The 112418-nt window shown below is 42.0% G+C and overlaps 2 protein-coding genes across 2 annotated transcripts; both read left to right on the forward strand.

Annotated features, from left to right (window-relative positions):
- The first annotated feature begins 15543 nt into the window (after positions 1–15543).
- On the forward strand, positions 15544–50656 carry MCM6 (minichromosome maintenance complex component 6). Its single transcript, XM_052664351.1, has 17 exons — positions 15544–15678; positions 20426–20572; positions 21719–21829; positions 22820–23069; positions 25091–25256; positions 25534–25679; positions 26466–26616; positions 29180–29321; positions 31535–31676; positions 32388–32495; positions 33537–33692; positions 35483–35611; positions 37324–37485; positions 45302–45437; positions 45925–46080; positions 46822–46961; positions 50002–50656. The coding sequence occupies exons 1-17, from the start codon at positions 15572–15574 to the stop codon at positions 50116–50118; spliced, it is 2466 nt and encodes an 821-aa protein (XP_052520311.1). The 5' UTR covers positions 15544–15571; the 3' UTR covers positions 50119–50656.
- A 10084-nt stretch (positions 50657–60740) lies between these two features.
- On the forward strand, positions 60741–109561 carry LCT (lactase). Its single transcript, XM_052636135.1, has 17 exons — positions 60741–61380; positions 71956–72035; positions 74959–75042; positions 76878–76980; positions 79158–79236; positions 83223–83949; positions 88466–89111; positions 90269–91816; positions 92655–92923; positions 96353–96643; positions 98848–99046; positions 100597–100799; positions 102612–102721; positions 104340–104474; positions 107370–107593; positions 108469–108693; positions 109326–109561. Exons 1-17 carry the CDS (start codon positions 60741–60743, stop codon positions 109559–109561), a joined length of 5799 nt encoding a protein of 1932 aa, XP_052492095.1.
- The last annotated feature ends 2857 nt before the right edge of the window (positions 109562–112418 follow it).

Here is a 112418-nt window from a genome sequence, read left to right on the forward strand (position 1 = left end):
AGTGCCTCTGGCTGTCTTTGGCTTCTGTATGGAAAGAGAAGTGGCCCAAGGTAAGACCATATATAACACTTGTGGACACACGTGAATGGCTAGGCTGATTAGTCAGAAGCCAAGAAAGAGAAAGATTGGAAATTCGAGAATAAGGAGGCTTACAGACAAGGCAGGGACTTCCCTTGTGGTCCACTGGTTAGGAATCTGCCTGCCGATGCAGGGTACATGGGTTCAATCCCTGGTCTGGGAAGATCCCACATGCCACGGAGCAACTAAATCCATGCGTCACAACTACTGAAGCCCACACACCTAGAGCCATACTCTGCAACAAGAGAAGCCACCGCAATGAGCCCACGCACTGCAACGAAGACCAAGCACAGACAAAAATAAATGAATAAATAAATTTTTAAAAAGAAAAGGCATATGGACAGATGTATGGGAGTAGGAACAGAATGTAAAGATCTTAGTATTACATGTTGCTGTTGTTGAGTTGTTAAGTCATGTCCGACTCTTTGGGATCCCATGGACTGCAGCATGCCAGGCTTCTCTGTCCTTCACCACCTCCCAATGTTTGCTCAGACATATGTCCATTGAGTCAGTGATGCCATCCAACCATCTCATCCTGTCTTCCATGTTAATGCCTACCAGAGAACATCCATCGCAGAAGAGGCACTAGTAGACAGTGGGCCAGCTGACGTCGGCTGGGGTCTCAGCAGTTGCAGTTCTCAGGCTCTAAAGAGCTGGCTCAGTAGTTGTGGCACATGGGCTTAGTTGCTTCAGGGTATGTGGAATCTTCCCAGAACAGGCATTGAACTCGTGTCCCCTGCATTGGCAGTGGATTCTTATTCACTGTACCACCAGAGAAGTCCTGCCAGAGCCTTTTCTTCAAGGCTCCATCAACAATGAGATGACCCCTACATCTGCATGGATTCACCTAACTCTCCACCACTCATCATTGCATGGGAGAAAAAGAATGGAGGAGTCTGTGTCTCTGGTTTTAGCCTCTTGCTTACATCGTTGCAGTTAAGTGCTTAATGGTTTAGCTCTTTCATTTTGGGCTTATTTTATTGATCAGCTATTCAGACATTTGACAACTAAGCTCTTTCCCAACTCAGCTATGTTCCTAACACTGATCTATTATATACTGCACCCCCAGAAGCTTCAACCCTTATAGAAGGATAGGGGGCCTTTAGAATGCTTGACCAAGGCTCCTCTGTGGAGCCTAACGTGGTCAACCACTGCAAGATACACAGTACCCATTAGGTAGAATACAAGGGCCTGGGATACAGGAGGTATAAGGAGTGACCCAGATCACCATCTCTTCCAGCAGTCCACCTGGGAAATTAGTGTTCCTTCCCCACAGAATGAGACTATGTGAATCTAAAGGTCCTGGTTCCCTGAGAGTAAGTACTTCCACCAGGAGACACAAATAGAGACACAACAGAACTTGAGAGACACAGTAGAGCTTAAAACTATAGCTGTTGTCCTGCCATTTCAGGCTCCTCCTACCAGAAAGCAGGAGGCATGGAAGAGTCAATACTGGCAAGTTTTGTTGATCTGATTGGCGGGAGGAAGGAGGGCAGCTATCATACAGTGAGAAGAAAATGTTTGGACATCAGACCCAATAGGGGCCCCTCATACATCTGCTAAGCAGTTTTAGCCATGGCCTGAGAAAGGCACCATGACCAAAGGCTTAGGCCCTCAAGTACAAAGTTCTGTGTCACCCCACCAACTAAGCCACCTACAGCAACGGTACTGGCTGAGAGTGAGGGGAATCTAGAATAAGTGGTAGAGGAGGAGCCATGATGAGTATCAGGTGTAGCCTCAAGAACAGCTTCAGCTGCAAGGGCTGTCTTTCATTCTACTAACCTTCCTCTTGTAAGTTTCTCCAAGAAAAGTGCCAACCAGGATCCTGGAAATGCGATTCCCAGACGCAGAGTTACTTGCTATATGAAAGCAAGTGGATCCGAGGGATGTAAGCGTGGGCTGTAGTGGATGTGCCACCCAGACACCCTCTTCAGGACCTCATTCACCACCAGCTGAGGGAGTGTGGCTGCTGAAGGCTCACAGCCACATACATCCCTTTCTAGGAATTGCCCTTGACTGAAGGAAGGTGCTTCATTTAAAGTTACACTTCTTCCCCAAGGGCAGCCTGTATTCAATGACTGCTTGATACTGGGGCAAAGGCCCAGCCCCCTGCCTTGATCTGGGATGACTCTGAGGGCACATCTGACCTCCAGGACTATCTGTGGGGTTCACTGAGGTCTCTTCATCACAGTTCAGCTTCTGCCTCTTCCTGGTTGTGCTTTCTTTAATTCTACTAGGTTTTGACCCAAAAATCACTCCCCCTTAAATCTCCTGCACAGAAATCTCTGTGTCAGAGTGCATTTCTGAGGACCAAGACAATGGGGAAGGTGTAGTCTCAGAGCTTCCCCCTCTAGGCAGAATGACCTGAAGAGCATACCCTTGTATAAGCCACAATGAAATCAAAGAAATCCAGGTTCAGTACAATCCACTGAGCTATATTTACTGAAAGCTGGTAAGCTGCCCTAGGAAATAGGATATATATAAAAACTAAATGTGGTCTCAGTTATTCTTTTTAAATTGACAAGTAGGGAAAAATTGCAATGGAACTACCATAATGCCAGAGAGAGTGCATCATTTTTCTGGAGGACAGTTTGGCAGCACCTGTCAAGAGTATTAAAATGCTTTTCCCTTTGACTCATTAATTCCTCAGAAAATTATCTAAAGACTTATATAAAATTTGTAAAAACATACTACGTGGATGAACTTTATAGTAATCTAAATAGCCATTAAAACAATACTGAAATATATTTATCAACTGACAATGTTCAAGACATATTGTTGAGTTGTTAAAAAAAAAACAGCTGTACAATAATGTGTTTCATGTGGAAGAATACACATCATCAAAATACTAACCAATATTTCTGTGTGATACAATTTGGGGTGGCTTTTATTTGTTCACTTACTGTATTCCTCTGCCTTTGTCTGTTTCCCTCTGAGTATGTATTACTTGGAATTGTTAAAATTATAATTTACTGTAAAGAATGAATGATTTTTTTGCCTCACAATAGGTTTTCTCAACAGATAATCCCAATAGCTTATACTTTGGCCACCTGATGTGAAGAGCTGACTCACTGGAAAAGACCCTGATGCTGGGAAAGATTGCGGACAGGAGGAAAATGGGGCTGCAGAAGATGAGATGGTTGGATGGCATCACTGATTCAATGGACACGAGTTTGAGCAAACTCCGGGAGATTGTGAAGGACAGGGGAGCCTGGCATGCTGCAGTCCATGGGGTTGCAAAGAGTCAGACATGACTTGTGACTGAACGATGAATGATGATGAGGTTATCTAATTTTATAGAAAATATCCTAACTATAATCTCCCATTTCACCTTTATACTTTGTAAAAAGAGAAGGCAATGGCAACCCACTCTAGTACTCTTGCCTGGAAACTCCCATGGACAGAGGAGCCTGGTAGGCTGCAGTCCATGGGGTCGCGAAGAGTCAGACATGACTGAGCAACTTCACTTTCACTTTTCACTTTTGTGCATTGGAGAAGGAAATGGCAACCCACTCCAGTGTTCTTGCCTGGAGAATCCCAGGGACAGGGGAGCCTGGTGGGCTGCCGTCTATGGGGTCGCACAGAGTCAGACACGACTGAAGCGATGCAGCACCGTACTTTGTATATTTTGTTATACTTGAATTTTTCTACAATGTATATTTATATTCATAATCTGCCTCCATCATTAGGTTGTAAGTTTCTAAGAGCCCTATCTACAAAAACGTCTGCCCACTGCAGGATATCCCAACAGACTGACTGAAGGACAGGATTCCTACACAGAGCTGTAGCACAGAAGGGAACAGTAGCAGCACAAAACACTATAGCCCTTTGTTCCTGTTAATTGAAATATATAACAAAAACAACAAAACCCACACATGCCACACACCCTCAGAAACTCTAGTGGAAGTCATGCTAGGAGTCAGACTAGCTGTCCTTACTGTCTCACACACACTGTGCAATGCAATACTTTCTGAAACATTGCTATCAGTCCTAACCCCTGAAGGGAGGATGGGCTCTTTTTGGTTTTGTGCTTCCTTTTTGTTTTGTTTCATTTAATTATTCAGAATAACCTGGTGGACTTGCATTCAGACCAGAAGAACATTTCTTGGTTCCATGTGATCTGCTTGTAAGTGCCTCTTATCCTGAGCTGCCTGTCAACCCACCAGTCTGCTGGGCCCAGGATGAGTCTACAGAGGCTGATAAAAGATGGATGACTAGCCCATGACGCCTGCATAGCCTGCCACAACTGCACACAAAGAATACGAATCCCTTTTTGTCTTGAAGAAAGTGCTGTGAAATTTCCTTTCTCAATTTAAAGCCAAGAAGATGTGTCTGATCTCTTTATGAAACACTAGGTAATTATTAGGCTAAACCACAACAGAAAAAGTTTACCTAGTTGAGGCTCAATAGCAAGAAGGAATGAATTCTATCCAAGTCTTCAGTATGCTCCACTTCAGTCTGGCCCTGTGGAACATAAGCTCCACAACAGACAGCCACTTCAGTATCGCTAACACCTTAGTACTGACACATAATAGGTATTCATTAAATACTTGTTGCATGGTTAAGTAAATGAATAGATGGAGAAAAGTTGGGGGATTGCTGAGATTTTTAGGGATACCAGGTAGCTTCTGTTACACAAATAACTGTTTCCCCCTGGCAGACTGTACCCTGTAATTCTAAGGTCAGAACTTAACCCATTTGCCTTGACGTTTTTATTTCACTTAAAATGAAAATGCCCTGTGCGTTGGTAAGAGAATAAAAAATTTCAAGTCTTTACTGAATTTGTTACAATACTGCTTCTGTTTTATGTTTTATTTTTGTGGGTCACGAGGCATGTGGGATCTTAGCTCCCCAACCAGGGATCCCCAACCAGGGATCAAATCCTCATGGCAAGGCAAAGTCTTAACCACTGGACCTCCAGAAAAGGCCCCAGTAAAAGAATAAATTGGTACAACCTTACTGAAAAGCAACTTGGCAGTTCCTGAAAATGGAAAACATACATTCACTTTCACCTAGGACCAATCCTTTCAGAAATTTATCCTCCAGAAATACATACATACAAAGAGGTTGATTGCATTATTGTTTCCAATGGGGGGCAAAGGGAAGCAAGATGGGGAAAAAGATCCCTAACCTAACCTACATACCCATATGTAGAGGATTGGTTAGGAGGAAGCAATTTAACCACTGACTCTCCTCTTCCACCAATCAAAGATTCTCTGTGATCTTGACTCCCTCTCTCCTCCAGGGTGTTTCTAAGAGGCGTGAGCCAGTGGTGACGAGAGACACCTGAGAGGCACAGAGGAAACAGGAGACACCAAGCGGCTCAGAGCCTTCATGGGACTGGAACAAGAGATTAGGTAAGGATCTGAAGGGGTGCATAAGAGGATCTGATATCATAGCTGTATTTTTTGCAACAATGCTTGTCTTTTAGAGAAACATACTGGAGTATTTACCGAAGAAATTGTATAATGTCAGAAATTTATTCCCAAATAATTTGGTGTCAGGAGAAGATGGGTCACAGATCCAACAATACTGAACTAGGTGATAGTTTCATGGGAGTACATATTTCTACTTCACATATTTGGAACTTTCTATAACAAAAAATTTTCTTCAGAAAATGTGCTCTTTGGTTTCTTAGGAGATGTTAAGACTTCCCAAGTTCCCAGTTTTAATCAGTCAATAAAAATATTTGATATCAAGCCAAAAGATAACCAACCTAATCAAGGCAGAAAACTACATATGCCAACTGGGAGATGGAATGTTTCCAGCATTCAGAGAAAGGAGACAGAACCAGAGGCTGGGAGGCCAGAAAGCTTCATGGAGAAGGTGGGACAGTATGGAGACAGGTCTAATCATAATGGACACATATCCCCTGTTGGCAAGGGGTCTCTGGGTCCCTGGAAATGGGTATGCCAGCCACCTCAGCCCTACCTGGATGCTCATATCAGGAAGTGGATTCCTGGAACACTGGTGTTTGCTCTTGGATCGCCTCAAAAATTCTGAAGTTAAGACATGCCTCGGGCCAAAGTTTCTCCCAGGCATATGTCATACCGTTCATGATCTTTCCTCCCAAGTGGCAATGATGCTCATGAAGCCCTTCATAACATCCATCTTCCACCAGTCTCCAATGGGTGGTCCTAAATATAGCTAAATTGCAGAACTCATTCACTTCGGCAGATGGTGGTGTGCAATTCTACAGTGTGGTGGGCTAACCAACCTTTACTGGGACAGAGCAGGCAGTACAGTGACCTACAGTGGTTCTCTTTGGCTAAGCACTAATAAGAGTATTCCCAACAAGGTTAGACACACACACACACACACGTTACACCATAGTATGTTTGCATTATACAAGTATATTTTTATGGAAAATACTTCAGAGACATAAACAGCATTATAGTGAATCAGTACTGAGGAGGGTTAAATAGAATATGAGTAGGATATCTATTAATAATATATGCCAGGCATATTTGCACATATTATGAAGCACTTTACACATATTATCTTTTTAAATTTTATTTATTTTTGATTTTGCTGGGTGTTCATTGCTGTGCATGAGCTTTCGCTATTTGCAACAAGTGGGGGCTACTCTCCAGTTGCAGTCTGAGGGCTTCTCATTGTGGTGGCTTCATTTGCTGTGGAGCATAGGCTCAAGGGTGCGTGGGCACAGTAGCTGTGGCTTGCGGGCTCCAGAGCACAGGCTCAGCAGTTGTGCTAAGCACACGGGCTTAGTTGCCCCATGGCATGTGCAATTCTTCCAGACCAGGGATTGGACCCATGTGCCCCGCATTGACAGGCAGATTCTTAACCACTGGACCACCAAGGAAGTCCTATTATCTCCTTAAATCCTTACAATGACAGCCCTATTGGCAGGTTTTATTATCATCCCTCAGATAAAAACCTCATTATAAATTATCTTATTTACTCTTTAAAACAATAGTGCAATTAACAGGTTAACAGTTTCCATTATTGTCCCACAGAGAGGATAAGTACTCTGTGCAGAGAGTTTAAGTATACTGCACAGAGAGGTTAAGTAACTTACGTAGTGGAGCCAGGACTCAAATTCAAAGCCCAAGTGTTTAACTGCTGAGGCTATGCCAACAACTCGAAAATGTTGCTTCAGGTACAACTGGATTCTGGTGCAAGGTTCCAAGTGAGTGCTCCTTTATTGTACACATTTTTGTAGAGCAAAAGACTTCCCCATATTTGCCTTTTAAGGAGGACAAGTAGGATTAGCTAATGCCAATCTTCTTGGGGAAGGGCTGTAGGCAGGAAAGTTGTTAGCCCGTCTAGTAACTGTGCAATCCAGAACTAAGTTCTCTTAGTCCAGGGTGATTGGCTGGGCTGGTAGAGTCTGAGCAGATTTCAGCAGCCCTGGACCTTGGCTACCATAGATGGTAATCCCAGCCATAGGAGTGCAAGAGGGAGTCACAGGAAAACTTCATGGAGTGAGAAGCACTCATTCCATCACAGATGTTGGGGGCCATGTAGTCTGCCCTCTATCCCTGAGTTGCCAGAGGGAGTAACTGCTGACTGGCTCTCTCTCCCTACACTTTGCTCCAACAGCCACTGGCTTCCAAAGCACCAAAGCCTATGTCAAGGGCCTCTCAACCCAGACAGAGCACAGCAGGTCTCTGTAGCCCAACTTAGTAAGCCACGACTCACTCTGCTTCTTGGGCTCCCATCACACTCCCCTGCAATCTAACTCCCACCCCCTCCACAACCTTGAAACCTCTCTGGCCATGTTCAGTCTCTGTCCTCCTTGACACTCTGCAGCCTTCATTAACGACAATGACTGGTTCTAGAGTCTTCTCTTTTGGTTTTTCAGTTTCTCTTCCTATTTTTTTGGCTGTTCTTTCCCAGCCTCTCTCGTGGCATTTTCCTCCTCAGCCTCCTTTTAAATGTTGGTATTCCCCAGGGTCTCATGCGTGGACCCACCTTCTCTTTCTTCAGATGCTCTCTGGGTGATCACATCTATGACTGAGGCTTCCCTAGTGTCTCGTCTGAGGAGTCCTCAATTTGTTTCTGTTGCCTAAATTTTTCTTAAACTTGAGAAGAAAAAAAAAGGTGAATTTCAACAAACCTCTGCTTATACAATTCTTTAAATAAAAAAATTTTTTATTCTTTTTTTACTCTTATTTTTTTCATTGTCTCTTTTTTTTCTTTGCAAAGTCTTAAGCACTGGGTTACCAGGGAAGTCTGAGTACTTTCATTTTACAATGCTCTTTAGATACACATTAGCCAAAACCTTAGAGCTCAAGATTTAGGTCACTCAATATCCAGAAATATCCACTGCAAAACACTTAGCAAAGCCTATCCTTGTTGTAAAAAAGTGAGCTAAATCACACTGTTTTGTTAGGGGAAAAAATCCAATTTTGTTTTTCAGTTCAAACAAAAGTGTTAATTAATATTGTTTCAAGAAATAGTCTTAAAAAACACTGAGAGACAAAATACGGAACATACTTAGAAAAATTAATGATTAAAAACAGTCAAATTGATATTAAAATAATACTGATATAATTCAGTTCAGTTCAGTTGCACAGTCATGTCCACTCTGCCACCCATGGACTGAAGCATGCCAGGCTTTCCTGTCCATCACCAACTCCCAGAGCTTGCTCAAACTCATGTTCATTGAGTCGGTGATGCCATCCAACCATCTCTTCCTCTGTCGTCCCCTTCTCCTCCTGCCTTCAATCTTTCCCAGCATCAGGGTTTTTTCCAATGAGTCAGTTTTTCGCATCAAGTGGCCAAAGAGAATTTCAGCTTCAGCATCAGTCCTTCCAATGAATATTCAGGACTGATTAACTTTAGGATTGACTGGTTTGATCTCCTTGCAGTCCAAGGGACTCTCAAGAGTCTTCTCCAACACTACAGTTCAAACGCATCAATTCTTTGGTGCTCAGCTTTCTTTAGAGTCCCAGTCTCACATCCATACATGACTACTGGAAAAACCATAGCTTTGACTAGATGAACCTTTGTCAGCAAAGTAATGTCTTTGCTTTTTAATATGCTGTCTAGGTTGGTCTTTTCTTCCAAGGAGCAAGCATCTTTTAATTTTGTGGCTGCAGTCACCATCTGCAGTGATTTTGGAGCCCCCAAAAATAAAGTCTGTCACTGTTTCCACTGTTTCTCCATCTATTTTCCATGAAGTGATGGGACCGGATGCAATGAGCTTAGTTTTCTGAATGTTGAGCTTTAAGCCAACTTTTTCACTCTCCTCTTTAACTTTCATCAAGAAGCTCTTTAGTTCTTCTTTGCTTTCTGCCATAGGGTGGTGTCATCTGCATATCTGAGGTTACTGATAACTCTCCCAGCAATCTTTATTCCAGCTTATGCTTCATCCAGGTTGGCATTTCACATGATGTACTCTGCATATAAGTTAAATAAGCAAGGGTGACAATATACAGCCTTGACGTACTCCTTTCTCAATTTGGAACCAGTCTGTTGTTCCATGTCCGGTTCTAACTGTTGTTTCTTGACCTGTATACAGATTTCTCAGGAAGCAGGTAAGGTGGTCTGGTATTCCCATCTCTTGAAGAATTTTCCACAGTTTGTTGTGATTCACACAGTCAAAGAGGTGGTACGAATACACAGAAGAACCATACAAAAAATATCTTAATGACCCAACCTCGGTGGTGTGATCACTCACCTAGAGCCAGGGCCTTAGGAAGCATCACCAATATAATTAAATTACCGATTTTTATAACAGCTATAAAAACAGGAATACATTTATATGCTGCTTTACTTTTCTTAATTTACAATAATATAAAGTAAATATAGTCAAAAATAATGTTTTTATATAAATTGAAAAGTCTAATGAAAGTTTTAAATATTTTTGCTGTAATTGTGTTTGTGTATAATTCTTTGGAAAAAATTACATAAGAATTATAAAAACAGGTAAGAGAATTTCCTGGCAGTCCAGAGGTTAAGACTCCACATTTCCAATGCACCAGGTGCGGGTTTAGTCCCTGGTGGGGGAACTGAGGATCCTGTGTGCCATGTGGCACAGCCAAGAAAATATTTGTAAGAATAAATTAATTAAATTTTTTTAAACAGATAAAAACTGCTATCATTGCCTCTTTCCTCACCAGTCCTTTTCCCGTACATCATGACTAAATTTCTCATACATAAGTAACTAAAGAGGAAGGCAAATGACTAAAAAGGCATTTAATCATGTACTGCCTAAAATGAATTGGTCAGCAGCTAACATATAATTCTCTTATTTTGCCAATAAGAAGTAATATATAATAAATATTTTAAGAGGATTGACTTTCTTTGGAGGAAAATATTTCATACTATGATTTGATAAATATATTATTGAATATTGTATACCACCTAAAATAAACCATGTAAAAATTTAATCTTCTGATTTTATTCAAAATACATTGAAGTGTTAATAAGCCAGGAAAATATTACAATTATTTAAAAGATTCAGTATCATCAACCTGTATTGCTACAGCCCAACATAAGATATGTTTCAGGAAAGAAGAACCCTTATCTTTTAGAGAGTCTTTCTGAAATATCTACAAATGAAATAACATGAAATCCTTTTGAAGGATTTCCTTCAAAGTCATAAGGGAGTGGTGAGAATTGTACTTTACCTCTATGGTCTTCTTCCCAAACCCCTTAACTACAGTCTAAACATGAGAAAAATATCAGACAAATCCCAATTGTGGGATATTTTGCAAAATACCTGAGCAGTAATCTTGAAAACTATCAATGTCATCAAAATCAAGAAAACTCTGAGAAAGTGTCATACCCAAGGAAACTAAAGAGATACAAGAAATGTGATATGGTATTCTGGGTGGGATCCTGGAAGAGAAGAACATTAAGTGAAAACCAGTGAAACCTGGAGAAGGGAATGGCAACCCACTCCGGTATTCTTGCCTGGAGAATCCCAGGGACAGGGGAGCTGGGTGGGCTGCCTTCTATGGGGTCGCACAGAGTTGGACACGACTGACGCGACTTAGCCGCAGCAGCAGCAGTGAAATCCAAATGAAGTATGGAGTTTAGTTAATAATACTGTACTGAAATTGGTTCTTTAGTTGTGACAAATGTACTGTGATAACATAAGATGTTAACAATAGGAAGAAACGGACATAGAGTATATGAGAACTCTGTACTATCTTTTGCAAGACTATTTTAAAAGACAATTCCAGGGACTTTTCTGGTGGTCCAGTGGCTAAGAATCTGCCTGCCAATGCAGCGGACATGGGTTAGATTCCTGATCTGGGAAGATCCCACATGCTGGAGGGCGACTAAGCCAGTGAGTCAAAACTGTTGAGCCCAAGCTCTGCAACTAGAGAAAGCCCTCAAGCAGCAAAAAAGACCCAATGCAGCCAAAAATAAAAATAAATAAATAAAAGACAATTCTAAAATAAAATTTTTAAGGGACTTCCCTGGCAGTACAGTGGTGAAGACTCTGCTCTCAACATGGGGGACGCTGGTTCGATCCTTGACTAGGGAACTAAGATCCCGCATGCTGTGCAGCCAAAAATAAATAAATAAAGTAAAAATTTTAAGATAATCATTATGGAGAGGGAAAAGCAGATGGGGTGTATGGTTGGGACAGAATTGGCCACGTGTTAGTGGTTACTGGGGCTATGTAATGGAAGTTCACTATACTTTTCTGTCTATATTTATTTATGATTGAAATTATTATAAGGTTAAAAAATACATATATTGTGTTGCAGGGTCCTCAAAGCCATCCACAGGTTCTATGATTTGCTAGGAGGACTCTTGTTATTCAGCGGCTCAGTCATGACCTACTCTTTGCAACCCCATGGACTGCAGCATGCCAGCCTTCCCTGTCTTTCACTATCTCCCAGAGTTTGCTTAAACTCATGTTCATTGAGTCGATGATGCCATCCAACCATCTAGGACTCAGCATATAATCATACTCACAGCTCTGAATTTCTTTTGTTTATTATAAGCTTTATTTGAGTTAAATATAGAAAACAATATACTTTTATTTGCAATTTAATGATGCAAGTTGTTATGGTAATCTTAGATAGTTTACAGTAATTCTTTTTATATTATATATCATATTATCCTTTTGAACATTATATATATGTAAGGAATAAAGCTAATCATTTATGAATTTTAACAATAATCAGAAAATTTTCTTCCAAAAGAAGTTCCTTAAGTATGATGCTAGGTATAAAGCTCGTAATTGCCAAAATATTTATATTAAGTGTGTGAACCCGCTATTAAATAAAGATAAATATCCTTACAGTGAAAGGACAGAAAATAAAATCAGCAAAGGGAAAAAGCACAGGGGGCAAAGTTCAGACAAAACCAAGCACAAGCTTCCTAGAGTCCTCTCCCTGTGAAGTCATATAGAATGCACTTAATTCCTTCCCAGGATCACACATGTCTACCAGGGAAGCTCAGCTGAAGAAGCCCAGGGCTGTTACTGAAGATTGGTTACATAAGCACCATCTGCCTAGCACATGTCAAGATTCCAGACTCTCAGAAAATATTCAGTATCAACCACATTGTAAAACATTTTAGGCACAGTGAGCCATCCATATGCAGGTCAGGAAGCAAGAGTTAGAACTAGACATGGAACAACAGACTGGTTCCAAATAGGAAAAGGAGTACGTCAAGGCTGTATATTGTCACCCTCCTTATTCAACTTACATGCAGAGTACATCATGAGAAACGCTGGACTGGAAGAAACACAAGCTGGGATCAAGATTGCCGGGAGAAATATCAATAACCTCAGATATGCAGATGACACCACCCTTATGGCAGAAAGTGAAGAGGAACTAAAAAGCCTCTTGATGAAAGTGAAAGAGGAGAGTGAAAAAGTTGGCTTAAAGCTCAACATTCAGAAAACGAAGATCATGGCATCTGGTCCTATCACTTCATGGGAAATAGATGGGGAAACAGTGGAAACAGTGTCAGACTTTATTTTTGGGGGCTCCAAAATCACTGCAGATGGTGACTGCAGCCATGAAATTAAAAGACGCTTACTCCTTGGAAGAAAAGTTATGACCAACCTAGATAGTATATTCAAAAGCAGAGACATTACTTTGCCAACTAAGGTCCGTCTAGTCAAGGCTATGGTTTTTCCTGTGGTCATGTATGGATGTGAGAGTTGGACTGTGAAGGAGGCTGAGCGCCGAAGAATTGATGCGTTTGAACTGTAGTGTTGGAGAAGACTCTTGAGAGTCCCTTGGACTGCAAGGAGATCCAACCAGTCCATTCTGAAGGAAATCAACCCTGGGATTTCTTTGGAAGGAATGATGCTAAAGCTGAAGCTCCAGTACTTTGGCCACCTCATGTGAAGAGTTGACTCATTGGAAAAGACTCTGATGCTGGGAGGGATTGGGTGCAGGAGGAGAAGGGGACAACAGAGGATGAGATGGCTGGATGGCATCACGAACTCGATGGTCGTCAGTCTGAATGAACTCCGGGAGATGGTGATGGACAGGGAGGCCTGGCGTGCTGCGATTCATGGGGTCACAAAGAGTCGGACACGACTGAGACTGAACTGAACTGAGCCATCCATACCATTTAGGTCAAGTGTAATATCAACGTAGGGAAATATTTAGCAGTCAAGTTCCCAAATGCAAGCCAAAGGCCAACCCTGCCAACAAGCCTTTATAAGGATAGTCTCAGGCCTAAACGCACACATACCCGCAAACATATGAACACACAGAGGCATACCACTCTCTGATACAGCACAAGGATGTTTTATAATTCACATTCTCCTCTTCTCACATGCACACACAGAGGCATACCACTCTCTGAAACAGCACAAGGATGTTTTATTAACTCACACCCTCCTCTTCTGTGGAAGGTACCTCCACAATACCCACTTGGAGACCCCATCTCCTATTCTGGTCCACAGATGCATGTCTGAAGGCAGGAGGAAGGACCTGTGAGGTGTGGAGGGCTGAGAAGAACAAGTCCCAAGTTTCTCTGTGGGCATAGCCATAAATAAGCCTGGAACTCTGCACTTTTGTTCTTTGCTTTTTTCCTTCTGTAGGTGGTACTTTAGTTCTGAGAAGTCTACCTGGAGAAAGAGAAGGAAAAGAGAAAAGAAGGCGGCCTTCTGAGAGACAGACAGAATCCCATCAGCAAAATGTTCCTAGATATCTCCTGGATCCATTCTTATGCCGGTGCAGGAGGCTTGGGAATATCATGAAACAGGTGAGTTTAAGGTTCCTAAAGTATATACAAGTGGTGATGTTCTGTGGACAGGCAGATCTGGAGCTGGTGAAGAGCTGAGGGATACAGATCTGCAAGGGTTCCCATCCCCTTCAAATGAGGTAATACACACCATCTGAAATACTACAGTACACAAGCAATGAACTTTTTTGTTAAATCTTGTAAATGTCTTATGAATAGGGCCTTCAACTTATGTGTGTGTGTTAAAAGAATGACTGTAGCTTCTATCATCCTGTTTGGCATTAAAAAAAAAAACAACTTTCCTTTTAATATACTTAGAAACCTCAAAAAATAGGACTAAGCTAAGTTTTTCATAATTTTTGGAGGCCCAGGAAAGATAACTGGTCGGTACTACACCTTCAGAATTCATTAGCACCCAGATCTTGGTGAATTGAAACCAAAGGAATGGAGGGGATAGCCCAAGACAGCTCCTTTAGAAGAAAAGAGGGTTCTAGAACCAGAACATTTAAGGGACTCCCTAAAGAGCCACCTATAAAGGGGGCTAATCAGAAATGGCCAAAGATATAGGAGAAAAAAAGTGAAATGAGGTAGGGGAAAAATGGCCCCCAAGGGGTGGAAAGGAAAGTCAGGAAGACCCAAGTCAAGAGTGCGTTTGACAGAGGAATTAATCAACAGCGTCAAATAATCGCTGATTTTCCCCGGTGAGCACCAATCAGAATAATTATGCCAACTCCTTTCCCCCTGGTAGTGTTTATACATCACTTTTGACTCTTTTTACAGGATTTTAACTGGTGGTTTACAGTTTATGTCCTCCAACTGGACGGCTCCGGGAGTTGATGATGGACAGGGAGGCCTGGCGTGCTGCGGTTCAAGGGGTCGCAGAGTCGGACCCCATTGAGCGACTGAACTGAACTGAATTGGATGGCTCAAGCAGGAGGTCTGAATCTCACTCATTTTCCTCTCTAAAGCCTTATGCCTCCTGCTCAATTAATATCACTGAAACGATCTGAAGAAAATTTGAAAAACCACCCCCCAACCCCACCCCCGAACAAAGACCTTATCTTTTAACCTTCAGCAGCCAAATTTCCCTGGACACGACCAACTGCGCAGGCGCAGGGGCAGACCACCCAGCTTTCTCAGGTCTTTGCATTTGGCGCGAAATCTCCGCTCCGTGGGCGGGGCTAAGAGAGAAACCGCGCTCATTGGACAGGTTTGGCGCGAACCCCGGGGCTCCTGAGCCACGATTGGCTCCGGCCTTCCAGCGAAGGGGCGGGACGGAGGCGGCGCGCGCAGAGCGGCAGCGTCGGAGGAGAAGCAACTGTAGTGTGCGCCAGCTACCCTTCAGCGTTAAGCAGATATGGACCTCGCTGCCGCGGCGGAGCCGGGCGCCGGCAGCCAGCATCTGGAAGTCCGCGACGAGGTGGCCGAGAAGTGCCAGAAACTGTTCCTGGACTTCTTGGAGGAGTAAGTCGGCGGTCGCCCCATAATCGCGGAACTTCCCCTGCCGGCTTCCGGAGTCTGGGGCCGCTTAGGGCCTTGAGCGCGTTTGGGTCCTGAGGGGTCGCGCGCCTCGGAGAGCGGGCCGCGGTGGGGAGCCTGGGCCGGACTGGGCTGGTCTCCAGGGTTAGTGAAATTCATCTGGAGTCCTTCCTCGGGCTCCTGCCGTGTGCGGTGTCCTGGGCCGAACGCTTAGGCCCGTTGTTCAGTCCTCACAGCCCGAAAGGCTGGTGGTCGCGTAGCCCCCGGTTCCCTGTGCGGACGCCGAAGCTGGGTGGGAATGAGTAACTCGCCCAGTTAGGCCGCACGTCTGACTCGTGGAGGGAGGCCGAACTGGCGTGGGAATCCTGGCGGGGGCCTCGTGGGGTCCACCGAGGGCCAGGCTGCCCTGGAGCCTGTGGAGGTGAATGTGCGGGAATGAACCTGGTGCTTGACAGATGCTCGGGCTAGGGACCGCCTGCGTTGCTTACGGCCCTGGACCCACTCCCTCCATCTCTCTCTTCCTTCCCTTCCAACGCCCCAAATCCTTCTTTTCTTTCTTTTTTTTTTTTTCTGTTGCTTTTTTTTTAGGCTCCAGGCATCTCAAACCGCTCCCCCCCCCCCCACTCTGGCTTGCAGCCACTGCCACCAGTTACTTTTCTTAGATCGCGCAGAATATCGCTGCTCTCTCTGAGTCCATACTCTGCTGCTTCCAGGAAGAAGTGGAAGCACTTAGGAATGAGTTAGGAAAAAAATTTTTTTAAGAGCTCAGCTTTTTAATTTGATCATTTCTTGCATTTGAAGTACTCTTCGATGACATCCTTGGCCTGAGACTCTGCAATAGTCCTAAAAAAATTATATACGATTTTACTGATATGTAGAAACTCTAAGTTGTTAGCATTGGTTATACTGAAGCTTTAAAAAATTAGCACGTGTCTTATGAAAATACTTCCATCATTAAAGTTTCTTGTGGCTGTCTTTAGGGACCTTAATGACTTCAGTATCTTTAAGCATAACATGACAGGAAATTCTTTTTTTGTTGTTGTGGTGGTAAAAACTCGTTTTAACCTTTTTTAAACATAGAGTTCACTGATGTTAAGTACATTTGCCTTGTAATATAGCCATCACTACCATCCATCTCCAGAAGCTTTTCTTCTTTCCAAACTGAAACTCTGCACTCACTAAACAATAGTTCACTATTCCCCCCACCCTCCAGCACCTGGCAACCTCCATTCTATTTTCTGTCTGTGAATTGGGCTACTCTAGGTACCTCAGATTTGGCATTATACAATATTTGTCCTTTTGTGACCAGCTTACTTCACTTAGCATAGTGTCTTGGAGGTTTATCCATGTTGTAGCATGTGCCAGAATTTTCTTTTTAAGGGTGAGTGGTACTCATTATGTCTATTCTACCTTTCATTTGTTTATTCATCCATCCATGGACATATGGGATGTTTCCTCACTTACTGTTGATAGTTCTGCTGTCTAAATGAAATTCTGATATACTTAATACCACAGTTTATATTTCCCTACTTTTTATAATGTTATTCTCTGCCTGATAACTATTTGTCCTTCAAAGCCTAGCTAAAGATTCATACCTGTTTGTTAAACCCTATGAACCACCAGCCCCAATCCTTTCTTCCCCTATGTTCCCAGGCTGCCATTTTCCGTTACCAGTAGTGTATCTACTGCCAGCTATTTCATCTGAATGTGAATCCTATGCTCAACCCCACCTAGCCACCATACCACTTTACAAAGGTCCTCAACTATGTTTGATATTAACAAATAATATAGTTACCTTCACTTCCTTGTAGTTTGCCTTGCAGCTAACTGCTGGGCACGGTGAACAAGACAAATAATCCTTGTATTTGTTGAGAAAAAAATGTTAACTCCCTCTCAAAATACCAACATTGATTTGTCATTCCTTATGAAATAAAGTCCAAATTCTTCACAGCTGTCCTTTCTAGTTTCATCTTCCACAACCATTCTGTCATCATCCACAGTCCTCACATACCTTTCCTGACTGTCACATACTTGGAAACCTCTGTAGCCAGTCTATCTATCACTCATTTTTTCCTTTCAGATTTTAAGTCTTCCAGGCCAAATTCCAGTGCCACCTGTTATATTCATCGGTCAAATTTCTTTCACCTGTTTTTTTTTGGCGGAAAGAACACTTAACATGAGATCTACCCTCTTAACAAAATTTTAACTGTACAGTGTATTGTTGTTCAGTAGATTCTGTTAGAACTTACCCATCTTGCTTCACTGAAACTTTTTTAACTTTCATAATTTTTATTTATGTTTTAATTTTAATATTGTGTTAATTTCTGCTATACATCAACATGAATCAGCCATAAGTACACATATGTCCCCTCTCTCTTGAACCTCCCTCTCACCTCCTACCCCATCCCACCCCTCAAGGTTGTCACAGAGCACCAGGTTTGAGCTCCCTGCATCATACAGTAAATTCACCTGTTTTACATATGGTAATATATATGTTTCAGTGTTAACTCTTTCAGTTTGTCCCTCCCTCTCCTTCCCACACTGTGTCCACAAGTTGTTGTCTTTGTGTCTCCCATCGCTGCCCTGCCAATAGATTCATCAGTACCAGCTTTCTAGATTCTGTATATATGCGTTAATAAACAATTTGTTTTTCTGATTTCACTTTGTTTAATAGGCTTTAGGTTCATCCATCTCATTGGTATCGACTCAGATGCATTTCTTTTTATTGACTGAATAATTTTTATTTTTTATTGTCTATAATACCTCCACATTTTCCTTTTCCTCCAACCAACATTCCACTCTTTGATTCTATGAATTTGACCGTTTTCGGGGGGCTTCACCCCATGACTTGTGTGATGTTAATTTCCTGACCAGGAATTGAACCCCGGGCCCACAGCAGTGAAAGCACAGTCCTAACCACTGAACTGCCAGGAAATTCCCAAATTTGACTCTTTTAGATACCTCATATAAGTAGAATCATGCAGTATTTGTCTTTGTGTAATTGGATATTCATTGGAAGGACTGATGTTGAAGCTGAAACTCCAGTACTTTGGCCAACTGATGCAAACAACTATTTGAAAGGACCCTGATGCTGGGAAGGATTGAAGGCAGGAGGAGAAGGGGATGACAGAGGATGAGATGGTTGGATGGCATCACTGACTCAATGGGCATGGGTTTGAGTAAACTCTGGGAGTTGGTGATGGACAGGAAAGCCTGGCGTTCTGCAGTCCATGGGGTTGCAAAGAGACATGACTGAGTGACTGAACTGGACTGGACTGAATTGGTTCGTTTCACATAGCACCATGTCCTCAAGATTCATTCACATTCAGACATTGCAGAATATCCTGTTTTAAGATTGAGTAAACATACCAAGAGAGTAACATGGAAACTTACATTACCATGTGTAAAATAGATAGCCAATGGGAATTTGCTGTATGATTCAGGAAACTCATACCGGGGCTCTGTAACAACCTAGAGGGGCAGGATGGAGAGGGAGATAAAAGGGAGGAGGACACATGTATACCTATGGCTGATTTCAAGTAGATGTTTGGCAGAAACCAACAAAATTCTGTAAAGCAATTATCCTTCAATTTAAAAATAAGTTTTAAAAAAAGATTGAATAAACATTTTGTTTATTCATTTGTCTTAGACATTTAGATGTCTTATCCCTCTCTTTAATAGAAATGTCTCTTATGAGAGTGTCAACCCTAGGAGAAGAGCAACACTGTTATTTCCAACTTACGGTCCCTCTGGCATAGTGCTTTCCAGAGAGATGTTCATAATGTATTAAACAGAACATGCTGTATTTGAAGGAGGAATTTAGTTTTCCTCAAAACTATCTGCATGGTTATGTTAAAAGAATAAAAAGCAAATATGTTAGTATGATACTTGTTAGGAAAAAACACCCCAGCTTTACTTTGTGTGTATGTACATTTTCATTTTCCTGAGGTCTTGAGCCCTGAAGCACCTCGTTTCCGTGTATTTATTGATATTCTTGTACTTAAATGAGCAATTAATCTGTCAGTTTTCCCTTTAGAAATTAAATCTTTGGATTATAACCTGAGTTTTTTTATTTAATATTTTCTAATCAACAAATGCTATCTGTTGTTTTATTGTTGTTATGTACAATTAAGATTGGGAAATCTTAGATCAAGAAATTCAGGTTTGGGACTTCCCTGGTGGTCCAGTGGTTAAGAATCCACCTTGCAATGCAAGGGATGTGGGTTTGATCCCTGGTCAGGGAACTAAGATCCCACATACCATGGAACTAAGCCTGCGAGCCTCAACTACTGAGCCAGCTGGCACACCACAACTAGAGAGTATGCGCTGCAATGAAAGGTCCCAAACAACATAGTGAAGATCCCACATGCCACAACTAAGACCCGATGCAGCTAAATCAGTAAATATTGGGGGTGTTCAGATTTAAATCTGAAGACCTAGTTTTTTATGTTCCCAACTTTGTACAAAAGATTTCATAGGCATTCTCTCATTTAATCTTCACAGTTAACCTTACAGGATCATGTTCTAATCTTTTTCATTATTATTATATTCAAAAAGAAGAGGGATATGTTTAGAGAAGATAGGTAACTAGCCTTAAGGTATACGACTACTAAAATGGGCCTCTCTGGCCCTAAAGCTGATGATCTTTAACCAGTACACTGAATTATCAGGCATTCAGATTCTTCTTTTTACTGCCTAATTTCAGTTTAATCTGATTTGTATGTATCTGCAGGTTCCAGAACAGCGATGGAGAAATTAAGTACTTGCAGTTAGCTGAGGAGTTAATTCGTCCTGAGAGAAACACGTTGGTTGTGAGTTTTGTGGACCTGGAGCAATTTAACCAGCAACTTTCTACCACCATTCAAGAGGAGTTCTATAGGTATGGTATATTAATCTTTAAGTAGACATGGAACCTGGGAAGCCAGCTCTTATTGGAATGGAATTGTTAATTTGTGAGGATAAAGGGAGGGCAGATGTCACAGAAGCCCTTTTTTACAGCCAGTGGTTATTTTAATGCTGCTCTGAACTAATTTAGGCCTTTGTGGGGCTGACTATTTTTCACGTGCAGATATTGAAAATCTCTGCTTTCTATTGACAGTTTTTCAAGTGTTAAGAGAATTGTTTACTTTGTGTCAGGCATTCAGTGCTATTGCTCTGTCATTCATTTAATCCATTCCCATCCTGTATTAAATAAAATCCCTTGAAACATTTTAAAAGCTGAATGATATTTTGGGGGCAGAAGCTAGACATTAGGCTTTTAATTTGCTTTTGATTGCTATGTAAATCAAGAAACCTCTTTCTACACAAAATTCTGTCTGCATTTGGATTAAATAAATGTGACAATCTGTATAAATAAAATCAGGTTAAAATAAACCCTGTGGACAGTTATGAAGGAGAAATGAAGACCCAGGAATAAGGAGTCACAGTCCTGTTTTTTCACCTGGTGGACTGGGGGATGGATATGTCTCAGTGTTTCCAGTCTTATCTGACTATCAAGAATGACTAGAAGGATAAGCAGCAGAGTTTATTGTGAAAGTATGTAGTAGGAAAAGTTGTCCTGACAAGTGAGAGGGAGGTAGAAAGTTGGGCTGATGGGAGAAACACTGTGTCCATACTCCATGCACAGACTGTGCCGCATAGTTCTGTCTCCTGAGAGTAGCTGATCTTTCAGAGGACTTCCAGATCCTACTGCTTAAACCAAGCCACTGCAGCTGTTTAAAACTTAAATCAAGGGAACGTGCACACACCCACCTAACCAACCAGGTGAAACGTTTCTGCCAACTTGTTCTCACATCAGTACACAGATTCCTTACCTACCCTTATCCATTTCCTGTCAGTCAAGAATTACAACCTGGAAGAATATACTAGGCCTTGACACCAAATGGGAAGGGTCCTGCATAGTTAGATTCTAAAGCTTGGTTGTAATCAGGTGAAATTCCTTAGTTTCAGCTATTGGGAAGCATGAAAAGGAAAAGAGGGCTTGGTAAGCCTCTTAAAGTTGGTTTTCTTTTTGTTTGCTTTTCAGAGTTTATCCTTACCTATGTCGAGCCTTGAAAACTTTTGTCAAAGACCGTAAAGAGATCCCTCTTGCCAAGGATTTTTATGTTGCATTTCAAGACCTACCTACCAGACACAAGTAAGAAACTCTTTGAAAGGAAAAAGAATTCATTGAATAGTACACCTATCACTTGTCAGAAAGCTCAGAAGGTTGTAGTCTTACATCTGTAAAGAGTTACACCCAGTTATCCAGAACATTTAGTTGCAGGAAAATCTATATTTCCAAGGATTATAATACTTTAGGACACCTTTTAAGGGATGTTTAGATGAAAGCTTAGTTTAGAGAGAAAATATGAAAATTGAGAGCAGTCACAAATTAATGAATTGTCAAGAGCTTAAATAGCATAACTTTTAAACTGTTTTCCTCTTTAGCAATTATTTAAAGAATAAATTTATTGGAGGAAACTCAAGTGCTATTTTGAAAACTTCTAACTACTAAAATTACCTATAAAGTTACCAAGTTATTTAATATAAGATGAGTTTCTGAAATAAAGTGTTTTCTAAACCTTCAAGTTCAAACAAACAAGTTTTCCCCCATGACAACTGTACTATGAAAATACTTATTTAGAAATGTAGGTCAGCAGAAAATATTTTTGTGTGTGTGCTAGTCACACCGTCATGTCCAACTCTTTGCGATGTCATGGACTATGGCCTACCAGGCTCCTCTGTCCGTGAGCTTTTTCCCAGCAAAAATACTGGAGCGGGTTGCCATTTCCCTCCTCCGAAGGATCTTCCCAATCCAGAAATCAAACACACATCTCCTTCATTGACTGCATACAGTCTTTACCACTGCGCCATTTCGGAAGCCCCTGTTTTGTAATTGTAATTGCATTTCTTTCATGTCCTTTGCTTAGGTGTTTTGTTTGTTTTCATTTATGTATTTTGTTGTGGATGCATGTACATTATACTTCAGGAATGGGCATGTTGACTAAATCACTTTCAGGAGAGTCTAAAGAATACCTTGTCTCTTATTTTAAGCATAAATTATCTTTGAATATCCTCTCCTTAAAAGTGAAAATTTTTAGTTTGGACATGAACATTTACTAATGCAGTATCTTTCCTTAAACAGAATTCGAGAGCTCACCTCATCCAGAATTGGTTTGCTTACTCGCATCAGTGGGCAGGTGGTACGGACTCACCCAGTTCACCCAGAGCTTGTGAGCGGAACTTTCCTGTGCCTGGACTGTCAGACAGTGATCAAGGATGTGGAACAGCAGTTCAAATACACACAGCCAAACATCTGTCGAAATCCAGTTTGTGCCAACAGACGGAGATTCCTGCTGGATACGAATAAATCAAGATTTGTTGATTTTCAAAAGGTATGTATTCTGTTTAGATCAGATTCAGCCTGTGCTAATAATTCACTTCTAGGCACTTGTAATTATTATAAGCTTAACTTAGGCAATGTTGTAATTGCTTAAAGATCCATGACTTACATAAAAACTGACTACAAATTTAAGCTAAAAATTTGTCAGGCAAATTTCAATTATCAGTGTATAAATGTGTTCTAACTTTTAATAACTTGGATTGGAAGCTCCTTCAGACAAATAAAACATATTTGTCAAAGAATAAACAGTAGTTAGTTATCACTGTAAGTTAGAGTTATGGAAACTTTGAAGAAGTAGAAAGATTTGGAGATGGTGGTTAAGAAGGAGGAAGGCATAAGTAAAAGGACAGGTGAAAATGGACATGCTTGTCAACAGCTATGGGGATTATCATGATTAAAGTAGAGGAACCAAACTGGAGATCGTCTGAGAGATGATTTGATGTGCGGCATGGAAGTGCTTGGGTCCTCAAATTGAGAAGTTTGGACTTGTTTTGAAAAGCAAGAGGAATACGTTTTCAGAGGACGTGATTTTTTCTTCCTATCAGGAAGATTAATGGGACGACAGTGGTAGTATTTAACAAAGAGACTAACAGGCAGTTGTGGTTACCTGGGCAAGAGATAGATGGTAGCAGTTGAGAATGAAGGGGCTAAGTCTCTTCAGGACTGAGTAACTCTGGAATATGCAAGGAGGAAAGAAAAGTTGCAGCAGCTCAAGCACTAAGAGAATGAGAACCAGACTAAAATAAATAATATTAAATTCAACTTTTAGTCTTTACTTAGTTTTCTTGTATTATTTCGATACTTGGTTAGTAAGAAGCCTGTACTCTACCCATAACTTTGGGAAAGAGATGCTTTGTATCTGATAAAGAACTTGATACAAAAACCAAATATCAAACGATGAATTTAGGTTGGCAGGGGGGAAACAGCTGTAATAAAGGACATGCTTGACAATTGGGGAAATACGAAAGTAGACTGGATAATAGAAGGCATGGAATTAAATACTTAAATCCTTGATGTGATTCATGGCATTGTGGCTACATAGGAGATTGTCTTCACTCTTAGTAAATGAGTGCTTTAATATTTAAGGGTAAAATATCTTGATTTTTACAACTTCTTTCAAATAATTTAGTAAAAATATGTGTATCTTAAGTAATGTTAACAGTTGCATTGAGCTGAAGGGTATACTAGATGTGAAAATTTTCATAAAATTTCCCTGACAATTTAGAGGAGAATGGGACCCAAAACACATAATTAAAGTAAATTTCAACAAAGAGAACAAAATATGTATTGTTTAATGAGATAACATATTCAGAAGTAGAGACATTACTTTGCCGACTAAGGTCTGTCTAGTCAAGGCTATGGTTTTTCCAGTAGTCATGTATGGATGTGAGAGTTGGACTGTGAAGAAAGCTGAGCGCCGAAGAATTGATGCTTTTGAACTGTGGTGTTGGAGAAGACTCTTGAGAGTCCCTTGGACTGCAAGGAGATCCAGCCAGTCCATTCTGAAGGAGATCAGTCCTTGGTGTTTATTAGAAGGACTGATGTTCAAGCTGAAACTCCAGTACTTTGGCCACCTCATGCGAAGAGTTGACTCAATGGAAAAGACTCTGATGCTGGGAGGGATTGGGGGCAGGAGGAGAAGGGGACGACAGAGGATGAGATGGCTGGATGGCATCACTGACTCGATGAACGTGAATCTGAGTAAACTCCGGGAGTTGGTGATGGACAGGGAGGCCTGGCGTGCTGCGATTCATGGGGTTGCAAGGAGTTGGACACGACTGAGCAACTGAACTGAACTGAATGAGAATAAAAGTGAAGTTGCAGTTTTTAAGTAGATGTAATCTCTTACCAAATTGAAAAGAATTTTTTAAGATGAATGTTGGCACATGTCAAAAGTCTGCCAACTGGTAAGATAATTTAGGATATATCAATGTTTGTGCATTTAATTTAGATCACATGGCACTTGAAAGAGATCTCTTCTCATCCTTGGCCACTTATTTGTCTCTGTTATAGGTTCGTATTCAAGAGACTCAAGCTGAGCTTCCTCGAGGGAGTATCCCCCGCAGTTTAGAAGTGATCTTGAGGGCTGAAGCTGTGGAGTCAGCTCAAGCTGGTGACAAATGTGACTTTACAGGGACGCTGATTGTTGTGCCTGACGTGTCTAAGCTTAGCACACCAGGTCAGTAATCTGTGGCTCAGGTTTAACAAATTCTCAGTTATTGCAGAACACCTAGCTTCTTGCCTCTTCCTTGTCTTATTTTTGGCTACCAATCAGAGTGAACAAGGAACTATAATGATAACAAAGACTAACTGGTTTTGCTACAGAAGGTACCCTTCTGAAAATTCCAAAGCCTAAATGAAATTTTAGATTTTTTTGGTTTTATTTATCTGAGCAGTTCTGACTATCAGTACCTTCAGTATCTAGCTATGAAACAACCTGTCATTCAATGTTTCAGGAGCACGCGCAGAAACTGATTCCCGAGTCAGTGGTGTTGATGGATATGAGACAGAAGGTGTTCGAGGTCTCCGAGCCCTTGGTGTTAGAGACCTTTCATACAGGCTAGTCTTTCTTGCCTGCTGTGTTGCACCAACCAACCCAAGGGTGAGTGTCTTAGTAGAATGGCAAAGCTTAAGAAAGACATTACCTGAGGCTGCCGCAAATTCAGTGTTAAAGACAAAGGTTTGGGTTGAGATTTGCTCTTTAGCTCTAAAACCAGACTTTCTCATGCCTTGTTTTCCTGACCTTAAGGAGAAGTCTTATTTTTATGTGTTCAAGTTCAGTGCTATAAGCGTATTGGTGCTATTATTAATGGTGGTTTTTCTGGAGGTGGGGGTGGTCTTGTTTGTGTTTTAATTGTTATAGTTCCTCTGTCACACTCCTTGAGAAAGTACAAATAGAAAAATTTCGTAATCTGGGCAATAGCTTATAAATTACTCTTTCTGAGAGTGATTGACTCCCTGGTATTGTAGTGGTTGAGAACTTAATTTTGTTTGCAAGATGGGAAAGCAGTGAGAAAAAGTTTGGAAAATAGTCCAGTGTTGGGAAATGAGGCGTGAACATAATATTCTGTTCATTCTCATCTTCATAACAATGATTACCATTTTATTATGGCTCATCTCTTGAGCATCTGGATTCATTTAGATAGCAATGCAGAATAATGGTGATAGTTTTTTTTGTTATTTATAGATCACTGGACAGATGACAAGGTCTTTGGTATTTTGGCTAACTTAGGGCTTTCTGGTTAGAAGATTTTTTTTAAAAAGACCTTTACAGGCAACAGATTTTGACCTCCCAGGATGTATTTTGTTTGTGGTGATGTTTCTTCTCTTTCACATTTTTTTGACTTATTTCTATACTACTATTTTTTTCCTTTCTTCTCCCCCTCAGTTTGGAGGAAAAGAGCTCCGAGATGAGGAACAGACAGCTGAGAGCATTAAGAACCAAATGACTGTGAAGGAGTGGGAGAAAGTGTTTGAAATGAGTCAAGATAAAAATCTGTACCACAATCTTTGTACAAGCCTGTTCCCTACTATACATGGTAAGAAGTCTATCTGTGAAATAAGCTTGAAGTCAAAGTAATGTTTGTAAAACAGCAACATGTGACTTCTTAAAATACACAAATCAGATGTTAAAAGGTTTTTAGTGGGTTTAGAAGGGGTTTTTATAAAAGGACAGATATTACATGATTCCAGTTGAGATGAGATACTTAAAATAGGTAAATTCATAGAGAAAGTAGAAAAAGATTACCTGTTGAGAGAAATAGGGAATTGTTTATGGATAGAATTTGTTTGGTGTTATGAAAAGTCCTAGAAGTGAATGGGTGATGGTTGTAAAAGATAGTGAATGAATGTACTTAAACCCCTTCTGAACCCCTTAAAAATGGTTGCAGTGGTTAATTTTATGTTGTGTGTATTTTGCCAGTTTTCTTTTGAAAAAAGAAAAAATCATTTAGTCTTTTTCTGGCTTTAGGACAGAACTGCACTTAAGTATATTCTTAATATGCCAGATTAACATCCTGATCTCTTTTTCTTGTTAGTTTTCGCAATGGGAAGAGATTTCATATTTTTTTTGATTATATGTACTGTGCCTAAGCCTGGCATGCTGCAGTTCGTGGGGTCACAAAGAATTAGATACAGCTTAGCGACTGAACAACTGTGCCTATACCTTGTGGTTTCTGTTTTCACACTTTCTTAGCTCTTGGTTGCTAGCTGCTCACTGTCATTAAATCCCTTGCACACTGAAGGATATGACTAACTTTTCAGATCTCATGCTTTGTTTTTTTTCCATCCCTCCATATTCAGTTGAAGTAAAGGCAAGAGTTCATAAGATTATGGTTATTTGTCTTAGGTATGTATTTTTAATCATTGAAAATTAACCTTTTTTTCTGCTTAAATATTTGGTCAGTGAAATTGAACTGAAATCCTTAATATTAATAATCCTTTGTGGGTTTTAGAGTATCCTCCCTTAGAATGCTGCTGCTGCTAAGTCACATCAGTCGTGTCCGACTCTGTGTGATCCCATAGACGGCAGCCCACCAGGCTCCCCAGTCCCTGGGATTCTCCAGGCAAGAACACTGGAGTGGGTTGCCATTTCCTTTTCCAGTGCAGGAAAGTGAAAAGTGAAAGTGAAGTTGCTCAGTCGTGTCTGACTCTTCACGAACCCATGGACTGTAGCCTACCAGGCTCCTCCATCCATGGGATTTCCCAGGCAAGAGTACTGGAGTGGGTTTGCCATTGCCTTCTCCTCCCTTAGAATGAGTAGGTATCAAATTTTTATACTGTTCCATTCCCCCACCATAAATTAATCTATTGCTACATAACAAATTATCCCAAACTTAATGGCTTAAAACAACAAGCAATATTTCATACTGTCTGTAGATCAGGAATTTGAGGGAAACTTAGCTGTGTGGTCTTGGTCAGTCTTTGTAGATTTTGTAGCCAAGGTGTCAACTAGGGCTGTAGTCATCTGAAGGCTTGACTTGAGCTAGAGGATCCACTTACAAGGATGCACTCAATGCTTATCTGTCAGTGCTTGTTGTTAGCTGGAAGCCTCAGTTCCTTACCATATGAGTCTTTTCACTGGACTGTTTCAGTGTCCTCATAGCACAACAGCTGGCTTCCTTCAGAGCATGCAGTCCAGGAGAGCAGAGCCAGGAGGAAGCAAAATGCTTCTCGAGACCTAGTGCTAGAAGTTTTACACCTTCTCTTCCACCATATGCTATTTGTGGGAACCAAGTTACTAAGCCCAGCCACACTGAAGGAGAGGAAAATTAAGCTGTCATCTAGAAATGAGGATTATCAAAGAATTTGTGGGTTATTTTAAACTACCACACCTCCAACGCATTTGTTTCATACAGGTTATAAGTCAGAGAAATTTTGTTGTGGGAATGGATTTTAAATTTTCTGCTTCTAAGGGGTGCTTTGTGTACCTGTGCCAGCATTTCGTTGATGGCATTCACAGAAGCTCATGATAATGAAGACAGAAGAATGTTTCTTCCAATATCAAATTTCTAAAATTTGGTGTTGTCTTTTTTTTTCTCAATTGTTCATTTCCTTCTTGTATTTAAAAACCGTTTTTAGAAGCAGCTGTAGATCACATTCAGCATCTTGCCTAATCCGTATCAGTTCAATTAGCTTGTATTGTATTTGTATTTAGCTTTGGGTCACTATTCCTGATACAAAAGAGGTAAGTCATGGATCATTTCCTGAAACTCTTGATAGAACTATATAACCTGCAGTTGGAAAGAACTAGCGAATATGGTAGGCTGTAGTGGACATAGTTTATTTATGGGGAGAGATATTTGAGGACCGTGACATAGGGAAAGACTTTGTATAGGAAGCAGGACTTATAGACAAGGAAAGACTCTTAGAATGGTGAGCATCAGCATCTGTTTCAGGTGAAGGTATTAGTATAGTGATTAGGTGACTGTAGATTCATAGGATGAGAACCAAGGTCAAGATGAGAAACCAGAAAGATATTTTAACTTTGGTCTTAGCTTTGCTTCAGCTGCCTCTGCTCTTTTGGTTGGTAAACATGCCTTTGTAGTGTCCTGTGAAATTGTTTAAACTCGTGTTGAAAAACACTTTGGGTTTTTATTTCAGGTAATGATGAAGTAAAACGGGGTGTCTTGCTGATGCTCTTTGGTGGTGTCCCAAAGACAACAGGGGAAGGGACCTCTCTTCGAGGGGATATAAATGTTTGCATTGTTGGTGACCCAAGTACAGCTAAGAGCCAGTTTCTCAAGTAAGTGCCTAAGGTAGTACAACAAAGAAAACAATATGCATAGTTTCAGGCTTTCAAAAACTCTCTTAGGTTAAAGTACACCTTAGTTTGCTAAGGAGAATGTAACAGCATTTTACAGATTTTGGAATAGGTAAAAATTGTAGTTACAATCCCACATAGAATTCTTTTAATCTTTGTATAAAACTCTTTGAATGTATGAATATATGTATATCTCCATGGTTATAAGTCACAGCATGCATATTTTTAATTTTAATTAATACCTTAAATACTTCTTGATGTTTCTCTATTTTCACAATTGTTTTTTGTTGGCATATTATAGCTTAAAAGATAATTCCCCTACCCTGATATTAGACAATTTAACAGAGTAACTTATTTTAATGATCAAATACAGTGAACATCATAATGTATGTAAGTTTTTATTTTATTATTTTCCTTTGGGTAAATTCCTAGGCATAGGATTGCTGAGATTAAGAAAACAAATGTCTTCACGGTTCTTATATAGGACACAGTTTCCAAAAACTGTGTGATAAAGATGAGGCATTTTGTGCTGAACTTACCAATATGAATTTAGCAGTTTCTGCTCATTTTTAAAAGGTGTAAGTACTTGCTTACTTTCAGACTTAAGAAACTTAAGGGTTAAGATAATGGCAACCAGTTTTTGAGCACCTCTTGTGTTCTTGGTGCTGTGTGTGTCTGTATATGTGTTTAGTCATATCCTACCAACATTCAGACAGGCATATAATATTGTCTTTTTTTTCAGGGAGGCAAACAAAACTCTAAGTCTCAGTAAATTGTCTAATTCCTTAGAGCTAACAGGTGGCTCTAAGCCAAGAATATTAAAATTCAGCCTTTGATTGCAAAGCAATCATACTTCATACTGTATCAAGCTGCCTTTCCTTTATTTGGGAAATTTTTAACATGGCAGTGTTCTAGAACGTAAAATTTTTAGCTGGAGTTTCATAATTAAATATTATTTCCTTCAAGTATATCATGGACTGAGTTCTAGGTTTGAAGATAATAGTCCTGTGTTAAATGAATTCTCTTTATTTTTCTTCATTTCTGTTGCTCCTACCTCCCATCTCCCTATCACCACCACAAAAGATGTACTACAGTGTTGCCTCTGAGCAGTAGTGTACTGTACCTGATTATATTCACTTTTTAACAATGTTAAGTCTTTTGATCCATGAACATGGGTTCTCGTTCCATTTATTTAGGTCATCTTTAATTTCAGTAATGCTTTGTGGTTTTCAGTGTATGTGCTTGTGCTTCTTTTATTAAATTTATTCCTAAGTATTTTATTCTTTATGATGCTAATATAAATGGAACTGTTTTCTTTGATTCATTTTTGGATTGTTGCAAGTGTTTAGAAATACAACTATTGAACTTTTATCTTGCAACATGCACAAACTGATTTATTCTAACTGTTTTAGTGGACTTACTAGTTGTGTTTTAGTGGACTTAGTAGTTGTGTTTTAGTGGATCTAACTTGTCTGCAAGATCATGTCAGATGCAGATAGTGATAGTTCTTCTTTCAAATCTGGGTGCCTTTTTCTTTTTCTTGCCTAATTGCCCTGGCTGAATCTTTCAGTGTAATGTTGAATAGAAGTGGCAGGCATAGACCCTAAGTCTTATTCCTGTTCTTAAGGGAAAAGCATTCAGTCTTTTACTAGTAAGTATGATGTTAGCCGTGGGTTTTCATAGATGCCCTTTAGCAGGTTGAGGGAAAGCCTCTTCTAATTAGTTGAGTTTTTATCATGAAAGGGTATTAGCTTTTTTCACATTTTTTTACATCTATTTTAATGCTTCTTATCTTTTTTAATATGGCATATTATTGTTTCTTAGTTATTAAGCCAACCTTCCCTTTTTCGGAATAAATTTCACATCTATTTTTGTTGTTGTTTGTTTTTTGTTTGTTTTCATTTTTTAAATGCAAGGTCTTCTAATAGGTTACCGGTACCAAACTATTAATTGATGTTTTTGTTGTGTATGAATTTCATCTTCCTTTGACAGGAATGGATTTAGCCTATTCAGAAGACGAAAAGAGAAAAGACTTTCTATTTGATCTGTAGCATATATCTTTATTAACTGCGTTTTCTTAATGCCTTTTCCAAATGTTCTCTTAAATTCTTACTTGATGTAAACTGTATCAAGCTGATAATCCTGAAAAGGATGCTTTATAATCATATATTAATGAATATGATAACCTTGAACAGGCACGTAGAGGAATTCAGTCCCAGAGCTGTCTACACCAGTGGCAAAGCGTCCAGTGCTGCTGGCTTAACAGCTGCGGTTGTGAGAGATGAAGAATCTCATGAGTTTGTTATTGAGGCTGGAGCCTTGATGCTGGCTGATAATGTAAGAACATTTTACCTGGTTAGATAGAAAGAAATCAGAATATCCCCTACCCTATCAATAAAGACCTATAAGTTCCTATTAAGGTGTTCTTTTTCAAGAAAAAATAAAATACTTTTAGTAAATAATTTATGGTTTTATTAATCTAGAAATGGGCATTATCATCATTAGTCAATACTTTCTAAACTTCTGTAGAATATATTGCCTGCCCTGAGCTTGTTGTTTGCTATGACTAGTATGTCTCAGCACTTTTTCCTTTCTAGATTGTGATACATCTATGAGTATATCTATTGCATTTTGCATGTGTTTGTCATCGATCTATTTTTAGATCTGTGAAGGCATGTAAATTGTAGCTATAGATACAGACATTATGTTCCAACTTCATCCTTCACTTTGAGCCTAAAATCAACACTGAAGTGATCAAGAATGTTTTGACCCTGAGATTTACACAACATTTTGATGTTGAATAGAAGTGCAATAAGTATCTGCCTGTTTTTAGTTTTGCCCTTAGTTTAAAGGGCAAACTAGAGTTTAAAATGAGTTGAAAGTTGTATGGTTCCCTTGGGGATTATGTACTGTCTTACTCTAGTAGAGGGAATTGGGATTGCTTACTTACCTTAGTAGTTTAAAGTCACTATGGTAGCAAACTTTGAGTTTCCTTGCCATTTTGACATCTGAAAGGAAGTTTCTTATGCCAGGCTTATTTGATTACAGGGTGTATGTTGTATTGATGAATTTGATAAGATGGATGTGCGGGATCAAGTTGCTATTCATGAAGCTATGGAACAGCAAACCATCTCTATCACCAAAGCAGGAGTGAAGGTATGTGTGTCCACTTCTGTTCCACTGCATCATGCCTTAGCCTTGTAGACTAGTGTAGCTCTGGAGATGATCACTTGGATAAAATGCATTACTTCAACATGAAATGCTGTTTATTGAAATGGAAAACACAGCCCTGAGGCTTATTAATCCAAATTACAGGTGTTGGGGGCATAGCTCAGGGGTAGAGCACTTGACTACAAATTACAGGTGCTGTTAAAGGTGCTATGAAAATTAATTTGTTATGAAACAAAGTAAGAGGAAGTACTGGTGAAATTTTTAGCTCTTTCAAAATTTCCACAAAGCTTCTCTGTAGTCTTTGCTAAAATGTGCTTCCAGTTGTAACAGAAATAAAGTTGACAAATCATTTAAATGGAAATAATAAGTACAATATTATGATTAGCATTAGAAATAAAGCTTTAAAAATAAAAGTAATACATTCAAATAGTTAAGAAAAATGTAACAGGTAAATATAAATAAAAAGAGAAATCTCCTCCTTCCAGCACCAGTAGATACTCAGAAGTGTCTGCTGAGTTTATGTCACTTTTAGGAATACTTTATCATAAATAACCATAATGCACATAAAGTTTTACTCCTTGCTCATTTAACTTTATAATTTTATTTTGGTAATCTTTCTATACCAGTATATATTAGATCCACTTTGGTTTTTTATTACTCCATGATTTTCACTTGTATATACCCCAGTTTGACTCATTAGGCTCCTATAAAAAAGAATGATGTTTAGGTCATTTCCAGCCTTCTTTATTACAAACAACATTGTAAGCATTGTACGTCTCTTCCTATATCTAGCTGCAAAATGAATTCTTAGTAAGAAATTGCTGACTTAAAGGGCATACACATCATACCAGCAACATCGTATGGGGATATCTGTTGCTATATCAGACTTTTATTTCGATGATTCAATAGGTGAAAGATGATATCTTATTATTTTGGTTTTCGTTAATTATGAATGATGTTGAGGTTTCTCGTATGCCATTCCATTTGTCTTTAAACCTGTCATGATTTTTTTCCTTTTGTGGTCAGGCTACTCTGAATGCCAGGACATCCATTTTGGCAGCAGCAAACCCCATCAGTGGACACTACGACAGATCAAAATCATTGAAACAGAATATAAATTTGTCAGCTCCTATCATGTCCCGATTTGATCTCTTCTTTATACTTGTGGATGAATGTAATGAGGTAACTACATGAGCCGTCCCTTTGAGCTTCCTTTATTATTTCCAGTTTGAGTAATTGATCGAGACAAGCCTGGAAGATGTACTCGTGAAGAATTGGTGCACGTGTTGGCACTGACCTTTCATATCTCTGAGTGGTACAGGATTAGATAGGTTTATTAAGCAACTCGGAATCACTTTAATTGATGGTTCTGTTTTATTGTGTTAAGGAATATCAAGCTTTTTGTTTTTGTTGCTGCTTTTTAATTCTAAAAAAAGAAAACACAGTTCTCAACCATACCGTTTAAGATTTTTATTAGACTTTTTTTTTCATTAAGGTTGAAAAGAATTTGGATACCAAACAACTTTCCTTTTTTTCCGCAAATTAGGAGTCATTTGTCTCCCTATATCTGCTTTTCAAATTTTTGCATGTGTCACATTTTTTTCTAATTATGTAGCAGTTTTAAGACTGAATGTAAAATTGTGGATTTACTTACATTCTAACATGTTAGTATTAGAGTTGAAAGAAAGTGAAAGTCACTCAGTCGTGTCCAGCTCTTTGCGACCCATGGACTATATACAGTCCATGGAATTCTCTAGGCCAGAATACTGGAGTGAGTAGCTTTTCCCTTCTCCAGGGGATCTTCCCAACCCAGGAATTGAACTCAGGTCTCCTGCATTGCAGGTGAATTCTTTACCAGCTGAGCCACAAGGGAAGCCCAGTATTAGAGTTACTTAGACTTAAATATTTAACAACATTGCATATCTCAGATGTATGCAGAACTGCAAAATGACCTTAGAAGGTAATATTGTACTGTACTTGTAATTACTGAGCATGGCGAGCCTACATTACATTAGGCAAAATACATAACTCTTACTTAAAGTTTTAAATTTATCTAAATAAAATTTGCCTTCCATTAATGTGACTATCAGAGGGTTTTCATGTCTTATCTTTGGGTTTAGTTCTTTTCCTTCACAAATCTATATAAAATGTTTAACCCAGTCCCCACTCCCCATTGTTGGGCATTGACTGATTTTCATATATTTATGTCTCTACATAATTTATTTATTTTTAACTTTTTAATTAGAAATAATTTCAAACTTACAGAAAAGTTGTGGGAAATACAGTAATGCGTATAGTACCCATATACCCTTTGTTCAGTTCACATAAGTTTTTGCCCTATTTGCTTTACCATTTGCTCTGTGTATCTCTACGTTTTTTTCTATACCATTTGAGAGTAAATTGCATATTTTTAGTATGATTTAATTTAATGTTAGTAACAGTTTTATGATGATTATCCTCATATACTCATAAGTGGGAGCATGATATAGTGGCTAGGAGGACATATTCTGAAGCTAGACTCTTCAAATCCTTGCTCAGTTACTGTGATGTTGGACAAGTTATGTAATTTTTTCAGGCCTCAATTTACTTATCTGTAAAATGGGGTAGTGTTATCTACCTAATAAGGTTTTTGTGAGGATTGTATGAATTAATGCTTCCCGACAACACTTAAGGCAATAGATCCTGGCATTTACTGAGGGCACTAGAACTCTTATTTCTGTCAGATTAATTAAGTTAGTCAATTTCTTCAGGAATAGTCTTAATTAGAGTAAGGCACAGCTATACATTTAAGTGTTTGATTTCGGATGAAACTAATATTAAACTTTCCTCAGAAACTTGAACCCATTAATACATCTTATGGTGGCATCTTAAAGCTTGAGGTTATCATGCTACAGATAATTTCTTCATGCCTGGGATAGTCTGGAATGGATGTTGTTATAACTGATAAAAGTGATTTTCTTGTTTGGAATTAGGTTACAGATTATGCTATTGCCAGGCGAATAGTAGACTTGCATTCAAGAATTGAGGATTCCATTGATCGTGTGTATTCCCTTGATGATATCAGGAGGTATCTTCTGTTTGCAAGACAGTTTAAACCCAAGGTAACCTGCCCTTTTGTACTGTATTCAGGCATGATGAGTATGTGGCATTTAAAGAGATGCGTTACTTGGAAATTAACTGAACCTGATTTGAGGATTTTTTATGGTTGGTTGATTGGCTTGATCTGGGGGTTTGTTTGGGCATTTTTTGGAGGGGTGGATAATAGTTTATTTCTTCAAAAAGTCTTGAGAAAAAGTGTTTTAAAAGTCTGAAGAATTCCATTTCTTCTAATTAGGTGCTAATAAAAAGGTTTTTATGAGTGAAGAGTTTTGAATAACCACACAAACTAGATTTTATTTCAATCATTATTCCTAAGAATCTTAAAACTGTATGCTTAAATCAGTAGTCTACAGATGCTCTTGAATCTTTCTCTGAGGAAAAACTTGGGTTCCTCTAGTTCATGTAATGAACATAAATAACTACCTTACAGTAATTGATGTAGATCTTTGGATTAAACCTGCACTGGATTCAGGGTGCTCACTTGGATGTTTATTTTTGTTTGTTTATTGTTATTATTTTTTAAATTTATTTATTTCAATTGGAGGCTAATTACTGCAATATTGTAGTGTTTTTTGCCATACATTGACATGAATCAGCCATGAGTATACATGTGTCCCTCATTCTGAACCCCTCTCCCACCTAAAAAAAACCTCCATAATGCATATGTTGTTTGGCATTTTCCTAAAATAGAATATATAAAAATTTTTCATTTGATTTTTGTTGAAATGTCTACACTATTTCTGGCTTGACTTTTGGGAATTATGCTTAGATTTTAATCATCTAACACCTTCACTTGATAATCCATATCAGAATTGAGTCTCACTGTCCCAAGGAAAGGGTAGAATATCACTTTTGTTTGCAGAAGTATTTGTTCTCCATGACTAACCTGGTCCCTCTATAACTTTGGCTTGCTTCCTTAACATACTTAGTTCCTTGCTCTAAAAAACTGAGTATCCTTTAGTTTGCCTTACTTTGTTGTTATTATTCAACAAATGATAAGGTTTACTGAAATAGCTGATATGTATATCCCAAGTGGATACCTGAAATCACAGATAGTACCAAACCAAACACTATATATACTATGGTTTTTCCTATAAGTTAGCGCAATAAGAGAATATCTGAATTGCTGGCATCACTACTCCTGTGCTTGGGAAGCGTTAGTAAGTTAAAAAAGGGTTACTTGAACATAAACACTGTTGTACCGTAACAGTTGATCTGACAACTGAGTTTGCTACTGACTGACTAATAAGCAAGTGCCATACACACTGTGGATACTCTGGATAGAGGGATGATTCACATCTTGGGTGAAACATTTGGACAGCTACTAAGATTTCATGACACTACTCAGAACAGCACACAATTTAAAACATTAATTGTTTCTGTCTGAAATTTCCTATTTAGTATTTTTAGACTGCAGTTGACCATAGGTTAACTGAAACAACAGAATGTGGAGAAGCCAGAGTAGCTATTACATACATATTGAAATACTAACTCTGCTGTCTTCCTATTTGTAAAATTAGTGCATGGAATTCATAGTCCTTCGTATTAGTTTCTATTGAAAGATATTTCAATACTAATTTCTTGTCATTGGTTTCAAAGTCTTGACCCTCTCAGTTCCCCCAGAGTATCTCCATCTAGGAACCTTTTAACCTTCATGTTTAATGCAGCTTCCATTAAGTAGAAATGCTCTGACTTCATCAATGTTCTGAAACAGATTTCTAAAGAGTCAGAGGACTTCATTGTGGAACAGTATAAACGCCTCCGCCAGAGGGATGGTTCTGGGGTAACCAAGTCTTCATGGAGGATTACAGTGCGACAGCTTGAGAGCATGATCCGTCTCTCTGAAGCAATGGCTCGGATGCACTGCTGTGATGAGGTATCAAAGTCACTTTAACATAATGGGAAAGAGAAATTGATATTTGGCTTTAAGTGTGTTTTTATATTCGGTATAGAACATACTAGCATTCACTGCAGATTTACTTTTATATAACTGTTGAGTTCTCATAGAATACATGACTCCTGACCCTGGGGGCTTTCGCTTAAAGAACGTTGCTGTCAAGCATTTATTGAATGTAGTAGTTAGATTAATGAGATAATCATGACATAGATTATAGAGTACAAATAGAGGTGAGTTCAAGATTAGTGCCATTTGTTCAAGAAAGATTTAAACCTTGCAATGTTTAATCCTTACCATTTAAACCTTAACAGTATACTAGGCTTCTGGGCATCGGATACAAATGTGATAATGTTGCCCCCAGTCACCTAAGAAGGGAATTTACCTCCTTAGTTTTGTATAATGTGTGGATATTAAATTGTTCTTTGAGCCCTGCGTTTTACAGGTACGTCAGTGGGTATTTAGGGAGTAAATGGGGAGCGGTATGGAAGGACAGTTATACCCTTATCGCTGCTTCGTGCAAACCAGCCCTTCTTTATATAACTATTATTTTTAAACAGTGTAAGATTTTGTTTGAGGAAAGAGTTTGGCTATTTTTCTTAAAATAGTATGATTGAGGTATAATTCACAGAAGAGACTGTACAGCTCTGACTTTTTACATACACCCTTGTGGCCACCCAGCTCAGAATACAGATTTACAACATCTTAGGAAGTTCACTTGCACCCTTCCCCAGAAGTAAGCACTGTAGTGACTTCATTCACATTTTTGTCCCATAGATTTCATTTCTCAGGTGTTCGTTTGTTTAATTTTTCAAATTCTCTGCTATAGCGCTTTACTGTTTACAAAATACTTTGACACTGTCTTACTTGTTGTTCTTTGAGTCTTCTGACATTTAATGGACATCTTTATAGGTTAAGAGATGAATAAAAGAGCCCCTGTTTTCCATTGCTGATAATTTGGTGGGAGAAGACATATGTTGAATTAAATATGTGAACTATGAGAGGTTATTATGGTAGAGTGTCATCAGCAGAGAGTATAGAGATCAATGAATTCTTTCCTAAGGAAGGTGGAGGGTTTGGGGAGAGGTCAACATTTGAACTGGATCACTGAAGGGCATATGGAATTTTGATATGCATTTTTAGAGTGAAAGGAAAAAAGTTTAGCAAGAATGTAGTAGAATCTGCAGAGAAAGAATAGGTCATGGTGGAGGGGAATTCTTTAAAACTATGCTAACATTTGTACCATTTTTTTTTTTCCATTGTAGTGTTTCCTAAAATGAGTGTCATAGAACTGATGAGTCTTGGAGAATTTCTGTTAGATTTTTCTTCCCTTTTTTTTTTTTTTGGTTTTTAGTAGATAGCAAATTCACATGATATGAAAATAAATATGCATATATATACAAATACATTTCCTGAATAAAATTGAGTGTTTTTGCATATATTTAAAAGCCATTTCTACTTCCTTTTATTTTATGATCCTATTCTTTATTTTTACTTACTTTATTATAAAGGCCTCCCCTAGTCTAAGATTGTAAAAGAATTCTCTCAGGATTTCCTCAAGCATATTTCAACCATTCCTCAAGAATGGTTTCATTGTTTGTATTTAAATCATTCAAGCATTTGGTATTCTGCTGTAGGATGTAAGCTATGAATCAGTTGATTCTTTTTGAGCTAGTTTCCTAGTTGCAACACACTTACTGAACAACCTATCTTTTCCACACTGGTTTGGTATGCTTTTATTTTATATTAAATTCTTGTGCCTATTAAAGTCTCCTTCTAAATTTTTTTTTCTGTTCCTTTGGTCTTTCAACCTTCTTTTGCATTAGTGCCACAATATTTTACTCAGTGGGCCTTTTTATTTTAAATGTACAGCTAGTTCCGCTGCATTGGTGGTGTTCTTTTTTGGCTGTTGTGAACTTAATGACCAGTTAGGTGTTTTTTTTTTTTAATTACTGATATTCACTAAGAGGAAAGCATCCTAGGAACTTGTTTGAAAAACTTGGGAATTTCCCCTTCTCTGCCCCTCCTTTGCCTTCCCCGCCATTGGCTATCTGTTTGACATATGGTAATATAAGTTTCCTTGTCACTCTTTCCATGCATCTCACCCTCTCCTTCCTCCCCTGCCCTCCGTGTCCATTAGTCTCTGTTCTCTATGCCTGTGTCTCCATTGCTGCACTGCAAATAACTTCTCAGTACCGTCTTTCTAGATTATATATATATGCTTTAGTATAGGAGGTGTATCTTTCTCTTTCTGTATAATAGGCTCTAGGTTCATCGGCCTCATTAGCACTGACTCGAATGCTTTCCTTTCTATGTCTGAGTCATGGTCCGTTGTATGGAATACACAGCTTCTTTAAAACCTGGGAACTTTTGAAGAAAGCGCTAACCATTCTGTCTCTAGACTGCTATACTCACCTGCAGATTCTGGACTTGAGCTGCAGTATTTCCAGCCTCCAGCCACCTCTGCTCACTTCAGACTGGTCCCTACAATCCTAATTGGCAAGAACCAAGTCCTTAATACCTATCCTGTTGCTCCTGTTTGTCCTGGATTCAGTGGTTTTTGTATACTGACAAACTCCTTGGTTTGTGTGAAGGCAAGGGGGGGGTCTGTCAGCAATCAAGGACCTCTCTGTTCAGTCCTGAAATGGGTTTTTCCTCCAGTTGCATGGCTTGTTCCTATACTTATGCTACTAAATGTTTGAAGCTATGTAATTATACCACCCCCTAGATTTTCTCTAACTGTTGAATATATTGTGTAGTAAGGAAATGCATTATACCCTTAGAGCTGTCTATTCATTTATCTTTGTTTAAAAAGTCTGAACATAGGGCCAACATATACTTGAGCTCAGTGTTTGATACTCAGTTTTTAGTATTTTTATACTAAAATAAAAATAGTATACTACCAAATTATAGATACTGAGAGCATGTTACATTTGTTAATAAGAAGAGCTGACATCTCAATGATTTTTCCTACCTAAGAAAACAGGATAACAATTAGAATCTAGTTTATGCCACTAAAAATTGCAGCTGTTTAAAACAAAAACAGTCATTTTTTTTGTTCATGCTGCATGTTCATTTATGTTAGCCAGAGGCTCTCTTCTCCACATTGCTCAGAAATTCATGCTGACAGAAGTCTCTTCGTTGACACGACACTTCCATGATCATAGAAGAGAGAAGAAAAAGTGAATCATATACTGCCTCTTAACCTTCTGTCTAGAAGTGGCATGGCACTGCCACTCAGATTTCATTGGTCAGAGGAATTAACATGGCCATGCCTAAGTTCAAGTGGTTAAAGAAGTGCTTTCCTATCAAGTGGCTAGAATGAGAAAAGCAAACATTTGTGAACAGTTCTGGTGATGCATTCGTTATCTTTCCAGTTAAGTCTTTTGTTGTTTTATTTAATGGCTTTTAAAGTTTTCTTCCTATGATTTTTGCATGATCCTTGTTGAATTTATTTCTTGATATTTTGGTTTTTTTCTCAGTATTGAAGGTAGACTTTTTCCATTTTATATTTTGACTGATGGTTGCTTGTATATATCAACTATTGGTTTCTGTATGCTAGTTTTATACTATATGAAACCTTTAGTTTCTTTTTCAGTCAAGTCTATTGATTTTCCAGATTTTCATTCTTTTTTCAAACGATAAATGGTTCCAGTCTTACTGAAAAAAGTAAACTTAATCTTTTCCTGTACTCTCTACTAATTTACTTTTGCTTTTGCTATTGCAATATAATGTCTAATAATTATGAAATTGAACATTTTTTCTTGTTCTTAGTTGGCTCTGTGGCTGAGATATGTTTTTATCAATAAGAACTATGCATTTATTATTCATGTCTTGAATATTGCTGTCAGGAAGGTTGTTTTGGTTTTTGCCTAGTGTCTTTTTAGCATTGTGTGTGTGCTTAGTCATTCAGTCCAACTCTTTGCAACCCCATGAACTGTCACCCACCAGGCTCCTCTGTCCATGGGGATTCTCCAGGCAAGAATACTGGAGTGGGTTGCCATGCCCTCCTCCAGGGGATCTTCCCAACCCAGGGATTGAAATCAGGTTCCCCACATTGCAGGTGGATTCTTCACTGTCTGAGCCACCAGGAAAGCCCTTTAGTGTATATGAATTAATCATGACTTTTTTTTCTCCTGGATCTATTAAAATGAAAATAAATTGACTAATATCAAGGCTTCCTGGAATAAATCCCACTCTTTTAATGCGTTTGGCATTTGCTTGCTGTTATTTAGAATTTTTAAACAGTACTCACAAAAAACTATGGTTGTTATTTCATTTAAATTTTTGGAAAATTTCCCAGTTTTTCCTCTATGCTAGAATGGTTTTCCATTGTATTAAAATGATCTGCCCGAGAATGCACTGGCAGTGCAGTGGTTAGAATGCTGCTGCACCTTCACTGCAAGGCGCACAGGTTCAGTCCCTGGTCAGGCAGCTAAGGTTCTGCGTGCTGTGTGATACCGCCATAAATAAAGTGAAATAAAAATCTGCTTTTACTGATAGGAATTCTCAACTAAAACTCTTGAGTCTGGCATATAAAATTTCTTGTTTAGATATTTTCTCTCTCTCCTTCGGTCAGTTTTGGGTGAGCTATATTTTCCTGAAAAAAGTATCCATTTCTAAGAGTTGGCAGAGTTTATTAATATCCAGTTAGAATGTATTTTTTTGGTTGCTTATTTTAATACTACATTGTGATTAGACAATTTCTCATTTAGTTTCTAGGATGCTTTCTTTGTAGCCCAATGTCCTTGTTTGTTTGTTTGTTTTCTTTTGGGCTGGTGGGTCTTGCTTTCTCTAGTAGCAGCATGTGGGGGCTACTCTTCATTGTGGTGCACAGGCTTCCCATTGCTGTGGCTTCTCCTGTCACGGAACACAGGCTCCTTGCATGTGGGCTTCACGCCATTGCAGCACGCCGTCTTCAGTGGTTGTGGCATGTGGGTTTAGTTGCCCTACAGCATGTGGAGTCTTCCCAGACCAGTGATTGAACCCATGTCCCCTGCATTGGCAGGCAAGTTCTTGACCACTGGACCACCAGTGAAGTCCCCAGTGCCAGTTTTCATAAATGTTCCGCAAGCACTTTGAAGGGAGGCCTAGTTCCTTGTTTGTGTGCTTACCTGTGTGCTCAGTTTTATTCAACTCTGCGACCTTGTGGACGCCAGACTCCACGGTCCATGGAATTTTCCAGGCAGGAATAATACTAAAGCAGGTTGCCATTTCCTACTCCAGGGGATCTTACATCTGTGAAGGGGGAAGTTAACTTATTATATTACATAGTCCATTCTGAAGGAGATCAACCCTGGGATTTCTTTGGAAGGAATGATGCTAAAGCTGAAGCTCCAGTACTTTGGATGGACACCTCATGCGAAGAGTTGACTCATTGGAAAAGACTCTGATGCTGGGAGGGATTAGGGGCAAGAGGAGAAGGGGACGACCCAGGATGAGATGGCTGGATGGCATCACGGACTCGATGGACGTGAGTCTGAGTGAACTCTGGGAGATGGTGATGGACAGGGAGGCCTGGCGTGCTGTGATTCATGGGGTCGCAAAGAGTCGGACACAACTGAGCGACTGAACTGAACTGAACTGAACATAGGCCTTCTGTGTTTTTTTGTGGGGTTTGTGGTCTACCATATCTTCTCTAAAGTGCAGGTTTAAAGTATCTTATGAATACTTTTTATTTCTCTACCAGTAATATAGTTTTGTCTCTTTGTATTTATCCCTTTACCTCCTATAGTTTTGGCTTTACTAATATTGTTCTCTTAACTGATACATATCTTTTCATTTTGATGTGTACCCTCTAACTTTCTTGGTCTCATTTGTGCTTTTGGGCCTGAACTCTACCTTGCTTTCTTTTTCTGATATTCCTTTGCATAACTTTTTATTATTTTTAGTCATTTTTGAGTAAGTTAAGTGTGTATACACACACATAGCAGAGTTAGGTTTTATTTTGTGATCCAGGCTAATATTATTTTAATGTATGTTAAACCCAATTACATTTATTGATATGAGAGAGGGTTTTTTATTTGTTTCCTTTTTATAGTTGAAATGATTTTTCATTATGTGGTAACTTTGCTTTTGCTTGTATGTGCAGTTCTGATATTCAGAAAGTTTTATGTTTTATTTTAATGGTTACTTTTGTTATTATAATTTTAGCTTATATCCTCCATTCTCTATTGGTTCCCTACCAGGAAGCGTGTTAAAACTAGCGTGTTTCATCTTCCTTTCTCTTCCCTTCCCTCTCAATGGCATGATTTTAGTAAATAATATTTTACAGCTTTCCTTTGTACAGTCAAATGCAATTATCCATCACTTGATTGATCATCTGTTGACTTTCATTTGTTACGGGTGGGAGGCAGTCAGCAAATTCACTTTGGATCTGCCTTTACGTAAACCCTCTGCCTTCAGGTCATACCATATACACTGTATTCTGTCACTCTTAATTCCCACTCTTGTTAAGTCATAGTTTTTTAGATAAATATATGCATAGCTCATTGAAGATAAATTTGTTATGATTTCCTAATTTATCTCTTGGCTGATTGAAATTTGGTCCTTTTTCAAGGGTTTGGTGAAAGAGATGAGTTCATGGGACTAATTTTCCCTGCGTGTTATGTGCAACAGGGTTATTTGTAGTCTTTACCTGAATGACAGATTGGCTTGATCTACAACCTATGGCTCATACTTTGTTTTCGTATGAATTTTTCTACTGTATCCTGACATTAGTTGTTCCTTTGGAGATTTCTGAGGCCAGCCCTTGATTATTAATTTCTCCCCCATAAGTAACTGGATATTTTTCTCTTCCTAAGCTGTTTTTATAGACCAGTAAGTTTACTAGGATATGTCTTGATATTGACTGCTCTAAAATGACTTAAAAGTTTCCATGCAGGCAGTAGTATATTTTTTTTAAAAAAGTGCTCTGCTGGATTTATCTGTTGTTATGGGCTTCAGCTAGTTAGGAAGGGAGTATATTTAGAGAGACTGTTATTTATATAAAGACTTAAAGCAATGCCCCCTGCCCCCAAAATAGACTTGTAAGTTTTCTTCTAAGTAAACTTTTTTGTTGAGGCAAAACTTAAGTACAGAGAGTGCACAGATCACAAGTGTACAGTTCAGTTAGCTTTCAGTGAAATAACTATAATCTACACCCAGATCAGGAAGTAGAACATTCCTTATTAGCATTTCCAAGAGCTACCCTTTGAGCTTTTTCTTTACAGTCACTGCTACCCGCTTCTCTGAGGATAACCTTTTTCTTTTCTGTATTGCTGTATAGTACTCTAACCATACTTTTCTTGATAGTTAAGTTGTTTTCAATCTTTTTCCCACTCCCAGTTGTGGTTAAAAACACATAACTGTCAGTAAGTGTGTCATAGTGATTGGCTCATTCTTCTATTAAAATGGACATTTGGATAGTCTCCAGTTTGGGTCTTATGATATGTACATGTCTTTTGGTTCATCTGATATATATATGTGTGCATTTCTGTTCAGTGTATACCTGCGAGTGGAGTTATTGAATTGTTGGGTCATAGATTGTATGCATACACAATTTAGTAAAGACTGAAAATGGTTTCCCATAATGGTTGTAATGGTTTATATTCCCAAGAGCAGTGAATGAAAGCAGTATACATCCTCAGCACTCAATATTGCTGGTCCTTTTAGCCATTCTGGTAAATTTATGGTTCTCCATAAATATCTCATATTTTTATGTCATGTGAGAACAAAAATGCCACTGAAAGTTCATATGGAGAAAATCTGTTTGGTATATCAAAAAGACTGGCTTACTTCATTATCTTGATTGGTTTAGGTTCAGCCTAAACATGTGAAGGAAGCTTTCAGATTACTGAATAAATCAATCATCCGTGTGGAAACACCTGATGTCAATCTCGATCAAGAAGAAGACGCCCAGATGGAGGTTGATGAGGGCCCAGATGGCATCAATGGTGAGGTGTCTGTTCATGACCGTTCTAGAGTTAGGGACCAAAGTGTTCTCTAAGATATCGTGATGAAAGTGCACTTACTGATGGTTATGAAGTCTGTAGCAAAAAGGGGAAAAATAGATAATGAATTTTATTAACTATTTATAAGTGAAAATATAATCAAATAGTTGATATAAAATATATATGCTTGAAAGACTTGAGAGAAAATACACCAAAATGGAGATAGTGGACTTAATATTGCAAATGCACTTTTAGATCATGAAATCTTTTTTATCTCCCATTCTTCCCATTTCTTCCAAATGGGTTTTTGACTTCACTAGTAGCGTTTATAAAATTGCTTCTAATTTATTTGTACAGTTACTGAATACTGGGTATAATTATATGGTTGTTTTAAAATTAGTATTAAAATATGAATAGTATATTTATAAAAGCACCTGGTAGGGGGGTATTGGCACAGGAAGAAGATTTAAACGGTTAATATTTCACTTAGGTCATGCTGATAGCCCTGCTCCTGTGAGTGGTATTAACGGCCACAGTGAAGACATGAACCAAGATTCTGTTCCAAAAGCCTCCTTAAGGCTGGGCTTCTCCGAATACTGCCGAATCTCTAACCTTATTGTGCTTCACCTCAGAAAGATGGAAGAAGGTGAGGCCATACCTAGTGCTGCTCTTACGCTGAGTCATTTACATAAGCTGTATTCACATAAACTGCTTGTGCTTGGCTAAAGATTGTGTTGTTTTGTCAGAAGAGATGATAAATTTTTAAGACGAGCTCACTTTGGCAGACAAAATCTATGAGAGAATGTCAGCATATCTACCAACCTGAATGTTTTCCCTACAAGTTCATTGTCAGAGGTTTATGACTTATTTTTACTAATGTCCTTGGCCTATTCTAATATTTGTTAAGCCAAATTTGGGATCTGATAATATATAAAGAAGCACTTAACAAACTTCTTGCAGATGTAAAGTCTTCCTTCTTTATAATGGCTTTGTTTAAAATGGATGGAATCCTTCATTCCCAACTCATGCTTTCAGTTGCTGTTGACAAACGTTGTCTGGGTGGTGAAGCATAAGAAAGTGAAGGAAACACCTTCATACTTTGAAATCATAATAGCTTTAAGAAAATTGTTTATCATCTCTCTCTTTTTTTTTTAATTTTTCTTTTCAAGATAAAGTAAGGATACTTTTAACCTGAAAGAATATGGCAGGTTATTTTAGGCTTAAGCTGGAACGTTGCAAACCTTATTTTAGCAGATATGTTTTCTGACAGATTGGTTATCTAATCTATACATTATTTTGTCTATTGTGTATGCAAACTCTAAGAATTGGCAAAATAGCTTGCTATCAAGATAATTTAATCCTTTTTAAATGAATTCTTTTGTTGCAGAAGAGGATGAGTCTGCATTAAAGAGGAGTGAACTTGTTAACTGGTACTTGAAGGAAATTGAATCAGAAATAGATTCTGAAGAGGAACTGATAAATAAAAAGAGAATCATTGAGAAAGTTATTTATCGACTCACCCACTATGTACGTATATAATTAAGTTTGCTGGGGTATTACTGAGGGAAGGTTTTCATGTTTCATATCTTTGTAGGTTTCTTAGATGTTCATTTATTTTGAATCCTGAGGGTCTAGTCAGAATTAAAAATTGTTTAAAATAAGAGACTTACTAACTAATTGACTTATTTCTTCTGCCAAAATAAGCAGAATTTATGTTAAAGCTGGGAAAGTGAATTTAGGGTCTAAGTATTTGAGTGTTTTTAACCTTTGTTTTTTACTCTACCATAAACCTTCAAGCAGCCTGACCACTATCATCTAACTTCTGCATTTTATCCTTCCTCCTGTTGTTATCTCCCCCTGTTACCCAGTTTATAGTCTGTTCCATATATTTTTTCTTACACTTTCCAATTCATTCATTCTCCTTTTCTAATACTTGCTTGGCAAAACTCCACCTTTGGTTAAAACTAGTTTGTTTACTGTACCTGTATCTAAGAAGTTAAAAGTATCTGGAGAAAAGCACACAATCACATACTCACTCTTACTTTACATTAATGACCACAGATCTCAAATGGGCAGTTCTTAACTTCTGTCTTGCCTACTTCACAGTGGCACTGACCTCACAGTAGCAATTCCCGCTGCCATTACTTTTCCCTCATCTGTTCAGTCTCCCACTCTCTTAAAGGACCGTTACATACAAACCATCTCACTGCTCCAGTCACTGCGCTGTTTTCAGTATTCAACCTGTCGGCAGCGTCTGTCACAGTTGATCACTCCTAGAAATACTTTGTTTGCTTGGCTTCTGAGTCACCATATTCTCCTGGGTCTTCTCACTGTTATTTCCTCCTCTTCTCTCTCTCTCCTTTTTTTTTTAAATTTTGAGCTGTGTGATTCTGTTTTATTTTCTCTTTTGGCCATATAACATGGCATGTGGGATCTTAGTTTCCCAGCCAGGGATCAAAGTTGTGCCCCCTGCAGTGTAAGCACTGAGTCTAAACCACTGGACCACCAGGGAAGTCCCTCCTTTTTTATTTTTCTGACTCTTTCTCCTGTCACTTTTTAAATGAAGTACTATATGTAATCCTCAGACCTCTTTTTCTGTTTACATTCATTGCCTAAGTAAACTCATTTGGTTCCATGAATTGAGAACCATTTGTGAATCCACATTTATATCTCCAGCTCTCACCCGTCCTCTAAATTCCTGATCTATATAGCTAGCTGCTTACGCACAAATTAATAGGCATCTCACACTCAGTGTGTTCAAAACAGTGACTTCCCTGTAGTTTCACTTACTCAGTTGCTTTAGGCCAGACATCTTAGAATAAACTTTGATTCCTTTCCCCTCACAACTGTCTTTTATCAGCAAAGCTCATGAGCCTGTCTTCAGTGTTCTCTGTTCTCTTTTCACCACCATCACAGCTACTCAAGCCACCATGCCTGGAGTTGCACAGGTGCCTCCTAACTGTCCACCCTTGTAGTGGCTCTCTGCCCAGCAGCCAAACAGATCTTTTAACAAATAAAATTGTTTTAGTGTGCTGCCTTTCTTCCCTCATGTTTAGAATAAGATCAATCTCTGTACCATGGCCTGCAGAACCTTCTGCACAACCAGGCCCCTGCCCACCTCATTGTCTTCATTTCATAACCTCTTTCCTTTCCCATTGTGCACAGTGACACTGGCCTTGTCACTGTTCCTTAGACACACCAGGTATGAAGGCTTTTATACTTGCCCTTTGTTTCTTTCCCCATATTCCCTCCTCCATTCTAATATCTGCTCAAATGTTGCCTTCTCAAAGTAGTTCTTGCTTAGTCTGTTGAAATAGCAGCCTTCCTCCTTGCTGTCACCCCCTTACCCTGCTTGTTTCTTCACAGTGTTTATCACTGCCTGGCAGTATAGTCTTTGTTTAGGTGTTTAATAATGTGCAGCCACCATGAGGGCAGGGACTTTATTTTGTCAATCCCCTGTATCTGCAGTGGTGCCTAGCTCAGAGAGGGTTCAAATACTTGTTAAATGATTGAATTTTTCTGCTCAAATGGCAAGAGATTGCATTTAACTTCACAGTGCTCACTTTATAAATATTATAGTTGTCACACATCAGAGTTTATCATCTGATGAACTATTTCCCTGTAGAACTAAATGAGTCTGTGATTACAGGTGGGGGGATTTGAAGAACTATTCCATTCAAAATTTAATAAATAATATGTATAAAAATAGAGCTGAAGTGGGGGTAGTATTGTGCTCAGAGTTGTCTGTCTAGTGGACGATATGTTTGCATCAGGCCAGCCCTTCCCTTCCTAGCGGCCCTGGAATCAGTGTTAAGATAAAAATAATTCATGCAAAAAGTCCACATTGGGACACATTGTAAAACTAACTGATCTAAATTGGACTTATGTTTTTAAGTTTGATTCACCTCCTGAGCCAATTTGGTACAAAAGACTAAGGAACTTGTACTGTGCTGATCAAGTGTGCTTTCTATGAAGATGTGTTAGTACATAGAGTACTTGAAAGTGTCTAATCTGTCTTAGTGGTATTAGTTAGTGTTCATACTGTTGGAGTTTTCCGTTTTTAGGATCAAATCACTATTTCCTGAGTTCCTCTGTATGGGCCTTAGGTAGAAGTCTTTGTTTGTGGACGTATTAGACTGACTTATAATATCATGGCTTCAAATCTGTCATCAAGTTTATTAAGCCACATGGCATGTTCTACTTTTCTTTTTTTTTACTAGTTAACAGATCAAAGTGAAAATTTTTGTTAATTATCTTTTGATTCTACTTCTAACTGAATTATGAATGGGTGATATATGAAAGAGTTCAGTGGCCGGTAATTAAAAATTAACATAATATTAAGTATTAATATTTGAATGATAAATAGAATGGTAAACATTTATCAGGATTTATACAATTACATGATCATAAAATCATATGTTTTTTGAAGTTATTTTTAAAGTACATGATGTGATATACTAGGGAACCTGGTTAAAATCAGACATTTAGAAGGAGGGTCAAGTCCTGTGTATCTTATCATTCTTATAATATTGCTAAAGAACTGAGGACAACCATTTGTATTTCATAGGATCATGTTCTAATTGAGCTCACCCAAGCTGGATTGAAAGGATCCACAGAAGGAAGTGAGAGCTATGAAGAAGATCCCTACTTAGTAGTTAACCCTAACTACTTGCTTGAAGATTGAGCTATTGAAAGAAACTGGAGAAACTATGGCCCTCCACCTCGGGCCTGGAGTCTGGATGGAGTTCTGCTAGCCAGAGAAATGCTTCTGGGAGCGATGATTCAGGAAGATTTACTTTGAGGAATAAGAACCAAGTTGATTGTCCTATCCTATATTGTCACATTCCTTTTATACCAACACAGGTTTTATCCCTTTGTTTAGTGTGCTTCTTGTCTAAAAAAAGTTGGATTGCAATAATGTGTTGTTTCTATAACTAAGACCTTGTGTTTTCATGTGTAGAAAAAGGTCTGCTGCTTATATGTTATGTGATATCGTATTGGAGAAATAACTTTTTTCAAGTATCAATTACTGCTTTTTTCCACCAGAAAAAATTTTTTCAGCAGTTGTCTATTAGATTTATTTCTAGTCTACTCAAATTATTGCTTCCATTTATTCATGAATATAGAAAAGGGATGGAAATATGACATTATGGTAAACACTTAAGCATAACTTCTTGTGAGGAGAGTCCTTATTAGAATTTGATAGTATGAAAGCTAAGAGGCCTTGGAGATGATTTTAAAAGTTAAATCAAGTTCTGTTTGTTTTTTTAAGAGAGTTTATGAAAATAAAACATTTATTATACTTTTCCACTACTCTTTAATAACTTTAAAAATTTCTATGTTCTAAGAGTAAGGTCTCAGAATTATTTTCTGACTGCTTTTTTAAGGGAACTTTATCATTTTCTATATTATAACCATCCTTAAATTTTTTCAAAGAAAGTTATTGCTGTTTATGATACTAACAGTCTTTGAGGCTTCAGCTTTGATCAGTATGTTTATGATGTACCTGTTCCTATTGTTGCAGCTTTTGGCAACAAATGGGAAATGTCATTTTTCTATATATACAACCACCCTTATATTTTACAGCATTTTTCTAGGAAAAGAATTACTGCAGTTTATGATACTAACAGTCTCTGAGGCTTAGCTTTGATCATAGGTTCATGGTGTAGAAATTACTGTTGCAGCTTTTGACAATAGATGGTATTTGGGGGGTCTGTGGGGCTAGTCAGGGAATGTTAATACATGTTACTCACGTTCACCAATAGAAACTTCACTCACCACTAAAGGTAAGGGAGATTGGAAACAGAAGTTGCGCAGTTAGCAGATATAGGGTATAAACTTGAGTGAAAACTATGTTACTAATTAATGGGGGTAGGCAAGCCTTTTGAGATGAGGAAACTTCAGTGTGCAGGATCTCAGACTTATTGTTGAGCAGGAGCTGCTGGAGTAAGGCCTGGACTAAGACGGAAGGTTCCAGTAATAGGTGATAGGAAGAACAACTAGTGAAAACTCAGAAAACAGCAAGAAAGAGTTCCTTCCCTGCACTAGTTCCCAGCTTGATAAAGAAGATGGGATAAGGCGTTTCTGAATAGAGAAACGCCTGACAGGAATTTGAAAACTTCAGTTTGATCAAAGGAAAGTGTGACGGCCAGGAAAGATGAGTTGCTTAATGGTGAATCTGTCTTCTCCCCCAATTTTGCTATTAGTGAAAGTGGGGACTCTAAAGCAAAGTGAGACCGTTAATACAACTAAAATAAGTTTTTATACATCTGAGTAAGTGTGCTTCCATTTTCACACATCCCCTCTATCTACATGTTACTTGTCAGAGAAGTGAAGTGGCTAATGGGTGATGGATTATGTATAAGGTCTTTATGAAGAAAATTAGACAAGTATTTAGTAAGTGGATAGATGTAAATTGTTTCTGAAAAGGACATCTTGAATATTGTAAATTGTCAGCCATCACTTTAATCTGTTTTCAACCAAATCCCAACAGATGTCCATCAGAAAGGAAATGACTACATAAATTATGATAACAGCCATGCTCTCTGCATTATACAAACTAAAATGAGGGAAATGAAGATGTTTGAAATGGAAATATCTCTAGGACATATGGAAAAGGTGTGCAAATAAAGTCATGGAGCACCTGAATATATGACACAAATATTAACAAACCTAAGGGAAAATAGACAGCAAAACAATAATAGTAGACTTAAGTATCCCACTTTCATCAGTGGACATTATCAGTAAGGAAGTATAGACTTCAAGTAGTATGTTTAGACCAGATGAGCTTAACAGGCACAGACCATTCTGTGCAAAAGCAACAGAATACAGATTCTTAAGCATAAATGGGACATTTTTTAGGATAGATCATATGTTAGGCCACAAAACAAGTCTTACTACGTTAAAGATAACTGAAATAGGCATGTTTTCTGACTATAATATAAAACAAAACTACAGGCAGAAACCTAAAGTTTTCAAAAATACATAGGAATTAAGCAACAGCCTACTTAACCAAGCAATCAAGAGAGAAATTTAAAAATGAAACACAAAAATGGAAGAATGACATAGCAAAACTTGATGGGAGGCAGCAAAAGCAATCCAAGAGGGAAGTTCATAGGGATAAATGCCTTTATCAAAAAACAAAGATCTCAGCCTAACTTTATATCTTGGGTGGGGTGGGAAATAGAGCCCAAAGTTGGTAGGAAAGAGCAATAAAACTAAGCTTTTTTTTTTCTTTTTAAGGTAAAATTGACAAAACTTTTAACTAGACTCACAAAAAAAAAAACACGAAAGATAAGTTATACCACAGAAATATATAAAGAATCATAAGATGTTGATATTCACCAGCAAATTGAACAACCCAGTAGATAAACTGCCACTGCTGCTAAGTTGCTTCAGTCGTATCCAACCCTGTGTGACCCCATAGACGGCAAGCCCGTCCCTGGGATTCTCCAGTCAAGAACACTGGAGTGGGTTGCCATTTCCCTCTCCAATGCGTGAAAGTGAAGTCGCTCAGTCATGTCCGACTCTTAGTGACCCCATGGACTGCAGCCTGACAGGCTCCTCCATCCGTGGGATTTGCCAGGCAAGAGTACTGGAGTGGGTTGCCATTGCCTTCTCCAGATAAACTGCTAGAAAAACACTATCAATCATGACAAAAATGGAAAATCTAGTTAGTCTGCTTAGTAATGAGATTGAATAAAAAGTCAGAAACCTCCCAACAAAGTCCAGGACCATATGGCTTCACTGATGACTTCCACCAAACATTTAAAGATGAATTAATACCAGTCTTTATCAAACATTTTCCAAAAATGGAAGAGGAGGTACTACTTCCAAATACATTTCACGAAGCCAGCATTATCTTGATACCAAAATGAGACAAGGACCTAAAGAAGAGAAAACTACAGGCCAATATCCTTGATGTACAAAATAGATGCAAAAATCCTCAACAAAACATTAGCAAAGTTAATAATATGTTAAAATGATCAAGTGGGATTATTCCAGGTACACAAGGATGATTCAGTATCTGGAGATCAAGCAATGTGTTATACAGCTTAACAAAATGGATGAAAATCCTTGTCATCCCCATAGATGAGGGGAAAAGGCATTTGATAAAATTCAACATCAAATTATGATTTTAAAAAACATCAAAGTGAGTATAGAGGGAAAGTATCTCAACATAATAAAGACTAAATGGCGAGCCCACAGCTAATCATACTCTTGGGGACGAGACAAGAATGCCCATTCTTGGTATTTTTATTCAGTAAATAAAAATGGAATCTTAGCCAAAACTAGGAAAGAAAGGCATCCAAAGAAGTAAAATTGTCACTATTTGCAGATAATATGATCTTGCATATAGAAATCCCTAAAGACACCACCAAAAAAAAACAGTTGGGTTCTTACTGATGGTCAAGTGGTTAAGAATCTGCCTGCCAGTGTAGGAGATACAGGTTCAGTTCCTGATCAGAGAACTAAAATCCCACATGCCGCAACTATTGAAGCCCATGTGCTCTGGAGCCTGCGTGCCACAAGTAGAAAGTCAGTGTACCAGAACAAGATCTCTGCATGACATTGAAGATGCCGCTTACTACAACCAAGACCTGATGCAGCCAAGTATTTATTTTTTTATGTATCAGAAAAAGGAGATAATCCCATTTACAGTTGTATAATTTAAAAATACCTAGGAATAAATTTAACCAAGGAGGTAAAAAACCTGTATACTGAAAAATATAAGACAGTAGTGAGAGGAATTGAAGAAGACAATGATAAACAGAAAGATATTCCATGCATACAGATTGGAAGAATTAATATTGTTAACATGCCCCTTCGTTTTAAAATCCTTCATTACACATTCAATGCAATCTCAAAATACCAATGGCATTTTTCATAGAAACAGACAATCGTACAATTGTATGGAATCACAAAAGATCCTGAATAGCCAAAGCAATATTGAGAAAGAACAAAGCTGCAGGCATCATGTGTCCTTATTTCAAGCTATATTACATAGGTATAGTAGAACTATGGTATTGGTACAGTAAAGGAAAGACATTCTCCTAAATGGTGTTGGGAAAACTAGATCACTACGTTACACTATTCACAGAAGTTAAAAATGGATTTAAGGGCATAAAACCTGAAATCATAAACTTGTAGAAGGAAACACAGATGGTAGGCTCCTTGACATCAGTCTTAGCAATGGCTTTTTGGATTTGACACTAAAGCAAGAGCAACAAAAGCAAAAATAAATAGGACATCAAACCACAAATTACTGCACAGCAAGGAAAGCCATCAGTCAAATAAACACCTTTGCAAATAACATCTGATAGGGGTTAATATCCAAAATATATAAAAACATAATAGCAGTCTAAAAGAGGCCAATGAGCAGAATAGGCATTTTTCCGAAGAAGATATTCACATTGCCAACAGGCACATGAAGAGGTGCTCAATATTACTAATCATCATCAAGATGAAAAAGCCACAATGAGATACCAATTACACCTGTTATTCGAAAGGTTATGAAGAAAAAGAAAAAATAAGTGTTAGCAAGGATGTGAAGAAAATGGAACCCTTGTGTACTATTGGTGAGAACCTCTGTATGGAAAACAGAAGTTTCCCAAAAAAAACTAAAAATAGAACTACCATGTAATCTAGCAATTCCACTTCTAGGTATTTATCTGAAGAAAATGAAAACGCTAATTCAAAAAAATAAATGCACCCTCATGTTCATTGCCACAATATTTATGATAGCCCAGACATGGAGGCAACCTGTGTTCACTGATGGATAAATGGATAAAGAAACCGTGTATAATCAAATATTACTCAGTTCTGGAAAGAAATCTTGTCATTTGTGACATGGGTGAACCTGGAGGGCATTATGCTATATGAAATGTCAGGCAGAGAAGGACAAATAGTGTAGAATCTTAAAAAAAAGTTTCCATAAAAACTGAACTCAGGTACAAAGAACAGACTGATGATTGCCAGAGGTGAAGGTGGTCAAAAGGCACAAACTTCCAGTTACAAAGTAAATGTCATGGGGCTATAATGTGCATCATGGTGGTTATAGTTACTGCTGTATATCTGAAAGTTGCTGAGAGTAGATCATAAACATTCTTGCCACATACAAGAAAAAAATTTGTATATTAATGATGGATATGTTGACTAGGCTTACTGTGGTGGTTTTGTGCAATGTATATGATTGTGTTGTACACCTGAAACAAATACAATGTTATATGTCAGTTGTGTCCTTAAAAATTAATTTTAAAAAGGGAAAATATGAGCATTTCTTATAACTTTGCAGAAGAGGCTTTTAAAAACTATATCTAGAGAGCAATAAAGAAATTAATGAATTTGACTACACCAAAATTTAATACATTAAAAATTAAAAACCAAAGCTACAGATTTGGAGAATGTTTTGTCAACCTATAATACTAGAGAAAGGATTAATGTCCAGGATAAATAAGCTGCAGATGAGAATATGCTATATATAATTACTATATATGTATATAATTATATATAATTTCAGTAGCTATATATTTTCTCAATTTACAATGGTAATAAAGTTTATTTCCCAAAATAGATACAGAGCTGATACAAATAAATTTTTTAAATCATTCAAAAATACAAAAACACTAATAATTTGATAGTATTATAATAGCATTGGTAGGTTTGCTAGGAATTTAATGTTGTAATACATTACTGGTTGGACTGTAAATTGGGACACTGCTTTCAGGGGAAAATTTGTTAGTACCATTAGAAGTTAAAATATGGCTGACTACCCTATTACCCAGCAAGTGTACTCCAGTATTTTTCCTGAAGAAATACCTATCTGTGTATAGACAAAGGCGTAGATGATGACACCCAATCAACAAAATAATGATGGTGGAGCATCACACAATACAGCCCTTGAAAATAATCAGATATATCAATATTTACACAAGTGAAAAGACCTCCAAGTGTGCTATACGGTACAAATGCTAGTTGTACATCAGTACTCACATTATAGTACCTCTTACTTTGTATACTTGTAGGGAAAACTAAATTATTTATGTACATACAGATGTAATAAATGATGGATATTTCATAGGAAGTACCTGAGATTAGGTATAAGACAAATGGAAATATTTTATCTAAATTTCAGGGATATTTATGATAATACATTTATTTACTATTTCTATAATTATATATATATAGAGAGAGAATGATGGTTATAAACAGATTAATTTGAAAATGGTATATTGACCTGGGGCTGTCAGGGTCACCTTGAAAATTCCACTAAATGAAATAAAACTATTTCTATTTATATATATATATATATATATATATATCACATATTTCTAAGACAGTTCCAAGGAAAAAATGATAGGAGAGGCCATGTCCTTTCATTAAGTGAATAGATAGACAAGGACTAAAAAGTCTAGAAACACATCTAGATAAATATTTCATTTCCTTTTTTTTTCCACTCCACTGGGTCTTTGTTGCTTTGTGTGGGCTTTCTCCAGTTGAGTTGAGTGGGCTTCTCACTGCAGCCTCTTGTGGAGTACAGGCTTTAGGCAGCAGGCTTCAGTAGTTGCAGCTTGCAGGCTCAGCAGCTGTCATGTGCAGCCTCTCGGGCACACAGGCTTGGTAGTGGAAGCTTGTGGGCTCCACAGCACAGGCTCAGTAGTTGTGGCATATGTGCTTAGTTGCTCCGTGGCATGTGGAATCTTCCTGGACCAGGGATCGAACCCATGTTCCCTGCATTGGCAGGCAGATTCTTATCTACTGTGCCATCAGGGAAGTCCCAAATACTTGGCTTCTGATAAATGGCATTTCAAATAGTGGGGAAGGAATGACCTACGCAACAACCCATTAGAAGTTTAGAAACTCTGGTAACATGCAACATAAAGATGGAATAAAGATCTAAAGATTAGGAACAAGAATATTAAATAATACATTTGACACAAGCTTTCAAAAATATGGTACTAAGTAATGTATTTTGAAGGATACACTTCAAATAAGCCAAATTTTAAAACGAGGGGGGGGGGACTTTTTTTTCTATCACATTTTAATACATGATATCCAAACTATTGAGTTCCTATGTCATAATAAGTCAAATAATAAAATTGTACAATGGATATGAACCTAAATCTCAGAAGAAAAACAGGTAGCCATTTAACATGAAAAACTACCCCTCCAAACCAAAAATGTGTCCAAATGTGAATTTATAACAGGTGTGAGCAAACTAGAGAGATTTAGACACACTTAACTATAAGCAGGATTTAAGTTTGAAGAAACCTGCTTTGGATTGCAATCAAAATTCCAAATGGGCACACCATTGAGTTAGCAACTTAATTTCTAAAACTCTTATCTTAAATGTGGACAAAGATGTATAGCTAAAAATATTAATTTGCAACATATTAAAATTAAGAATCAACCAATATTCAATATGCAAGAGGTTAAATTGAAGTGCAGAGAAAAAAAAGCTAAGGAACACTGCATTAAACATAGTTCCATGTATCTTTTATATATTTGAAATGTTATACAGATATTTGCATTTGTATATGTAATAATAATAGCTATCATTGAGTTGCAAGGTTCTAAATATGCTAATGAATGACCTCATTTAATTCTCAGAACCCTGTATACCCCATTCTACAGCTGAGAAAACAGAGACAGAAATTAAGTAACTTCCACCAGATGAGACTTAAACTCCTGGCACTCTGACTCCTGAATACCATTAATATATGCAGAGAAAGAAAATTGGAAGGAAGCACAGTACTGAAAATGATTATCCTAGAAAGGGAAACAAAGAGGGGAATTAGTAAATTTTTATACATATTTCTATACTGCTTGAATCTTTTATAAAATGTATTCATCATGTATATACTTATGTATATTTAAAGGAGGAAAAAAGTTTGGTGAGGAACTCACTTTTGTTCTGCTATGTAAATAAATTTTAAGATAATTTGTAAGTAAGAAAAACATATTAGTACACTCCAGGAGTGATGGACAGGGAGGCCTGGCATGCTGCAGTCCATGGGGTTGCAAAGAGTCAGACATGACTGAGTGACTGAACTGAAGTAAGAAAAAATGTGATGGACTTTTTTCTTCACTTTCCAGTTTCCTTGGCTTAAATTATATGAGAAGTTTGAGGTTATTGTGCCATCTCTATGGCTTTAAAATTTTTTGATATTACATTGATGAATCATACTGTTCATGGGGTTCTCAAGGCAGGAATACTGAATTGGTTTACCATTCCCTTCTCCAGTGGGCCACATTTTGTCAGAACTCTCCACCATGACCCGTCCATCTTGGGTGGCCCTACATGGCATGGCTCATAGTTTCATGGAGTTAGACAAGGCTGTTTCATGTGATCAGATTGGTTAGTTTTCTGTGATTGTGGTTTTCAGTCTGTCTGCCCTCTGATGGAGAAGGACAAGAGGCTTATGAAAGCTTCCTGATCAGATAGACTGACTGAGGGAGATACTAGGTCTTGTTCTGATGGCCATGCTCAGTAAATCTTTAATCCAATTTTCAGTTGATGGATGGAGCTGTGCTCCCTCCCTGCTATCTATCTCGGGCCAAACTATGGTGGAGGTAATGAAGATAATGGTGACCTCCCTCAAAAGATCCCATGCATGTACTGCTACAGTCCGTGCCCCCAACCTGCAGCAGGCCACCACTGACCCACGCCTTCGCCGGAGACTCCCGGTCACTCACAGGCAAGTCTCCTGTGGGGTCACTGTTCCTTTCTTCTGGGTCCTGGTGCACAAGGTTCTGTTGTGCCCTCCAAGAGTCTATTTCTCAGTCCTGTGCAAGTTCTGGTGGGGTTAATGGTGACCTCCTCCAAGAGGACTTATGCCATAACCACACCCAGAGCCCCTGTCCCTGCGGCAGACGACTGCCGACCGGTACCTCCACAGGAGTCGCTCAGACACAGTTCTGTCTCAGTCTTTGTGGGGTCCCAGGTCCTGGTGTGCACAAGGTTTGTTTGAGCGTCTCTGGTGGAAATGGGGTTTGATTCTAAAGGTGAATTCGCCCCTCCTACCTTCTTGCTGGGGCTTCTCCTTTGCCCTTGGACGTGGGTTATCTCCTCACAGCCACTCCAGTGAAGTGCAGGCGCCACTCCTGATCTTGGACGTGGGGTATCTCCTCTCCTCTGGCTGCTTACCGCTCCAGCGGGGCCACTGGATTCCTTATATTGACAAAGAAGGCAAGAATATACAATAGGGCAAAGACAGCCTCTTCAATAAATGCTGCTGGTTCCAAATAGGAAAAGGAGTAGGTCAAGGCTCTATATTGTCACCGTGCTTATTTAACTTATATGCAGAGTACATCATGAGAAACACTGGGCTGGAGGATGCACAAGCTGGAATCAAGATTGCCAGGAGAAATATCAATAACCTCAGATATGCAGATGACACCACCTTTATGGCAGAAAGTGAAGAAGAACTAAAGAGCCTCTTGATGAAAGTGAAAGAGGAGAGTGAAACAATTGGCTTAAAGCTCAACATTCAGAAAACAAAGATCATGGCATCTGGTCCCGTCACTTCATGGCAAACAGATGAAGAAACAGTGGAAACAGTGGCAGACTTTATTTTTTGGGGGGCTCCAAAATCACTGCAGATGGTGACTGCAGCCATGAAATAAAAAGACACTTACTCCTTGGAAGAAAAGCTATGACCAACCTAGACAGCATATTAAAAAGCAGACACATTACTTTGTCAACAAAGGTCCATCTAGTCAGGGCTATAGTTTTACCAGTAGTCATGCATGCGTGTGAGAGTTGGTTAATAAAGAAGGCTGAGCGCTAAAGAATTGATGCTTTTGAACTGTGGTGTTGGAGAAGACTCTGGAGAGTCCCTTGGACTGCAAGGAGATCCAACCAGTCCATCCTAAAGGAAATCAGTCCTGAATGTTCGTTGGAAGGACTAATGTTGAAGCTGAAACTCCAATATTTTAGCCATATGATGCGAAAAGCTGATTCATTTGAAAAGACCCTGATGCTGGGAAAGATTGAAGGCAGGAGGAGAAGGGGCTGACAGAGGACGAGATGGTTGGATGACCTCACCGACTCAGTGGACATGAGTTTGGGTAAACTCTGGGGGTTGCTGATGGACAGGGAGGCCTGGCATGTTGCCGTCCATGGAGTCGCAAAGAGTCGGACACGACTGAGCTACTGAACTGAACTGGACTGATGAATCATGTACTGATTTCATTATTGTAGATAAAGCAGTTACATATTAAGTGTTAATAGTTGCTTGGTATTTTACAACCTCAACTGAAGTTATAAAGTAAGTATTCCACAAACCTCCTGACAGTTCCTTGAAGATGGAGCTGGCCTGGCATTTAGTCCTTATTGTCCTTTTAAGTTTTTCTTGCTGGGGTTTAGACTGGGACTCTGATAAAAATTTCATCTCAGCTGCTGGTCCTCTAACCAACAACTTGCTACACAACCTGAGGGATCCCCTGGGAAACCAGGATCCTCCCTTTGTAGCAGAAGATGAAGAAATTTACGTTTGTCGCCAGCCACTGCCTGCATTCCTGCCAGAGTACTTTAGAAGTGTCCGTGCCAGTATGATCACCCATTACAAAGTGTTTCTGCCATGGGCACAACTTCTCCCAGAAGGAGTCTCAGAGAACCCAGACAAGGGAACAGTGCTGTGCTATCGGCAACTGCTTGAGGCCCTCAAGACTGCTCAGCTTCAGCCCCTGGTGGTTCTACACCACCAGACCCTCCCTGCCAGCACTCTCCAGAGAACTGAGGCCTTTGCCGATCTCTTTGCTGCCTATGCCTCCTTCGCCTTCCGCTCCTTTGGGGACCTAGTTGAGATCTGGTTCACTTTTAGTGACTTGGAGCGAGTGATCACTAAGCTTCCCCACCAGGAATCAAGATCTTCACGTCTGCAGATCCTCACTGATGCCCATAGAAAAGCCTATGAGATTTACCATGAAAAATATGCTTCTCAAGGTGAGTTCACACAACCCTGATGGCTGACCCACCGCAGCCTTCATCATCCACCTTCATCCACCCTTCTTAAAGCAGGACTCAGCATTTCTTTCCACTTACTTTCAACAGTCCCTTCATAGCTATTTATAAGTGAGAAATTAATACCATCCTGAGGATTTCTTGGTGGAGGTAGGTAGGGATGGCTTGCATTGTACCATGCCCAATATCCCCTTTGAAAAATGTCTTTAAACCCTCCTTACCTAGTCTTGAGTCTACACTATTATCAATTATCTGTCTTTCCTTCTTCAGTCTTGCCTCCCTGACTCTCCCTAGGATTTCAAGATTGCTCATTCTCTTTCAGCCTCCCTGCTTTCTTTTTTACGTTTTAATTTTTTAAATTTTGACCATGCTTCATGGCTTGGGAGACCTTAGTTCCCCAATGAGGGGTCAAAACCATGCCCCGTATAGTGGAAGCTCAGAGTCCTAACCACTGGACCACCCGAGAAAACTTGAGCCTCCCTGTTTTTCTTATGTAAAGCGAATTACATGTTCTAGTTGAAGCTTATATTCCAGCAGGGGAGACAAATACAAGATAAAACAATGATATGCTGATGGATAGTGAGAAGGGCATGATTACAATTGTCCATATTCCTGCTTCATAGCTAATGTAAGCTTCCCATTCACTAGGTCTGGACAGATTCAGGACATTGATTCTAATATATTCCCTAGATGAATCTGAGGTATACCAATTTTGAGAACCAATTAGATTAGATTAATTAGATTAATTGGATTAGATATGCTTTCTAGTTTTTATTATATACTGTATATTTGTATACAGACTATATATCTGTATACTTGTATATTCTACTTTTTAAATTTATTTTTAATTGGAAGATAATTACTTTACAATTTTGTGCTGGTTTCTGCCGTACAATAACATGAATCCCATAAGTATACATATTCCCCCTCCCTCTTCCCATACCATATTCTACCTTTGAAACTTAACACATTTAATTAATACATTCTCATTTTAATAAAAACTCTTTGAAAATATGATTTTCAGTGTTCTTACATGTTCACATTATATTAATGGCTCATTTAAAATATTTCATTTTTACATACCAGTTTAATTTTCACAGTTAAAAATTACGTTGCAATGAACATATGTATAAATGCTTGCCTTCAGATAAATTCTGACAGACTTTTTTTGTTAAATTATTTATGTAATTTATGGCTGTGCCGTCTTCATTGCTGCGCGTGGGCTTTCTCTAGCTGCACAGTGAGACGTGCAGGCTTCTCACCGCGGTGCCTTCCCCTGTGCCCCCGGGCCCTATGCTTGAGGGCTTCAGTAGCTTCAGTGCCTGGACTTAGCTCCCCATGGCACGTGGGACCTTTCTGGACCAGAGATCAAACCTGTGTCCCCTGTTTCGGCAGGCAGATTCTTTAGCACTGAGGCACCAGGGAAGCCCTCTGAGATTCTTGAAACTGAAATTACTGGGTCAGAAGATGCGCTTTCTTCAAGACTTCAAAGGATGTTGCTAAATTATTTTCCAGAAAAGTTGTAACTTTATACTAACAACTACAAAATTGTCCTTCTGACCCTACTCAGCCTGTTTTCAGTGATGTAATTGTTTTATCATTGGTGTAGACAGAAAGAGTTGATAACCGATCTATAATAAAAACAGAAAAGAGTTTTATTCAAGCCAAATGAGGACTAGATCTTTGGAGAGAGCCTCTCAGAAAGCTCTGAGGAATTCCTCAAGAAAAGCATGGTTTTAAGCACAGTTTTATATTTCATCAGAAAAAAGAACATGAACCATGACAGGGGAACATTCCTGCAAAGTTTTGAAAAAAGACAGATTAGCATGTGCACAGAGAGTGTGTGTGGCTTGCCACCCGGGAAGGAAGCCTTATTATCAAAGGTGTACTCTCTCTGACATCCCAGGAAAAGAGGCATTCATCTCTATCTTCACAATAGACATTCTTTACTTCTGGACAACGCATCTTCTTTAATGCTTAAAGCACATGGACAACGTATGTTTAATAGACTACAAAACGGGATGTTCTAGTTAGCATAAAGTTTCTGTTAAATCATGCATAAGCCAGAATGACTTCCCCATATCTCAGTACATGAAACTTTTCTTCCATCATTGGTAATTTGATGGCTGAAAACTATTATCGCCTTATATTCTTTATTTGCATGTGTTCAGTTATAGAGAGGTTAAACATTTTTTCTGTGTTTAAAATAAAATCAGGGCAAGGGAAAAAAGAGTGGGAATGTGGATAGGGCTAATTTAGATATGATTGTCAAAAAGGCTGTCCTTGGACCACCTTTTTAGCCAAGTCGAAGGAGGGGGAGAGCAAGCACAGGATCTGGAGGGTACGAGCCACTGGGTGAGAAAACAACCCTGCCGAGGGAACCACAAAAGCCCAGCTGTCGGCTTCATAAACTGTAGAGCAAAGGAGAAGAGGAGAGGCCGGATTTGAATCTGGTTTCTTTAAAAGCCTATCATGGGATGAGTGAGAAAATAAATATTTATTGACTGTAATTCTACTGAAGAAGCTTTGAGTAAAATGAACTTTGAAAGAAGGCGAAGCTAGACATGGATCATCTGAAGCTGAAGAAAATCTGCCTTATTTTGAGGACCAATTCCATAGAATTATTTTAAATTATAAAGCTATATATACATGTTTGTTAAAATGTTTTACATATTTCATCAGGTTTTCATATTTTGATCCTCATCAGGTTACTAAAGACTATTTCTTTCTTAAACTCATATTTGCCTTCTTTTCTTCTTCTGCTCATTCCTCCAGCCCACATTTCATGTTTTATCAACATCACTAGATTGTCTGTCCCTGATATAATACAGGACACTAAGTAAATTCTCTTCTCAGTCTCTTTACTATTCCAAAAGGCAGTTTTCCTTCCTCCTTTCTCTCTCTCATTCATCCCCAGCTTTTTAATCCAATTCCATAGCTTTGTTGTTCTTTGTAAAATACATTTTTAATATACCCAAATAAGTTACATATGTTGATTAAAAGCAAAATATAACTTTTCAAAAGCAGGGATATTGAATAATATCCCCTGAACTGAAAAGAAATTTTGAGACCAAAAAGTGAAGCAGGCAACTCCATAAAGTGTAACTACGGGGTTTATTGTGGGTAACTTACATATGGGTTGGATTGGCAATCGGGAAGCATTTGCAGCTGCATTCCCCACTGCTGGGCTTCCCGGAGAGCTCAGTTGGTAAGAATCCATCTGCAATGCAGGAGACCCTGATTCAATTCCTGGGTCAGGAAGATCCCCTGGAGAAGAGATAGGTTGCCCACTCCAGTATTGTGGGGCTTCCCTTGTGGCTCAGCTGGTAAAGAATCCGCCTGCAATGCGGGAGACCTGGGTTCCATCCCTGGGTTGAGAAGATCCCCTGGAGAAGGGAAAGGCTACCCACTTCAGTATTCTGGCCTGGAGAATTCCGTGAACCGTATAGCCCATGGACACGACAAAATGTCGGACTCGGACCCGACTGAGCAACTTTCGCTTCCCCACGGCCGAAAGGGGTACAGGGAATTTAAAGGGGCCAAAGCTAAAAATGCAAGCTGGCCACTAAGGGAGTAGCACATTCGCACCAATGGGAGCCGGGGTTTCTCCTCCCCCTTGGGGTCTCATGACCGTTCTTCCTTGTGGACCATTAACTATCTGTGTGAGGAGAAGAGCATTCTTCCAGTTCTTGCATCACATGAAGACAGGGGTAAAAGTTGATAGGAAAGTTATCTGGCTTGGGTACATTTCTTGTGAGTACACTAGAGCTCAGTCACGCAGGAAGGGAAGTGGGTAGGACTGCAGGCCTAAGAAGGAGCTGACGAAATGCAGTCAGTGTGATTCAGCCACATAATAGTTAACATCCACTAAGTGACCACACAGTCCAGCAATTAAGCTATAACAATACTGTGATGGTTTTGTAACATATAGAAATAATGAATTACTATTTATACACATGGAATAACAATGTTGTAGGTCAAAAGGCAATAGTACTCAGCACTTGAAAGGAGTGATTGATTCATGCTACAATATGATAATTCTTGAAGACATTATGCTAAGTGAAAGCAGCCAGCCCCAAAAGACCACATATTATATGATTTCATTGATATTAAATGTCCAGAGTAGAAAAATCTATTGTAAAGAAACTAAAGTAGAGTAGTGATGTCTGGGGCTAGAAGACAGAATGGGAACTGACTGCTAATCGGTATGTAATATCTTTCTGGGTGACTAAAGTGTTCCAGAATTAGTGCAGAGAGTTGCACAGCTTTGTAAATGTACTAAAGATAACAAAATTTTATCGTTTAAAAGAATGTATTTTATAGTATATGAATTATACCTCAATTTTAATGTAAAAATTAGTTAGAAAGTTGAGGGATTATGAGACAAAACAAACCATATCACAACTTTTGTCTACTTGTACATTTTTCCCTATCTCATCTCCCATTCTCCCCACTCCATCCCAGGTTAGCACTGTGCTAAATATTCCACCCATTTTGTATTAGACTATGGCTTTCCCCCTCCAACTTTGGTGTCATAATGGATGTACAAGTTCAAGCATTTCAAATAAAATAGTTAATTACAGGAAAAGTGGCATTTTATTATATACATTTTAGCCAAAAAATCACCATGTTTAAAAAATATGTTTAAAAATTAAATTCCCATTTACTGCTGATTAGAAAATAAACAATCTGAAATGAAGTTCTGATTTTTTTCCAAGGAATTTTTTATCAGGGTATGAGTTACCTACAGTGAAATGCATGGATCTTAATTTTACAGCCTGATCTATAAAATTGAACCCATACCCATATCAAGAAATAAAATTAAAACCATCCCCTCATCATGATATAAAACATTAATCAATACCTCCAAAAACCTCATTTCTGATCATTGTATCCCTTCCTAAATCCTTACCCCAGAAACAAACGTTGGTCTGGCTCCTATAGTATAGATATGAATGGAACCATACAGTGTGTACTATTTTGTGTCTGTCTTTTTCCATCAGCATGTTTGTGAGATTCATTTATTTTGTTGCTGTTAGTAATTTGCTGCTTGTTTCTTCTCAGTGGTGTTCTATTATGGATGTATCACAATTGAAGGGCACTTGGGCAATTTCCAGTTTTTATCTCTTATATAAATAAGTTGCTATGATTTGCATGGACGTATGTTTTCATTTCTCTTGGATAATATCTAGGAGTGGAAATGCTGGATTACAGGGGAGAGATGTATTTGACTTTCTAAGAAACTGCCAATTTCCCAAAGCAGTTGTTCCATTTTATACTCCCACTAGCTATGTGTGAGAATTTAAGTAGCCTCATAATCCGTACTAACATTTGGCATTTTCATCCTTTTCTATTTTAGCCATTCTGATGGTATCTCATTTAGATTGCATTACTTTTTTAATATAAATTTATTTATTTTAATTGGAGGCTAATTGCTTTACAATATTATATTGGTTTTGCCATAAAGTTTCTATCCCAACTGTGTATGTATTTAAACAATTTAGTGTCCAATTTTGCTTGGTTTGGAATTTAGCATGATGAAAGAGTATTATACTTTTTGTAGTCCTCTAGGACTTTTTTGTTTAAACAAAATTGTTTCCAAGGCTTATTGATATTGTTGAATAGAGCTATATCATCTTCTTTTCACTGCTAAATGATATTCCACTGTGGGACTAAGCCAAGTTTTATTAATTAATTTTCCTGCTTATGGACATTCTAGTTTTCAAATTTTGCTATTATGGACATAGCTGTTATGAACATTCTTGCACATGCTTCTTTCTGCATATGTCTAAGAGTTGCACTTGTGTTTTTACTCAAGTGATTGCTATTTGGGGGGATGTAAATATTTAGCTGTGAGAGATAAGTTGTTTTCCATTGTGGTTATACCAACTTACATTTCCTTGAGCAGTGTATAAGTTCCTGTTGACCTCTTCCAACACGTGTAATTACCAGAATTATAAATTTTTGCCTATCTCACAGATGTAAAAATATTTCTTCATCATCCTTTATCATCTTCTTTACCTGATTCCTATTCAGATTGAGCAGGTCTTCATGTGCTTATTAGCCATATTTATTTCTTTGGTATAATTCCTGTTTTGCCTTTTATCCATTTATGTTTTGACTTGTTGGAATACTTTATATATTCTTTAATCTGCATTGGGTATAAGGGATGACGGTATTTTTCCACTTCTTATGTTTTCAGTTTTTTCATGGAGACTTTGAGGAAGAGAATTTCTTACTTTATACAAAATTATCAATCTTTTCTTTTGGTAGATTTTTTTATAAATTCATGTGTATCATTTCTTAAGATAATGTTGTTTACTTATTTGCTTTCAGCCGTGCTGGGTCCTCGTTTCTGCGCGGGCTTTTTCTCTAGCTGCGGTGAGTGGGGGTGCTCTCTAGCTGCCGTGTGCAGGCTTCTCACTGCGGTGGCTTCTCTTGTTGCAAGCATGAGCTCGAGGGCACTCAGACTTCAGAAACCGCGGCTTCTTGGCTCAGTAGTTGCAGACACTGGGCTCCAGAGCACAGGCTCAATAGTCGTGGCACACAGGCTCAGTTGCCCCGAGTCATGTGAGATCTTCCCGATCAGGAATCAAAACGGAATCTTCTGCACTGGCTGGCTAATTCTTTACCACTGAGCCGCCAGGGAAGCCCCCAATCCCTTTCCCCTCTACTGTGAATCTCAGATATTAGGTAATTGTACCTCTTTCCAAGCACATTGTTTAGTCATTTTCTGTCATTGTGTCATTGTTGATATATCTTAATAATTAAGGGGTAATCATTTAAAAGTCAGAGATAACCTGAAAAATTAAAAGTTATTGGTGGTTAAGAGTTTTTTTCCTTTCTAATCAAGACTTTTAAAAAATTAATATTACTTTTTTTGTTGTTTTGATTTTTACTTGTTTTGCATATTCAGGGCCAAGGAAGTAATTTGTTCAGCATGTTGGTAATATATCCATAGGAAGATAGTCTATCAATACAAGCAAACCTTTAAAGCATTTTTATTTTTTATTACTTTAGTTCTTTATTTACATGTTTATTGAGTTAGAGGTACGTGAGAAAATGTTAAACCAAACAACTACTTTGAAAACAGATTGAGTTGGTGATTTGAATTTATTTGGCTATTTTAAAAAGTACTTTGCTTTACCTAAATTCACTTGAATCCAAAATTTGAAGTATCCTAATAACTTACTGAAATAACTGAGGTAGTGACTTGTTTCAAGATTGCATACATCCTACAATAATATTACTTTTTAGAACAGTTTTAGATTTATAGAAAATTTGAGCAGATAGTACAGAGTTTCCATATGTCCCCGCCCCTGGAACCAGTTTCCCCTAACATAAACATCTTACATTATCACGGGACATTTGCTGCAATTAAAGAACCAATGTTGATATCCTATTACTAACTAAAGTCCATGTTTTATTCGAAGTTCCTTAATTTCTCCTGCATGTCCTTTTTCTACTCTAGGAACTCATCCAAGATACCACCTTATATTTAGTTGCCATGTCTCTGTAGGCTCCTCCGAGCTGTGAGAGGATATACAGCCCTGTGCATTGGCGGCCAGGATGTAAATGGTGTAGCCACTGTGGAAAACTGTATGGCAGTTCCTCAAGAAATTGAGCATGCAATTACCATATAATCTAGCACTTGCGGGTATACACCCAAAAGAACTGAAAGCGGGAACTTGAACAGATATTTGCACACCCATTTTCATGGCATTATTCAAAACAATCAAAAGATGAAAAGAATCCCTATGCCCATACAAGGATGAATGGATAAATAAAACATGCTAGATACATACAATTGAATGTTATTCAGCCTTAAAAGGAAATGAAATTCTGACACATGCTACAGCAGGGATGGACCTTGAGTACACTACACCAAGAGCAATAAGCCAGACACAAAAGGACAAACACTGTATGACTCCACCTCTGTGAAGGACCTAGAATGATCAAACTCGCAGAGACAGAAAGTAGAGCAATGATTACCAGAGCCCGGGTGGAGGGGGAGTGGGGAGGTACTCATGGGCCCGGAGTTTCCGTTTGAAACTATGGAAATTTGGGGAGGTGGATGGTGGTGGCAGCGGCAGAACAAAGCCACTTTTACAAAACTTAACGGTGAATTTTACGTTGTGTATTTTTACCACAATTTTGAGAAGTTCTTTTCTAATGACTGTGGGTTGTTATAAACCTCCTGCTCATGTTTTCAACGTCCTACCGTGGGAAGGATATGAAAAAATTCTTGGCAGACCAGCAGGAGAGTGAACACATCTCTCACAGAAAGAGTCGAGTTGCACACCGCGCCTCCCACTGCCAACGTCAGAATGCAGTCAACACTGGGCACTCCCACCCTCCTCCTGAAGCACTGATACTGGCGGTTCAGTACTGGCCTGATTGATTGCTTTTATTTAAACACTTGGGGCAAAAGGGAGAGGAGCAAACAAAAGGGGCTGTTTTGTATGAACAGTAGCAATGGCTTTTAGAGGAATTACATACTTTTGTGATGGAAACAGAACTGAGCTTATCCTTAAACAAAATCTAGTAATACCTGTGAGGGACATAAACTCACACATTGCCATGCAGTGATTTTCTACATAGGCTTGAAACAGTTAATACTCAGCCCCCAGCAGATACTGATTTTGAGCTCTGTAGACAAGAACACTGACCTTTAACCATATCCAGCAAAAATTACAAGATAAATTATCTTAAGCCAGTGCAATTACCCCCCACTTCAGTCCCAAAGAAACATGAACTGCCAGCTTAGAATGAGTTCCAGTTTTGAGTAGCCTGCATTTTATGTTATTTTAAGAAGTATAGTTTGTGTTTGCACTAGGAACCAGTTGGGAATAATATCAGAAAGTTTATTTTGTATGATATGAGAATTTCTGGAACTTCTGGTACGTTTGTTCACTCTGAGTCTAAAAACAGCTTGTAAAGTCAAATAAGAGTGATGTGTGAGTCAATTGCACTTAGGGATTAACTGTCCTCCTGTGTCATGTCATTGATCCAGAGATAATACTAAATTGGACATTTAAAAATGTTCAGCACAGGCTGAGAACATATGTTCTACGTGTGCTGATGTGATGATAGACTGAAGTGTGGAAAATCTGTGGAAGGTGAAATGGCTCCATGGGGCACAATCACTGAATAACTGGAAAATAGCATTATCTTATCAGGAGGACCAAATGTCTCTGAGTGATATTCCCTGCTCAGAGGATTTCAAAGTTCCATTATGCTTATCAAAATAAGCACTTTGGTAGTTGGCACCAGTTGGTTATTAATAGTGGTTTCATTGACTGGGGAGATCTTTCTCCTGTACAGAATTTGAATGTAGGAGAGAGGTCAGGCATATAAGCTTGTCATTTAAGTCTCAGACTCTGGCTTTAGGCCATTTTGTTTACTGTTTCCAAAGCACAGGTCTGAGCACTTGCCTATGCACCCATCCTAAGCTTGTTATTTGCAGAGATTCAAGAAATATCGAAGCTTGCTCCTCAGGGAGCACACAATCTCAGCAGGAGATAAAGACTTTTGTGCATCAAGAAGTTAGATGGTGCTTCTGACAACTGAGGCATCCCAAGTCCACCACGTGAATGGGTACATTCTCAGTCATGTCCGACTCTTTGCAACACCTTGGCCTGTAGCCTGCCAGGCTCCTCTGTCCATGGGATTTTCCAGGAAACAATACTGGAGTGGGTTGCCGTTTCCTCTTCCAGGGGATCTTCCCCACCCAGGGATGAAACCCGCATCTCCTGCCTCTCCTGCATTGCCAGGTGGATTCTTTGCCACTAAGCCACCTGAGATGCCCACAGCAGGGTGTTTCAAACCAGTCTGAGCACCACTGTATCTGAAGCACCCAGGAAACTTGTCAAAAGTCTCTCGTTCTTGGGACCACCCCAGTCGGCTGACAAGAAGACAGGTGATTCTGATGTACATAAGCTTCAACACCACTGTTAGGCGATCAGATGTCAAAGCGAGAGGGTACAAGCTGCACTGGTCTATATTTCCTTCGTATTCTTCTCAATGCACAGTAAGTGTTGAATGGACATTTGCGCAGTGAATAAGGACAGGTAACAGCAGTCCCCTGAGAACACCCTACCTTTCCAAAGTCTCTCCACTTGAAAGTCTAAACTGTTGTTTAGACCAACAGTTCCCAAGCTTTAGTGTGTGTCAGAATCACCTGGAGAGCTTGTAAAGCACGCAGAGGCCAAGGTTTATTAGGAACCGAAACGCAGTTCTCTCCATTCTGCCTTTTCCATTGTGCGGGGTTAGGGAAAGGAACTGTTTTTATTCTTGCAAAAGACTTTACAAGTATCCTGCACGTCACTGTTCTGATTTATATGAAACAGTCTCTAAAGGGACATTTCTTAAAAAGCTACCTTGTTTTCTAAAATCTTTCAGCTAGAGTAAAATCATGTGAGTGATTTCTGCAGAAATCTTTTTTAAAGTTGGTGAATGTGGACTAGAAAGGCCAACAGGAAACGAGTTCACCAGTGCCTTCTGGGGTCACAGCCTCCTTCCTCTGTCACCTACATCCCCTCGTCTGTTTGGTTTCAGGTGGAAAACTCTCTGTGGTCCTGCAAGCTGAGACGGTCTCCAAACTCCTGCTAGAACCATCTACGTCTGCACTTGTCAAGGTAATGAAAGCCCAAAGAAACAGAATCTATAACTTCTGAGAAAAGTTGCAAGTTTAATTTTAAAAAAACAATAGAAATCTTTGTCGACTTGACATTCTTTATTTTAAATTTTATTTTATTGAAGTGTACTTGACCTACAATGCTGTGTTAATTTCTACTGTACAGCAAAAGGATTCAGTTATATATATTTTATATATATATATATACATTCTTTGTCACATTCTTTTCCATTATGGTTTATCACGGGATATTAAATATAGTTCACTATGCTATACAGAAGGACCTTGTTGTTTATCCGTCCTACATATAATGGTTTGCTTGACATTCTTACAAATGCCTCTTCTGAGTGTTATGCATTCTCTAGATTTATAATTACTTTAAAACAAAATCTTAGTTGTTGTAGCCCCAGCTCTCACTTGGTCAAGTGTTAGCTTTTGCCTACACAAAGACGTCAAATGCCTCTGGTCTTGCTCCTTCTTAAAAAGAGCTTATCAGAAGGGAGGTCAGTTTTGTATTTTTTTGTTTGTATGTTTTTTAACAAAACAGATACTAGGGTAAGAGTTTTTTTTTTAATAACATTAATAATGTGGTCCCTAGAGTGCCCATCCTGCTTTCTACCTCCTCTAAAGACAACTTTTAACTATAATTTTAATAAGAAACGTTAAAACATTTGAGAATTTAACAGCTTTGGCTCTTGTGATGTTGCCTGCTGGGCGGCGTGGAAAACCCTCTGAGAAAACAACTGATTCCTGTGGTTGTGCAGCAGTGTCTGTGCTGCGATGGAGGCCCCATGTGCCAAGGTCCAACATCAGATTTACAAGCTCAGGGATTTAAAATCCAGACATGATAAGGTTCTGAAATGACCAGGTCCAAGACTGATAGTATGACCAGAATACCAGAATATCTAAATTCTTTTACAAGGGGCGATAACTGCTATCAGTTATGAGCTCAGGAGGCCAGAGTCCCGATCAGAAAATGCTTGTCAAGCAATAGTCTTTGAACTGGTCTCTCTGCCCCCAGCTCCCCCCATGCAATACATCTTTTGCTGAATTCCCTGCTGAGAAGCTACATTCCCTTGAAACGGTGAAATTCCTCAGAGCCTCCACTGAGGCTCACCAAGGCCCTCTTGCCGGCTTGCTGGCCTCGCCTTTTCCCCAGTGTGTAAGCTGTCACTCCACCAGCCCTGCGGCATTCGCTGCCCGAAGCCCTGTCCTCCTTCCTTTCCTCAAATCTCTTCCAATAAAATTCTACCCATTTTTAACATCCGTGTCAATGTGCCCAACATAAAGAGGCTTTAGTTAATAATACTTCCCCGCTAAACTGGATGTGGTCTCTCCCTGCTTGGAACATTTTAGCCATTTGTTAGATCAGCAGTTCTCAAATTTTGGTATCAGAATCACCTGGAGAGCTGCTGCTGTTGCTACTGCTGATGCTAAGTCGCTTCAGTTGTGTCCGACTCTGTGCGACCCCATAGACGACAGCCCAGGAGGATCCCCCGTCTCTGGGATTCTCCAGGCAAGAACACTGGAGTGGGTTGCCATTTCCTTCTCCAATGCATGAAAGTGAAAAGTGAAAGTGAAGTCGCTCAGTCGTGTCTGGCTCTTCGCGACCCCATGGACTGCAGCACACCAGGCTCCTCCGTCCATGGGATTTTCCAGGCAAGATTACTGGAGTGGGGTGCCATTGCCTTCTCTGACCTGGAGAGCTAATAAAGTACAAAACTTAATGTGGAGGGATGCCCTGGGCTTTCACAGCCTTCCCACATTCCCAGGCGAGTCTAATCCCCACCAAGATTTGAGGTGTGGACTTTTCTTATATCACTTAGAACTTTCTGCCTGTTCTTCATGTGGTCAGCACATTTACTAACTCTCTCTATCAAGCTGCAAGTTTCTGTGGCTCCTACTCATCTTTAAACCCTGCACAGTGACTTTCAAGAGTATGAAGTCGATGATCACGTGCTGCCTGGAGCTGACAGGCAAAGCAAGGGCCGAGAGGTCCAAGGAGAATGTTCCAGTGGAGCTTGCCAGTGGGGAGCAAGCCTGTGGACTGTTGAGCAAACGTGGCAGTAACTTGATTGGAAAAGCCGTAGGGAGCAGTGGAGAGTCAGATCTAAGGTCACAGTGCCCTGGACTGCTCCCGGATGCCATTACCCATGGTCTCTGTCCCAAGGGAAGAGAAGGGGGGAGCGCGGGCAACAATCTGGTCGTGGCCAGGAGAGAAATGGCTCGCTGAAAAGGGTGGAGACTCTGAGTCTGTAGTTCTTAAAGTATATGCAGACAGAGACAGGGTGGAGAGGTATGTCCTTAACTGGAGCACAGATAGGAGTGTCCACAGACCACGAGAGCTCTGTTCCTGGATTACAGTATGGGCCAGGCTAGGGCCAACGGGAGTGGACTTCAAGCTGTGGTTTGAAAGTGGCCAGTGACTATAGCCTACAATTAAAACTCCAAGCTCTGGTAGGGTCTGCAGAGATCACTAAGTGGACTGTGGGTGGCTGAAGCTCCACTGCCTCTGTCCTGCAGAGTGGAAGGGCCATGAGAAGGGTGCCACCCAGGGCAGCTCTGGCCTCTGACCCCTTTCCTTAGAGTTCACTCACTCGCTGGAAAGCCCCCCTTTCTGGCCCACAGTACTTCTGTTACTCACTTATTCACTCATTCCATCGTACGCATTTATCGAGCCCTTCCTGTGTGCCAGGCACTTTGCTGAGTGCATACATGATGCGTTTCTCACAACACAGAGGCAAACCCCATACACATTCTCACCTTGTCCTCAGCTTTTCCTCATCCTGCTTTTTCCTTGGAAAATCCCGCTTTGGAGTATTCCATTTAGTAACAAGGAGAGAAACAAAAAAAGGAATAGTTCTGAGCCAGCTCTTCATCTTGAAATTGCTTATGTTCTAAAGATTCTATTTGCTTATTTCCAGGATGCAGTTGACTTCGTCTCTCTTGATTTATCTTATGAATGCCACAATGAGGCAGATTTACCACAGAAGTTGAGTGAACTGCAGGTAACTTAAGCTATTTTCCGTACTGATGATGAATGGCAAAGGTTCCTGAGAGCATACTAGTCATTTAATGCTTCAGCTGATAAACTGGTGGTCCAGTGGTTAGGACTCCATGCTTTCATCACTGCCAAAGGCCTGAGTTCAATCCCTAGTTAAGGAACAAAGTTCCCACAAGCCTTGCAGCACAGCCAAAAAAATAATAATAATCCATATACGTGCAGACTTCCCTGGTGGCTCAGATGGTAAAGAGTCTACCTACAATGTGGGAGACCCAGGTTCAATCCCCGGGTTGGGAAGATCTTCTGGAGAAGGAAGTGGCAACCCGCTCCAGTACTCTTGCCTGGAAAATCCCATGGTCGGAGGAGTGTGGTAGGCTACAGTCCATGGGGTTGGAAAGAGTCAGACATGACTGAGCGACTTCACTTTCACTTTCTTTCATACACGCAGTTTTGTCTGAGGAAATTTCCGCAGAGAGCCTCTGGAGGTTAGATAGTCTTCCCTGGAAAGGATAAAGAGAGTTGGCTTGTTAAGGTAAATATGTACCTGGATCCTCTGCTCTCTCATGTAGAAAGCTATTGAGAATCAGAATTCCAGTGTTCATTCTGAGATTGAAAAAGACATTTCGTAGATGTGGTCATGGAAATATTTGCCTTAACAAGCCAGCCCTCACTCTCCACTCCCCCCAGAGAACCTGTATGCCCCGCTCTGAGCCTTAGCTGTGGCTCCCCGCCAGCCCACAGGTGTCTTAGGCCCCAGGGACCCACCGCATGTCCACAGGTTCTGAATTCTGCAGGACCTGCCTGTGGAGGTCCTCCGTTCCCTTCTCAGAAGAAACCCTGCTCCCCAGGGAATTCCCCACTCAGCAGACGGCTCCTCCAGCTCTCCAGCCCTGTGACATCACAGGCCGCCCCACTGTGCATGGATCTTTCAGGAAGGAGAAAACCCTCTGTTCCCTTAGTAATTTGACTTTACCACCTTGACCCGGCACAGGGAAGGAACAAAGCTATGTGAGTCACAGCCCCACTAACTGGTTCTGAGCAAGTTAATCTGTTTCTCAGAGCTTAAGTCACCTCATTGTTACTGATGGCTCTGAGAAAATAAAGAAGCTGCCAGGCTCCTGTTTGAGTAGTTGCTGTTGGTATTTCTCAGTGGCTGTTAACTCTTCAGAGAAGGGGAAGATAGTGTGGGAAAAATGACCAAACTCAAGAAAAAGTAACTTAAAATGAGGTCAAACAACTTGTCAGCCCAAAGATGTTCCTTTTGACACTGAAATGGCTAGAAATGGAAGAAAAATGACACCTGCTCCAATTTTAATGAAGATAGTTTCTTTTCAATTTCTTTATGGAAAATGTCGGACATATCCAATGGTAGAAAGAAAAACATAATGAAGCCATCTCCAGGTTCAGAAGCTGTCAACTCAGGGTTGATCTTGTTTCATTTATACGCTACCTCTCCCCTCCCCAAACCAGATTGTTCTGAAGCAAAGCATGGCGGCAGCACCTGATGGGGCTTCTCGTGTAGCTCAGGCCCCTGACATGGGCAGGTGGCCTTGTTCCTGGTCCCAATACAGCGACTAGTCCTTGTGGCCTGAGGTGATAGGATGGATGAACCTATGTCTTTGGTGGGGGTCTGTATAGAGAAAGGCCTATGTTATAGAAAAGTGTAGCTTTTTCCTCCCTCGGGTCTGGAGTCAGCTCCCTTGATTAACTGACACAGCTAGAGGTCATTTCCAAAACCACACTGAGTGTTGTGGCTTCACATCTTGAAAATCTGTCCCTGTTAACTCGCAACTTACTCTCTGCGACTTCGGTTCACTTGCTGGCCTATGTCATTTTCAGACCATTGAACCAAAAGTGAAAGTTTTCATCTTCAGTCTGAAACTCCAGAACTGCCTCTCCACCGGGAACGACATAGCCCAGCTGCTCTTCAGCCTTCTCAAAGGTGAGTGGACCATCACTGGAGAGGTTTGCAGTGACGTTTGGTGCATTGGCTTGTAGGGTAGCAACCTTGAGAGTCTGGGGTTCCAACAGGAGGAGCGACCGAAGAAGGTCTGGTCTGAGAGCCTGCCCTAGATGCGTGCAGTGATCCTTGCCTTCTTATTGTTGGTCACTTAGTTCCCACTGACCCAAGAAAGAAGAGTATGTTCTGTACAGCATGTGAAGGATGCCAGGGTCTCATGGAGATAAAGACCATCAGGCCAATCAGAAAGAATACATTTGAATCAGTTCTAATGAGGTAGATGAAACTGGAGCCCATTATACAGAGTGAAGTAAGCCAGAAAGAAAAACACCAATACAGTATACTAACACATATATATGGAATTTAGAAAGATGGCAATGATGACCCTGTATGTGAGATAGGAAAGGAGACGCAGATGTACAGAACAGACTTTTTGACTCTGTGGGAGAGGGAGAGGGTGGGATGACTTGGGAGAATGGCATTGAAACATGTATAATATCATATAAGAAACGAATCGCCAGTCTAGGTTTGATGCAGGATATAGGATGCTTGGGCCTGGTGCACTGGGATAACCCAGAGGGATGGTATGGGGAGGGAGGTGGGAGGGGGGTTCAGGAGTGGGAACTTATGTACACCCGTGGCGGATTCATGTTGATGTATGGCAAAACCAATACAGTATTGTAAAGTAAAAATAAAAAGACCATCAGGCCAGAGATGTCAGCTGTAAGCATGGCAACAGCCCTGTGCCCATCTGTCTGCTTCCACTACTCCTCCCTCTAGGGTTTCTCATCTGTGCCCCCCTTTGCAGGACTGCTCTCTGCCCACCCCAGACGCTTTTACTTTTGTACATTTCCCCATTGCCTGATCAGCGTCTTCAGTCATAGGACCCCACAACTCATGGACCATCTCCACAATGTCTCTTATTTCAAATTCTTGAGAGTGAATCTGATGGGTGGGCCATGTATCAGAAGACTTCTCCTGGGACTTCCCGTGGTGGTCCAATGGTTAAGACTCCATGCTTCCAATGCTGGGGCTGCAGGTTCGATCCCTGGTCAGGGAACTAGGATCCTGCATGCTGTACAGCATATAAAAAAGGTTAACATTACATCTGATAAAAATTTTAAAAATGATTATTCGGAGGAAGATTGTCCTGGTCCAATCTGGTCAAGGGAAAGTGGTATCCATTAAGGCCTCAGGGGCTGAGGACCACTAGACACTGCAAGAAGGGGCCAAGGACGGGCCCCTGGGTGCCTGATATCCAGTTCAGTCTCCCTGTAAGGTCAGAATATGGGAGATGTTGGTCGTGCCCTTTTTACCACCTGTAACCAGTGCTGAGCTGGCTTCACAGACCTCATGAACCACATCCATGAATGCCATAGTAACTCTTGCCCTAACTCATCTCTGGAGTAATGATTTCCTGTTCTTAAATTCCATCCCTTTCTAAGTGGTTAAAATAGGCAATCTTATGTTTATTCTGCTGCTGCTGCTAAGTCTCTTCAGTCGTGTCTGACTCTGTGTGACCCCATAGACGGCAGCCCAGGAGGATCCCCCGTCCCTGGGATTCTCCAGGCAAGAACAGTAGAGTGGGTTGCCATTTCCTTCTCCAATGCATGGAAGTGAAAAGTGAAAGTGAAGTCACTCAGTCGTGTCCAGCTCTTCGCGACCCCATGGACTGCAGCCTACCAGGCTCCTCTGTCCATGGGATTTTCCAGGCAAGAGTACTGGAGTGGGTTGCTTCTTAAAAAAAGACTCCACCCTCTCTTAATGTTTGAGGTCTTCTGAGTCAGTTGTTCTCTGCTTTTGGTCTCTAGAAAAGCAGTATCAGCATCACTGGGAACTTGTTAGATATTCACATTCCAGAGCCCACCTCAGATTAGAAAGCTCTGATCAGAAGCCTGGGAGTGGGCCCAGCAATCTGCATTGAACAAGCTCCACAGCTGATGCCGCTGCACATGGAAGTTTGAGAACTGCTGTTCTTAGTAGCAAAAAAAAAAAATCACATGTGACTTCCTTAAATCATGGCCTTGGAATTTTCCAGAGGGGCTTGGAACCATTGCTTGGAGTTTGGCTGTGGTCTATGAGTGAGGAGAACTGTTGGTGGCGGTCATGCATGGTTGGGTGGGCTTCAGGTGGAGTGAATTAAACTTCTTCTCTTTCAGCCATAAATGAAGACCAAGTGCTCGTCGTTGGGTTTGATATTAGTACATTCCTGAGCTGTTCATCGAGTTCCAAGAAAAGGTAATGTTAGATTTCCTGTTGAACTATCAATAACTGATGCTTGCAGAATGCTCTGCTGTCCTTCACCGTTGTAAACTCATGGGACTGCTATCATGTGCCTTCTGGATTAGTGAGGCCTCTGTGGCCATTCTGGACAAGAAAGATGGAGACTCAGAGGGGAAAGCTGGAACAGCGTCTCTGGGCCCCATGCGGTTCTGACTTTCTCAGCAATCATTCAGCCTCCTCTAGTTCACGGAGTGCACACAACTAACAGAGCTGATGTCTGAACCCCTGCCTTTTAGTTAAGATCTTGTTGGAGGCATTGTTAGATGATGAAGAGCAGGCTAATGATAGACCTGCCCATCCCTGGAGTTATGTGGTCTGAGTAAAGTGAGTTCTCTGCACCATTTTCTCTCATGAAATTTGAAGCATATTACCTCCAAGGAGACAGCATAAATGGGAAAGTCAGCCATGCACCGGGCAGAAGCCTAATTCAGTGGTTTCTCAGGACAAAGGTTTTAAATTATTGTGGGATTGCAAATAATTTCTTAGCACATGACTAAAGTACAAAATTGGTAAGACACATACTAAAAAAAAAAATTAAAGCAGATCTGCAATTATCTCCATAATTATGTCAGTCTCTTGCACTTACCTGGAGAAAGGCAGGGCAACCCACTCCAGTATTCTTGTCTGGAGAATCCCATGGACAGAAGAACCTGGTGGGTTACAGTCCATAGGGTTGCAAAGAGTTGGACACGACTGAAGGACTTAGCACCCACGCAGGCATGCGCTTACATTCCAGTGCATTTCTCGAGTGAGATAAGCTTGGTGTGGAAGCCAGTGCAGGGAGTTTCCCAGAACCCTCAGCACTCCACAGAGTATGTTGCACAATGGAATGTCTCGTACCCTGTGTCAAGGAAGGACTAGGGGCAACCATTAGCTTCCCAGACCTTCAGCTAGAGCTCACTGCAGACATTTCTAGCATAGCTCTGTCCGAGATCATAAGCTTCAATGCGCTACCTCTTTGTACCTTTTTTCTCCCAGCGCTTGGCTGTCCTCAGCCGTGTCTCCGTCTACTGTTCAATCCTCTCAACTCACTTCAAATCAGCAGTTCACATCACCAGACCCTAAGCAGCGACATGCCAGGCTTTGTGCTGAGTGTGAGAAGGTTATTGCAGGTATACTGCATGAGCAAGCAGGTCAAAGCTGCTGTTTATACTTGGAATCAGCTGAGGAGTGCTGGGCTGTGTTTTTTGGAAAATAAAACTGAAGAGGTCATAATAAAAGGGGCAGTCTGAGAAAGCAGTGATTATAAAACCAAAAGATAACATGAGACATCAGTTCCAGGGTTCTCTTTTTAACACCTTGATCTCTCGCTACTTCTCCTGAGGAGCAGGTCCAATGTGGCTAATGTGAAAGTGGGTGAATGTTTATGGAGAACCTGCAGGTGTGGGGCAGGTGCAAGGGCGCCCTGGGAGGACAGATACCGTTTTCTCATTGGAGTGTTTAGGCTCAGAAATGAGACGGAGAGGCCCACCAGTGACTCTAGCAGAGAGAGTGGCAGGAGATACAGCGCTCCTCCCCGGAGGAGAGGATGAGAGCATTACCTGGGATGCTCTGAAGGGTTAGAGTAGAAGGTGAGGGACACCTGGAAGGCTGAGCATATGGACTTCTTGAGCTAAATCTCTACCCAAGTGGGGCAAACCCAGGCTCCAAGGCCTGTATGGCAAGTTTTGTTTTATCCAGGTGGAGTCTATTTCTTGAAAACCTCTTTTCACCCAAGCCAGAAGGACAATCATGATCAGAAGGGTTGGGTCGGAACAGCTGACTGGGCACCCCTCCGTGTCCCTGGTGTGCTCCAGACTCTTGCACCTGTTATGGATAATCCACACCTCTAGGCCATCATTTCCCGTCACCACTTTTCTACCAAATGCAGGGTTGATGCTTCATAAAACAGAAGGAGCTTAAGTCTGAACCCTGGAGAAGGGCATGGCAACCCACTCCAGTATTCTTGCCTGGTGAACCCCATGGACAGAGGAGCCTAGTGGGCTACAGTCCATAGGGTCACACAGAGTTGGACATGACTGAAGGGATTTAACACACACAAATTTGTAAGGCTCAGGCCCCACTCCATGGGAGAGAGATCTTTCTGCAGGGTCCCTGTACCAGTTCTGCGCTCTGGGCCAACCTTGTAAAATGCCAGCCCCTCTCCACACGAGAGCCCTAGGACAGGGAGCTGCTCTTGTCCTTCATTGCCTCTCCCCAAGTGTGTTCTCTTCTCCAGGCTGAACACACCCACCTCTACCAACACTTCCTCAAGGCTGCCCTCTGCTGGCGAGACTGCTGCATGCTCTCAGGCACTGCTCTCCAGCCCACAGGACAGGACTCAAGGAGGGAGGGAGGGAGAGGGGAGGGAGAGAGAAGGAAAATAGACTAGAATTAAACAGAATATATCAGAGTTTGTTGTGTATGAAAACAGCTCTTTAAAAATAATTTTATTTGTTTTTAACTCAGCTGGGTTTTCATTGCTGCCTGGCTTTTCTCTAGTAGAAGAGAGCGGGAGCGAGGGGGTGCTACTTTTCATTGCAGTGTGCAGGCTTCTCATTGTGCAGGCTTCTGTTGTTGCAGAACATGAGCTCTAGGGTGCTCAGGTTTCAGTAGGTGCTGCACAAGCGCTCAGTAGTTGCGGCTCCCAGGCTCTAGGGACAGACTCAGTAGCTGTGGTGCACAGGCCTAGTTGCTCTGAGGCATGTGGGATCTCCCTGAACCAGGGATCAAACTCATGTCTTCTGCATTAGCAGGTGGATTCTTTACCACCGAGCCACCAGGGAAGCCCCCCAAATAGCATTTCTATGTTATGTTTTATTTCAGCTATGTTTATTCCAGATATATTTATTTCTGAATAAATATTTATGTTCATAAAACATAACACAAATATGCATATAATGTCCACACATCTACACATATAGATAGTGATATGTGGTTAAAAGCACAGACTCTGAGCTCTATCATTTGCAAGCTGTATAATCAAGGAGTTCTCATTTTAAAAAAAGACAAAAGCTTATTGACATAAATGAAGCCCAGAGACGGACAGTCTAGAGTGGGTAAAATCATCAGAAATCCAGGCTCCTCTCTTGTTGCTTTGTCACCCTTATCAAAACTTCTACCTCATGGTGCTGGATGGATGCGAGAGCTCCTGCCATTATGACCATAACCCAGGCAACGTGAAGAAGAAAGGAGGTTGTAGCTGGGGTTGGTATTTCAGTGGTACACATCAGTAGAGCTGTACTGGTAGTTCAATTACTGAAATATTTCTGTACCAGCTGGTAAATAGCTGCTGGCCCCCGATGCCCAGAAATTACTCACTTCTTTATGTCTCAGTTTCCTTCTCTGTAGGAAGAAGATAAATAATGTAGTGCCTATCTCATACACTTATTTTGAAATTTAAATGAGGTAATTAATGTACATATATTTTTTATCACAGTAGCCAATATAGAATCAAAAGACTCAATAACTGAAGTCATTATCTTTAGTTGTGTTTTATAAATATACACTATAAGAAGAAAAATTTCATCAGCACTGAAGACGGTATTCAAGGGTGTTCTAATACAGAGAATAGTAGCATTAGCACAGTATTTTCAGTCATGCAGGAGCAGCGATAACTTGCCTAAGTTCAGTTCAGGTCAGTTGCTCAGTCGTGTCCAACTCTTTGTGACCCCACGGACTGCAGCACGCCAGGCCTCCCTGTCCATCACCAACTCCCAGAGTTTACTCAAACTCATGCCCATTGAGTCGGTGATGCCATCCAACCGTCTCATCCTAACTTGCCTAAGAAGGGGTAATAATAATAAGTTCCCATCTCCCAGTCACTTCCTGCCCACTTCTTGGCGTCAGTGTTATTGGAATCTTTACTAACTAAATACATCGTCACCATTCATCAGTCTCAGGTCACCTATAAGTTAGAGTCGTTACTTATTGTGTCCCTTTATGTCACTTCACTCCCTCAGCTGGTCTTGTTCTCTGAGTGACAGCCTGACCCTCCAGACTGCCCTGCAGCTGGGCCCAGACACAGCAGCATACGCCTGGCCGCCCCGCTCAGCCTATCAGAGAGTCTGGGAAGTGTTTGCCAACCAGTCCAAGGCAGAAAGGGATGCTTTCCTGCAGGATGTTTTTCCTGAAGGCTTCCTCTGGGGTGTCTCTACGGGAGCTTTTAATGTGGAAGGAGGCTGGGCCGAGGATGGAAGAGGGCCAAGCATCTGGGACAGAGTTGGGCATCAGAACACCGCCAGGGGCCAAGCCACGCCAGAGGTGGCCAGCGACAGCTACCACAAGGTAGACACTGACGTCGCCCTGCTCCGTGGCCTCCAGGCCCAGGTCTACAAGTTCTCCATCTCCTGGTCCCGCATCTTCCCCACTGGGCAGGGGCATAACCCCAACCCCCGGGGCGTTGCCTACTACAACAAACTGATTGACAGCCTGCTGGACTCGCACATTGAGCCCATGGCCACACTGTTCCACTGGGACCTGCCCCAGGCCCTGCAGGATCGTGGCGGGTGGCAGAGCGAGGATGTGGTGGACGCCTTCCTGGACTATGCGGCCTTCTGCTTCTCCACGTTTGGGGACCGTGTGAAGCTATGGGTGACCTTCCACGAGCCGTGGGTGATGAGCTACGCGGGCTACGGCACCGGCCAGCATGCACCGGGCATCTCCGACCCAGGGGTGGCCTCTTTTAAGGTACTTCCCATCCTTGCAGTGCCTACTTGTTGGAAGAGGAAGGGCATTTGGTCGGAAAAACACCCTTTCACCTTCCCATCAGCAAGTCTTTCCTTTTTCTTCTTTAGAGGAAATTGGAGGGAGGGAAGGAACTGTTAAAATTGTTAAAAGTGCCAAACGCTGTTCTGGCACTTTAAAACTTGTTACTGCATCCTCAGAACAGCTCTGATGGATGAGGGAATTGGGGTTCAGGAGGAAAAGCAGTTTGGTTGTGATGACATTGCTAGTGGGTTAGCAGTGTGAAGCCAACCTTTTGAGCCCAAATCTACTTGACTCCAAAGCAAGTGTTCCATGTCAGCCAGGACTTAACTGCAAGTGACAGAAAACCCAACCTAAACTGACTTTAAAGCAAGGAGGGAATTTCTGAGTTCAGGAAACTGGGAAGTCCTAGTTTTAGCTGATCAGAGTAGAGTGTTTGGACCACCGATGACATTACCAGGACTCAGTTTTTCCTTTTCTCTTGTTCCCCTCATGGGCTTTATTCTTGGGCTTCCCTGTAGCCAGACGGCTGCAATCCTTCTCCCATATTTCAACATCAGTGGGAAACAGGAAAGATTGCTTATCACTGTTCTGGCAAAGGTCTCCTGTGCTCATGGTCTCCGTGTGGGTCACATGCTCATCCCTGAACCAGTCACTGGGTCTAGGCTAAGGGGCTGTGAAGCTCAGTGCAGATCCCAGCTCTACCCCTCAATACTGGCTGAGAGATGGGGAGGCGGGGACGGAGGAAGGTGATCTTTCCAGGGGGCAATTGGAGTATCACTTCAACAAGAAGGGGATGTATATCCTGAAACCAAAATATTTTTTTTCTTTTTTTGGCCACACGTGGCATGTGGGATCTTAGCTCCCCAATCAGAGATTGAACCAACGCCCCTGCAGTAGAGGTCCAGAGTCTTAACCAGGGAAGTCCCTGGAGACAAAATTTAAAATTCTTCATATGGGTCCCAAGCATCGTCTTCCTTTTAAAAAAAAAATCTCCCAGAAAATCTACCAGCCTCACTGGCAGCATTCTTCAGGATAAGCATGTTAGTCTGGCTTTCCCCTGCCACACTTCGGGTTCTGTTCTGAAATGGGCTTCCTGGTGGGTTTATATGGTAAAGAATTTGCCTGCAATAAGGGAGACAGGAGTTCAGTCCCTGGGTTAGGAAGATCACCTGCAATAAGGGAGACACGAGTTCAGTCCCTGGGTTAGGAAGATCACCTGGAATAGGGCATGGCAACCCACTCCGGTGCTCCTGCCTGGAGAATCCCACGGACAGAGGAGCCTGGCGGGCTGCAGTCCGTGGGGTCACAAAGAGCAAGACGTGGCTGAGCGACTAACACACACTGTTCTGAGACCGGAGTGCTCACTGTGCCCCACGCTAGAGAAGTGTCATCAGGGCTTTAAAACCTCTGGGGCGAAATGATGCTAACACACATTAGAAAATTAGACAGCAATTCAAGATATGCACAGAGTGAGCTCTGTGAGTAAGCAGCTCGATATAATGCCAGCACAGCGCTGGAGTCAAGGCTTCCATCCTGCTCTTGTTCAGCCCACTTGCTGGTTCTCACTCAGCACACTTGTTCACCACACCCACGGAGAAAGAGCGCACTACTGAAAGGGGAAGGTTTGGACCTTTCTGTGTTTTTATTGTGAAGCTCATCCCAACCTTTTCTCCTTAGGCTTCTTATCCCTACAGCTATGTCTCCTGAGATTTTCCTATACTTTGATGAAAAAAGTCCACCTCACTCTTCTCTCTCAATTCTTCCTTTTATTTATAAAACATTATGATACCAGTAAGGAAAAGTTTCAAAGAAAAGATCTCTCTCATAATCTTACCAGTATTTCATTCCAATCACAGCTTCCTTGCATTCAGAGTGTAGTCACGGTGTATCCTTGGCTGAGTACCTTTGTTTGTTGTTGTTGTTGTTTTTATTGAAGTATAGTTCATTTACAGTGTTGTGCCAATCTCTGCTGTATATCAAAGCAGCTCAGTTATATATGTATATACCTTTTTAAATATTCTTTTTCATTATGATTTACCCCAGGAGATTGCATATAATTCCCTGTACTCTACAGGAGTATAGTATATACTATATATACTATTATATATGGGTGTTTATCTATCCCATATATAACAGTTTGCAGCTACCAGCCCCAAACTCCATCCCTCTCCCTCCCCGATCCCCCCTTGGCAACCACAAGTCAATTCTCTGCGTCTGTGAGTCTGTTTCTCTTTTGTAGATAGGTTCATTTCTGCCATATGTGGATTCCACGTATAACATCATATGGTGCTTGCCTTTCTCTTTCTGACGTATTTCACTCGGTATGATAACTTTTGGTTGCATCCATGCTGCCGTAGATGGCGTTATTTCATTCTTTTTCACGGCTGAGTAGTATCCCAGTGTGTACGTATGTGCCACTGTGTATTCATTCCTCTGTCAGTGGACATTTCGGTTGTTTCCATGTTTTGCCCTGACACCAGCAAGCTTAGCAGGGAAGCATTCCTGCTTTTAAGAAAGGAGCACAGTTGGCTGCTGGAGGTCAGGGCCCAGTTAAGAACTAATATTTGGTACACCAGAAGCAGTCAGGAGCTCCTCTCCATAGAGCAATGTTTTGGTATAACATTCTTCAAACACAGGTGTCATCCTCTTCACATGACGAAAAGGAAGAGGAGCTCAGTGGTAACAAACCCCTTCCCGCACCCCCAGTCTCTGTTCTATGCTCTGCTCACACAGCTGCGCTGAGTCCTTCAGGGAGGATCCAGAATGGCCCACTTCCTGCAGATAAAGCTGAAGTCGAGAGGGAAGACGGTTTGAGTTTACTGAGCATGTGACAGAGTCGATTTAAATGTAGACTTGTCATGCTCCACACACCCCACCCTTGCCCAGTTTCTCACGGCACTCCACCAAGGAACAATGCTGACTTTTGTGAGACCATGAGTTGAGTCTACAAACAGATCCTGGTGGTGGTTTCTCTTCCTAGATTTCATTAAGTAGAAAAGAGATAATTAATGAGAAAGAATTTTCCCCTCCTTTGTGTTAACTAAAATGATTCCCGCCTTCCAATTAGTTGCTGGCTAGCTAGTCCGTAAGCACTTACTGAGCACAGAGGCAGCATAGCACCATGAGTGGCAGGATAAGCCTGAGGTTGGCCGGCCAGCATTTACCCCTTCTCTGGATCTGCGTTCCTTACCTTCTCTGGGTCTGCGTTCCTCACCTTCTCTGGATCTGCGTTCCTCACCTTCTCTGGGTCTGCGTTCCTCACCTTCTCGGGATCTGCGTTCCTCACCTTCTCTGGATCTGCGTTCCTCACCTTCTCTGGGTCTGCGTTCCTCACCTTCTCTGGGTCTGCGTTCCTCACCTTCTCTGGATCTGCGTTCCTCACCTTCTCTGGGTCTGCGTTCCTCACCTTCTCTGGATCTGCGTTCCTCACCTTCTCTGGGTCTGCGTTCCTCACCTTCTCTGGATCTGCGTTCCTCACCTTCTCTGGGTCTGCGTTCCTCACCTTCTCAGGATCTGCGTTCCTCACCTTCTCTGGGTCTGCGTTCCTCACCTTCTCTGGGTCTGCGTTCCTCACCTTCTCTGGATCTGCGTTCCTCACCTTCTCTGGATCTGCGTTCCTCACCTTCTCAGGATCTGCGTTCCTCACCTTCTCTGGGTCTGCGTTCCTCACCTTCTCTGGGTCTGCGTTCCTCACCTTCTCTGGATCTGCGTTCCTCACCTTCTCTGGGTCTGCGTTCCTCACCTTCTCAGGATCTGCGTTCCTCACCTTCTCTGGGTCTGCGTTCCTCACCTTCTCGGGGTCTGCGTTCCTCACCTTCTCGGGATCTGCGTTCCTCACCTTCTCTGGGTCTGCGTTCCTCACCTTCTCTGGATCTGTGTTCCTCACCTTCTCAGGATCTGCGTTCCTCACCTGTATTGTAGAAATAGTATTTGTACTTGTCAAATAAGTGAGGATCACACGAGAGAAGCCGTTAACCCTTGTTATTGTTAGTGTGGTTGTGGTGCTATTGCTGATGACCTGATGGTGGTGTTGACTGGTTGTTGGCACTTGTGGACATTGTTGCTGGTGACTTGTGAGGCTCTCATCCATGTTGCTGACGTCGCTGGCACTGGTGGTGTTGTCAGCATTGTCCATGTTCTAGCCTCCTTTACACTGTTAGCATCAGTCTTAACTTCTTTTTGGTGCTGTTGACGTGCCATTTTGTTGATTTGTTGCCAATGTGACGTAGGTGTTAACTTGTCGATGGCTTGATGACATTGTTGACATCAGTGTTGATATGTTGAGGCTGACGTCATCAGTCTTACTGCTTTTATTAACTTGCTACCATCATTCACCTCAGTGTTACCTTGCTGCCATCATTCACCTCGGTGTTACCTTGCTGCCATCATTCACCTCGGTGTTACCTTGCTACCATCGTTCTCATTGACTTGTTGCTGACTTGTGGGTGGTGCAGCTCTCACTAAGTCCTGTATTTCCTTCTTTCTTCCTCACAAGGTGGCTCACATGGTCCTCAAGGCACATGCCAAGGCTTGGCACCACTACAACAGCCACCACCGCCCACAGCAGCAGGGGCGTGTGGGCATCGTGCTGAACTCGGACTGGGCAGAACCCCTGTCCCCAGAGAGGCCCGAGGACCTGAGAGCCGCCGAACGCTTCCTGCACTTCATGCTGGGCTGGTTTGCACACCCCATCTTTGTGGATGGGGACTACCCGGCTGCCCTGAGGGCCCAGATCCAACAGATGAACAAGCAGTGCCCCAGTCCTGTGGCCCAGCTCCCTGAGTTCACCGAGGCAGAGAAACAGCTCTTGAAAGGCTCTGCTGATTTTCTGGGTCTGTCCCATTACACTTCCCGCCTCATCAGCACGGCCCAAGGAGATACCTGCATCCCCAGCTATGATACCATCGGAGGCTTCTCCCAGCATGTAGACCCCACGTGGCCCCAGACCGCATCCTCTTGGATTCGCGTGGTGCCCTGGGGCATAAGGAGGCTGTTGAAGTTCGTATCCTTGGAATACACAAAAGGCAAAGTTCCAATCTACCTAGCTGGGAACGGCATGCCCATAGGGGAGAGTGAAGACCTCATCGATGATTCCCTGAGAGTCGACTACTTCAACCAGTATATCAATGAGGTGCTCAAGGGTAAGAACATGGATATGCCGGTGGTGATTGAGCATGGGTGGTACTTCATCAAGTCTTCAGAGTTTTGTTTTATGGGACAAAAAACGGTCTCCCATGGAAAGGAAGCCAGAAAGTAGTGTTTGTAGTAATAGTCAGCTCTTCATATCAGCCTCCTAACTCTCTCCCTGAAGGCCTTAAGTCTTTGCTTTTATATTCCTAGTCCCTACAATGCTCCTTCTATGCTCTGCCCATCTGAGTCCTAACCATTCATCAAGCCTCATCATCTGTTGTTGTTGTTCACAGCATGTGGCTTGCAGGACCTTAGATCTCTGACCAGGGATCGAGCTCATGCCCCTTGAATTGGGAGCATGGAGTCTTAACCACTGGATCACCAGGGAAGTCCCCTCCAATCCTAATTCTAGATAAACAATGTATGTAACCTTACAGGCTTTGCCTTTACAAGCCTCCCCTATTTTATAGCAGAACACAATTCAAGTGCTTCCTAAATCGGTGTCTTCTGGGCTGCAGTGCTCAGTTCAATCCAGTCGCTCAGTCGTGTCCTTTGTGACCACATGGACTGCAGCACTCCAGGCTCCTCTGTCCATCACCAACTCCCGGAGTTTACCCAAACTCATGTCCATCGAGCCGGTGATGCCATCTGACTATCTCATCTTCTGTCGTCCCCTTCTCCTCCTGCCTTCAATCTTTCCCAGCGTCAGGGTCTTTTCCAACGAGTCAGTTCTTCACATCAGGTGGCCAAAGTATTGGAGTTTCAGCTTCAGCATCAGCCCTTCCAATGAATACTCAGGACTGATTTCCTTTAGGATGGACTGATTTGATCTCCTTGCAGTCCAAGGGACTCTCAAGAGTTTTCTCCAACACCCCAGTTCAAAAACATCAATTCTTTGGTGCTCGACTTTCTTTATAGTCCAACTCTCACATCCATACGTGACTACTGGAAAAACCATGGCTTTGACTAGATGGACCCTTGTTGGCAAAGTAATGTCTCTGCTTTTTAATATTCTGTCTAGTTTGGTCATAGCTTTTCTTCCAAGGAGCATGGCTGCAGTGCTAAGAAACCCCAAATAAACACCTCTATTTAAAAAATAATAGCAGAGACTTTAGAACAATCAGTAACAGAGACTTTAAAGCAGTCCCAATTTTGTTTTTCTCCACAGCTATCAAAGAAGACTCGGTGGCTGTTCAGTCTTACATCGCTCGTTCCTTCATTGATGGCTTTGAAGGCCCTTCTGGGTATAGCCAGAGGTTTGGGCTGTACCACGTCAACTTCGACGACAGCAGCAGGCCAAGGACTGCCAGGAAATCTGCCTATTTTTTCACCAGCATGATTGAAAAAAACGGTTTCCTCAACAAGGTAGTAAAAAGACAGTCATCACCCGGTATAGCAAACGTCCCCCAGAGAATCAGAGCCTTCACTTTTCCATCCGAGGTGCCCTCCAAGGCAAAAGTGGTCTGGGAGAAGTTCTCCAACCAACCCAAGTTTGAGAGAGATCTGTTCTACCAGGGCACGTTCCGCGATGACTTTCTGTGGGGCGTGTCCTCGTCAGCCTATCAGATTGAAGGAGCTTGGGATGCTGACGGCAAAGGCCCCAGCATCTGGGACAACTTTACCCACACACCAGGGAGCAACGTGAAAGACAATGCCACTGGAGACGTGTCCTGTGACAGCTATAACCACCTGGATGCCGATCTGAACATGCTCCAAGCTTTGAAGGTGAAGGCTTATCGCTTCTCCATCTCCTGGTCTCGGATTTTCCCAACTGGGAGAAACACTTCTGTCAACACACATGGTGTTGATTATTACAACAAGCTGATCAATGGCTTGGTGGAAAACAACATCTCTCCCATGGTGACCCTGTTCCACTGGGACCTGCCCCAGGCCCTGCAGGACATTGGAGGCTGGGAGAATCCTTCCCTGATTGACTTGTTCAACAGCTACGCAGACTTCTGCTTCCAGACCTTTGGTGACAGAGTCAAGTTCTGGATGACTTTTAATGAGCCCACGTACCAGGCCTGGTTGGGGTATGGCTCAGGGGAATTTCCCCCAAATGTGAATGACCCAGGCTGGGGACCTTACAGGATTGGCCATACAATCATCAAAGCTCATGCCAGAGTCTATCACACGTACGACGAGAAGTACAGGCAAGAGCAGAAGGGGGTCATCTCCTTGAGCCTCAATTCCCACTGGGCAGAGCCCCAGTCGCTGGTCCCCAGGGACGTGGAGGCAGCTGACCGGATGCTGCAGTTCTCCTTGGGTTGGTTTGCCCACCCCATCTTCCGAAACGGAGACTACCCCGATGCCATGAAGTGGAAGGTGGGGAACAGGAGTGAACTGCAGCACTTGGCCACCTCCCGCCTGCCCAGCTTCACGGAGGAGGAGAAGCGGTACATCGCAGCTACCGCCGATGTGTTCTGCCTCAACACTTACTCCTCCAGGATTGTGCAACACACGACACCCAGGTTAAACCCACCCTCCTACACGAGTGACCAGGAGCTGCTGGAGTGGGAGGACACTTCCTGGCCTGCCACAGCCATGAACAGGGCTGCCGCCTGGGGGACGCGGAGGCTGCTCAACTGGATCAAGGAAGAGTATGGGGACATCCCCGTTTACATCACTGAGAACGGAGTGGGGCTGACAGACCCCGAACTGGAAGACACCAACAGGATATTTTACCACAAAACCTATATCAACGAAGCTTTGAAAGGTACGTGAGGATTCGTGTTCCCCTTACAGAGTCTCCCGACATCCGTATGTCAGGAGCCTTGGCAGAATGGAGTACAAACCATCAACAGGTCTCTCGCTTATACCTTGATCCTCTAACTCTTTCCCTGTCTGAGGTTACATATCCCTTTGGAATCTGAAAAAAAAAGCAATGATCATCGCCCCAAATGTGCACACAGAATCCCACAAAAGTATTTTCATTATTGACCAACTACTATGTGACAAGTACTATTCTAAGTGCTGGGGACACAGCAGGGAACAAAACAAACAACTTTATGCTGACAAGGAACTTATTATATTCTGGTAGATTCCATTTGTCAGGCTTCTCTGGTGGCTCAGATGGGAAGAATCTGCCTGCAATGCAGGAGCCCCAGGTTCTATCCCTGGGTCACAAAGATCCCCTGGAGAAGGGAATGGCAATCCAATCCAGTATTGCCTGGATAATTCCATGGACAGAGGAGCCTGGTGGCCTACAGTTCATGGGGTCACCAAGAGTCAGACACGACTGAGTGACTAGCACTAACTTTCAGGTTCCGTGTACCCTAGAGGAATAACCTCTAAAGTGGGCTAAGACTTTTGAATTTCAGATATGCCCCTTTACTCCAACAAAAGAATTTGATTTTGCAAAGATCAGCCATTAATACTTGTTATGGGGTTATCAGTATTAACAAAAAGATGATCTATCACAGCACACATTACTTGTGTGTACAAGTCGGTGGTTGAAGACCGCCTGAAGTGAGGAGCCAGTGCGTGGCTGTGCTTCTTGGGCCCTGACCTTCCTGGTGTAAAGCTGTCCTCTGCCCTCTGTGCAATGTCCGCAGCCTACAGACTTGATGGTGTCAACCTTCGAGGATATGCTGCCTGGTCCCTGATGGACAACTTTGAGTGGCTGAATGGCTACACGGTCAAGTTTGGACTGTACCATGTTGATTTCAATGACGTGAACAGGTCTCGCACAGCAAGAGCCTCAGCCAGGTACTACACAGAGGTCATCACCAACAATGGCATGCCGCTGTCCAAGGAGGATGAGTTCCTATATGGACAGTTCCCCAAGGACTTCATCTGGAGTGCAGCTACCGCCGCATATCAGGTGAGGAGTTAACCATCTACAGTAAACCTACTATGTGCCAGGCTCTGTCAGGGCTGCAGAGGGCAGGCAGGAGGAGTGGATTTTCACAGACCTGTGGGTAGGAGGTACAGGTACCGCAGGGTGGGGATGGAGGGGCGTCTGGGAGGCCCTCTTCCCAGACAGTCTGGCTTCTTCACATCCCCAAATTCAGATGGACAAGTACAGTTAGAAGGGCCAAGCTGAGATAGGTGTTAGCGGGCCAGATGGAGCAGGAGGAACCAGGCAGAAACCCTTAGGCAAAGATGCGCAAATATGAAGATTCTGAGCTGGATGCCTTTATTTCTTACCTAGTATCTTCCAAGCAGACAGTTTGATCAAAATGACTATCATGCGGACCTGGGCCTTTTTCTGACGTCCTAATAACCTCATACCGTTACCTCATTCATGCTAAATGAAGCTCACTAATATAGAAAATATGAGGGTTCACTTTTCCTCAGAGAAGTGAAAGCTACAAAGTGAAGTGTGACTTGCCCAGGCAGTTGAGGGTGCGACTCTGCTTTACATCTCCTGTCTCCTTTCATTTTCTTTGATCCAGGAGTGGGGACTCTGTATTCTCAGTGTGGAACCTGGGTGGGTTCTGAGCTGACCTGACTCTGGGTTGCTCAGCCCTTGAGTTTTTTCTAGGTGATCATAGCTGCCGAAACTGTTTCCAAGAAAGGTGAGGGTAGCCCCGCCAGATGACCAGACTACCGTGATATAGTGACATCTCAGACCAAGTTTTGCGATATCCAGACGTACATTAGCTAAGCACACAAATATAGAAACTATTCATATGTCTTGTTCCACGGCCTGGAAGAAACCATAGTTCTTGGTCCTCTTTGGAGCTCTGGTCAACACTGAACATGAGATTCATTGGAGGAAATGCCAAGATTTCAGAGACAGAATCCTGTTACTCTTATTTGAGGCAGACAGAATTCTCTGTAGAAAGGTTTCTCTAGCTGGGCCAACTGACATTTGGGGCTGGAGAAACTCTTTCCTGTGGGCCGTCCTATGCACTGTGGGTCCATCCTGTGCGCTGTGGGCCCATCCTGTGCGCTGTGGGCTGTCCTGTGCACTGTGGCCTGTTCTATGCAGTATGGGTCAATCCTGTGCACTGTGGCCCGTCCCGTGCACTGTGGGTCTGTCCAGTGCACCGTGGGCCCATCCTGTGCACTGTGGTCCGTCCAATGCACCATGGGTCCGTCCCATGCACTGTGGCCTGTTCTGTGCACTATGGGTCAATCCTGTGCACTGTGGCCCGTCCCGTGCACCGTGGGTCCGTCCCGTGCACCGTGGGTCCGTCCCGTGCACCGTGGGCCCGTCCCTGCACCGTGGTCCGTCCCGTGCACCGTGGTCCGTCCCGTGCACCGTGGGCCCGTCCCTGCACCGTGGTCCGTCCCGTGCACCGTGGGTCCGTCCCGTGCACCGTGGGTCCGTCCCGTGCACCGTGGGTCCGTCCCGTGCACCGTGGTCCGTCCCGTGCACCGTGGGCCCGTCCCTGCACCGTGGTCCGTCCCGTGCACCGTGGTCCGTCCCGTGCACCGTGGGCCCGTCCCTGCACCGTGGTCCGTCCCGTGCACCGTGGGTCCGTCCCGTGCACCGTGGGTCCGTCCCGTGCACCGTGGTCCGTCCCGTGCACCGTGGGTCCATCCCGTGTACCGTGGTCCATCCCGTGAACCATGGGTCTGTCCCGTGCACTGTGGTCCGTCCTGTGCACTGTGGTCCATCCTGTGCACTGCGGGATGTTTAGCAGCAAACCTGGCCTCTGCCCACTAGATGCCAGTAGACCTCTCCCCCAGCTGTAACAACCAGCAATGTCTCCAGACATTGCTAAGTGTCTTCTCGGGGACAAATAGTCCCTGGGTGAGAATAGACCCCATGGGTTTCCAGCTGGACTTATTCTAGGGCCAGGGAAAGGGTCTTATTCTAGGGCACGGGCTGCAGGCCTGAACCAGGTATTACTGTGACAGTTGGTGAATGGTGGTTTTTCTCAGTCCATCATTGCTTTTATATTTATTAGGTGGCATTCAACAGAAAGGTCGAGTTCTGTCTTTCCTTCTGCTTTTTTACACTTTATTTACATATGAATACATATTGATATGTATCAAAAGTGTGGCCTCATGAAGTTGTATTTTGTTCAGTGGGTTATACTTTTTCATCATCAGTATGTGGATACTTCAGTCGTCCCACATTTTGCCAGGTGGATGGTCCTTTATCTAAAGCCTGTGTCCTTTTGAGGTGGCCCATCGTTCTTTGAGCACTTTCCTAATTCTTTCCGGTATGCCAAGATGTTCCAAGCGTCTTCTGTCTTTTCTGCCCCAGCCCTGTAATCAGCCATTTCTCTAATGAGCCCTGGTTTCTTTTATTGCATAAGGGCATCTAGAAACCAAGATCTAGGTGCTTAGTGTACTCACGGGCCATTACTTTTAGGCCCTCTAGAAGTGGACAGAGAGAGGAAATACATGTGTACACACACAGTGTGTGTGCACATATATCTATTTCTACACCCACCCACACACATCTTTATGTATGTTAAAAAAACACCTTGATACCTCCAAGTCCAATCCTACTCCACAAGGTTAATGCTGGCCTTCCCGCTTTTCATATTCATACTCTTTTCTCCAATGATGAGAAATCTAACTCCTAAAATCCTCAACATAGTCACATATTGTCTTATCCCCCTGCATTAACTAGTCTCCCAACCACCAAGCCGTCTCCTCCACTCAGATGGACAACACCTAGTGCCTTCCCGCTGCTCCAACGCCCTGCCATTCTCACAGGGGCCATGCAGGCCAAGCCTGGGTGTGGATTCTTGGTTAAAAACGCCACACTGCCTTAGCTGCAGCCAGTCACAGAGTTTCCCACCATACCTGTCGAAGTGTTTTAAAGTAATTTATAGACATTACACGTCTTGGACTACCTAAGCCCATGGGTAGGCCTTTGCCCAGTGGCTTGTGGTCAGTTTCCCTGTAGATTAGGTGAAAGGAGGAAAAAGAAGCACAGAAACAGTGATACCTTCCTGATTAGAAACTCTGCCTGCACGTCTGGCATCACTGGGATTTGTCTGACTGTGCTTGGGGTTAAGGCATATCAGATTGTTCATCGAAACGTTTAATGAGCACCCACCATATACCAGACGTTGCTGCACTGACAGCCGGGCCACCAAGACGGAAGATGCCACGTCTAGTCTTGCCTAGTCTTGCTGGAGGGAAGCCAGTCAGCAGACACATAACTGCTCAGTGCAGAGTGGTAGTCCCATGACATTCAGAAAGTGTGCACAGGAAGCCACAGGAGTTCAGAAATCAGGGGAGCAGAGGAGGTCATGCTGACTTACGTCCTGCCTCAGGACTCCCCCACTGACAGGAAGGGCTTGACTGCGTGTCTGACTTGACCCTGTCTTGTCATCTCAAGATCGAAGGTGCATGGAGAGCAGACGGCAAAGGACTCAGCATCTGGGACACGTTTTCTCACACACCCCTGAAGGTTGAGAACAACGACACAGGGGACGTGGCCTGTGACAGCTACCACAAGATTGCCGAGGACCTGGTCGCCCTGCAGACCCTGGGCGTGACCCACTATCGCCTTTCCATCTCTTGGACCCGCATCCTCCCTGACGGGACCAACAAGTACGTCAATGAAGCGGGCCTGAACTACTACGTGCGGCTCATCGACACGCTGCTGGCCGCCAACATCCAGCCGCAGGTGAGGTGGGGCCCTGAGCAGGCCTGGGCCAAGTCCACCAGAGGGAGCCGGCTGGGCTGGGGAGCACATCTACTGTGAAAAAACAGTGCTGTTGCCAAGTTTAATTTTTGAGTTGTCTGTGAAGATTTTCCTTCTGTCCCCGACCACCCCTCCCAGCTATCTGTTCCCCTCCTTACAGGTGACCAGGGCTGCTGAGTCTTCATGTCCTTTTGGGTATCTGACCAGTAGGCAATATGTGTGTGTGTGTGTGTCTGCTTTTTCCTCACGGTACGATTGATACACATAGTTTGATACTTTTTATTTAACAATAGTTCTTACAGGTATTTCCATACCCAGATGTATTTTCCTCATTTGTTCTGTCTTTTGAGTTATGTGGAAACTGTACCTCACTTCTCTAACCACTTCCCTACAAACGGACACTCTTCCCTGTTTTCACTCTTCCATTGTAACCAACGCTACAGTGAGTGTGTATGCATGTTAAGCTGCTTCAGTTGTGTCCAACTCTTTGCAACCCTATGGACTTCGGCCCACCAGGCTCCTCTGTCTGTGTAACTGTAGTTACATAATTACGCTAGGATAGATGTTTATAGGATGTGGTCCCAGGAGAAGAACTGCTGAGGCAGAAGTTCGTGTGCTTTTGAGCCATGAGTTTTCATGAATAATAAAGCCCATGCGGGGGCTTCCTTTGCTGTCACCAGATCTTTTACGCTCTACTTGGGAGCCTAGGAACTCTTTTCCTTTTCTCCTGGGCCATTTATAATAAAGGGCTAGAGGGCACTAGCTCCAGTTACTGGTGTGTCCTCTGCTGCCGTGATTACGTACTGCAGCCAGAGTATAATCTCCGAATTATAACCCCCTTCTTCCCACCCCACAAAGCAGAGACTTTTACAAATGAAGGTGCTAGCTGGGTGACTTCCCTGGTGGTCCAGTGGCTAAGACCCGAGCTCCCAGTGCAGGGGGCCTGGGTTCGATCCCTGCTCACGGAACTAGATCCCGCATGGCACACCTGAGAGTTCGCATGCTGCAGCTAAGACCCAGTGCAGCCAAATAAATAAATAAAAGTAAGTCCTTAATTTTAAAAAGCGCTACCTGCACTCCGCACACTGCTAACACTGCAGGAATAAGTTAGTCATGCAGCGTTTATTACAGCTCACGTGAGTGCCAGCTGTGATGGAGATGGGATGGCTAGTGGCTGTCCTGTAGGACCCCAAGATCAGGGGGAATTAATATCCATTACACACAATTGAGAGAGAACACAACTGAGGGTGAAACTATTTTGTGGTTCTTATTTTTCAAATAGGGTTCAAGCTTTTATTTATTTATAGATTTTAAACTTTTATTTATTTTTGGTTGCCTCACATGGCTTGTGGGATCTTAGTTCTCTAACCAGGGAATGAATCTGCGTCCCGGGCAGTGAAAGCGCAGAGTCCTAACCACTGAACCATCAAGGAATTCCCTGCAGCTCTTAAGGGCACTGAGACAAGGCGGAAAAGTGATATGGCCATTGAAACCTTCAAGGAGGTGAGGGTCTTAAAAAAAGAAGAGAATTTGGGTGGGTACATAGGCAGGGAAAGGGCATTTCAGGGAAAGGGAAAGACTGGGTCTGAGCTGAAGACGGTTGGCAGCTCAGTGGAGACCCTGGCATGGGTGTGTGTCAGGCGCATCGAGGGGAGACCCGGGGGAGGAAAGGCCACCACATGGGTGTGGCCAGCAAAGCGCTCCCACTCCGCAGGAAGAGCCTCCAGACACACTAGATGTCCCTGGGGATGCCCCTTAACAAGCAAAATGCCTCCCTCCTGAAACCCTCAGAGCATTCTATCCAGGAGGTTCTGAAGCTCTAGCATTTCTGATCCTTGATTACAGTCATAGCTAACATTTGCCAAAGAGCTGGCAGGATGTCAGTCAATTTTCCTGTCCTCTGCTGTGTGATTTAGGCCTCACAGTGATTCTGGGACATGGAGGCCTTAGTGCCTGGTAGGTGGCAGAGCTGAGACTCAAACCCAGGCTTCTCTGATCCAGATGTATGAACTTCTCTTGCACTTCAGCTTTACTGTCCTGTCCTTCCCGCCAAAGAACCTCTGAAGCTTTTTTGTCTCATCATTCATCCTCATCCTTAGCAATAGACATTTATGTTGGTGCATAGAGCATCGGTGGGCTCCCATGAAAAGCAGGTTGATGGAAGCGCTGGTCTTGCATTTTCACAGGTGACTATTTACCACTGGGACCTGCCCCAGGCACTCCAGGATGTTGGGGGCTGGGAGAATGAGACGATCGTACAGCGGTTTAAGGAGTATGCAGAGGTGCTGTTCCAGAGGCTGGGGGACAAGGTGAAGTTTTGGATCACACTGAACGAGCCGTACGTTGTTGCTAACCAGGGCTACGGCTACGGGACGGCAGCTCCAGGTAGAAGTCTCAGACCCCACTGGTCAGCAATCGGAGGGTGGTTTTCTCAGCACCACTGACAAGGCAATGCCTCAGAATTCCTGCCTCCCCTGCCGCCCCATTCTGACACCACGTCTGCTGAACATGAACCTCACATCTCAAACCACCAAATGGCTTCTTTGCTCTGTGCATCTGATCTGGCTCTGATAGAAAGCTCCCTGAGATCAAGGGTGCCAACTAATTGATACAGGAAAGGACAGTACATCAGAGTGTACAGATCCACAGTGGGTTGGGTTTTTTTTTTTTGGCAACTCCCTAAACGCCAAAGTTCCCAGTATTTGATTTGGCTGACCTGGGCATAACCTGATGTGAACCAGTATAAGGTTGGCATCCCACTCAGTGTGAAACTTCAAAAAATTCTGCTGCAGATATATCCGTGTCTTTAATTATGGAGAGCTGTCCTGAGCCCTGCCGGGGTCATATGTGAATATGTTATATGCAACTTATTACTTTTCTAAGACACAGAAACCTTTTAATTCCTAAATACATAAAATTCTGAGTTGTTTTTTTTTTAACAGAAGTATAACTGGCTTACAATGTTGTATTCCTAAGACTATTGAATAAGGAACTGTGGACATGTCCTTGTTCCTTGAGAACCCTCTGATTTTCCTTTTCTTTAATTCTGAGCCTTAGAGAGTAAATTTGTGTTCATTTCTGTGACTTCTTGGGATTATGTGTCCCAGCTGGGAAGAGCCATGGGGAGATCTGCTTCGGCTCATTATCAGATGCATCAGCCATTGGTCCTTGGCTGACGTTTTGGTTTTTTGTTCCTCCAACACATGAGAGGCTGCGTCTCTCATGACGTTTGCTCTCGAGGAATCTGTGTCCGCTGCTTCCATCAGCTATATGCTCCAGCTCTTTCCCAGTGGGCCCCCGAAGAGAGTCAGGATGCCAGCCCTTGAGGCGCACACTCTTCCAGGTACTCTGCCCGAGACACGTGAGCCACTCTGTGGGTGAGGGCTATAGAACCCAACATCGAGTGCCTTCTCTTTGCCAGACACAGGGCTTCTGGGTGCTTCACCACACACTATTCACAAGGAGTCTGTATTGGTCATTTTGTAGAGGAGGAAACAGAAAGGCTGAATTACTCACCCAAAGTTCCATGGTCAGCCAGGGAGAAGTGGAGCCAGGATCTGAATTCCATTCTCCCTCAAGAAAAAATCTGCAGTCTTTCTCTCAAACACCAAGAGGCCATCTGTAGGCAGAAAGTGATACTCTTCGCCACATTTGTGCTGGGTCTTCATTGCCGTAGCTGCAGACTGAGGGCTCCTCTCTAGCTGTGGTGCCTGGGACTCTCACTGCAGGGGCTTCCCTTGTAGCTGACAGCTCTAGGTTCTTGGGCTCAGTAGTTATGGCACACAGGCTTAGTTGCTCTGAGGCACGTGGGATCTTCCTGGACTGGGGATCGAACCCATGTCCCCTGCATTGGCAAGTGGACTCCCAACCACTGGACCACCAGGGAAGTCCTGGCCACATTTATTCTTCGCTGACATCTATGTCTGTACTTCCAGGAATCTCCTTTAGGCCCGGCACTGCCCCCTACATTGTTGGCCACAACCTAATAAAGGCTCATGCTGAAGTCTGGCATCTGTACAATGATGTGTACCGTGCCCATCAAGGTGGCATCATTTCCATCACCATCAGCAGCGACTGGGCTGAGCCTAGAGACCCCTCCAACCAGGAGGATGTGGAGGCAGCCAGGAGATACGTTCAGGTCAGATTTTCCTCTGGGTGTTGTTTTTACTTTTTCTCTTTCCCCCTCCTGTCATGATCTAATGAAAACAGAATTATACTGTGAAACAAAGATTAAGGATCTAGGTTTTGTTTTGCTATTACCTTATTTTGTGCACTTGGGAAAATCATCTAACCTTTTAATATCTTAGTTTTCTTGTCTTTAAAATAGATGTGACCTAACTACCCCACAGCTTTGCTGGAATGAAAGTTCTTTGGGGTTGAGTTTTCTTTCAAGTCTTAAAAAATCAGTCATACATACAACTCTTACTGGATGCAACATTGGCTTGAGGCTAAAAAATAGAAATTCAGCCTCTCCAATCTGTGGTTTGACTATAGGACTGGGCTGCAATGTCACACTTCACCTCTAGGCGTCACTGTCTGATTTTACTTACTCTGCCTAAGACTTCCTTAAATTGGAATTCTGTGAAACTCATCAGCGCCCCTAATTTTCTAATTCCATGTGTTTAATATAAGGACTTGCATCTTTTAGTCATGGAATGTTGCTCTTAGGAAGTAGAGACACAAGTAAGCAGGTGCCAACACGGCCCGCCTTATTTCAGTCCAGGTCCCTGAAAGGAGAAAGAGAGAACAGCCCTCTTCAGGCATAGCTCGTCCCGGCTCCTGCTACTGTCTCTGAGAGGTTGGAAGGCGCCCTCTTCATGTTTCAGGATCAGGAAAGAAAGGCAAGCACCTCTCTTTCCAGACTGCTCCCCACATTCGGCCCTGAGGAGAGCATGCAGACTGGCATTTCTGAAAGGACACCAATGGCCTTGGTTTGTCAAATCCTTCACAAAGGAACTTGATAAAAGTGGTCCAATGAATTAAGTGCAAACAAGAATTTAATGTCCCCATTTGGTAGCCAGCTTGTGGGGGGTGGGGGAAGCCTAGACCAAAATTAAGGCATTCCCTCATTTCAGATTCACAGAGCTGATGAATTAGAGCAATAATTCATTTTCGGAAATCAAAAACAAACCTGAAGAAATGTCACGCTGTAGTCTCATCATCAGTTTGTCAGTGAGCTGTGATCCACAGCCCAGGACAGTGATCCGCACACCCCCTCATGAATTCAGCTTCCCCGGAAACACAATTCCTCAGCTCCCAGTGAACTGAAGCTTCTTTTACTGGAGCGAGTATGTTCTAAACCTCATCTCTGGCTGAGAATGGAAGGCTGCTCTCACTCCACATTCCAGGCAGCAGCCAGCAGTTGCAGGGAAGATGTGATGAGGCAAGCCTCTCAGGACCCACAGCATCACAGCACTCAAGTGCCGTGTATACCCTCTACGGGTTAAGGGTGGCCTGAACCTTACTTGGGAAAACAGACAGGAAAGTTCCCCACTTTAGGGCTGCAAGTCCAAAGCCCATGAAGAATCACCCTTTGCCTGGGTAACCAGGAGAGCCTCTCATCTCTGCCCACCCTAGAAGGTTCTGATGGGTCCTTAGGCATTAGACCTCCTCTGTGGTCAGTGAGGGCATCAGGGCCTGGAGGCTTGGAGTCTCTCCCCGTCTTGGGCCCGGCCCTGCTAAGGGCAGCCAGGCACCATCTAGCAGGCCCAGGGCTCAGTTCAGTTCACATCCCTCCAGCCGCAGTGGGTAGGAACACAGCCCTGCCCATAGTGAGCTCCCAGCACAGTGACAAGACCCATGGGCATTTCAACTGCAACATGGGAACAGTTTAAGACTGGGTGGGGAGAAGGAGGCCTGAGGTCAGTGACTCCAGGGCAGGGAGCCTGCTGTCTCCCGTGGGCCTGCCTGTTAATGCCAACGCTGACTGTCCCTCCAACCCCCACTGCAGTTCATGGGAGGCTGGTTCGCACATCCGATATTCAAGAATGGGGATTACCCTGAGGTGATGAAGACGCGGATCCGTGACAGGAGCTTAGCGGAAGGCCTCAACAAGTCTCGGTAGGTCCTGGTGCCACGCCCTCAGCCACTGAGGCTCCTGGGTGGCTGGCACAGGTGCTGTTGGGGTTGGAGAGGAGTGTCTTAGGCAAGTTACTGTCTGAGCTTCCATGCGTGCTGCAAAGACAACACGAGTGTCTGTGTGGAGCTCTCAGTGCAGGACAGGCACGGCTCTGACAAAGGCAGTTGCTCTTGTTATTCTTCCGAATAGGCAGGACGTCTGGGGCACCCACTTCTTAGTGACCCACTAGCTCCCTCTTTGAGCCTCCTATAGCCCAGCTGTGAGGATTAAGAAATCCACCCCAGCCCTTACATCATGCATGTGCTGGCCTGGTTAGGGCAAGTCCTGCTGAGCCAAAAGGTCTGATCTGTCAACCCTGGTCTCCAACAAGCGAGTGCTCCAGTCCATCAACACAACCATGCTGAAGCACCTACTGTGTACCAAGGCCGAAGCCAGGCCCAGCAGGGTCCACATAGAGGGGATTCTAAGTATGGCTTCCTCAGGTGCTGACACACCAGCTGGGAAGACAGTGACCTTCATCACTCCAAGGAATTCTATTCCCCAATTTCTTCATGATTGAAGACTCAGAGGAGATCAGGGCAGGCTGGGTCGACCCAGGAGACTTCCTAGACAAGACAAGGTATCGGCTGACTGGGCCTTGACAATGAACAGCACTGGGGAAAGCAGAGGGCTTTTGATCCCAGGGGAAGGGTGTGAGCACTGGCCCAGAGGTAGAAGTGAGGGGAACACCTACTGCAGCGATTGGGACACTGGCCCAGCAGCAGGGACAGCCGGGGCCACGTGGCAGAGTGACTGCAGGCTGGGCACAGGTGCTCCCTCTTGAAGCCACAGGATCTGAGGAGCCCTTGCTGGCTCCTGAGCAGGAAAGTAAAAGGTATGGCAGGGGTGGTGTGGGGAACTCGGGCCTTAGTTTTGCCCCAGTATTTCAGAAACTCCAGGAAGTAAGGTTCTTTCCTAGGTTAATGGTAGCAGGAAGGTCAAGATGAAGTGTCAGACGCCTAAGCAGGGCATTCTCTCAGCAACCCTAAACCAGCAGCATGTGGTCAGGATCTGGGAGAGGGGAACCTCCAAGTGCTGCACACAAGGGCATGTTAGTTACATGACACAGAAAAGTCTAAGAATACATGAAAAAAATGTAAATATGTATAGAAATGAGTCACACAGCAGAGACTGGCACAACATTGTAAATCACTTATACTTCAATTTTTTTAAATATATATGGAAAATGTTCCACTAGAAGTTTAAAAAGAAAGGGCAGTAAAATCATGTGAGCAGAAAAGTCCAGATCTCAAAAGGTCAATTCAATTTGTAAAAGCATTTCCCCTACTAGTAAGGACAGACTTTGGAGAAAAGAAGCATGTCTAAACAAACCACAGTAAAAACTTAAAACCAGAAAAGAGGGTCTGCGAGGGAGGTGAGGTCTGTGTTCTGGGGGAAGGAGGCTCAGGTGCTTTCAGCAGCACCTGGGAGGGCCTCTCCTCGCTCCTGGTCAGCTGTCCGTGGGCACCTCGGATATCTGAGTTTAGAGCCCTCCACCGGCCCTGCCCTACGACGGGCTCTTCCCAAAGCCCCACGCCCTTAATGGCTCTTCCCGCCCAGGCTCCCTGAGTTCACGCAGAGTGAGAAGAGGAGGATCAACGGCACCTACGACTTTTTTGGGTTCAATCACTACACCACTGTCCTGGCCTACAATCTCAACTATGCCTCTTGGATCTCCTCCTTCGATGCAGACAGGTAAGGAAGGGCGGCTGGAGCAATCTTTGGGAAAGATAGCAAGGTGCCCTCTCTTACTTAGAGGCCTGTACAGCCTCTGAAACTGCCTCCTGATGCTACGTATCCTGGGGTTTGCAAGACAAGTCCCAAGTCCTGGTATACACCTCTATCAGTCAGACAGTTATACAGGCTATGATTTCCAAAACGCTTTTCATTAAAGCAGACAGGCTTAGAGTTTTAAAAAATAATTAAGACTTTACATATATATATATGTTTTTTCATCAGATTTTTCTCACTTATCAGATGTATTTCAGTTAAAATAATTTTCTTTTTTCCCTTTGAGGGTAAAAGTTAAACTATTTCTCTACTACAGTAATGTATGTTCACAGCAGACACATTAGAAAGCAAGAAGAGAAAATTTGTATCATTTCAGGAGTGTATATATGTGTATAGGTACACTACCTCTCTTTATATATATGATATATATCTTACACATAGTTTATATAGTATGTCAGAAATTTCACACAGGAATACATTACAGAAAAACAGGATTACACTTATGCACAGTATCTGTTCCTTTTTTAAAAATTGCTAAATAATATTTATTGAGACATTTACAGACATTTTATTTAATAAAATCTAATACTTACAAAGACATTTTATTCCCCATTTCAGGAGGAAACGTTCACTGTCTTCTGTGGGTTTTTTTCCTGTAGACATTCTTTATTAGATGAAGAAAGCTCTTTGGTCGGGCTTTGTGTTTGCTTTGTCGCCTGTGCCATGTGGCAGGCAGGGTCTGAGTTCCCCTGCAGCCGGAGTATGGAGTCTTAGCCACTGGACTGCCAGGGAAGTCCCTTTCGTTCCTTTTCTGACAAGCGCCTTTCCACATCAGTAGCTGTGAATCTGTCCGGAATCTCTGGAAACAAGTGCCGACACCCCCATTCATCCTCCAACCAGCAGTCAGGCTTGCTGAGAGGGGCTGAGGTGGCGCCCCTGCTGGCTCCCGTTTCAGCACCCACTCGACTGCTACCTCACCGGTCCTGGGACTGTCTTCCCAGGCACCTGTGCTCAGCTTATGAAGTGTTCCACATTCAGTGCAGCTGAACAAGATAAATCCAGCTGCTGGCAAAAGGTTTTTTTTATTGTAGGACTGTGAGTGTTAAATATCTAAATGGCTGGTCCTTATAATGAAATGCGTGAGCCTGTGCCTCCCCTGGCGGCATGCCTTTGGCAAATGTGATACCTTCTCTTTGCCCATCACTGGAGAGAGAAATAGGGTCTTGGGCACTTAAAGCAGGTCCTAGCGTATCTACGCCATCATCACACTAATGGGGGCCCAAATATTCGTTCCTGTGGGTGTACCACCTGTTGACCAGACATAGGTGACTCAAGGGAGCCTCTTCTCTGAAGACCCAGCGCTCGCACTCCATGCAAGTGCCAGCACCCTTCCACGTCTAGTGTGAGGTGTGCCCTGGTACCGAGCGGCTTGGAGAGTTAGGTCCATGAACAAGTCCGTTCCTGTGTACTGGTGGAAAGCTAGACCAGAGAGTTTAGGTGGCCTATCCAAAGTTACACCAGCACTGATTGATGTCACTACAACCAGTGAAAAGAGAAAAGTAAAGTAATGCTCAAAATTCTCCAAGCCAGGCTTCAACAGTATGTGAACCGTGAACTTCCAGATATTCAAGCTGGATTTAGAAAAGGCAGAGGAACCAGAGATCAAATTGCCAACATCTGTTGGATTCTTAAAAAAGCAAGAGAGTTCCAGAAAAACATCTACTTCTGCTTTATAGACTATGCCAAAGCTTTTGACTGTGTGGATCACAACAAACTGTTGAAAATTCTTCAAGAGATGGGAATACCAGACCACCTGACCTGCCTCCTGAGAAATCTGTATGCAGGTCAAGAAGTAACAGTTAAAACTGGACATGGAACAACAGACTGGTTCCAAATCAGGAAAGGAGTACGCAGAGTATATCATGAGAAACGCTGGGCTGGATGAAGCACAAGCTGGAATCAAGATTGCTGAGAGAAATATCAATAACCTCAGATATGCAGATAACACCACCCTTATGGCAGAAAGTGAAGAGAAACTAAAGAGCCTCTTGATGAAAGTGAAAGAGGAGAGTGAAAAAGTTGGCTTAAAACTCAACATTCAGAAAACGAAGATCATTGCATCCGGTCCCATCACTTCAAAGCTAATAGATGGGGAAACAATGGAAACAGTGAGAGACTATTTTGGGGGGCTCCAAGATCACTGATGGTGACTGCAGCCATGAAATAAAAAGATGCTTGCTCTATGACCAACCTAGACAGCATATTAAAAGGCAGAGACATTACTTTGTCAACAAAGGTCCGTCTAGTTAGAGCTATGGTTTTTCCAGTAGTCATGTATGGATGTGAGAGCTGGACCATAAAAGCTTAGCACCGAAGAATTGATGCTTTTGAACTGTGGTGTTGGAGAAGACTCTTGAGAGTCCCTTCGACTGCAAGGAGATCCAACCAGTCCATCCTAAAGGAAATCAGTCCTGAATATTCATTGGAGGACTGATGCTGAAGCTGAAACTCCAATACTTTGGCCACCTGATGTGAAGAACTAACTCGTTGGAGAAGACCCTGATGCTGGGGAAGATTGAAGGCAGGAGGAGAAGGGGATGAGAGAGGATGAGATGGTTGAATGGCAACACCAATTCTATGGACATGAGTTTGAGTAAGCCCCGGAGTTGGTGATGGACACAGAAGCCTGGAGTGCTGCAATCCATGCAGTAGCAGAGTCAGACACGACTGAGCGACTGAACTGAAAAGTCAAAGGTTTTTTTTTTTTTTTTTTTTTAGCGTAAATCTTGTTCATGCTTTGTGCAGAGGGTCTCTTGGGATTTATAAACTGACACCTAATCTCTAGTTTTGAACTTGCAGGGGAGTGGCCTCCATCACAGACCGCTCCTGGCCAGACTCGGGCTCCTTCTGGCTGAAGATGACCCCTTTTGGCTTTCGGAGGATCCTGAACTGGTTGAAGGAGGAGTACAACAACCCCCCGATCTACGTCACAGAGAACGGAGTCTCCCACCGGGGAGAAGCAAACCTCAATGACACTGCAAGGATCTACTACCTCCGCAGCTACATCAACGAGGCGCTCAAAGGTATGACGGGCCTACCCCTTCCTCTACGTGCACCTATTGTTGGAAACGTCTAACGTCTGCAGCCGATACTACACCGACGAGTCTCAGATGAGGAGGATGAGGCTTCTACCTCCTTTTGGCTTTAAGCCTTTTTGGGGGGCTGCACACTAAGATTTTTCCTTCCTAAAGCTCAGCAAGCAAAACCCAGTTGCCTGATGCAGCTGGACCCGAGTTCCTGGCAAAACCCAGTTGCCTGATGCAGCTGGACCCCAGTTCCTGGTCTGCCCTTTTCTCTGTCTGAGCCTCCGGTGTCCATGTCCCTGGAACGCGGCGCCCTCTTGTGGACAGTCTGGGTAGGGCCCAGGAGGGATAGGCTGGAGAGATTGTATGATCTTTCATTCCCCAAGCAGAAGTCTGAGACCCTTACAGCTCAGCAGAACCACCAGGGATGGGACTATGACAGGGGAATGTAAGTAACGCTGAGTAAAAGAAAGTGAGCAATGCAGCAGCCAAGAGGAACAACTAGAAAACCTTATTTCAGATAAAATCTTTCCCAAGGGTCCCTTGAGACTCTGCCCGAGACCAGTATCCCAAGATGTGAAGATGATGATAGCTGACCCAGCAGGGCTAATTTAGTCTACACATGTTCCTGTCTCCCGATTAGGGCTGAGCCTGTCTAGAAAATGCAGATGGCTCTGTGGTAACACCCACAGGGGACCAGCTAATGATTCCTCCGTGCAGGGCAGGCTGCTCTCTCCAAGAGCTGAGAAAAGCTCCCCTTGACCTGCAAGTGGGGACTGTGGGAGCACTGTGGGCAGGCCCAGCCCCAGCGGGCCCCGTGGAGAGGGGCTTAGACCATCAGAGCAGCTCATGCTGGGGCCTCTGTCTTTGAGCAGCTCTGCAGGATAAGGTGGACCTTCGAGGATACACGGTTTGGACTCTGATGGACAACTTCGAGTGGGCCACCGGCTTCTCAGATAAGTTTGGTTTGCATTTTGTGAACTATACTGACCCTGCTCTGCCAAGGATCCCCAGAGAGTCAGCCAAGGTCTACGCCTCCATAATCCGGTGCGGTGGCTTCCCCGACCCTGCTGCAGGGCCACACCCTTGTCTTCAGCAAGGTGAGCTGTGGTTCTGGGATGGACAAAGCCAGAGGAGGAGGGGCAAACAGGCCTTTCTCAGTCCATTTTCTTCTAGTTTATTACCAGCCCTCTCTGCCTCTCCATCCCCTTCATTCATTCAACCAGTATTTCCTTTTTCTTTGAATGCTCCAGACGTCCTCAGAATGGAACAAAGGAATTAAGGGCTAAAGTTACATCTAGAAACTAGGCCCTGGCCTGGAAACAGCAAGTTTAGATTCTTGCCCCAGCCCTACCACTAACTTGCTGTGTAACCTTAGGCAAGAAATGAGTCAAAGGCTGCGCCGAGGCCAGGATCAAAGAGTGACTAAAAATATTGTGCCTGGCACATTGTAAGGTGCCCAAGATTTGCTGAATGACTGACAAAGTATAAATTACTATTCAAATTAAGAGACAACTGTCCAGTACAGGTTTTACTCTAATTGCTGAGAGATGCTTAAAACTAAAACTACGTGACTTCTCTCCTAACTCACAAAAAGGATGTGCACAGTCACCTCCGTGATGTGCTGACCTTGGATACAGGGTAGCTTCTCTCCTGCAAGGATCCAGCTTGCGCTTAATAATCTAGGTCAACATGACCCAGTAACTCCTTATCACCTGTTGTTCTCTCCTAGATGCTGAGCCTACCGCCAGCCCCGCCAGCCCCGCCAGCCCCGTGAGTCAGAAAATTCAGTTCCTGGGCCTCAGGCTGAGTACGACGGAAGCCCAGACAGCGCTTAACGTGCTCTTTGCTTTCATGCTTCTTGGAGTCTGTGGGGTTGCATTTCTGTCCTACAAGTATTTCAAGCACTCCAAGCAAAAGCACACACAACCAGGCGAACAGGAATTGAGCCACAGGTCTTCCTTCTGACCCAGAAGTCACCACCTCCTCCAGTTCTCGTTTCTTTGCAAGTCTTTGCCACCCCCACAACCACTAAGGATCTAATACTCTGTCTATAACAGACTTTATAAAAATCTCTGCACTCTTAAGACACTAATCTTGAAGGATTTCAAGTCCCTGACTAAAATGGAAGTATCCCCACCTTGCCCTAGTATCAGGAATTCATCTGGGGATTAGAAGCCCCTCCAAGGAACTCCTGTGGAAATATGTAGTTACTGAACTCAACTACTAGGTTCTGTGAGTCATTTAACTGAGCTGTTTTAATTCTCAGAGATTTTTAAAGGTGGAGACATTAGTGAAAACCACAGCAATCCTTTTCATGAAAAGATCAACAACTAGGTCATCTCCTGCTTTCTCTAAGTTCCCTCCCAGCCCCTCTTGCCTTCTGTTTCTCAGAAACTGACAAGGTGCTATTAATGGTGTCCTCTCTCCTGTGGGTGCTTCTCCTCAGAAGGCGGGTTCCACAGAAGTTACGAACATCCCGTTTACAGCTTCGCCACATTAATCCTCTGCTACTGGCTTCTGGAGGCCAGAGGACCATGTCTCAGTGTCTCTGGCAAGCACATTTTTGGAGACAGGACAGAGGGAAGCACACCCACTACATCTGTATGTTTATTCACAAAACATTCAGAGAAGTCGGTGAGTCTATCACTTCCACTCAAATGTGCTCACGAGACAACCACAGAACAGAACACTCAAACTTATTTAACCTATATATTCTTTCTAGATATCTAGGAGATTTTCTTTTTTTAAAATAGTTTTCAATTGGCTTTAAAAGGTTGATCATGCTCAAGAAGTTGCTTCTGGTAAGCATTCCTACCTGAATTGTATCTACAGAAAATTCCTACCAGAGTGTCCCACTGCTGTGGGCCCCAACCTGGCAGTCAAGATTGTGGCGCACAAGCATTTTCTTCCACCAACAGGAAAAGTTGGTCAGATGGGGTGAAGATGGTTCTAAAATTGCTATGAGATTTTTATAAGCTATCAATTTTATGTAAATTAATCTTCAAAAGTTAGTATAACTTTTCTGCAGGGGTAGAGCAAGAAATGGAAAAAAATAAAGTTGCACATAAAACTCACTTGTAAAAAGAGCCAGGATAAATCTGGGGGGGGAGGGGCAGGGTGGAGAAAAAAATATAAAGCTAGTTATAGCTTTGAAATGGAGTGAACAGAAAGATCAACAAAGGAAGACAGAGCCTAGACACAGACCAGCCGCATATCAGGGACAGGGTGCATGCCAGAGGTGACCTGCCAAATGGGGGGGTCGGTAGAAGGGGTGATGATGGACCAGTCCATAAATGGAGGTGGGTCACAGGAGAGTTCTAAGGATGTTAGTCACAGGTAGGGGAAGGGAGCCACATTCCTTACCAGGATATAACATTTAAATGTAAAAAAAAGAAACCCATGAGAATGTTAGAAACCCTTGAGAGTGCTAGAACAGACAGGTGAGGATTTTTTAAATTACTTTTTGAAGTGGGAAAAGTATTTTATATTCAAGACTTAAGACCTGGAGGTCATAAATAAAAACACTGATAAACAGGACCACATAAAAATTATGGCAAGAAATTACCATCAACATACTCATCAAAAGATGAACAGGGAGAAAATATTTATAGCATATGCTAGACAAACAGCTAACTTTCTTAATATACATGAAATTTGTTGTAAATCAGTAGGAGAGATAAACACAAATAAAATTGGCAAAGAAAACAGGCAGTTCTCAGAAATTAAAATAACCAATATTATTAAAAGATGTTCACCTTCATTCACAATCAACACGATGCATATAAAATGCATACAATTTTTCATCTATCAGGTGGATAAAGATGAAAAAGTGTAATCCAGTGTTGGCAAGGAGGTGAGCATATCCACATTCTCCTACCTGTTAGTGGGGCTGTAAATTCAGAGCCTTTAGAGCAGGCAGTTTGGCAGCATTTTTTATAATCCAAACTGCAAATACCCTTTGACTCAGTGACTTACAGGTATATTTCCACAGCTAAGAAGATACCTTCCCAAAGATGACGTTCACTGTAGCAATGTTCGTAATAGAAAAACAAACACAAGCACATAAACGGTAATAGCCAATGAAAGCAACAAGAGCACAGGTAGCTTACCGAGTGAAATGCTCGGCAGCCATTAATAAGACTGAGGTAGCTGTGTGTTAATGGGGAAGGGTCTTCAGGACCGTGCACGTTAAAAGGTGAGGTGCACAGCAGTGTACATATAATACGATCCCATTTATTTAAAAAATAAAGATCACACATTTGCCTATGTACACATAAAAATCTTCTGAAGACTACAAGAGAAACTTGAGAGAGATTACTTCTGGAGACGAGACGTCTTCGAGATTAGAAGACGAATCTACAAGACTAGATTAGTGTGTGAAGACATCATTTTATAGCCTTCCATACTGTTTTGAATTTACCATTATACTTTTAAAATATGAAATTGAGAAGGATCCTCATACTCAAAGATTGTGAATCATTTTTTCATGTATGTTTCTCTACGATCTGCATTCGATTTTTCACCTGAAAATTGTTTTTTTATTCACATATTGCTGTATTTTTCAAGATGACAAATCTTTACTTAAATGAGATGCTTGCTGCAGATGTATCTATTTCAAACTCTTTCCTTAAATTATGAAAGTAATTTCATTACAGAAAACTGAGAAGACATGTAAGGATGCAAAAAGAACTAAAATCATAATATAAACCACTCTTCTTGCTGTTGGTTTTTCTTTCTTTACATTATGCTAACATATACTATACATGATGCGTTTATAAAGTTGAGATCATACTGTACGTACAGCTCTGTATCCTTTTTCCCC

Source organism: Budorcas taxicolor, chromosome 2, assembly GCF_023091745.1.
Source record: "Budorcas taxicolor isolate Tak-1 chromosome 2, Takin1.1, whole genome shotgun sequence".
NCBI classification, from domain to species: domain Eukaryota; kingdom Metazoa; phylum Chordata; class Mammalia; order Artiodactyla; family Bovidae; genus Budorcas; species Budorcas taxicolor.

Excerpts from the sequence above, each read along its gene's own strand:
- MCM6 (XM_052664351.1), top strand. The coding sequence starts at position 15,572 with ATGGACCTCGCTGCCGCGGCGGAGCCGGGCGCCGGCAGCCAGCATCTG. Across the intron at positions 15,679-20,425 it reads TTCCTGGACTTCTTGGAGGA|GTTCCAGAACAGCGATGGAG; the intron begins GTAAGTCGGCGG and ends ATGTATCTGCAG. Across the intron at positions 31,677-32,387 it reads CCTTGATGCTGGCTGATAAT|GGTGTATGTTGTATTGATGA; the intron begins GTAAGAACATTT and ends ATTTGATTACAG.
- LCT (XM_052636135.1), top strand. The coding sequence starts at position 60,741 with ATGGAGCTGGCCTGGCATTTAGTCCTTATTGTCCTTTTAAGTTTTTCT. Across the intron at positions 76,981-79,157 it reads GCTCTTCAGCCTTCTCAAAG|CCATAAATGAAGACCAAGTG; the intron begins GTGAGTGGACCA and ends CTTCTCTTTCAG. Across the intron at positions 100,800-102,611 it reads CAGCCAGGAGATACGTTCAG|TTCATGGGAGGCTGGTTCGC; the intron begins GTCAGATTTTCC and ends CCCCCACTGCAG.